The 140,278-nt window shown below is 52.8% G+C and overlaps 3 protein-coding genes and 2 pseudogenes across 5 annotated transcripts; 1 reads left to right on the top strand and 4 right to left on the bottom strand.

The window, feature by feature from the left end:
* The first annotated feature begins 35,721 nt into the window (after positions 1-35,721).
* On the top strand, positions 35,722-45,104 carry ALX3 (ALX homeobox 3). The gene is made up of 4 exons (XM_062193466.1): positions 35,722-35,998; positions 40,732-41,048; positions 43,419-43,547; positions 44,059-45,104. The coding sequence occupies exons 1-4, from the start codon at positions 35,722-35,724 to the stop codon at positions 44,365-44,367; spliced, it is 1,032 nt and encodes a 343-aa protein (XP_062049450.1). The 3' UTR covers positions 44,368-45,104.
* A 4,394-nt stretch (positions 45,105-49,498) lies between these two features.
* On the bottom strand, positions 49,499-68,490 carry STRIP1 (striatin interacting protein 1). Of its 2 annotated transcripts, none has more exons than XM_062191933.1 (21): positions 68,285-68,490; positions 65,740-65,809; positions 64,198-64,272; positions 63,672-63,806; positions 63,450-63,570; positions 62,240-62,308; positions 61,178-61,284; positions 60,942-61,069; positions 59,075-59,257; positions 58,562-58,779; positions 57,030-57,095; positions 56,854-56,917; positions 55,965-56,036; positions 55,485-55,559; positions 55,248-55,345; positions 54,068-54,194; positions 53,757-53,857; positions 53,067-53,133; positions 52,471-52,575; positions 51,713-51,917; positions 49,499-50,431 (listed from the first exon to the last, which is right to left on the bottom strand). In XM_062191933.1, the coding sequence occupies exons 1-21, from the start codon at positions 68,462-68,464 to the stop codon at positions 50,184-50,186; spliced, it is 2,514 nt and encodes an 837-aa protein (XP_062047917.1). In that variant the 5' UTR covers positions 68,465-68,490; the 3' UTR covers positions 49,499-50,183. The 2 variants fall into 2 exon arrangements, with proteins under 2 accessions (XP_062047917.1, XP_062047918.1); XM_062191934.1 differs by lacking the exon at positions 68,285-68,490 and adding an exon at positions 66,943-67,917.
* Positions 68,491-71,763: 3,273 nt separating this feature from the next.
* LOC133760892 (large ribosomal subunit protein eL20-like) lies at positions 71,764-72,347 on the bottom strand (annotated as a pseudogene).
* Positions 72,348-76,171: 3,824 nt separating this feature from the next.
* Positions 76,172-119,556, bottom strand: AHCYL1 (adenosylhomocysteinase like 1). 2 transcript variants are annotated; one of them, XM_062191931.1, is made up of 17 exons: positions 119,393-119,556; positions 91,815-91,926; positions 89,355-89,498; positions 88,252-88,352; positions 87,723-87,825; positions 85,888-85,982; positions 85,207-85,313; positions 84,273-84,389; positions 83,980-84,043; positions 83,209-83,297; positions 82,798-82,868; positions 81,678-81,772; positions 81,499-81,597; positions 80,669-80,737; positions 80,151-80,229; positions 78,666-78,786; positions 76,172-78,153 (listed from the first exon to the last, which is right to left on the bottom strand). In XM_062191931.1, the coding sequence occupies exons 1-17, from the start codon at positions 119,510-119,512 to the stop codon at positions 78,147-78,149; spliced, it is 1,593 nt and encodes a 530-aa protein (XP_062047915.1). In that variant the 5' UTR covers positions 119,513-119,556; the 3' UTR covers positions 76,172-78,146. The 2 variants fall into 2 exon arrangements, with proteins under 2 accessions (XP_062047915.1, XP_062047916.1); XM_062191932.1 differs by lacking the exon at positions 76,172-78,153 and having other exon boundaries at positions 78,662-78,786.
* Positions 119,557-131,646: 12,090 nt separating this feature from the next.
* On the bottom strand, positions 131,647-131,774 carry LOC133761219 (U2 spliceosomal RNA; annotated as a pseudogene).
* Positions 131,775-140,278: the final 8,504 nt, after the last annotated feature.

Here is a 140,278-nt window from a genome sequence, read left to right as displayed (position 1 = left end):
TGATGATGGCAGGGCATCCGGGCGGAGTGAGCTGGGGGTGGATGAGGCTTCTCCCTCGCTATCTGGGAGCCCTCAGTCCCTGGAAGACAGGACCCTGTGCTGGCCAAACCATCAGATGGGACGGGATGGGGGTCATAGGGTCCAGGAACTTCCCAGAGCAGAGTTAATCCAGGAAGGCTGCCTGGAGGGCTAAGGTTTGAGTCGCTGTCTGCAAGTGGCAGAAGGAAGGTGAACTTGGAAGCAGAGGGTCTGTAACCTCTCCTCCAAGCTATGGAGTGTCTGAGGAAGGGGCAGGTACCAGAGTTTGCAGCTTGCAGGGTGATGCCTGTCTCCAGCCCCTCCCCCTCAGGCCCACCTACCCAGCTGGGCAAAGAGCGGCTGGAGAAGCCCTGGGCTTCCAGAAGCATGGAAGAGCTCTAGCCCAGGCCCTGCCGCTCCAGCGCCAGTGACGGCATGCAGGCAGGTGCCCTGGGACAGGGGTTTTGAGGGCCACACCCTCCAAATCAAGCTACTTGGTCTGGACAGGCCCAGCATCCCAGTGGACCACAAAGAGAGCAGCTTCTGAATTCATGGTGTCAGGAGAGGCTCAGGGATGTGGTCATCACCCAACCCCTGCGCCCGTGCCCTGGAGGCCCCCTTGCCCTCCCCGAGAGGGTCGGAGGGGGCACCTTGCTGCATCCTCAAATCACATTTGGAGCTTGAAAAATGTTGTAAGCTTTTCCAGATAATCGTTTGTCCTAAGGATGTAATTGACATGAGAAAATACGGCTGTGTGATGAGAGCATGCAAACCACGAATGGGGGGGGGGGGGCGGGGAATGGGGGGTTTTCTGAGCTGGGGAAAAGGAATGAGCCTGTGAAGAGCCCTGGATAGTAGTGGGCTTGGATCCTTCTGGTAAACAACTCCAAGCACAGTTAGGGTCACCAGGAAGTCTGGCAGGGAAGATGGGTGTGACACAGAGGGTGCCTGGGGACAAGTCTGTGAGCTCCAGGTCCATGAAGCCCCTCGGGGTGTTGCTGAAGGGGCTGGCTGAACATTTGTGCACCCCACAGGGCTTTGACAGAGAACACATGCACGCCGGTGTGGTGGGGACTGGTGGGTCCCCGGGCCCATGCCGGTCTCCCTGAGACCCCAATCAGCCTGTGCAGATCACCAGGGACCCCTGCCCCTCACAGAAGGAGCTCTAGGGGCTGCCCAGGAAAGGAGGCCAGGCTGCTCCCCACAGTGCCTAGCACACAGTGGGTGCTCAGTATACAGATGAGCCCATGCCCTGCCCCTCGCCCGCTGGCTGGCACTGGCCGGCTCAGCAGCTGCCCGTCCCATGGGTCTCGGGGACTGAGGCTGCAGTGCTGAGCTGGAGAGGAGATTCAGGGCAGGGGTCAGGCAGCAGGTCTCAGGACGCCACCTCAGCCCAGCCCCTGCCAGGCCTTGACCCTCCATCACACATCCTTGGCACTGCCCTGCACTGCCATTCCTGGTAAAGTGATACACTGGCTGGGAGCTGCTGTAGCCTGCTGTGACCACTAGATGTCACTGGTGACCTCCTTGGCCAACTCCAGTGCCCATCACCAACCAAGCAGGCCTGGGGACCCAGCACAGAACCCCACCCAGAGGTGAGCCCTTTCCTCCAGCAGGCTGCCCTCCCCTCTTGGGTCACGCTGGGACACGGACATCCATGCCCATCCTGGGCAGGGCACAGTAGGAGCTGCTCCCTCATTTGTAGAATAGGAGGGCTGGACTTGAACTCTGGCTTCTTGTACTAGGGCTCTGGGGAGGCACAAAGGCACAGGCATGATGGCCCAGACAGAGGCTGATGGCCCAGGCTGGCCCTCATATACAGCACCGTGAGGCCTTGGGCACGACATCAGGGGCAGACACTCACTGTGAGGACAGTGACATGGCCGGGACAGGTTGCCACCAAGCAGCGTGTACATTATACAATTTTGTAAATATGAGGCTTAAAGCAGTGGGGACCAGCTGACTTCACAGAAACTTTCTTTCCTGGAGCCCTAATTTCTGAGTTAAACACATCACACCCTAAACATCTGCACTGCACAAGCACGGGAGTCCCCAGGGAGCACCCATGGCTACTGCTCCCTCTCTGACACACTGCTGGCCTGAGCTGGGCTCAGCCAAGTGCTTCCTCCCTGCCCCCTCCAGGCTCCAGTGGGAGCAGCAGAACCCCACCCAGTGCCATGCTGCCCAGAGTGAGTCCCTCCCTTCCTCGGTGCCTGCTCCAGTGGGCCCTGCGGGAGAGGCTGCCCATGGGCCACTACCTCATACGGGGGTGCATGGACCATCATGGCCAAAGGGCATCTCCTTGGCCCATCTGGATTCTATACTGTGTCATTTCAGCTGGCAAAAAAGATCACTGGCTTTAGCCGGTGGCGGTGGTACTGTGACATCCGCTTACACGTACTAAACGTGCTGCCAACCTCCAAGCAGTAACTCATAAACTGTCGAGACTGGGATGCTGCAAGATGTGGCTCAGCAAAGAGGCCAACCAGGAGTACCAGGTATGAGGGGAAGGCTCAGGTTCACCGGGCCCAGGACTGGTTATTCACCTGCGCTTCACGTTTGCATTCCACAACTATCCCTTACACGCTAAATAGGTGTCAAGTGTTTACACTGAACTTTGATCTGTGCCCTGCAAGATTTACCATAAGCAAGGGCTAGGGCTCGGGGTGGAACTGGATTTGGTAGGTGGCATACCAGAGGTGCAGGTGGCACAGAGAGAGAAGCCATTTTCTTCAGTCGTAGGAAAAGGAGCAGGTGTGAGACGCTCTGGGGAGGGACCTGAGACAGAATCTGCCTCTACCTCCACGTCCTTCCGTCCAGGCTAAAGCAATGGAAATCCTTCCTGCAGGCCAGACTAAGAAAGTCCCCCAGGAGGCCGTGGGCAGCACCAGCACCAATTGGGTCAGAGGCCTGGGGAGGGGTCTTTGGAGCCACACAGGAACTGCCTTGGGGCCAGGGATTGGAGGAGACAGCTGATGGGCCCTGGCAGCTGAGGCCACAGCCTGATAGGCTGCACAGAGACTATACAGCAGATGTATCATGTAACAAGATGCATCTTTGCTCCCAAAGGATGCTGGGACTGAAAGGGATGATCATTACTCTGACCAACAGAGCTAATAAATTTGGACTTGACTTGGGCTTAGTTATCCCTAAATAGATCCCTAAATAGTTGGTGGGTAAGATGTAGGGCAGGATAGATTGCTCATCGTTTTATTATTTGATCTCGTACTCTTCTAGCTGGTGACACTAACCACAAGTATCCAGTCATTAGAAGATGCTGGAGTCAAAAGCCAAAGAATGCTGGCTCTGTGGCACAGCAGGTTAAAGCCCCAGCCTGCAGTGCTGGCATTCCATATGGGCGCCGGTTCGAGTCCTGGCTGCTCCACTTCCATTCCAGCTCCCTGGATTGGAAACTGCCTGGGAAACCAGCAGAGGATGACCCAAGTCCTTGGGCCCCTGCACCCACATGAGAGACCCAAAAGAAGCTCCCAGCTCCTGGCTTTGGATTGGCACAACTCTGGCTGTTGTGGCCATTTGGGGAGTGAACCAGAGAATGAAAGACCTCTCTCTCTCTCTCTCTCTCTCTCTCTCTCTCTCTCTCTCTGTAACTCTGTCTTTAAAATAAATAAAATAAATCTTCTGAAAAAAAGCCAAAGGGTAAAAATCTAATTCAACCAACAGCTGATTGGATGTTCCCGGGAGCAGCATGGAAAACCCTGGTCTCATCAGGGCTACCTCGGCCTCCACCGTAGACTATCAGAACTCATCAATGGAATCATTCCTGGCATGGGAGCCCAAGCAACCACTGAAACCCTTGCTGATGGCCCTCCCAGGGGTCAGCACTAGGAGCTTCTGCCCTGCGGTACTTCTCAGCTACACACTGAACTCATCGTGTGCATGAAGCCTATCTCCCAATAAATGCTCCTGGGACTCAGACAAGTCACCCCGTTACTCTAATAGGGACCTGATTACCTGGGAAGAGACAGGACTCCCAATAAGGTGGGGAGCACCGAGCATCTGGGACCCGACTTGAGGGGCTGGCAAGAGTGGCATGTGGGGTCTTCGCACTGAGAGACCTGGAGAAGCCAAGGGAGGTGGATGTCAGCCCAGCTCTCCCTTGGCCTCTCTCAAAAACACTGCCTCCTCTGGCATCCTGAACACCCCATTCATTCCCGCCAGGCAGAACCCAGGTCCTTAGGTGCAGGAGCTGCTGCCTGAAGCTGTCAGCAGCAGCCGCTCACCAGATGCCTGTCTCTGTTGGGGGTTGTGCACCTGCAGCAAAGACCTGGGACCAGGCTTGGCAGGTGTGGTCTTCTCTCCAAGCTGCTTCGGGATCTCTGAGTGGTTAATGCGGGAATCTCCCCAGTGTGCCCACCCAAGCTCCCCCTCAACCTGGTCCCTCCCCCTCCTCCCTGAAAGGGGGTGGGGATGGGGTCTGAGCAGAAAGATTCGAGGAGAAACTCCTGCTGGGAGGCTGAAGATGCTTCTTCGTACAAGTCATTAGCAATAAAGAAAACAAGCCTCATCCAGTGGCACCAAGGCAGATGCTGTTGGCCGGCAGTGGGCTGTGGACAAGGTGACCTCCATACACAGATGACTTGAAAAGCCTACACAGTAAACTCAGGCAGGGATGCCTGGACAGAAAGACCCCTGGCTCACAAGACCCCAGTGGGAAAGCCCACCCGAGATGTCATCACCAGGTTGTGGGGGATGGAGGAGGTGATCTGGTGGTCGTGCTGCAGTCTAGAGAGGGGGCCCCTGGGGTGTAGAGCCCCAGTTTGCTACAAGGGAAAGGAGCTGAAAGAGCCAGGCCTGCTCCCCCATCACGAGGCTGACTGGGGAGGGGCTTCCGTGCCCACGGACCCCCTGGGGAATGCCTTTCAGGGGAGGAGTTGGCCCCAAGCCCAAGGAAGAAAGGCAGGCTGGCCGCGGGGAGCCACGTGTGGGGAGTGGTCCCCGAGGCCCCCGCCAAGTCTCTGGGCCCCAGATGAAGAGCGAATCGCTGGTTCCCCCTGGAGGGGAGTAGTCAGTCACCCTGTAAAAGTTTATTTTTATACATGTCTGATCTATTTCACATCCGCTCTGGTATTTTGACACATATACAGGAAATGTAACTCCCCCATATGGCAGTGTTTGGCCGGCTGGACCTGGGGAAACCCAATAGGGTCACAGAGGAGCAGAGGGGGACCGGAGCAGCGGGAAGAACGCCAGAGGCCCGAGGCCACCCCGGGCACCTGGGGCGGCAGGCTGGGGACAGGGGTCACCGTGAGGTCAACACAGAAATCCTCCGGCCTGGGCATGGAGCCCTAGGGTCCCAGGCCTAGGAGGCTGACTGTGGCTCCAGTGGCTACTCCCCAGGAGGGACGCTGGAGAAGACGGCAGCCAGAGCTGTGGCAAGAGCAGTGAGCAGGTGGACAGACACAGGTCAGTGGGGCCCAAGCGCAGAGGCTGAGGTCTCGGACACTGGCTGGGTCCTGGCCTGCTGGCACGGGAGGCCTATAGCGCAGCTGCCTTGGGGGCACAGGGACAGAGCCCTGGGCAGGGCACTAGCCAGCGGGACCTCCCCGATACCCAACTCCCATGGGCCTCAGTGTCCTCAAGGGAGTTCAAGGGGCTTCCAGGTTCAGGGGGAGAATGCTCAGGAGAAGAGGCTGGCAGACCTGGCTGTCTGGATCCTGCGCTCCAACACGGGGCAGGCACATGGCCAGTGGGGGGGGGGGGGCAGCAAGGGGATGGTGGCTAGGGATGAGGGGTGGGGCTGGGTGCACCCTGCTCTTCCCTCCAGCACTAGGGGCACCCAGCTCACAGTCTGGAAGCAGAACCCAAGGGGCCGTGGACTGATGCTGTGGCAGGCCCTGGGAGTGCCGGCATAGGGCGCTGTGGCACAGCAGGTAGGGGAGGGCCCTTCTCAGCTCCCAGAGAGAACCGTCAACCACCAGGTTCACCATCTAAGAGGGAGATGGGGCCCTAGGACCACGCTGCTCTACTTTTTAGATTTTTTTAAAAATTTGTATATTTATTTGAAAAGCAGAGTTACAGGAAGGGAGAGACAGAAAAGTCTTCCATCTGCTGGTTCACTCCCCAGATGGCTACAACAGCCGGGGCTGGGCCAGGCCAAAGCCAGGAGCTTCATCCAGCTCTGCCACATGGGTGGCAGGGGACCAAAGACTTGGACCCTTCTTCACTGCTTTATAAGCAGGGAGCTGGATCTGAAGTGGAGCAGCTAGGACTCGAACCGGTGTCCATATGGAATGCCAGCATCACAGGCGGGGGCTTAACCCACTATGCCAGCCCCAACTTTTTTAAGTTTGAGTTCACGGACATCAGAGTGTCACAGAGAATCAGGCTGGTGGATGGGCACCGCTCAGAGTCACAGAGCTTGCTACCCATGAGCCCTGGCTGCTGGCAGCAGGCACAGAGGATGGCCTGGCACTGTTCTCCTGAGAAATCCTCCAAATACCCAAGTCCAGCATGCCTGGAACCTGCACGGGCAGCCTGGTCTCGGCCTCCGTCTCAGGGCCTCCTTCTCCCTTCTCCCTGCTGTGGGCGCTGCACTGCTGGCCCGGACTGGGCCTCGGCTTCCCGGGTCATCCACACTCTTCCAAGCGGCTGCTTCAGGATCTCAAAGCCCCAAGGGCACTACAGGCCCTGCTTGGAAAACGCAGTGTGACAGCTAAGAAGCCGCTAAGCCCCGCCCCTCCCCTTGCTCCCCTGGAACCCTGAGTGGCAGGGTGGAGGCTGCACTTGGCTTCCCTCGCCCCACCCCTACCCGCCTCCCTGTAAATCCTGATGACACAACAGGAAGTCCCTTTAACTAGCACATAAAAGTGCTGTGGGCTCTCCAAGGCCCACTCCGGGTTTACAGGGAGCCCAGGGTTTTATGGGCCAGCCCCAGTCCCCCTCCCCTTGACCTGCCGAGCCGTCCTGGTTTCTGCTGTGGCAGAACTGGAGAATGGTCACAGCCCAACCCAGAGACAGCAAGCAGGGCATGGGAGGAGGATGAGAGATTCCCGGAACCCAAGAGGCAGCGAGCGGGCACAGACAGGCTGACTACCATGCACTCTCTGTGGGCCCAGGCAGGCTGCCAGGGCCCCTCTCTGGTTCTTCCATCCCTCCGGTGGGGCACAAAATAAGTCCTCACAAAATTGTGCTCATCAGCCAACCGATGTGCAGCCCCAGTCATTGCAGGGCCCAGGAAACTCCCGTGCAGGGCTGCGGAGGGCTCTGTCCTGAGGGGTATTCAGGCCGTCTGCAGGTGGTCAGACAGGTGAGCTGTTAAAATGCAGGATTGGGACAATGATCTGGAAGATGCTTTACAGCCCTGGAAGACCATACGCCCACAGTCGTGCCAGGAACCTGTAGCCCAGGGGAGCTCCCCCGATCCCGGGCCCCAACCCTCACTGCCAGGAACACAGCTCCAGGTGCAGGGGATGGCTGAGAGGTGCAGCTCCTGCGGACCCCTAGGAAGACCCCAAGGCCCTCAGCAGCTGTCCCCTCTCCTTGGGCTCTGTCTTGCCCTTCTCCTGCCAGCCTCTCCCCTCCTTGGCCCTGAGGGAGCCCTCGCCCTGCCCGCCCCTTGCCCAGTGTGTCTCTCCTGCCCCATCCTCTTGCCTTCTCTCACTCTGCCTGTGGTGCCGGCATTGCATATGGGCCCTGCTTCAAGTTCCTGGCTGCTCCTCTTCCCATCCAGCTCTCTGCTGTGGCCTGGGAAAGCAGTAGAAGATGGCCCAAGCCCTTGGGCCCCTGCACCCGCGTGGGAGACCCAGAAGAAGCTCCTGGCTCCTGGCTTCAGATCAGCTCAGCTCTGGCCATTGTGGCCATTTCGGGCGTGCATCAGCAGGTGGAAAATCTCTGTCTCTGTGTCTATAACTCTGCCTCTAAAATAAATAAATAAAATCTTATAACAAACAAACAAACAAACAAAGACAAAACACTACATGGCTGCTGTATAAGAGACCTAAGACTACCTCTGCCTGCCTTTGGAATAATGATGACAATAAGATTTCCTATAAGTGCAGTATGAGGAGTCTTCAAACAACTCATGGAAAATGCATATTATGAAAACACTATGCCTGGACTTCCAAATTTTTTGCACCAAAATAAGCATATCTTTTAATTCCATTTCTCCAGAAACTTCCATGTGCCCTCACGTGTGGTATAGTGCCAGAATACCAGGAGACTTCCAAAAGCGCATGGAAAATCCACATTCTTCGTCCATTCCATTTGTCCGGGAATCTTTGGAGGCCCCCTTGTAGAGTCCAGTGTTTGTCCGACAGCGGCAGTGTATTGAGGACACGCTTATCCTCACAACAGACTGAAGGAGGTCCAGCTACTGCACCCATTTCACAGATGATGAAACGGAGGTACTTGTCCACAGTCCCTCAACCAGTAAGCGGCAGGACAAGATTCCAACCCAGTTGCCCGGCCTCCAGAGCGAGTGTCCTCCATGGATTTCTCTCCTCCTTACTCTACGGCAGGTGCCGGAGTTCAGGGCAGCGAGAGCCTGCGAGCTGCGCCCACAGCATGTGGCTGGGCCTGTGTGTCCAGAGGAGCTCCAAGGTCAAGTGTCAAGGGGGATGTCACGAGAAGTGGTCAGCAGACACAAAGGATGCTGTCTGTTCCCAGACTGCAGAGAATGAAGGGCTCTGTTGGGAGTCCCCGCCTCCAGCTGGCAGCCCCCCTCTCCCGGAGGGCCTGTCGCCTCCCCTTCTGGGACGGGCCGGGAGAGCGTGTGACCCTGCGGCTCCCCTCACCCATCACCACTGTCCACAAGCACCCCACCTGGGACTGCCCTCCAGGTACCTGCTTCTGACTCCCGCCCTGGCACAGGCAGGAATGTGCTGCTGTCACCCTATCCTCCCTTCCCGACCCTCGTCCAGCACAGAATTGGATTAAGAACACAAATATGAGCTGTGTTTGTTTTAATCAGCTTCAAGACATGGGGGCTTTTAACGGGAAGGAGAACAGGCCGGAGCTGGCCCCAGGGCAGGCGGGCTGGGCGGTGATGCCTTGCCGGGGTCAGGAGCACGCAGAGCAGCGGGTGCATCTGCAGGTCAGATCCCACCGATAAGGCTGAAAGGGAGAGGACCAGGGGCCCAGGCGGAGGGGCGGGGGGGGGGGGGCGGATGGACAGGACAGGAAGCAGGAGGGAAGACACAGGTTTTCTCCAGTCCGAGGGGCCAGGGCTGCCCCCAATCCCCGTCCTGGAGTGAGGCAGGAAGGACCGGCAGGGAGTGATGTTTCCGACGAGGGGATTACTCCGGCCCTTGAGATGCGGGAAGATGGGGAGGAGGGTCAGGGGTGGTCTCCCCACCCCATGGCAGGAGGACCCCTGCCAGGGCTGCCAACTGACTCACACAATGGGCTCCAGCTCCTCGCCTTGCATGCCAGTTCCTGAGGGGACAGGAGCCACCATTAAGTCAAACATGCAGAGCCCAGTGGACTGCGGGAGGTGCCAGAGCCAGGTTGAGGGAGCAAGGCCAAGTCAGGCGAGGGGTTGGGAGGAAATTGACCTCCCTGGGCACGTCTGGGTGGAGGGAGCCCTGGAGGCGGAGTGTGTAGAGGAATGGGCTCCAAAGGGGAAGGCAGGAGCCTGGGCCCCGGCCTCAGTTTGGCCAGCTCGCTGTGTGCAGCCCCTTCCTGGGTCTTGGACTCGTCGTCTGTAAGACGGTGTGAAGGGACAGAAGCCAGGGAGCCTGGGACATTCAGCAGCTTCTTAAAAAGAAGCCGCCGAGGAGAGAATAAAGGGCCCTATTGGTACCTACCCTCCCCTTAGCCCAGTGAGTCAGGGAACCCAGAGAGGTGAGGGACAACACGAGGTCACACAGCAGCAAGAGAAGGTGGCACCGGTGCACAAGGCTCAGGTATCTGTCCAGTGCTTCAATCTGATGCCCTGAGACTCAGCAGCCTCAGGCTAATGCACAGGTCCGAGCATCCACACTGACATGCTGCTGTCAGACAGCTGAGGGTGAAGCTCCTGCCACTGTCCCCAGAACTGTCCAGGGGCCATCGGCAGGCAGCAGGACAAGGGCCTGGCTCTGCTCATGCTCCAACCTGACTCCAAAACTGTGGGCCTCCCTTCCCCAGAGGGAACTGTGGGGTGACGGCTGGGGGTCCTAGACCACGCTCAGGCTCCTGGGCTTGGATCTGGATCCTCCAACTCAGGCCCACAGAAGGGTGCTGGTCCACAAAGATGCTTTTACAGTCTGGGATGCAGGAGGAAAATAAGTAGTGAGCCCTTTATATGGTGACATTTTAGCTGTAAAATTTTAAATACCATCATCCACTTCCTGATTGAAAACACTCGTTTTTGTGCCAGACATGATGAAAATGGGGCTTCTAGCAAGTTTACTCCCTGACAAAATAAAAATTGTCAAACCTATCTCCATCCTTCAATTAACATTTTTTTAATTGGTCCATAAAATCCACAAGTTTGGAAGCCAGCATGTATTTTATTGGAGACATTGTTCCTCAGCCGGGGCACGGACCAGGGTGGAGAGAGCAGGATAAGAGCTGGGGTCTAGAACCACAAAGGGCTGCAGGAATTCGCCTGCTGGAGAATTCGCCTGAGCAAATTACCGCACGTTCCATCTCAGCTCCCTCCTCCACAAAACACAGAGGCAGGCCCTCGAGGTGAAAGAGAGCCACGTCACAGCTCGGTGCCATGGCCACTCTGAGAGTCCAAAGCCCAAGGACCAGGCTGGGCTCAGGTCATGAGCACACAGTTGCATCCCAGCAGAAGACACCTTTGGAAAACAGGCAGGCGATGTTCGCATCTCGCTGGCCCCTGCAACACAAGTTCTAAAGACAACTACAGTAGCAGTAAAAGGTGTGGCTGACCACTGCAGACGGCCAGCCCAGGTGCCAGCCAGGACTCCGACTTGAACAAACAAATGGCCCACTGCCCCGAGTCTCTGGATGCCCCTGCCAGCCCTGCAGGCTGGAGCCAGTCTCGTTTCTCAGAGCCTCCTCCACGCTGAGTCATCTCACTCCTGGGCGGTAAGACGGGCAGTAAGACGGTCCAACCCATCCATGCAGCAAACCGTGACCTCAGCCATGCTCTGTGCCCAGGGCGGGGCTGCACCCATCATCCAAGTCAATGCTGGCCAGGCTCCAACGTAGAATACAGGTGCTCGCAGGTGTTCAGAAGCAATGGGACTACCTTGAGTGGTCTACGTTACACACACCATTGCCTGCACCGCGGGGAGACAGTGCTCCCAAGCTCCCGGCACATCTTACAGGGTGACTGCTCGGTCCCAAAGCCAGTGCTTCTCCAGCACAGCATCTCTTCACCTCTCTGCTGGGTGTGCGGTTTCCAGTAGGATCCCTGCCCCCACTGCACTGCAGGGCCCCTGAGAGCACAGCTCCGGGTGCAGAGGCCACCATCAGATACAAAAAGCAGCAGACCTGCGTGGAGCCAGCCTCACCCTCGGGAGCAGTTCCCGGAAAGCAGCCCTGATAACCTGGAGACCGCAGGGGAGCGAGGACACTGCTCCGTGCCTGGAAGCATTTGGGCCGCCAGAAGATCAGGTCTCTGCACAGAGCTGGGGACGACTACGCCAGCGGCCTCTGTTGGGGGCCTGGGAGGAAGAGGCTTTGGGGAAGGCTGGAGCCAGGTTAGAATGGGGGGGGGGGGCACCATGGCGCAGTAGGTTAATCCTCCGCCTGTGGTACCAGCATCCCATATGGGCGCCAGTTCTAGTTCCGGCTGCTCCTCTTCCAATGCAGCTCTCTGCTGTGGCCTGGGAAAGTAGTAGAAGATGGCCCAAGCCCTTGGGCCCCTGCACCCGCGTGGGAGACCTGGAAGAAGCACCTGGTTCCTGGCTTCGGATCGACACAGCTCCTGCCATTGCAGTCATTGGGGAGTGAACCAGCAGATGGAAGACCTTTCTCTCTCTCCCTCTCACTGTCTGTAACTCTACCTCTCAAATAAATAAATAAATCTTTAAAAGAAAAAAAAAAACACAGGGGTGGGCAGGACTGCACCATTCTGCCCCTGCCCCCAGGGCAGCGACCTCACACCCCTGTGGGGAGGGGTGGGGAGGGGAGGGCCCAGGCACCCTCTCCAGGTGTGGGTGGGCCTTGCCAGCCTCTGTCCAGTCACAGAGCAGGAGAAGGAGGCGCGGGCACAGCAGCCTTTCCAAGTGTGGGAGGGACGGGGAGCCGTGGAGGACAGGCAGGGGCTGTCCCCCTTACCCGCCTCCCCCTGCGCCCCCAGCAGCTTGGCTCTGCACAGTCTCAGCCCCCATTCCCCAGACACCGAGGGACACTGGCAGCTGACACCATGGCATTGGGTTTCCCCTGGGCTGGCACAGGCTCCTGTCACAGGCCTGACAGGAAATTGCTGCTGACACCCCAGGAAGGACTTTTGTGAATGGGGAGCTGGGGACTGGGAAGGCTGAACTTGGGAGCCCTGAGCGGGCACTAGACAGGGATGGGGCAGGCGAGAGATGCGGGCTTGAGAGGATCCCGCCACGCAGCACTGGGCCTGTGCATCTTCACGTGGGCCCTGCCTCTCGTGGGGAGTCTGGGGTGCCCTGGCACTCGCGGCCAGCTTGGCTGCCTGGGGAAAAGATGGCACTGTCCAGGGGTCTCAGGACCTCTCCCCATCCCCATCCCCACGTTGTGCAAATCTGCCTCTGAGTGCCTCCAGGAGCAAAGCCAGGACACCCCACCCTTGCCTGGCCACACAGAGGCTTTAACGTGGGCTGGGGCAGGGTGCGGCTCCCTGGCCTGGCTCCGTCCCACCGCGCCTGGCAGCCTGCTCTGCACCACATCCCTTTTGCTGCCGCATCCCGCTGCCTCTCTTCTCTGCTCTTTTTGTTCAAGTGAAAGCACACCTTGGCTCCCAGGTGCACCCGAGAATTTCAAAGACTTGGGGAGAGACTGGGGAGAGGGCTGGGGTGAGTGGGGAGGGATCCTAAGTCTGGAGCTGAGATTCTCCAGCTGTTCCTTCAAGGTCCCAGTTCTCTATTAGGAAGCGCGTGTGCATGTTGGGATGCTTGTAAATGTACTTGAAAGGCAGAGTTAGAGAGGAAGAGACAGAGACAGAGAGAGATTTTCCATCTGCTGGTTCACTCTCCAAACAGGCGCAATGGCTGGGGCTGGGCCAGCACTAAGCCAGGAGTCTCCCACATGAGTAGCAGGGGCCCAAGCACTTGGGCCATCTTCTGCTGCCTTCCCAGGCCATTAGCAGGAAGCTGAATCAGAAGCTGAGCAGCCAGGATTCGAACCAGTGCTCCGATGTGAGATGCCGGCATTGCAGGCGATGGCTTAACACATTGCACTACAACACCAGCCCCCACTGTGGGCCAGGAGGCTGGCCCAGCCCACTTGCGAAGAAATGCTGTGGATCTCTCTCCCTTCCCAGCCCTCGTTTTCTGAGTATGACATCCTCACAGCTGTGACTCCAGCCCTGCTCCAGGCAGGGGGGAGAGGAAGGCCAGGAGTAGAGGCAGGGGGTGTGGGAAGGGGCCAGAGCCTGCTCACACAAAGCCAGGATGGCAGCCCAGCCTGGTAAAGACCAGGTGGGATTGGGGCTGGCTCTGTGGCGTAGTGGGTAAAGCAGCCGCCTACAGTGCCGGCATCCCATATGGCTGCCAGTTTGAGTCTCAGCTGATTCACTTCTGATCCAGCTCTCTGCTGTGGCCTGGGAGAGCAGCGGAAGATGACCCAGGTTCTTGGGCCCCTGTACCCACGTTGGAGACCCGGAAGAAGCTCCTGGCTCTTGGCTTCGGATTGGCGCAGCTCTGGCCATTGTGGTCAATTGGAGAGTGAACTAGCAGATGAAAGACCTCTCTCTCCCTCTCTCCATCTCTCCCTCTCTCAGCCTCTCCTTCTCTCTATGTGTAACTCTTTCAAACAAACAAACAAACAAACAAACAAACCAGGTGGGGGGCCAGCGCTGTGGCACAGTGGGTTAAAGCCCCAGCCTGCAGTGCCGGCATTCTATACAGGCACTGGTTTGTATCCCGGCTGCTGCTCTTCCGATCCAGCTCTCTGCTATGGCCTGGGAAAGCAGTAGAAGATGGCCTAAGTCCTTGGGCCCCTGCACATGCGAGAGAGACCTGGAAGAACCTCCTGGCTCCTGGCTTTGGATCAGCACAGCTCTGGCCGTTGTGGTGATTTGGGGAGTAAACCAGTGGAATGGAAGACCTCTCTCTCTCTCTGGCTTTATCTCTCTCTGTAACTCTTTCAAATAAATAAAACAATTCTTAAAAAAAAAAAAAAAAAAAAAAGCCCAGGTTGGGACCGAGAAGCGGATGGGGCTAGAGGAGGATGGTGAGCATCTGCACTGGGGGCGGGGGGTTGGGAGTCCAGCCAGGGCCCCCCCGGAAGGCCATGGACAGCTCCTGGCACCTCGGACTTCACCAGGCAGCAAGCAGCTTGCACCCCCTCTCCAAAAGAAGGTCACTCTCCAGTAACTCATGCAGGGCAGGGCTGTATCCCCCACCTGCCAGCAGAGGGCTACAATCCCGTCCCATAAGCCGGACTGATCCCCAACAGCCCAGGAGACCTGCTGAGCCTGCCAGGCCGGTGGGGAGGAGCTGCTTCCCGACATTGGTACTAACAGAACATGAAACCACAGTTCAGGTGCCTTGCCTGTCATCTAATCAAGCAAGGCGTTAGAGAATCAACAAAAGAAAGATATTCTAGCACAGTTTTGGAAAACGAAGATGAAATATAACGCAGTCCTCACTAATGTCAGCAGACAGTGACGGAGGCTCGACCTGGGCTCAGCAGGACTTGCCTTGGGGGGCTGCAGCGAGTGCTAGGTCCAGGCCTGGGAGGTAGCTGAACAGGTGTAGCCCCCATTGAAATGTCTTCAGGGTTTCACTGTGGCACAGTGGGTTAAAGCCCTGGCTTGAAGTGCCCGCATCCCATATGGACGCCGGTTCAAGTCCTGGTTGCTCCACTTCCAATCCAGCTCTCTACTGTGGCCTGGGAGAACAGTAGAAGATGGCCCAGGTCCTTGGGCCCCTATACCCACGTGGGAGACCCAGAAGAAGCTCCTAGCTTCCGATCGGCACAACTCTGGCCATTGCAGCTAATTGGGGAGTGAACCAACAGATGGAAGACCTCTCTCTCTCTCTGCCTCTCCTTCTCTCTCTCTGTAATTTTCAAATAAAAGGAAGGACGGAAGGAAGGAAGGAAGGAAGGAAGGAAGGAAGGAAGGAAGGAAGGAAGGGAAAGAGAGAGAGAGAAAGAAAGAGAGAGAGAGAGAGAGAGAGAGAAAGAAATGCCATCAGCTATGCACTTGGAATCAGCACACCGTGGTTACCTGAGTGAAAAGGTCAACACAGCTGAAAGTCAGATGTTAAGTCCACGGACTCCAGGGTCACACTCCATGGATTCAGATCCAAACTCGACCTCCTTGCAACTGCAAACAAGACACCTAACCTCTCTGTGCCCATTTCCTTGGCTCTATGTGAGGAGTATGACTGTGCTTACCCAGAGTTCTTTGAGGAATCATAAGTTCACACAAGTGGAAACCCACCCAGCTGTGTTTGGCATGTAGTGACTGCTCAGTGAGTTATTAGTCATTATATTCTGCTAAGCCCAGCTGACACTTTCATACCGTTGTACAGATTAAATAACATTAAAGAAATAAAAGGTAAAGTACCTTACAGTATGAATTGCATCATACAAAGGTATTTAAAAAGTTCACAGAAAATGGAATTAAGTTTATTTTGGTGCAAAAAAAAAAAAAATGAAATCCAGAGGTCTGCATTGTAGCATAGTAGGTAAAGCTGCTACCTACTATGCTGGCATCCCATATGGGTGCTGGTTCTAGTCCCAGCTGCTCCATTTCTGATCCAGCTCCCTGCTACCTGGGAAAGCATAGAAGGTGGCCCAGGTGCTTGGGCCCTTGCACCCGCATGGGAAACCGGGAAGGAGCTCCTTGCTCCCAGCCCTAGCTGTTGTGGCCATCTGATGAGTGAACCAGTGGATGGAAAATTTCTCTCTCTCTCTCTCTCCCTTTCTCTGTAACTCTTTAAATAAATAAAATAAATCTTTTAAAAATAAAAATATTTAAATATTAGAAACTGGCTAAACATTTAAAAATTAAAAAACCACCTAGTACAATAAGTATCAAATATTAGACATAAGAAATTCAGAAAACCCAGATGAAGAAAAATCCTGAAAGAAGCCAGAGGAGGGGACAATGGCCCCATCTCCAGAGGACAAGGCTAAGAATGACGTCAGACTTCCCGTCAGACACCGTGCCAGAAAGCTGAGACTGCAGTGGACTATTTCAAGTGCTGAGAGAAAAACCCACCACACTAGAATTCTGCACCCAGTGGAGTCATCCGTCAAAGTGGGGGGGGTGGGGGGCAACTGTGTCGGCAGTGGGTTAAGCTGCCGCTTGGGACACTTGCATCCCACATCAGAGTCCCAGCTACTCTGCTTCCAATCCAGTTTCTTGTTAACACACCTGGGAGGCAGCAGGTGGTGGCGCACATCGTCGGGTCCCTGCCACCCATGTGGGAAACGTGGATGGAGTTCCTGGTTCCTGGTCTCAGCCTGGCCCAGTCCCAGCTGTTTTGAGCATTTGGGGAGTGAAAGAGCAGGTGGGAGATGGATCTCTCTCTCTGTCACTCTCGCTCTCTCTGCTGTTCTGCCTTTAAAATAAAGTGATTTTCTTTTTTTTTAATATTTATTTTATTCATTTGAAAGACAGAGTTACAGAGAAAGGTAGAGACAGAGAGAGAGGTCTTCCATCTGCTGGGTCATTCCCCAGCTGGCCACAATGGCCAGAGCTGCACCGATCCGAAGCCAGGAGCTCCCCTTGGGTCTCCCACGTGGGCGCAGGGACCCAAGGACTTGGGCCATCCTCCACTGCTTTCCCAGGCCATATCAGAGAGCTGGATCGGAAGAGGAGCAGCTGGGACTAGAACCAGCGCCCATATGGGATGCCGGTGCTTCAGGCCAGGACGTTAACCCGCTGCGCCACAGAGCCAGCCTCAGTGCTTTTCTTTTTTAAGTGAAGGAGAAATAAAGTCTTGCTTAAATAGAGGGAAGACAAAGCAGAGTAAGGAGTTGACAGTGATGAGAGAGGAGCTGTCTCAGGTGTAAGTGGTGGCCGATCCGAGGGAAGGAGCCAGTCAGGAGCCATGGCCCTGTCTGATTGCAATGTGCCCTTTATATAGCAGGTGCATCTGGTCACCGAAGCTGTGGCAAATGGGCAGCACCTGCCGGAGTCTCTGCCTAAGAAGAGACAGCAAACCGGAGACTCAAAGCGGCTTACAAGGCAACTCTACCCACAGTTCCATAACTTTGCTACATTTTTGTTTTCTTTCTTTTTATAGCTACTCTGTCAGCATTCTGTTTATGGGGAGACTGTAAAATTTCCATTTAAAAGATATTTGTGTGTATGTGTGCATGAGTGGGTGTGTGTGCCTACAGCGAGTTAAAGAAAAATGTTAATAGTAAGAGTGGCAAATTCTCAGATCATGAAGGTGCTACTCAAGTGATTAAAGTCTGACAAACATGGCTCCCAACAATGCAAAAGCAAAAATGCATGCCTTGGGCCTCCTATTCACAACCACTCAGACCACCCCAAGGTGCAGGGTGGGGAGATCCCCTTCCCATCTCAGCCCTGCAGCCTGCAGGTGCATGGCTTCCACTCTTCAAGACCACTCTTGGTAGTGTCTGTAATGGAACTTCACCAAAGAGGGGACACTCTCAGCTAGTATGATTCTTACCATCTTGGGCCCAACAAAATGTCGCTGCCAATGATATTCCCCCAAACACAGAACACCCATGGAATGTCTTCTGAATCAGCAAAGATTGGAGGGATTTGGAAATCCATCATAATTCTCTGACACTCAGCATTTTCCATGAACTTTTTTGGAGACTCCTCTGATGCATGGATTTCAAAGTTCTTTTTAAATTTTTTAAAGAAGATTTATTTTGGGGGCTGGTGCTGTGGTACAGCAGGTTAAAGCCAAGTCCTGTGGCGCCAGCATCCCATATGGGCAACCGTTCAAGTACTGGCTGCTCCACTTCCCATCCAGCTCCCTTGTGATGGCGCTGGGAAAGCAGTGGAGGTTGGCCCAAGTGCTTGGACCCCTGCACCCACATGGGAGACCCGAAGGAAGCTCCTGGCTCCTTGGTTCAGTCTGGCCCAGCCCTGGTCATTGCAGCCATTTAGGGCGTGAACCAGCAGATGGATGGAAGACCTCTCTCTCTCTCTCCTTCTCTCTCTCTCTCTCTCTCTTTCTCTGTCTCTCCTTTGCTCTCTATGTAGCTCTGCCTTTCAAATAAACAAATCTTTAAAAAAAAAGATTTGTTTTTTATTTATATCGGAAAGGCAGAGTTACAGAGAGAAGAGAGAGAGAGAGAGAGAGAGAGAGATCTTCTGTCTGCCTCTTCACTCCCAAGATGGCCACAACTGCTGGGACTGGGCCAGGCCAAAGCCAGGAGCCCAGAACTTCTTCTGGGTCTCCCACGTGGGTGCAGGGATCCAAGCACTTGGGCCATCTTCCACTGCTTTCCCAGGCACATTAGCAGAGAGCTGGATCGGAAGTGGAGCAGCTGGGTCTGGAACCAGCGCCTATATGGGATGCCGGCGTTGCAGGAGGAGGTTTAAGCTGCTATACCACAGTGCCAGCACCGGATTTCAAACTTTTTTTTTTTTTTGCACCAAAATAAATTTATCATTGAAGTCTATTTTCCATGAACTTCTTGAAGCATCCTAGTACAACTTTAACCCTTCTAATTCACGGGGATCGAAGTTGTAGACTGCAAACCTCTAAGCAGCACACTCCTCAAAAACAAAGAGTAGGTCTCAACACGACATGGGGTCTGGAGAGTGGCTGGCCTAGCCAGACCCTTGGGGTCCCTGAGTCTCCCATGGGCCACACACAGCACTGCCCTCCAGACAGGTGAGCCCCGCAGACCCACGCAGAGAGCAGAGCTTGGAGGAGCAGGGGCCGACGCTGACCAGCTGTGAGTCCTGCGGGTCCCCCCTCCCCGGGACCCCGTAGGCCTCATGCCCCCTCTCTGGAGACCTTTCAGCCCAGTGATGTTATACCAAGGGTAGGAAGTGCGGTTCTGGAATCTCAGCACCTCCAGCTGCAGCCGGGCTGGGCAGGCACAGCTGTCTGGCCCCAGGCATGTCTCTTGTGAAGGAGAAACATCCGGCCAATACCCCCGCCCCCGAATGTCAATCACAATCCCGGGCACGGACAGACAGCTCGGACAGACAGCTCAGCGGGCCAGCCTGGTCAGCCAGCTCTTGTGTTGTGCTCTCAGCCAAGACGGGAACACGCTGGCCTCCCCCAGGGCTGTGGCCCCTGCAGCCCCCTCGGCCCCTACTCTGCTCCCACCTCCAGCCTGGGGCGGGGCGCCTGCAGCCTGGGGATGGCGCTGGGCCCCTGCAGGATGTGACCCAGGATGTGCGGACCTGGGGCTCTGCAGAGATATGCGGGGGTGAAAGGGCAAACCTGTTTCCAGTCTCCTTATCAGGAGCAGCCGAGTGAGAGGGAAGTGGGCGGCCAGGGGGTCAGGCTAGGGGGGGTCAGGGCTGGGGCAGACCTGCGAGGAGACCCTGCTGGGCAGGGCAGAAAGACAAAGGAGGACACGGAGGGCGGGCCAGCGGGAGGAGTCTCAGGGTGGCCAGCCCAGGAGGGCTGCCAGGACACTGGACGTTTAGTCTCCAACCAGGACAGCTTGAAACCCAAAAAGCACCTAGTGAGGGGACTGTCACACCCACCCAGCCCCACGCGATCCGCACTGTGCCAGGCTCACCACAGCACCTTGCTGGATGCGTCTTCCCAACCATCAGTGAAACACCCACTGCGTGCCAGGCCCTGGGGATTCGTTCCACAGCGAAAGACCAGACACAAAGCCCACCATCCTGGAGCTCGTGTGCACCCTCCAAAGCCAGAGAGAAGCCTTCCTCCGCTGCTGCCTGGCCAACCAGCCCACGCTGTGCAGTCCAGTGGGGGGAGGTGTACTTCTGGAAGCCCTCCCCCAAGTAGGGGCTGTGTCTCACCGTTCTACCTCCCATGGTGCCTAACGCCGGAGCTGGACGTGTTGGATACCTGGCTGTCACTGAGGCTAAGGCACTGAAGGCAGACTCCCACCCACACCCCACACCCCACGCCACATGCACACAGGGCAGGCGTCTACTCTCGGCTCGGGGAGGGGATGGGAGGAAAGAAAACAGGGCAGGCCTGAGCGCACAGGGCTGGGGGGTGGGCCGAAGGCAGACAGGAGCTGGGCTGTCACCCCTAGGTGAGGGGTCTTGCCCTCCTGTTCCCATGTCCTGTCCCCTCAGGGGTCCCAGCTGCAGGGAACCCACAGGTCAGTGTGCCCGCAGGTGCCTGGGGACACCCAGGGAAGGCAGCCAAACCGAGGCTCCTTTGGTGCTTGACTTTGCAGCTGGAAGACACAGAAGGCGCCCTTGGCGGCTGGAGCACAGCAGGGAATGCTGGCCTGGGAGTGGGACAGGTGCGGAAGAGGCTGGGGCCCTGGCTACAACTGCAAGGGACTCCTCCGCACTTAAGGAGGGCATGGTGTCACCACGGTTCTGGAAGCTTCCTGCAGTAGGACGGCAAGCCCTCACCTCAGCACACCCCACAACAGGGGTTCAGAATGGGCTCTCAGCACCTTCTGTGGACAAAGCCCAAATCAAGTCAGGCCCTCACAGAGGGGAGCCCCACGTTTCTGTCCTGCCCCCTGGTGGCCACTCATCATATTGCAACTGCTGGTGACTTCTCGAGGAGTGCGAGCTCAGCCCACCCCACCCTGAACCTCTGGGGGGTCTGGTCTTAAGGTATCATTAGGATGGGGCCCCTGTGTGTTCTGCAAACAGCTGGGACCCAGCCACTCCCAAGCAGCTGGAGTGTGGGAGAAAAGAGCAGGATATAGGAAGACCACACCACAGAAATTACAGCCTGGGCTGCAGACAGAAGGGAAAGACAGAGGGAACCCCAGCGTGTTTTTAAGGCTGAAACTCAAGTGTCCAGAATTTGATCATGGCCTCAGTTATACTGTTTGGTTCCTGATGCTCTCTCATGCTTTCATTCAGCTATTTGGCTATTTCTCATGATGCACAAGCGGCCGCAAACAAGTGATTTTCCTTTCTTATTAAGCAGCCGCAAAGCCCCCTTTCTTCCAAAGGCAACTTTACAAGGAACTCCAGGGAACAGAAAGTGGAACTGGGCGTGGGATGCTGGCTGCCTGGCCTCCCCTCGGACCACCCAGCAGCCCCTTGCAGCCTCGGAACACTGTGGAACGTGAACCAGGCCCACAGTGCCCAGGAGAGCAGGGGCCCGTCTCCTCCACTCCTAGCCCCCGCACCCCGCACATGTCCAGTCTGGGGCCCTAATCCACAGATGCTGGGTGAAATGTACTAAATGAGAAAAATTGCTCCAACCACCACCCAGGTCCAATTTGGGAAGGGGGCACTTTAAGTACCCTCCCCCCATCCGCACACTAATGTTCCCCTGATCCTAAGGGTCCTTCAGGGCTCAGAACAAAGGCTCCTTCCTCCATGAAGCTTTCCCAGCTGGCCCCAGCCAACTCATCTCACTGCCTTTGAACGCTGTAGCCTCATTATTCCACCCCTCTCCCGCATTCTTCACACTCACTCAGCCTCCTGCCTAAGTTGCTGGCGTGCCCATCGCCTGTCCCCATGGCGACAATGCTGCTCTCCTTATCTCGGGAGATGTCTGCTTCTCTTGGTGCCTTCCCACCGTGACACTCAAAAAAGGTCTGAGAGAGAAGGCAAGGCCTCCCACCGCTCCCAAGGACACCGTGCCTCCAGGAGGGCCTGTTAGCGTGCGCCAGGAGGGGCACCTGGAACCAATTTGACCTTCCGAGGACATTAGCGTGGAGTGGTTTATTGATTCCGCAAACTGTCACCAAGCCGGCAGCACGGGAGGGGGTCTGGGGTAAGGAAGCTTCGGTGGAGAAGAGGCAGTGAAGGCCCCGTGGTGCCAGCTGCTGCCCAGGATGAGTCCCCGGCCCTGGGGAAGCACTGGAGGCACAGGCGTCCTCAGGAGAGGGACAGCTGGGGAGGGTCTGGTCCCACCGCGCGCCGGGGCGGCCTCCCCGTGTGTGTGTGTGTGTGTGTGTGTTTGTGTGTGTGTGTGTTTCCAGTGCCTGGCGAGCTGGGACTGAGGGGACTGGTTCCCTTCTCCTCCTCCGGAACATCTGGGGCTGCATCAGATGCAGAGATCTGGTAAAGAAAATTGTTATGGAAATATGTAACCGTGAGACATTATCAAAGGCGTCTTTCAAGTCCCCTTTCAGTCCCCATCTGGGCAGAGGGGACTACAAATGAGAAAACCCAGCGGCGCCCACAAGACCATCAAAGTGGCTTGAATCCAGGCCGATCTGCAGGTTCAAGGACGCCTAAGCAGACTCCTGCCCCAGCCCAGAAGACCGCAAACCCACCGTTCAGAAGCCAAGTCGCTGGCATCGTCAGAGCCGGCTCTGCAGCAAACAAGCACAAAGCTTCCCCAGATGCCCCTTGCATGGGGGAAACCTGAGAAGCCAGCCCCTGGGGAGGTGCCTGGCTGCTCCTGCCTGCTCCACCCCAGTCCCAGTGGGGGTTCTGGCTCTTTGTCTCTTCCTCGCTCTGCGTCTTTCCGTGCCTGCCCTGTCTCCTTCCACCTATCTGTCTTCCTCTACTTCCAGCTCACCACATTCCTCTTTCCAGCAACATTCCATCTCCATCTCTCTCCTCTCTCTCTCTCCTCCCCCTCTCTCTGTCTCTCTCCATGTTCTCGCCTTTTTCTCTCTACTGTACTGTTTCCCTCTCCCATTCTTTCGCCAGGCTGCGTGAATTCCCACCCCTTCCGCGTTTTCGGTACTGTTTCCTTTACATTGCATTTTCTCTCTCTCTCAGCAGTAACCCTTTCTCCCTGATCTCTCTTAATTTTTCGGCCCTTTTCCTGCTATGAATTTCCTGGAATGTCAGACTGTGCACACAACAAGAGGGTCCTCTCTGACTGGTTTAATGACCAACGTGGGTCCTCGGTATCTCTCCCAGATGTCCAAACCGCCAAGCAGATCACCAAGGGGCCTTCCTCCCACCGTCCATCACTACGAACTGTCCATCGCCATCATATCACTGTGGCGGGGCAGCCAGCACGCACACTCGCACGCACATGGACATGTGGTTTTACCTAGGAGCAGGGTCTACGCACTTGGAAATTTATGCGCAGAGCAGTGGAATGCCACAGTGCATAAAACTGATCCGTGCCGAGAAGCTCCAGGATTTATAGTTCTTTTTTTATGTGGGGAGAGAGACTCTATCACTGTACTATAATACAGCTCCCTGCGTTTATTCCCGAGATGCGAAGGTTCATCTCCATTCAGATTTCTCCACGCCATAGCCTAGAAGGCTGATTGCAGATTTAGGATTTTCAAAGAGCTCCGGTCGCACGTCTCAAAGGCAACTGAGCGGAGTTCATTCTCTCCTGCAAAAGCCATCGGGGACCTCGCGGTGTCAGGCGAATAATCGTTTCTGAAGGACAAAGAAAAACACGCGCGCGTTTACCGAAGGCCGGACCGGAGAAAAGACGGCGGAAAACGAAAGCACGCACCCGGCCGCGCCGGGGAGGTGCGTGAACCGACGCCGCCGCGCCCCACGCGGTGCGGGTGTGCGCTCGCGCTCACCACTGCGCGTGGCGAGAAGGGGTGCGGGGGAGCTGGCACTCGTGGCGGGTGCGCAGCGGGTCCCGCACGCCGCACTCCCGGACCGCGGGTCTCCTGGGCTGCAGCCTTCGGCTGGGCTCCCTGCAGGCCCCGCCGCGCGACGGTGCCCTGCGGTCAACCCGCCAGACCTCGGCGAGCGAGCAGTCCGCGTGCGCCCGGGTCCCAGGCCTCGGCTCCGGCTGCAGAGAACGCACCGGGCGGCCGTGGGCCCGACTCCTGGCGACGCGGGGAGAAACCAAGTGTCTGTTCCCTTTGATCTGATTTTATAGAGACTGAAAGTTGACATTCAACTTCGAGTGCTTTTTATCTAGTTCAGTCTCCCTCTTAATCTCCTTTGGGGAGAGGACTCGGATGCCAGCGCGGCGAACCAACCCCCACGGGCTGGCGAGGGCGCGCGAGACGGACGCGAGCATGGGGCACCGCGATCGGGTCGCCCGCGGCGCGAGAACGCGGGGCGCCGCGGGCATAGCCACACTCGGCTCCCGCGCGCCGCACGTTCCTCTCTTTCCCCGCCACGCGCCGGGGCTTCTCCGCGCTCAGACAGCGCGGGACGCCAGCGCAACGTGGCGGCGCGACGGCGAAACAGGGCCGGGGAGGCGCAGGGCACCGAGCCGCGGGGGAGCTACCAGCCGCCGCCGCCGCGCCTCCGCCCGCCGCCGCCGCCGCCCGCGCACCCACGCCGGCGCTCAATTACTTTCAGGTGTGGGCCGCGAAATAAACTAAAGCTTCCGGGTCGGGAAGCGATGGGCGGGCGGGGGCAATTCCTCACAGCAGACATCGAATCCAAGCAGAGGGGCTTCCAGAGTCCCCTGCGCCTTGGACGGAGAGCGGGAAGGAGGGGACGCCGCCTGGGGTAACGCTGCCCTCGGGCCGGGTGGGGAGACCCCCGACGGGCTTTCTCTCGGCTTGGGCATATCAGAACCGAATCCGCTATTGCTGGCGGCTCCCCGTTCCTTGCCCACGCTGGGCACCGGCAAGCCCTGGCCGGCCGCCTCCTCGGTGCCTCTCCTTTGTCTCTGGCACCCGCTGCGCAAGCTTTTCCGCATCCGAGATGTCCAAACCCGGTTTTGCAACACTCCGGGGAGACTCCAGCTGTCTCTGGGACTTTGACACGAATTATTTCGCGGCATGTTAGAGATCCCTGACTGGGCAGGCGAGGCGGCAGAGGGTGTCCCACAAACCATCCCGGAGTGGTAGACCCCCTTGGAGGTGAGGTAGCCGGCTTCACAAAGGTGGGGACTCGGGGAAGACTGAGCTCAGGACAAGCTAATCAATTTCCCGGGAGCGCAGGGGCGTGGTTTGCTAGGGTTTGGGGCTGGCGACACGACTCTGTCCCAGCTGGGCTTCCTCCCTTGCTCTCTGCCATCCACCTCCATCCAGGTCTCCAGAGGAGGGTGGGAGTGGGTTTCTCTCTTCCCACCCACACTTAAAATCCTTCCTTAAGGCCAAGCTTACAGTGGAAAAAGCAAACCGGCCCCTCCCTTTGCAAAGAAATATACCCCTCTGCAGAATTTCTGGGCTGATGTGCTATTTAGGCTGACACAAACACGCTGTCATGGTGGTGCTCTTTGAGAAGAGCTACTCACCCAGAATCTCAGAGGGCCCCTCACTCCTCAAGCCCCTGGGGATCTGTGGAGGGGGCCTTCTGCTGGGCTCAGCCAGGGAAAGCCAAGAGGTGACCAGATGGCCGCGATGCAGGGTGCTTCGTTCCCACTGCTTCAGAACAGCCCCCATGTTCCCCACGCGGAGAGCAAATCTGCCCCCCTGAAAGGGCCGCTGTGTTGGGGGAACACTGATGCACTATTGGAAACACGCTGGGCCCTGCGAGAGCGGAAGGAGGGCCAGGTCTTCCCCGGAGGCCTCCAAGGCCAGTGGGAGACACTAATCCTGATGGCCCAGTGGACTGAGGGAGGGACTGTTGACCAAAACATCCACACAGAGCACTGAGCGAGGCTGTGGTGCCCACAGCTGGTAGCCACAGACAGAACATCTGGAGCGATGGGGAAGCCAGTGCCAGCTGGGACACCAGGACCCGTCTGCATGGGCTTGGGACCGCCCAGCAAGGGACCTGGTCGCCTCCAAGTCCACTTCCCAGAGCTGAACTTCACAGCAAATGGTTGCACAATTTGGGCCCTGCTGACCCTACTGATCTAAACAGCTTATTAACAAATGGAAAATGTATAAACACATAATTGCCTCTGCGAAAAAAATTTATTAAATCCTCCCATTTATTTGCAACATAAATAGCTGAGACCATATGGATAAGAGGAAAAGTGGCTCTGTCCTAATTAGCCGTGTGCCCTGGGCAAAAGTCCCCTCTCCAGGCCCCACGCCTTTCTCCCCTGTGAAGATGGCACACCCCATCAAACACGCTCAAACTCTAGCTTTGAAAGCCCTCGTTAGGAAGAAGCTTGGGGGCCCCACCCCATGAGGCTCTGGCTAAGTAGCCCTGGAGCAGGGCTCGATAATTTGCCTTAAGAACAAGTTCCCAGATTGCTGCTGCTGTGGGCCTGAGAAACGTGGGACTAGATGATGTTTGAGTTCCCATCCAGAGCTGACCTTCCGTCCTACCCCGTCCCCCACCCCCACTCGTCTATCCCCCTGAATCCACTTCCTTCCCCCAACCCCAGAGGGTTTGGCACCTTTAATGTTTCCACACCAACCTTGTCTCTTTGTCATCAACACAGAAAACACCCTTTCAGCTGGCCAGCAGGCTGGTCACTCTGTCCGCTGCAGGGTTCCTGTCCTCTCAGCACACATCCTGCAATTTGAGTGACACCCACCCCCCCACCCCCCAACCACGAATCCTCTCACTTTAGCTAATGCTGGTTTTCTGTTGTAGCAAGCAGGGCTGGGCCTGATCCGAGCGAAATCCCGGGCAGGCCTCCTATGTAGACGGCCGCCTTCAGAGGGGCTGGCAACAGCCCAGCGTGCGTCTCTGGACCCCTTGATGTGACCCAGTGCCTGCCAGACACTTGCCCCCACACACGCTCACACATGTGTGCACACACCGGCTCACATGCACACACACATGCTCACACGCACACACCCTTCCCCACACACAGAGCCCCCAGGCAGAACTGGTTTCACTTTGATGTACCTCTCGCCACACATTTGTTTCAGCTCCTCTCCTGGAGCCACGGTCTTATTTATCTTCTTGGCATGGGTTCTTAGGATACTTCCATTCAGGCAGCAGCAAAATCACTCCACTCCACTGTTGTATGAAGTTTATCATGCAGCAAAATATCCGGTCTCTTTGTCCGATGGATCTGGTGTGAATGTGCCTACAGAACTGCCTTTTCCCCAGACATCCCGGGGCCGGGTGTGAGCACAGACGCCCTCCCCTGCGAGTACCCTGCAAGCCCCAGGGCCTGCCTACCTCTTGCTGCAAGGGGCGCCCCACAAAGCAGGGCTTTGAAGCGTTTCCCCCACAAGTCTAGACACAGATACACGGCACCTGCACGTGCGCATGCTACCTTCATGCCCCACCACCGAGCGCCCCCCTCCCACGCAGGCCTGGCTTCCTTTATTCTACACCCCCTCCCTAATTGGCCTGGCCTGGCCTGGCGCCTGTCCCAAAGGCAGGAGCTGCTTCTAAAACCACTGTCATCTCCAGCCCATAGTTTGGGACCTTTGTGGAGAGAGTCAGCTTCCCCGTCTGCAGCAGGGGGGCTCAGGCGTGCTCCACCTCTTTAGAGGGACCAGGTGTTGTGTCATCTACACAGGGAGACCCAAAACAGCCAGAAGCCTGGTCTGCGCTTCCCCTCTCCCCATCCTGCGTCCTGCCTGTTTCCCAGGGAATCTACTAATCCCAGCGGCTGGATGGCACTGATCACAAGGGCCCTGAGGCTGGGAGATCTATGGGGAGCCCTCCTTCCTCTGCCCCTTAAGGAGATCCCCAAATCCAGAGAGCAGCTGGGCTTCTGCAAAGTCGAATGCCATGACTGTGCACGCCAGCCTGAGGGACCCCCTCCTGCGTGGAACTCCACTGTAGGAAATGCCCCTGGAAGACACTTTTCTGTCTCCTGCCCCTGGAAGACACTCTCTGTCTCCAGAGAGCCGGGCTCCCTCCTGCTGGTGCCAGACACAGGGTCTCTGGGGCCCCTTCTCAGGGCTGCTCATTGTCCTTACACCCTGGCCTTGCTTCCCACCTGACAACAAACCCGGTCACTTTCTCCCACTAATACCACTGATCTTTGTCACTTCATGCCTGGATCAATCACGAGGACCTGATGAGTGTATAACCTTCTCCTAGGCCCAATCACTACTGCGGGTAAGTTACATACTCTTGATTCACCTTTGTTTTCCCATCTGTAAAATGGAAGCATGGTACTTCCCTTGTAAAGTTAGACTACAGAAGGTAACGTACTTAAAAGGCCTGTCCCATAGTAGGTGCTCGGCAGATGTTAAGTACCCTATTCACACTGCTAGTCTGCACAGGCTTCCAAAATTGTCTTCCCAAAGCTCAGCTCGAATTCTCTTGCTAAATAACAACAGCAGTAATAATACTAGCACTTCCCAAGCACCCACAATGGGTCCGGCCATGCTCCAAGTGCTTCTCAATGTTCTTCAAGTCCCCATTGCCTGAAAGAAAGCAGGCGCCACACCTGCCTCTCGCTCTTCTTGCCCAGCTCTGCTATTCTGATGGAGGCACCCAGCTCCTTGGGCCCAACATAGCCTGTCCACCTCACCAGCAGTCAGCAACGCCCTCCTCTCCGGCTGCCCACATGCTGGCCGCAGCCCAGAGCCCTCCGAGGATTCTCTGTGTGCAGGGGTGAAGGGGGGTAGAGGCTGATGGCCTCCATCCTGATGGCTGTGTTGCTGGGAGTGCAGGGCTTGGGCAGACACACCCGTGATCACCTGTGGTTTCCGGCGGCACCTGGGAGTACACCAGCGCCTTCCCACAGGTCTGTGCTCCAGCAAGGGCAGCCCACTGCACACGTATCAAACACAATTTGTATTTCTGGGTCATTTCTCAGAGATTCAACTCTTTTCTCCCCAGAAACAGGAAGGCCCCAGCCCAGCTTCTGGACGGATGTGTGTTTTCAGCCCCTTCGCTCTGCCCAGACAGTCTGCCCCACTGGGATCCTGAGACCAAGGCAGCGTGCCACACTGGAGAGGAGACAAGCCAATCTACAAAGCCACCCTCTGTTCCTCATTTAGGAAGAGCATGGCCCTTGGCCAACTTACTTAACTTCTCTGCGTTCTGTATTCTCTCTTGAGTAGAAGAAACGGTAGACTTTCCTGAGAGCATCATATAAAATGTAAAAATGCAGGCTGGCACTGTGGCATAGTAGGCTAAGCCTCTACCTGCTATGCCAGCATCCCATATGGGTGCCAGTTTGAATCCCGGCTGCTCCACTTCTGATCCAGCTCTCTGTTATGGTCTGGGAAAGCAGTGGAAGATGGCCCAAGCACCTAGGCTCCTGCACCTGCTTGGGAGACCCGGAAGAAGCTCCTAACTCCCAGTTTCGGATTGGCACAGCTCTGGCTGTTGTGGCCATCTGGGGGAGTGAACCAGTGATGGAAGACTTCGCTCTTTCCCTCCCTCCCTCTATCTATACCTCTTCCTCTCAAATAAATAAATAAATCTTTTTTTAAAAATGTAAACACACAGACTGTCCAGTTCACGCCTAATTCATGCTGGGCACACAGCATCTCCCTGGGTTCAAGGTCGAAGGCCCAGCATCCCTTTGCTAGGCCGACAGCAGGGCACTCGGGCATTCTAGCATGCTTCTGATGCCTCAGGAATGTGTCTGCTTCCTTCTTCTAACTATGTGAACCACGGGACCCCCTTGCAGCCCAGAGGCCAGCTCTCGGTACTGGGGGAGCCCCTGAGTTGTGAGCTTACTACGACAGCTGAAGACTCAAGGTAGACAGAAAACCTCAGGACAAGAGGTGTGACATCCACTGCCCAGGGGGCTCTGACACTGGCCTGCCCGACACCCCATCTCACCCCAGCAGTGAGCCACCCTAGCACTGAGCACCAGGGACCAGGTACTGTGGGCTTCACCCCAGCAGCTCCTGGCAGTGGTGGAAGACAGGCAGTCTGTGGGAGCCAGCATTCTAAAATGACCCCCAAGGAGGGGCACCCGAATCCGAGTGCACTTGTCTAACCAGTAGAAGGTGGCAGGAGTCAAGGCGAATTTTGAGTTCCAAGGCCAGGGCATAAACAGCATTGCAGCTTCCACCTTGGTCTCCTGGCCCCTCGGCTGTGGGGGAAAGCCTGCCGCGAGGTGGTCAGAACGCTGGATCAGCCACGAGAGGCCACACGGAGAAGAACTTAGGCTTGCTATCAACAGCCAGCACCAACTGCCAAACTCGTGAGCAAGCTACACATGGAAGCAAATCCTCTAGCCACCAGGGAAGCATTCTGAACATTCCAGTGTCTGACCTGGGGTCCCAGGAGACCCCGAGCCGAACCACTCAGCCAAGACGGTCCTGAATCCCTGACCCATAAGAACCGACTGCTATGTCAGGTTTCTGGGTGATGTATTAGGCAACAACTGACCTCAGTTGTGGAACAAACAGGAACATGAACAGCGACTTGGGATTCAATGAGACGGTGTTTGCCTGGCACTCAGGTGAGTGATCTGTGAGTGGTGGTCGTTCCATTATTATTGTCGCCCATCACTGCAGACTCCAGAAGAAACAGGGCGGAGGCCCCTCATCTCTTCTCTCCTGGCTCCTTGCAAAGTCCAGACTGCTCTTCCCCCATGGCACCCACGTCGCTTCCAGCAGGGCAGGGGCAGGCCCTGAGCTGGAGCAGACACCTCTGCGGCCTGGCGAGGAGCTCCTTCCAGGACTTTGGGGTGCACCCTGCACACAGCAGCCAGGGTGTTCAGTGGTGCAGGTTGGCCTTGCCTGTGAAGGGCCCCAAATGGGATCATTACATACTTATTAGCCCTACAAAATAACAGATCTGGAATCTGCACTCTGGAACCAATGGATTTCCTGCTGAAATGAGTTCAAGGGGTGCCCTGGCCAGCACTCCCTGTGAAAGCCAAAACACAGCTACCAAATGCCTCCCAGTCTACCCCAACCGGCCATCGCCATCACGAGGTGCTCCACCCAACCCCACCTCCTGGCTCCCGGCAAGCCTCGAGCCCTTAGCGCTGCTACAGTTTCGTGTTGTCTCCGTGTCAGTCTTGCAGGCATGGGTCTCAGGTGCCCACTTAGAGCAGGGCTCATCTTCCTCCTCATCTCTGACTGGCGGCCCCAGTGCTGAGAGCCCTGCTCGGCACACGCCATTAGCGACACCTCTGGGGCCATCCCTCCTGCTCCCGAGTCTCGATGTTTCTGTGGACGCCCCCGCCCCAACCCAAACTCTCCTTGTTCCCCAGGAAGGAATACTCCACAGATCCAACTTCCTCACACTGGGCTTCCTCCTTCGCAGCCTCGGGCTGGTCTCTGGATCACCCTCTCTCTCTGCCCCAATCCACGGACGGCACCCCCAGTGACCACATTCAGCTTTCCAGATCCACCTCGGGGCATCCATGACAGGTGCTGCCAGCTGTCCCCATGGCCAGGACTAGGGCTCTTCCCACAGCCCCTGCGGCGCCCGGTGCACTGTCAGTGACCATGCCCGTCACTTTGTGTCTCTCCCGCTGGTGTGCAGTAGTGCTGTCTCAGGCTCAATCCGCGCTGTCTAGCACATGGCCAGGACCAGGTAAATGCTCAGCGAATACATGAATGTGCAAACTTCATGAGTAAAAGTGTTAACGTGGCCAAGAGGCCCAAATCAGCCCCCTTCTGTCTCACACCAAGAATGAGTTGACCAAGCTCTTCCACGGAACAAGTCTTCCATGGCACCAGCACTCGCTACAGAACCCACGTACCTCTGCACAGGAGCTGCAAGTCAGCTGGGAGGACACAGCCTCGTTGCACGCAGCTCCGCCTCCCTGTTCCCTTCCTGCCCCCCCCCCCCCAGAGGAGAAGCCGGACAGTGTGGTGCAGGGGAGGATGCAGGCTGGAGAAACACCTGCATACACAGGAGCTCGAGCATCTCAGGAAGACAGCACTGCAGGATCAGTTCTCCCAGTTCTCCAGTGGAGAAACTGAGGCATGGAGAGGTGTGGTGCCTTTCCCAAGGAAACAGAACAAACCATCTGTGGGGGGAACAGCTCCCTAACTTTCAGAAATCTCACCCCGAAGCACAGACGTCAGCCTGAGTTGTCAGAAGCATAGCCAGGGATTCTGGGTATTCACCACACAGAGCGCACCCCCACCCCCTTCTTTCTTTTTCATTTTTTTTTTTAAATATCATGGGTGAGAAGGAAGCACCGGATCTGAAGGTTTATTTACCATCCCTCTGCCTGACCTTCCAGGAAGAATGTCACTAATGAGAAACAATCCACTCGGACTCTCCAACCCGGATTTGTCATTGGGACCAATTTAGGACTCCAGTGTCTAAACAGGACAAGGGTAATACCCACCACCTCCCCTTCAAAGAAGAAGAAGAAAAAAGCAATTCAAGTTTTCCTGTCTGGAAGGAAGTTTTGTGTGTGTCAATCAAATCTCGGAGCCGAGGTTACAGTCACCCCTGCTCCAGCTGCACTGGGGAAGGAGGCAGGCGCCCTCCCTCGGGTGGTGTGGGCTGAGGGTAGGAGCCAGCGAACGGCAAGGCTGTCCTCAGCGCTGCCTTCTCTCTCCTTAAAGAATGAACCTTTCAGGCCGGCCGGCAGCCAAGAACTCTGTCTTTAGGATCAGATCCTGTCCTGCGTCACGTGCAGGGGGCAGTTCTCATCCATGTGGGTGACATACTGCCATCCCAGCCACCGTGCAGGTGGGGACCTCATCTGTCCTGCTCTCCGCTCTGCCCTGGTGCCGGCTGTCACTAGCAGGCCCTCCCAGTACGAGAACGCACCAATCAGCCGGTGTCAGACAGCCCACGAGGATCAGGTCCACTGATCAGCGAGCTTTTCTCAGTAGAGAGAGAGGCTCTGTTCATCAAAAGCCACTCTTGTGACAAGATCTAGAATTCTGCGACGCACACCCTCAGCTCATCTCTCCCTCTCGGGACACCATCCGGGTAACACACGCCATTGTGATTCCACTGGTTGTTACACAGGAGAGGGGACTCACATCGGGCAGCGCTGCTCCTAAAACCTCGCAGGTGTGAGATGCTCTGTTTCACCTGGGCTCAGCTTAGCAGACACCACGCTCTAGCTGCCGTCCCCGCCACCACGGCGGAGCACTGCAAGTCTCAGCTATGCCCCTGCTCCCCAGCACGGCTGGAACACAGCAGCAGCACGGCTCCATCGCAGACTGGCTCTGTCCTCAATCCACTCTGACTTCCACGAGTGCCTTCAAGGAAGAAGGCCCCTCCCCGCCCCACCCCGCCCCCCAGAAGGCAAAAGGACGGTGTGCAGGGAATGATTTTCATCTTCATTCCCTTCACTGAAGGAGGACTGAGAAGGAGCCACGCGGGGCAGGGGACCACAGATCCGAGCATCAGTTCTGGTCCTGCCACAAACCGGCCGCATCCACCCTGAACAAGCAGCTCTGGCTCGCTCGGTACAACGGGGCTGGTAATTGTGCCCACCTCATGGTGTCGTTGTGAGATTCCACACATCAGTGTGTGTCGCATACATGCCACCACGCAGGGCACACGGGGAGTACAGGAGAAGCTGCTGCTTGTGTCTGATACTCCACAGCCTCCCAGCCCTCCTAAGAGCGAGCGCTTTGTCACTCTGAAGTTGCTGTTTCTGTGTTTTCTGTGCACCTGCTTCATCAAACTCGCCGCCCCTCCCCCCCATCGCATGTGGCTGAAGATACTGGTTTCCACAGGGGCTTAGAAGGGGAGCAGGAACGACCCCTTCCCATGTCTTGTCTTGCCCAGTCCTGAAAGAAAACCCTGGCAGGAGGGGCGACTCCCCTTACTCACCCAACTTGCACATCACCTGGGACTGCTGGTGTCTCCATGGCAACGCTGTCTCGGCACAGGAAACGCCCCTGTCCAGTGAGTGCAAGGATGTCCAGAGAAAGTTCTGGGTTCGGGAAGGAGTGGGGTCCCTCGGTCTCTCAGCTCAGTTCCAGCCTTAGGCCCCCTTCTGTCACCGCCTCAGTGACAGAACCCGGAAATCTGGGCCACAGTGTCTGAAGAGCAGCTTCACTCCATCACGTCTTCGGCAGAACACAACTGCTTCTCAAAGCCCCCTGGCCGTGCATGCGTGTGTGTGTGCGTGTGTGCGTGCATGTGTGCGTGTGTGTGTGTGCGATCTTGCTGAGGTTCAGAAAGTTTATCACCCGAGGCAGAAGACGAAGGAATCCGGGCTGCCTTGCTGAAGTTCTTGGTGACATTTGTCCTGCGACTTCTTTGCATCACCCTCTCAAAGCTGACAACTTTGTTGAGCAGCTGTCCTGTCTAGAAAGTCAGCAACATCCAGTTCAACAGGCTACTGAAGACCCCGGGCGAGGGGATCAATACAAGCTGATTGCCCAGAGCTGGGATCCACTGGATCCCAGAGAATGGCTCTCCCTGGGGAGAGCAGAGGGCCAGCTTGATTCAGATCGGAGCCTCCCTCTTGGCTAGGCAAGCAGCCCCAGGTGCTGCCATCTCTCGGCTGCAGGCTGCTGGGGGCCCTCAGGGCCACAATGCCTCCAACGTGGTGCTTAAACCAATAAGGCTTCAGAGCAGTCACGGTATGCTTAATAACGGCTTAATGACTCCTTGTGAGATGCAAGGCTTCTGGTTCCTGTTTGGCCTTGATTTACAGCCCAACTTGGGCTGAGGACAGCCAAGAAACCCCTCTAAGCCTCTAGCGGAAGAGGGAGGTGTTCACACCAGGCCTCTCGGATTCCTTTAAAAATCGAGAATTCCAATGAAATACAAACGACTCGACTCCCCCACCCTTCTTGCTGGTCTCTGGGGGCACGGAAAATAAACATGGTTTCACCCAGACCCAAGGGCTCCTGAACCCAAGGCCAGACAGCAGGTCCTGGGGCCCTGTGCTGTTTCCTCTCAGATCTTGGTTAGGGTGGCCATTGTTGCCCTCTTTTTTAAAAAGAATAATTCTAAGCTTTTGCCCTAAACCTATTGTGCTTTCAGCTGGGAAGACCCAGCTCTTAGGAGAGGCAATCCTACCCTCACTCCCCCACAATGGCGCCTGCAGCAGCACTACCCTGACGCCCTTCCACCTGCACACAGCCTCTCTCCACTGAGACCCCAGGTGCCAGGATCATCTGCCTGCCGCCAGGCTCGGTCACTCCATGCCTGCTGCACGGGGAACACCTGCCCCACAGGGCTGCCTCTGCCGGAGCCTGCACAGCCCTGCCCCTTGCCTTCAGCCTCTCACCTCCAATACACAGAGAGGCCGTGAGAGCTCTGTGAGATGACACTAAGCCACTGGTTCGCCACCCCACTGCTAATTAACGACAGTGCCTCTCTGAACTCCCCAGCCCATTTCCAGCTCAGAGCTGCTTCCACACCAGCAGGCCCAGTGACGGTCTGCTCAGCGTTGAGGGACAAGGTTCTGCGGGGTCAGCGTGCTGTCCAGCTCCCAGCACAGATAGCGAGGTAAAGTCGCAGGCCAAACCCTGCCTGCCCCGGGGCCCTCGTCCCAGGCTGACGTCAGGACAAGAGGCCTGGGTTTGTTGGGGGAGGGGGTCTGCGCCCATGATGCCTCCCCCCTCCAGCAGCAAGAGCCACTGGGCTAGTATCACGACCAAGGAGTGAGCGACTCACCCGCACAGGCAGACAAAAAGGACTCTACCCGGGAGAGGAAATCGCTTTCTCCTCCTCCTTCTCCTCCGCTCGAACCGCCTGGGACCCGCGGGGCGCGGGGCTCGGGGTGAATCGGGGTTCCCGGGCTCCGAGGGGTTAACCCGCGCGGGGCCGCACGTGACGTGAATGGTTCCAGCATTAAGTCAGAGGCGCAGCCCCCCCTGCCCCAGGCCCCCCACCCCCCGCGGCGTGCGCCGCTCCCGGGGGCTCCGCGCCCCCGCGCCCAGGTCCCTCCCCCTTGGCGGGCGCTCGCAGGCCGCGCGGGCAGCCCCGGAGCCCCGGCGGCCTGTGCGCCCCGAACCGGCATGGACCCTGAGCGCTGCGCGCCCTTCGGCGCGGGGCCCGCACCCGGCCCCTATGCGGCCGCGGGGGACGAGCCTTCGGGCCGCCAGGGGAACCCCGCCACTGTGCCTCACCTGCACCCCGCGCCGCCCCACGGCCCGCGGCTGACCCGCTTTCCGGCCTGCGGGCCCCTGGAGCCCTACCTCCCAGAGCCTGCCAAGCCGCCCGCCAAGTACCTGCAGGACCTCGGGCCGGGCCCGGCGCTCAACGGCGGCCACTTCTACGAGGGCCCCGCGGAAGGTAACGCGCGGCGCGGAAGGAGCGCGCTGGCCCTGACCCTCTCTCCTCCTGCCCTAAAGCCGCCCGCCGGGCCTTGCGGCTGCTTTCTCCAACTCGCGTCTTAGCTCAACTTTTTGTCCCTCTTGGCTTTCGCCTCGGCTCCCTCGGAAGCCGGGTCTTCGCTTAGCCCGGAGCCGGCAAAAGCCAGTACGGTGCGGGAGACAGAATCGCCCGTGTCCCCGGCGGCAGGAATGGGAAGCGGGAGGTCGAGGAAGGGCGGAGCGGCGACCACCGGGGGCCAAGAAGCAGAGGCCGTGCTCGGCCCAGAAGCCCCGACCGGCCGGGGGACGCTGCGCCCCGACGCAGGCGGTGAAGCTCAGCTTTTGTGTCTGGCGCCCGCCGGGGGCCCAGAGGCTGGGCCTGGCTCTAGAGCGGCCGAGCGGGGCTCAGCCCTGGGCCGCCTCTGCTACGCGGGCCGGCCCCTGCGGGAAGGGCGCTGGCGGTGCGTACAGCGCTCCGCGGAGTGGCGGGGACCGGTTCCGCGGTCCCGGGGCCGTTTTCCAGGCGCAGTCACTGTGCTCTTATTTCTCAGACTAACCTGGCCTCCCCGTTGTCGCGTACAGTGATGGCCGCCCTGCAGTCTCAGCTTTCCCCCCTCACCGGATCGTCACTGCGGGGCCTACAGGAGCAGTTCCGTGCGGGCCTCACCGGCGGCTGCCTTGGGCTCCTGGGCCAGTGTCCCTGTGTGCCAAGTCCAGCCCGATGGCCTCTCCACCCGCACCTGGTGCGGGGCCCGCCGCTGCACCCGCCGCCGACCTGTCCAAGTGTCAGCGTCGTGCCACCCGCTATGGGCTGCCACATCCCGCAGCCTAGGCCCCAAAGCTGGCTCCTCCGAAATCTCCCAAGCCCGCCGGCGCCTCGCAGGCCTCCGCGGAGTGGTCAGAGCCAGGGCCGTGGCCGGGCAGCTGGTGCTTTGGCCCAGCCGGGGCGGTGGGAATGCGTGGGGGAGGGCGAGGAGGTGTGTGGGGGTCAGCGGAGGAAATGAGCGAGTCCGCGGAGCTTCTTGCCTGTGCCCTTTGAAAGAGGCTCTCCTGATAAAAACCACAGTTGAAACTTAATGAGAAGCAGTTGGCCTGGCTCCTCTGAGCCCGGCCAGACGGCGGCGGCCGCGCAGCCGACCACACCGCTGGGGACAGGTACTGGCCTGGCCCAGCGCGCCGAGCCGCCCGCGGGACCCAGCCAGCCGGGCGCTCAGGCGTCCCGCGCCGCCCGCGCCGACGCCCAACGAACTATAGAGAGTGCTGGGGCCAGATGAGAGGTGTGGGGTGCCAGCAGCCTCTGTCCGACGGCGAAGCGTGCAGTCCGCAACGAAATGCAGAGACAGGAAAGCAGAGTGCGGAAAACAACCAGAAGACGGGGAAAGGAAATTGAAGAAAACCACCGAGGAGAGCGGGGAGAACGAGAGGCGAACGCTAGTCGGCGGTCTGGGCAGGTCGAAAAAGCAAAAGATGAAAAATGAACGAAAAAGAAAAAAAGGCAAGCGAAAAGATCGGACGAAGCGGGTCAGGGGGACGAAGAGGGAGAGAGCGGACAAAACGAAAGAAAGAAAAGGGAGCGTCCCAAAACAGCGGGACGCGACGAACCAGGACCCTTGGGGCGGGGGACCGGCCAAGCAAGGAGCCGCAGCGGGTGCGCGCGGGGCCGGCCGGCCGGAGTCCCGGCGGTGCCCAGAGCGGACCCGGCTCTGTGCGCCGCGGAGCTCCGTCACTGGGGCGGAACTGTCTGCACCCGTGCGGGCTTGGTGGAAAGTGGCGGGCGAAGCGGGGCGCCTGGAGGGGGGAAAACTGCCTTAATTCCTGGCCTTTGAAATAAAGGGCACGGAGCGCTTCCAGTTCGGAGCAGTGAGCGCGCAGCTGCTGGGCCCCGTTTGCGGCGCGATCTGGGCCGAGGCCGGGCCGTTGCGCTCCGGAGAGCCTCTTCCTGCTGGTGCCCCCGCCGCCCGGGGCAGCCCTTGTCGGCCAGCGCCGGGCCTGCGCCCTCACCATGCCAGCCACCCTCGCGACTCTGCCCTGAGAGCCAGAGACAGGCCCGTCGATTTCTTGCCGCTCCGCTGGGCCGCCGATGTGTCCCGAACCTGGTCTCCGGGACCGCAGAACACGGCCTGGAGAGGTGACTCCCTCTGGTATTTTGCCCGCTGTCACGGAAGCCTGAGCCTGAAGACACCCCCGACAGCGAACCTCGACAGCACCTCTCTCGGGGTGCACTGCATTTGTGTTCACCCAGACTTGAAGTCTGGAGCCAGCGCTGCAGGAGTCAAGGCTCAGCCGTCTCTGTCGGGCAGCCTGGCGGCCTGGGAGTGGCTTAGAGGGAAGCCATCGCCCAGCGCCCCGCAAGGTTGCGGCAGCGAGAACAGCCGCTGTGTCCCGGTTGGGCCGTTCTCTGGTACCCCTGGGGCCAGGCACACAGAACTCCTTTGCCGCCTTAAAGGTCCCTATCCTGGCTGTTGACTTGCATGAGGGACAACCAGAGGGCTGCTGTGGTCCTGCGGTTGCCTAGCTCCTGGGCTCCAGCATGAACACCCCCTCCCACCTGCCCGGAGTGTGGGCGGGTGTGGGACTCCAGCACAGAGACCCCAAAGACTTCCAGGGCGCAGGTCCTAGCAGAGCAGCTCACGGGAACACCAAGGGAGCTGCCCTCCCCTGCGGGTATCCCGCGTCTGTGTCTTTTCTCCCCAGCCTTCTGTGCATTCTCCCAGGAGAGAGGGCCCCTGTCCTCCAAAGAGAGGGGAAGCTGCCCTTTGCTGGCATCGCTGGGCAGACTGGGGAGGTTTCAGGGCTGTGGAAGTGAGGAGGGGGTCAGTTCTACAGCCCCTTGGAAGGGCTGTAGACTGGACAGATACAGAGATAGGCAGAGGCCTCTGCCAGGAGAAGCTGCGTTTTCATCCTTGACCCTGGCATCTAGGGGTTCCGAGACAGGAAGGCAAGTCCCAGGGATCCAGATCTCATCACTTCCTCTGGGCAGGTCCTGTTGGGGCAGCTCCCGATGGTCCAGGAGGCAGATAAGCCAGTGCCAGGGTTTTGGGAAGCCCTCTGCAGTGATGTCAACGTGAGACCCCAGCCTTGCCCCCCCCCCCAAGCCTGAGCTGCCTAGAGTCCAGCATGGCCACCCTGTAAACCCAGGACACAAAGATGGGCCATTTGGAGGGCCTGCTCTGTGTGGGGTGTCCCCTCCAGTCTGACCATGTCCAATTATTTGAGTCAATTTCCATGAGTCCTTTTTCCCAAGCTTCTACCAAATGGAATTAGCCCTAGGACCAAAATGTGCTGGCCAAGAATGGAAATTGGGGGCTGGGAAGGTCCCCCTTGCCTCCAGTCCACTTGGGCTGCTGCCGTAGGCTACCGCGCACAGGCTGGGCTGAGCGGGAAGCAAGGTCCTATCTGACTTTCCCAGGGTCTTGGGGACGCACACAAGGAGTTTATTTCACAGTCTGGGTGGTCCTGAGAGGTCCCTGAGCACCTTCCAGCCCAGGGGGACCTTGCCCAACTTGTCCTCTGCAAGTGCCAGCAGGGAACTCATCAGACCTGGACCCCAAGAAGCCCAGCTCCCCTGTCTCATTCCTCTCCACCACCACCCCCCCCCCCCCGCCTGTGGCTGAGATCTTGACACCAAGTCCTCGGGAAGACGCTGCCTCCCGGTGCTAGCTAGCTGGGCCTCCTGGGGGCTGGGTCCCCGCTGGCTTTGGGCCTGGGGCCAGGAAAGGGGGCTGTGTGAGTCAGTTGGGCGTCTCGGTGGCGTCGTCTGCCATCCCGGAGGACTGTTGAGGAGGGACTTCGTGGGGACGCTGCTGGGGGTCCTGGCCCGGGGGAGAGGGCGGGGGTGATCAGGGCGACCTATTTTTCACCATGCCCCGTGGGTCGGTGGTGGCAGGGCTCCGCCGGGCTCCCTCAGTGAGGGCTAGCTGCTGGGAACTGTTTCCATTCTGCAAGGGAGTCCTCCCTGCCTGCCCATCACAGGCAGCGGGGCTGAAGCCAGCATCTCTTGCCTACGGGGGGGGGGGTGACACCGCTCCCCCTGCTGCGCTTCTCTGAGCCTAGCCTGCCTCGCCAGTGCTGGAGCTCAAGTTCTTGCCCAGGCATCACGGCCCTAGGAGGAATGGAGAGAGCGTCTCTGGTCTTCATCTTGCCTTTCCTCTCCCAGAGCCGGGGGCAGGGAGGGAGGGGTGTGGACGCTGGCCTGAGACAGAGTTCAGAGAATGAGGCACAGCCAGACCAGCCAAAGGCTGTCCGAGCATCCCCATCTGCTGCCTGCCTGGTCCCGGGTGCAAGGGCGTGGGAGCCGCAGTCCACAGTCAGGAGCAAGGGAGCCCTTGCTGGCAGGGCGGGGAATACCAACCACCCCCTCCTCACCCCTACAGCGAACCCCCACCTCCCTTTTCTTGGCACTGCCAGAGTGGCGGTCCCTGTTGTGGCGCCAATCCTGGCACCTCCATGCCCCATGGGATGCACCACCACAGAGCGCTTCCCCGAAATGAACCCCGCTCTGGCCCCAGCAGATCCTCCCCAACCACACGGAGCACACGGTTCCCCAGGGCCCCCTCCCCCGCTGGAGGCTCAGCAGTCAGCCTCCCAATGCCAGGCTCCCAGGGAGGAAGGAGGCGGGGACTGAGGCGCCAGGGCCCTTCCCCTCCCTCCAGTCCACCCACAAAAGCGCCGGGTTCGGTTTCCATCCCTCCTTTTCTGTGTTTTCCATTGCAGCCGAGGAGAAGGCCTCCCAAGCCGCCAGCTTCCCCCCGCTGCCCTTGGACTGCCCGGGGGGCCCTGGAGACGCGCCCTCACACTTGCAGGGCTCCCCGGACCCCTGCCTGGCCAGCCTGCGCGTCCCGCTTTCCCCAGGACTCCCTGACTCCATGGAGTTGGCCAAGAACAAGAGTAAGAAGCGCCGGAACCGCACCACCTTCAGCACCTTCCAGCTGGAGGAGCTGGAGAAAGTCTTCCAGAAAACCCACTACCCGGACGTGTATGCCCGCGAGCAGCTGGCTCTGCGCACGGACCTGACCGAGGCCCGGGTGCAGGTGAGGGCCTGTGGACCAGGTCGTGGGAGGACTGGGGGGGAGGTGGGCCCGCGCACAGCTGCCGCTCCCCAGCGCCTGCCCCTCCCCTGCCCCTCCTGGGCTCGGCCCAGTAGAGCCTGCACACGGGTGTGGGGGTCTGAGACCCGCGTGCACGTGCTAACTCTGCCACTTCGCAGCGGGCTGGGTGACTCGAGGCCAACCTGGGAACAGGCACGAGAGCACGAGCACCTTAGGGAGAAGAATCTTGAGGACCCTAGGGGTGGCAGCACTGGGGAAGCAGACACAGGCTGAGCGCGTATCAGGGTGCCCTGAGGTCAGGCGTGGGACCGTCTCTGTTGGGGGATCTCAGAGCCAGAGACCCTCAAAGTTCCTGGGAACCAGCGACCTGCCTGGGAGTACTGACTGGGGACCCTTCCCCGTCCACTGAAGGCTTCTTGGACAGCACTAGGCCAGCTTCACATAGAGGGCAGCCCAGCCTTTGGGGATGGGTGGGTGGGTGGGCGGAAAGCGGGGGAGGGGGAAGGAGGTATGTGTTCCAGCGTTCTTGGACGTGACAGGGAGCGTGAACATGGCAGGCAGGGAGGGGAGAGATGGGGCAGGAGGTTGAGTGGTTGTGGCCTTGCTCGGAGCATGAGGGACGGGACTGGGTTTGGGACTCTAGGGAAAGGTGAGGAGGTGTCTCAGGCAGGGGAGTCCGCCTGTCCCACCTCGGAGGAGACTGAGGAGGGGCAGACTTGTCACGCCCGGTGTGTGGGGGGGCCCTTGCAGAAGTGCTGGGCGATATGGGGTACGTCATTGGCCCGTAGAGGCCAGCTGACGTCTAGTAGAGAATGCCACACGGCTGCAGCCAGCAGAACCCCAGGGACGTGCGCTGTTTCCCCCTCTCTGCTGGGGCCTCCTGCTTCCCTGCTCTTCCCAGGAGGCCCCTAAATCAGACTTCCAGGACAGGCCCCTAAGGGTCCCCTGCACTGAACACAACCAATTTCCACAGGCCCCAGGGGCGCAGAGCACGGAGGGTCCAAGAGACTGTCCCCTGCCGCGCCCCCAGCTCTGAGGAAGGGAGCGGGGGTAGCCGTGAGGTTCCCCCACCTCATCCAGAAGTTCCCCCCACAGCTGTTTCCTCTGACGGGAGCATGACACCCACCAGAGCATGCTGAGGGCAGGTGCAGAGCCCAGGAGGGAATAGGTGGGGCCGGGGCACAGGTTCCTTGGCCCCAGGCTCTTTCCTCTGCCTGCTGCAGAGGACAGAGAACCGAAATACAGACGGGCAGGCAGGTGGGGTGGCCTCTCCCTGACCCTGTTCAGGCTTGCTGCGGGGGTCTCTTGCTCCCTGGGGGCAGGGGGGGCCAGGGTGTGCACAGCTTGGTGACCCTCAACTCCCACCCGCAGGGACAGGAATGCCCATGGGGAGGGGGAGTGTCGAGCCAGGATGGGTGGGCTACTTACACGCGAGCATCCATGCACACACTTGTGCACACCCACACAGCTGCTTCTGTCGTGGCACCCAGCTAGATCCCTGGAGAGCAGGGGTTGTTTGGTTTGTTTTTGATACTGTCGGTCTGACACATAATTGTTTATGATAGAAATACATAATGTAACCACGCACACACATAGCTACAGCAGGCAGAGGGCACATCCCAGATAACACATTCATCACAGGCACCAAGAGCTCACAGAGCCACAGAAAAGCTTCCACAATGTGGTGACTGCAAGTTCCGCCCAGGGGGTTGGGGTGTCCAGGGGTGCTGGGGGGCCCAGCCTGTGTGTGCGTGTGCGTCCAGGCAGAGGAGACTGGAGCACAGGTGGGAAGGAGCAAGGTCGCAGGGTGTGCTGAAGAGCGCTGGGCTGGCAGCCTTCGAGGACGTCGTGAGGCGGAGCAGCAGGGGCCAGGCCCAAGGAGCTGAGCTCCGGGCTGAGGTCTCCAGGGAGCCACTGAGGGTCTAGGCAGGACCATGACCTAAACACATGTGTCTTTAAGATTCCTCAGATGCTGTGCAGTGGGCAGAGTGGAAAACAGACCCAGGGACTGGGATGCCAGCAGGTGCAGTTACCCAGGATCAGGCCAGAGCTCCAGGGCCCACAGAGCCCCCACCCATAACAGCCTGACCAGGCTGGAGAACTAGGCGGGCCCAGTTGGGGTTCAGTAGTTGGGGAACTAGTTGGGGCCAGTGGGGCCAGTATACCTGCTCTGGGCTTGGGCCTCTCCCTGAGCCAGAGCCTGGTGTGGATTTCTAAGCCCTGCCACTCCCGATCCTCCAGCCTGGAACCAGCTCCCCCACGCACAGGGGGGCCGTGGCCATCCCTTCCCTGTGGGCTCTGCACCTCAGGGCTGCTCTCGCACCCCCTCAACCCTCTCTACTCTCCTCCCAGGTCTGGTTCCAGAACCGCAGAGCCAAGTGGCGGAAGCGTGAGCGATATGGGAAGATCCAGGAAGGGCGGAGCCCCTTCTCAGCCGCCTATGACATCTCAGTGCTGCCCCGGACTGACGGCCACCCCCAGGTGAGAGCCGCCAGGCCAGCCGCCCCACCCCCAGGGAGGGAGGAGGCTCCCAGTGAGAACCTGAGCCCTAGAGAGTGGGTGTTTAGCCTAGCAACGGAGACACCACATCCCACCTTGGAGTGCCTGGGCTCAGTTCCCGGTGCCACTCCTGACCCCAGCTTCCTGTTAACTGCGGACCCTGGCAGGAGGGGGTGGTGATGGCTCAAGTCATTTTGCTCCTGGCACTCCCCCCCTCCCCCACCACCACGTGGGAGACTTGGATTGAGTTCCTGGCTCCTGGGTTCAGCCTGACCCAGCGCTGCTGTTGTGACTATTTGGGGAGGTGAACCAGCAAATAAGAGCATACTCGCTCTCAAACGAATTCATTAAAATTTAAATATATAAATATGCCCTGGCCTGGGGAGAGCTAGAGCAACCTCAGGGCTTGTGTGGCCTTGCGTGAGTCACTCCCATTCTGCAAATCGGGGCTCTTGCCTGCTGGCTCATGGGCCTTTTCCTCCTCTCTTTGCAGCTGCAGAACACCCTGTGGCCCAGTACAGGGTCTGGGAGCCCGGGGGGCCCCTGCCTCGTGTCGCCAGAGGGCATCCCCTCCCCGTGCATGTCCCCATACTCCCACACCCACGGCAACATGGCCGGCTTCATGGGGATGCCAGCCTCCCCTGCTGCGCACCCTGGCATCTACTCCATCCACGGCTTTGCTCCCGCCCTGGGGGCCCACAGCTTCGAGCCCTCCCCAGATGGCGACTGTAAGTCTCCAAGCCTCATCTCGCTCAGGGTGAAGCCCAAGGAACCGCCCAGCCTGCTGAACTGGACCACGTGAGGGGGTCCCATGGACACATGGCAGACTGAGCTGCCCACCTGTTTCCGTCCCTCGCTGCTCCCAGCCCCAGCCCTGCCTGGGCATTGGAGAGGACACATCTCTGCCTTCAGGGGGCCCTCAGCCCCTGGGCAGGAACGTGCTATGAGGTCTTTCCTCTTAGAACAAGGTGGGGATGCCTGGGAGAAAGCGGGCTTTGAGGCAGGTAGGAGCCCTCCTACCAGAACCTAGCCCCCTCACTCGAAGAGGCTCCCCTGATCCCTCAAGACTTTGCCCAAGTCCACCTGTCATCTCTGTAGCTGAAACGGCTTAACTGGCTCCTTGTTCGGGGAGCAGGAGCCAGAGGACTGCTGGCTGAGCTGAAAGGAGCCTGCGTGGCCATCCGGGGTCGGCCTCGCTTCCCCTTCCTACCACCAGGGGGCGTGCACCCAGCATCTGGCGCTCACAAGGACCTGGAAGGCAGACACAGCACCAAGACGCCCTAGCGCCTCCTCCGGCCATCCCTTACTCCTGCCCGGTGCCGGTTTCCTGCAACACTCCAGAATCATCTCCCCCCCCCCCCCAAGGGGGCATGAAGTCCACCAGAAGCCCCCACAATCCTTGGATTCTCTTCCCCGGGATCAGGCCAGAGCCATGCCGTGGAAACTCTGAGGCTGGTCAGGATAAAACAATTCCCCAGACTCTGAGCCGGAGATCCCGACCACCACTTGTGTAAAGATACTTTTGTCCGTGTGTGTATGAGCCGTGCCCCTGAGCATACTAATAAAGGTGGACGTGTCTCATGCCTGGTCACTCTGCAGCCCCCCCCCCCCCGGGGGGGTGGCACGTGGCTGCTTCAAGGTTGGTCTGTGCCCAGGACCAAGACCAGGCGAAGCCCTCCCAAGGGCTCAGCAAGGATCCCAGCCTGCAGCCAAACCCTGGAGGCCAGTGGCTGCCAGGCCTGGCCCTGTCACTTGCCCGGGTCTTTCTGGCTTCAGCTGGTGCGGGGGGCAGGGAGACTAGCCCAGCTATAGGGCCGGGCTCACTTAGCAGGGAAACGTAGGGCTGGGGTGCAAGCTAGGTTTGTGCACCGACGGTGGAAAGGGGATGCCTACTGAGGGCCCTGAGCTATCCACGGGCTGGGACCCCAAGAGTGGAGTGGGGGAGGGCAGCTCCCTTCTCTCAGATACCCCTGGAACACATCTGAGCCGGAGGGCAGAGACAAAAGCCAGAACTCTTTCTTGTGGTTGCAGAAGATCACCCATTCTTTCTTTCACCCCCTCTTTCTGCCTTATCTCTACAGCAGGGGAAAGCAGGCATGGCCCTCCCACTCTCCCTGCAAACACAGCCACATTGCTCAGAATTCGTCCTCGGCCAGCACCAGCCTCCCCCGCCCGCCGCCTCGGCGTACAGGCACGGAGAGGCCGGAGTGCACGCGGACACGGTGGGGCCTGCCATTCCCCAGGAGGGAGCAAGTCCCCAGCAACCGGCCGCTGCAGGCAGCTGTCGGTCCCCAGAGAACCAGCGTCTTCCCTTCCCATGCTTCCCGCCAAGAACTTGGCTGCCGGCAGTCTGCTCCCTCCCTGTCCTGACACTGGGTGCCAAGGCCCAAGGGCAGGCCCTGTGTCCAGTAGGATGGGGCCCAACAGGCAAGGAAGAGTGAGGGAGAGAATGTGGAGGCCGGCGGCCCTCCCACGCCTTCCCATAGCTGTCAGCTAAGGAACGGAGACTCCACCCCACTAGCTAACTGCCGCGCTCAGACCACTGCACAGTCCCGGACCAGGAGCCTGCTCCCCAGGTCAGAGAGCCACAGAGAGGCTAAGGAGAGCAGTGGTCAGACAGAGAGATGCAGGGAGACGAAAGGCTCTCGTGACGTCCGAGCAAAGGGAGCAGGCGAGCAGGAGAGGCCCGGAGTCGGCCGGTGGGGCGGGGAGGGCCCTGCTGGGGGAGGGCAGAGGGAGGCCAGTGACCGGCTACTGGCTCCCATCCAGGGGCATCTGTCCACAGCTCATATTTTTCTGTCCCGTGACAGCTAAATGAAGAGAAAGCTAACTTTACAGCCGCCCGCTTCACACATAATGAATATGAATGGGCATCCCGGAGCCTGCTCTCTGGAATTATCTGCGGGCGGACGGTCCTCCCACTGGCTGGGCCAGCCCGGCCAGCCGGTCCCCAGGCCAGGGTGCAGGCAGCCCTTCCACCTGCTTCCCATTAGCTGTGCTCCCCTCCTCCCCCAAGCCTCTGGGTCTGCAGATACCCCCGGCCCAGCATCACTCCAGAGGTGACCCCAGACCTCAGCCTGGGCCCTGGGGTTCCCGATGGCCAGCCTGGGGCTCAAGTCACTCTTTGTGAGAAAGGAAAGGGGGAGGCAGCCGCGCTTGGAATCGCAGCTTTAAGAGTTGCTGAGCTCACGCTGCCTTGGCTGGGGCCCACCGACGGAAGATTCCAGGGCCCTAGATTTGCTCCGGGCAGGGCACAGGCACCAGGTCAGGGCTGGAGGGCCCTGGCCATGTTTCCCGTGTGTCGGGCAGCGGGCAATGCCTCTCATTAGAGGCATTTGATGTTGCTCCTCCACGTCCCCCAGCCATTTAAACTTCAACCTGAATGACAGCCCCGAAGTGCCCACCCTCTGCACCTGCAGACAGGACCATAGCCTAGCATGGCTGGGAACCGGGTGGACTACAACCACACGATCCAGCAGAGGGCGTCCTACCCTCCCCCCTGCCCCAGCCTCGCCCAGGCTCGCCCAGGCTCAGGCTCCGGGAGCCATTTCCCCAGGAAGGCAAGGAGCAGGAAGCGTGTGCCCTGGAGCTGCTCCTGGTGCCAAAACCCCTCCCTTCCCACTTAGTGACTGCAAGATGCCTGGCTCAGCTCTCCTGCAACAGGAGCACCAACTGGGACCACCTGGACCTGCGACGGGCCCTTCAGGTGTACCTGTGAGAGAAGAGACCATGGTTTCCCGCCCACCTGAACATCCAGGGCAACGTGCAATGGACTCTTTGGATTTTTTTGAATTCCAAGCAGGGACCTGGACACAGGGCTTACAGAGTAGCCGGAGACAAGGCTCTGGTCTTTGATGGCAGGGCGTCTTTTAGGGGACACAGGAATTGATGCAAATTCCTAGAAGTCTGTCCAAGTTGGCAGGGCCATCAGCAACATTAACAATCGCTGCCATTTATCATCATCTCAGCCAGGTACGTGGATCCACTATCCAGGCTTTTCTTCAGCTCTCACAATGGGGCCATTGTGAGATGAGCTGGATTAACTCAAGGTCCCTCAGTGAGGACTGCCAGAGGCTGGACAGCAAGGCAGGGCTGTCCACTCCCACAGGTGCAACCCCCTCGTTTTACAGCCAGAAGTCTGCGGCTGACCGCGTCCAGTGCCACAGAAACCCAATAGCTCTGGCTTCGCAGGTGCACAGCCAGGAAGCCAGCCCCCGGGAGTGAAGCCTCACAGGCAAAGAGGGACAGTTCCAGCACCAGGGTCCTCTGAGACCCAGGACGGCAAGAAACAGGCACAGCCTGGGAAGAACGACACCAGCCAGCTCACTGCCAGGAGACACTCAGGACAAACTAGAGGCTAGGTCAAGGCCAAGCATACAGGCCTAGTCAGGACCAAACCAAGGGACCTTGGCTATGAACCCTCTGTGCCGGGGACCATGCCCAAGCAAGTCCTAAGGTGAACAGACCGACAAATGAGGATACTAGTGCTTGGTGCTGGGGGACAGGGCGGGGAAGCACGTGCACCTGGCCAAGAGAGGCCTGGTTGGAATCCCATCTCCGGCCCTTACAATGTGACCATGGGCAAGTTCTGGGCTAGGGTTTTCTCACCTGCGACATAGGGATGGTGTTGGGACTATAAGGAATAGACATCATACACAAGGTGACCATAGCAGCAGCTGGCACACTCAAGGACCTGGCATCTGCTGACTCCGGTGTAGAAAAGCCTTCGAGAAACACCTGGCATCATTCCTGGGACCTGTCTGGCACCCAGTAAGTGGCAACTTGTGATTCACAAGGGACCCTGGACCTCAGGGTGCTCCATTTGGTGAGCAGCGTTTGATGTCACCTATTGTACAAGGGGTCTTCAGGTGCGCTGGCTACTGCGTGATCCAGATAACATGGACAGTCAGAGATCAGGTGGCATCAAGAGATTTCTGTACAAAGACTCAGCTCCCACTGCCAACCTGCCACGTGCACAGCCAGGACTGGGAGGTGGCCTTGCCCTGCCTGGGCTCACAGATGAAGGCCCCCTCCCCACCCCACCCAGGTCTTCTAGCCCCTGCAGCCTCTGGTACTCTGGTATCTATGTTTCTTTTCTGCAGGCCAGAGGGGAGACAGGGGAAGTCAGACAAGGAGGAGGCCAAAGCCTCAGCCAGGCAGGTTTGGTGACAGAAGCCCCGTGGTGGAACGAGAATGTGAAAGTCCACCTTCCCCAACAGAAATCTCAAGACATACTCCCCATCGGTCCTGGCAAGACACAGCGGACACTCCAGCAGGCCCCTGTGAAGGACCCTGTCCCGTGCGAGTCTCAGTGACTCGCCAGCCCACAGGGGTCCACCACTGCTGCTCCCTGCTGCTCCAGCCACGCCAGCCCAGCAGGGCCTGCCCTGGGGCTCAGCAGGTGCCAGGCCTGTGCAAGCGTGAGGACCCTCAAACAGGGCCTCTCCTTTAGAAGCAAGGTGCTCTGGAGGCTGAAGACCTCGTATAAAGTGCCCACAGGCCGACCAAAGGCCCAGTGGCTCCGAGAAGGGACCTTCCTTCCAGCAGCAACAAAACAGTAACCCCTGGAGAGACAGGGTCTCGGGCCTGGGATCTCAGTGCGAGTGTGGGCTCCAGGAGACCTCAAGCCAACACCTCCCACCAAGGTTTGGCTTGCTTCTCCCTCAGCCGGAGCCGCTTCAGGTGAGGGAGACCTGGGCCTCCTACCGAAACAACCCTACACCCGGTGGTCCTGCTGGGCAGGGAGGGGGCACCAGCAGCTGTCAGAGCCCTGGGAGTGGGCTGGGGCAGACCCAACTGATGTGGGGATAGCACCAAACCCTGCCCGGGCCCCACAGATGGCAGCGGCAGGCCGCCCGGCAGGTGACCCAATGCGGCCGGGGGAGCCACTCTCCAGACCCGGGGATGCTGAGGCCATGCTTCTCCAGTGGGGAGTTTTTGCTTCCTTTTAATGTAAACAGAGTACATAAACACATGAGAAAGCCCACCATGCCACAGGAGACGACACACCGATTTATACATGGATATCTACAGGCCCTTGCCAACCAGGAGGGAAGATGGAAGCCCCTCCTCCTCCCTCAACCCTTGTCCAAAAGCAAAGTGCCGAGGCAGCCACGGGGTCCTCTGCAACTGCTTCCGGGTGAGACTCAGCAGGAGGCTGGAATGCCATCAGAAACCCCCAAACCATAAGCACGATCCGACGTCTGGCTGCGGCTCCTGCCCCGGTCCTAAGCCCTCCTCCTCAGCTGGCACGCCAAGCATCTGCTGTCTCAGGAGGGCTCGGTGTGACCCTTGAAACTCAGATGCAGTGAGTTCCCAGCCCCCAGCTCCGCCCAGCCTTGGGTGTGAAATGAGCTGCAGCCAATCATGTTTAAAAGAGGATGGCAAGGGGAGGGAGGGTAGTGAAGGGAGGGTGTGTTCCACGCAGAGATGCAGCAGGATGCTGGCCATCACTGGGCGAGGCCACCCCAGGTCACCTATAAATAAGCCCAGGGCACCACTGTGAGACAGTGGAGCCGTGCTGCCACCTGGAGGAGGACGGGGGCACTGCAGCCACACGTGAGGACACTCCCCCAGGGAACAGGTCATCAGTTTCTCTCAGTCCCCTGCCCAGCAGCCTCACTGCAGCAGCTCTTCCCAGGAAATGGGCTTGGAGAAGACCTCTCTTTCCAGCCAGAGATCATAGTTCATCTGGAAGTCCTCAGGGAGGTCCACTCGCTGGCCCAGGACACTCTGCAGGCAGTTGTCCACTGGCAGGAAGTCGGGGTTGCTGTGGGCCCGGTCATAGCGCCGGGCGTTGAAGCGTTCGATGTTGGCGCGGAGGGCGCACTCCTCTGCCTGGAAGTCCCAGGGCCGGGCATCGAGATCTGGAGCAGAACAGGAGGCAGGGTTAGAGCCGGGCCAGGTTCCCTGAGCCCAGGCCAGGACCAGGGACTCTGACTGGTGGCGGAGCATGCCACCAAGCTAGCCTCAGGAAGTGTGACAGGAGCCTCACACAGGCAGAGGAAGAGGCACACGCTGCAGGCACCCTGAGGACCCAGCCGGGGAGTGCCAGTGCACGACGCCCTCCGCCAGGGGACGTCCTCCCCGGCTCTCCAGGGTCACAGGCAGCACCCGGAGATGCCCTCGTTTGCTCCTTCTTGCTCAACTCCCCAACAGCTACCCCCTGCCACCTTGGGCCACACAAGCCCCCCGGGCACTGGGTGTGTAGCCAGAGCCAGCCCGGGTGCCACGGCAGGCACACCGCAACAGTGAACGGGACACGTGGAGGCCAGAAGTGGGCTACGGCATGACTAAGGTTCATGCCAGGTACCCCCCGAGTGTGAGGGGGGCCGGGCCGACTCTGGGTAATGAGGTCGGACAGGAAGCTGGGTCGAGTTAGAGAGGAGGCGACGAGGAAGGGTGGGCCTCATCCTCCCTGCTCAAGGCGCTGACCCTGATTCTGGTTCTAAGGGGAAGAGGACGCTAGAGGATTTTACTCCGTGAGCTGCCGCACAGGATCTGCTGGTTGAAAAGATCACCAGGGCATAGCTGGAGGGGAAGAAACTGGAGGCATGGGAGCAGGAGCTGCAAGCCTCCCACAGCCAGAACGGAGGCAGGTGTAGCGGGGTGGAGTCGGGCGACAAGTTCTAGAAAAGCAGTGACTTGGACGGAGGCACCGAGGGAAGACCACAGGCGCCACGCCTGGGCAACGGCTCAGAGTCTGTCCCAGTGCTACGAAGCCGAGGGCAAGGAGTGAAAGGTGTCCCCAGCCCGGGCAGCCCCGGGCGCAGTCTCACCATTGCCCTAAGCCCAGGAAGCCGAGGGCGGGGGGTGAAAGGTGTCCCCCGGCCCAGGCAGCCCCGGGAGTGGCCTCACCGTTGCCATAGGCCTAGTCCTCGCTCCTTGGCAGGAAGCCGAGGGCAGGGGGTGGGGGTGGGTGAAAGGTGTCCCCGGCACGGGCAGCCCCGGGCCACGGCCTCACCATTGCTGTAGGGGGGGGTGAAAGGTGTCCCCCGGCCCAGGCAGCCCTGGGCCACGGCCTCACCATTGCTGTAGGGGGGTGAAAGGTGTCCCCGGCACGGGCAGCCCCGGGCCACAGCCTCACCATTGCTGTAGGGGGGGTGAAAGGTGTCCCCCGGCCCAGGCAGCCCCGGGCGCAGCCTCACCGTTGCCGTAGGCCCAGTCGTCGTTCAGCCGGTGGCGCACCTTCTGGTAGATGGCGGACATGGTCTTCATGTTGCTCTTGCGCCACTGCCGCCCCAGGTACTTGGTCTGCACCTTGAGCAGCTTGAGCACGTAGAGCTGCATCATGGCCTGCTTCACCTTCAGGGCCCGCTTCAGGATGGGCGCCGACTTGAACACCACCAGCATCTGCAGAGGGGCACAGGCGAGGGCCGGCTGAGGACCGAGCCAAGCGCGCCAGCAGCCACCGCGGCCCCGCGGGGGGCCACACCCCCGCCTTCTCCAGACCGAGGGGCTTCCTGGAACAAGAACTTTGAGTGCTGAAACCAGGACCATTCCAGACCACCCAGATGGCGGGGCCTCCTGTTAGGGGTCCCTTTGGAATCTAAAGCAAGATGTGGATTCTTCCGGCAGCAACACTGCTCTGCACACGTGTGGGTAACTCCAGGCGGCTCAGGGACCGCCCCACCCCAGAGGCATCCACAGACCAGGGCCAAGGAAGACACCAGAGCCCTCCCAGGAGCGCGCAGTGTTCCAGCACAGGGCTGAGCCTCTCCAGCTTCTAGTCCAACCCAGCCAGGAAGCGGAACCAGCCCTTCAAGGCCACGGCTGTGGCCACAGCACGGTCAAGTGGAACGGGTCCCACTCTGGGGCTCCCTGCTCCCGGGGAAAAAGGGAAGGTGGGGCCACGGCCCCTTCTTTGAGCTCCGAGTTTCAGGCCTGCTGACTGCGCCCGACTCACCATCGTCCTTGAGTGCTTCCATTTGGTCAGCTTGTTCAAGATGCGCAGCAGATTGATACAAGAGAAGAGGTTCCTCCAGCAAAACTGGTTATTGTCCCCCGCTTCCTGCAGGGCAAACCCAGCACCAGTCACAACCCTCCTAGCTGCAGGGTGCCCAGCAAGCCGCGCGATCTCAACAGCCGCATCACCACGCCTCCACCAGGGCCCCCCGGATCCCAGAGCAGCCTGCGGACACTCCAGGTCAGAAGCTGGCGGGGCCCTGGGCCGGGGCTCCCTAGACTTCTCCAACAGGGAACAGGGACCATGAGAACAGAGGCTATGGCACTAGGAGTCCGGTGTGGGGTGAGGGAGGACACTCTACTGGGTGGGCTCTGGGACCCAAAGACCACGCTCCCTAACTTCTACCCGCAAATCTTCCTGCGAGGCGAGATCCACCTGCTCCCCCACCCCCCGCCCTTCCATGCCCTCACAAAGGTTAAGAAGGCAGCCGTACAAACATGACCCCTCTGTGAAGACACCCATGCCGAGCTGGGGCAGGCTGTCCACCGGCTCACCCTCCTGCCGAGGGGACAGCTGGGAAGGGGCCGGCCACTCACCAGGCTCTCTGCCGTCAGCTCTGGAAGCTCGTGCACCACGCAGTGAGGGTAATCCAGGACAGAAATGCTGCAGAGGGCAGAAGCGGGTACCGCCATGAGCAAAGGCCGGGTCTGTGGGACAGCTGCGGCCGGGCTGCTCCTGGCCGTCCTGCTGCGCTTGTCGGAGAAGCAGGCGCCTGCCTGGTCTGCCCTGCGCCGGTTTCCCCAGCCGCAAGGAGGGGACACAGCTGCTCCGAGAAATCCCATGAGACCCTCTGTGGCCAGGCACCAGCTTATAGTGCCCATGGGGTCGAGATCCTCTGGGAGCATCCCCGTGCCAGGGAGGCTGGAGCTGGGGGAGGAGACTGCTCAAGGCACTGATGAGGTCCGGTCCTTGCAGGCTGCTCACCCTGTGGTGTCGCACGCCGGTGAGCAGCCGCGGGCAAGCACAGCTGGCTTGGGGAGGAGGGGCACCAGAGTGCAGAGGGGCAGTCCTGGGGCCCAGGATGAGGAACCTCCTGCCCCGGCACAGTCACCTGTCGCGAGCCTGTCACGCGGGGCCTCCACAGGCAGGGACCAAGTCTCCTTCATCTTTGTGCCCTGATGTCTGGCGGAATGCCAGCTCAGAGGTGCCGGGAAAGTGGGCGCAGTGGGGGAGAGCAGCTGCGAGCCCTGCAGTCCGGCCCAGCCCACCCCAGCCCCCGCGCCTACCTGTTCTTGGCGGTGATGTAGGACATGATGTTTTGATTGAAGAACTTTAGAATCAAAGGGATGCAGTTGGCAAACACCAGGTGCTGGGCCATGTATTCAAACTACAGCCGACAGAAAAAAAGAAGCATGGCCCTCGGGACTGGGCCCTCTTTCCTCCAGGGATAAAAGGCTTTGGCTGGAGGAGGACATCCTAAAATATTCACATCCTAAAATATTCACACAGAACTCAGCGGGTTCAAAGGCAAGGGCCTGTGCTTGCAGGCTGCCCGAGGCCCCCGCCCTGTGGACAGGAAGGAAGGCCCTGCAGGTACCTGGTAGACGTGGTTCAACTTGAAGTGCTTGAGCAGCAGCAGTAGCACGGCAGAAATGGCCTTGACGATGACCTCTTTGTGGCGGTTCACGTCCACCCCCAGCTTCATGCTCTGCAACACCGTGGTGCTGGAAACCGTGGCCCGGGTGAGCCGCCGGCAGTGTGGCCCCTCCCACCCAGCTCCCAGCAGAGCCTCTCTGGGCAAAGGCTCTGCTACACCCCCAGCCCACAGTGTCGCGGGGATCCCCTGCCCACCTCCATGCGGTCTAGCCCAACACAATGTATTCCTTCCCTCTGACGCCCACAAATACATTCTTAGCCTGTTTCTCTGCTTCTCCTCCCAAAAGGAACTTCAGCTTTTCAAGATCTCCCCTAAGTTTCTGCCATTATTTTAACTTGAGTCCCCCTACCCCAAGTATGCTCCATGGAATACTAGTACATTTCAAAGTTTCAGGTCATGGGAAAAAAGATTTTGAAGTCAGATCAATTTAGCTAGTATCAAGTTACCTAGTTTCTTAACTCAAGACTTCTCACTAGAAATCTTTCTAAGAGAAAACAGTCTTTGCCTCTGGAGCTTTCCCAAGGACCATGACGAGGGCCTGACATCCCAGGACCCTCCCTCGGGTGCCAGCCAATCCCCGCCTCCTCCCTCACCTGGCTACCGCTGCCAGGCTCCAGGGCTGCAGCCAGCCAGGGGCTGGGCTCCAGGCCAGGGGCCGCTGGCAGCAGAGGAGGCCAAGGCCTCGTCCTTCTCAAAGCAGAACACAATCTCACTTTGCACTGGCATGTCGGAGAGATGCGCTCAGGGACCAGGGAGGAAGAAGCCCTCGGGATTTCACGGCCACCCTGAGACACTGGCCAGCGTTCTGCCAGCACCTCACCAGCTCAGGCTCAGCTGTTGCAGGCAAACTGTCCAGAAGCTGGCCCTGCACATGGCTTATGGGGCGGGCTGTGGCACGTGTCTAATGCCCTCCACTCACTCCACAGAGGAGGGTCCATTCCCCCCATCTTAGGGGGTCACCCTGCGGCAGAGTGTACACTAGGATCCACGCCCGGCAGACCAAGCCATGTCCACAGCCAGGGCGACAGCTTGGTCCCTGAGCAGGGACTCCTAACAAAAGGGGACCACTTGCCCTTCCCCACCTCCCCCCGCCCTGCTCGGGTCCCGGAGCAGCACTCACGGCATCTCCTCGGGGAGCACGTCTGCCAGGATGTTGATCGAGTCGGTTTTGGCTTTTGAGGTGGGGGCTGCAGCCAGCAGGATCTTCAGGAGGGCAATCTGGGAAGGCAGACGGCTCAGCGCCCGCACCACAGGCCACCCGAGCGCTGGTCCTCCTGTGGGCTGCACTCGAGGCCAGTCCCGAGGGGAAGGGGATCCTGCTGCAGGCACCCAGAGGGTCCCGAGATGCAGCACTCACCATGTACTGGGGCAGGCTGGGGAGGAGGCCTTGGTAGAGAGTTTCTGCAGGGACCTGTTCGACTTCCTCTTCTCCCTTGAACACAGTGGGTACAAAGACAAAACCCCAGTCCAGACTGCACTCTCCCGGGCCAGCTCCCTCGCTGGCTGGAGAAGAATCTATAGGTGTCAACGCAAAGAACGGAAGACAATGACGGCAACCCCTCTGCCCCTCCCTGAAACGTGCCAGGCGCTCTACTTGGGTAACTCAGTTCCTCCTCACTGCCGCTCTCTGAGGGCACCATGTCACTGTTGCTATTCTCATTTCGTAAGTGAGAACACAAAACAGAGATCCAGTAAGTCGCCCCCCACTAAGCAGTGGAGCTAGGACTCAGGGTCTGTGCTCCCGACCCCTGCCCTGGCTGTGCCACTTAGTCTGGGCCCAGCAGAGGGCCTGGGGACAGCTGGGGACGGCTGTGGGCTGACAACGGCCCCCACTCACCCCTGAGAGAGGAGAACGAAGGTACTCCTCTTCCATCTGCGCCTGGACCTCGGCGATGGACGTGTACTTATGCTGCAGAGAGACGGCAAAGGCGGCGCTGGGAAGACAACCCTCGTGCCCTTACCAAGCCCCCAACATCCTGGCAGAGACCCCCCCCCCCAACATTTTTCCTTCAAACACAGTCTTCTGGGAGAGGCCAAGTCATCACAAAGATCTCTAAACCCCAAACACCCTTCTCAGCAGGCACTCCCTTCCGCTAACAGCCAGGCTAAGAAGCCCACGGCAGAGCAGAAGGCAAACTAAAGGGGGGCCAGGGGCTCTCCGATAGCTTCAGTGATGACAAACGCTACTGAAAGCAAAACCAAGGCGTCCACATTCGAAACCACATCTGGGAACCATGTAAGTAGTTGCACTCCAGGTGCGGCAGGGAAGACACGGGTCCCGGGCAAAGGGCCATGAGCTGCAAACCACTCCAGGTCTCTTGACCTGGACTGGGGAGGAGGGGAGGAGGAACAGCAGTGGCTTAGCCCAATTCTGGATTTCTCCAGAATCCACGTGCTGACAGCCTGTGCTCTCTTCTCCCTCAGCCTCATTCTCCCACGACTCTCTGAGCAGTGACCAGGGCCCGGCCACCCACTCCTCCGTATCCACCGCCCACCAACCTGGACAAGGAACAAGCAGGGCTACGCGCTGGGTCCTCACAACTCCAGCTGCCGGCTGTTAACCTGATCTGTCAGCCCCAACAGAAGCTCAGCTATTCCGCAGTGCACCCTGCCCGCAGCCCAGCCTCTAAGGTGGGTAACAGTCCTCAAGGGCTACTCCCTATGGGTCAGGCGCACTTCACTCATCAGGACCAAACCAGGCCAAAAGCTCACCCACAGCCGCTTACCTGTTTCAGAGTCTTGATGCTTTCGTGGATCGGCCTGGGCAGCCCCACCACTGTGTTCGTGTCACTGGAGAAGAAAGAGGGCCCCGTCTGAGCCTCGGCATCAACGCGCCTGGGCCCCCAAGCGCCCAAGGCACACAGAAGGGCAGTGAGCGTCACAGGACGCAGGTCACACCCACCTGCCCAGGGTGTAGCCTATGAACTTGCTGCGGCTGGACTCGAGGAACATCTCAATGTCCTTCTCTCTGCCAAAGGAAGAGGGCGAGGTTTTTGGTGTCACAGATAAGAGAAACATTGAACATCCAGCAACCGTGAAACCAGAGAAGCCTCCCGCAATTGTTCTTCCTTTTGGTAAAAGGAAAAAAACTAAAATCTTCAGACTATTTTCATGTTTCTTATAATTTTGTTGGATTAATAGTTTGAAAATATATTTTCTGGGGCCAGCGCTGTGGCATAGTGGATAAAGCTGCTGCCTGCAGTGCTGGCATTCTATATGGGCACTGGTTCAAGTCCCAGCTGCTCCACTTGTGAGCCAGCGCTCTGCTATGGCCTGGGAAAGCTGTGGAAATTGGCCCAAGTTCTTGGGCCCCTGCACCCACATGGGAGACCCGGAAGAAGCTCCTGGCTCCTGGCTTTGGACTGGCGCAGCTCTGGCCAATGCGGCCAACTGGGGAGTGAACCAGCAGATGGAAGACCTCTCTCTCTGCCTCTCCTTCTCTCTCTGTGTAACCCTTTCAAATAAATAAATGAATCTTTAAAAAAAAAAGAAAACATGTTTTCTGTGACTGAAGCAACAAGTTTGTCAACAGACTTTCTTAAATATTTAATGTTTTTTAAAAAATGTATTTGTTTATTTGAAAGGTAGAATTACAGAGAGGGAGGGACAGAAGGAGAGATCCTCCATTCACTGGTCTACTACCCAAATGGCCGTGACGGCCAGGGGTGTGCCAGGCCGAAGTCAGGAGCCAGGAACTCCATCCAAGTCTCCCACGTGGGTGGCAGTGCTCAGGCCATCTCCAGCTGCTTTCATAGGTGCATCACCAGGGAGCTGGACTGGAAGTGGAGCATCCCGGACTCAAGCTGGCACCCCTAGGGGAAGCCAGCATCCCAGACAACAGCCCAATCCACTGCACCACAATGCCAACCCTGAGTATTTAATATTTTTTGATAATCAGTGCTACAAGCTCCTGATCTTACACAGGTGTCACGTTTTCTGGTTTTAAACCATCGGCACACCTGCCAGAAGCTTCCGGATGGCCTCTTTTATACTCCCTTCACAGGTACTCAGAGCGGAGGCTCTGCCTGGGCCAGGACAGGGGCTTACCTCCCTCCCCTCATGTGTTCACCTACTTCTCAAGCTGCTGCCCACCACCCAGATTCCAGTTTTCCATCTCTAGGTCCTTCCTAGCCATCCATTTTCCCACAGCTACCCTACCTATCTTAGTTATGATCCCTAGGAAAGTCTTCCTTATCTTTCCACTCTTCCATTAAGAAGGCTGGGTGGGGATGGGTTCACGGTAACACCCTGCTTTGCGTTTCCTAACCCCCTTCACTAATGCGTCAAACCAAGAGCTGACTCAAACTGCTGACTCGGGGCCACACAAGGGCCAGCAAGGCCAGCACAGCTCGGGGACGCACACAAGGGGCCAGATGTGAGGGTGTGCGGGCTCTGGCTTTAGGACCAGGAGCGCTGTGGAGGTCTGACACTCACCTGACCTTGGGGGCCCACGGGAGCCCCTTTGGGCAGGTAAGCCTGTCGGTCTGGGGGTGCTGCAGTGGGGGAGGCATCACCTCATCCCGCTCCAGGGGAAAGGTCTCCCCTTCCAGACTGTTGTCGTCATCATTTTCCTCCTCGTCTTCCCGGGAGTCGTCGGCCTTGTAGGGGTCCCGCTCGTTGAAGGCATCTAGGTTGTCCTGCTTTATCAGAGCCTACAAACAGAGGCAGACTTGACAGGGGCCACCCGCTGAGCCAGCGACAGCAGGTGCAGCTGAGAGGGCAGGAGAATGGAAGGTGTTGGGGAGAGAGCAAGAGCGGTGGAAAGGCTGGAACCAAATGGCGATTTCTCGTCTAACGCCTCAACAGTGCTGCAGCCGAGCGCACCCTGTGCAGGGCCCGGGGCCGCGGTCAGAGTGCCCCTGCTGAGCTGGCATCCTCCACCCGCCCATCGAGGACGCCAGCGGCCCTGCCTCTGTGTGCACCTGCACAGCCCTCTGCTGCCCTCACCTTGTGCTCCCGGCGGCCCCTTTTCTGCTGCTGCTCGATGAGGTCGGAGGCAGACGCCGGCGGCGAGGCGGCCCTCATGTTGCGGATCACCTTGATGCTGTCCTCGGGCAGCGGGGGGAGGCCCAGGAGGGCGCGCTTCTCAGCCTTCATGCTCTGCAGCTCCTCAAAGCCGCCCAGTGTGCACTGCACCAGACAGGGGCGCGCAGCTGGCGTCAGCAGGACCACGGCTGCCCTGGGCACTGCACTAGGCTCAAAAGCACCCAGTGCTCGGCCCTTGGCCTAGAGGTTGGGACGCCACTTGGGACACATCCCTGCCTCACTGCAGTGCCTGGGTTTGAGTCCTAGCTCTGCTCCTAATCCCAGCTCCCTGCTATTGCACACCCTGGGAGGCAGTAGTAGTTGAATTAAGCACTTGGGTCCTTACCACCTATGTGGGAGACTCAGACTGAGTTCCTGGCTCCCAGTTTCTGCCTGGCCCATCCCTGTGGGGAGTGAACCACCAGATGGGCGCTCTCTGTCTGCCTCTCTGGTAAATAAGCCGCCACAACAGCACCACAACCCACACAAGCTCTACACACGGAACCACTGCCAGTCCCGAGGGGATTCAGTGACCCTGGTCAGCAAGAGGGGAGAGAGAGGAGAGTAACGTGCAGGCTCGCGGTACCCCCTCCAGAAACAAAGGGCAGGCTGCGAGGCTCACCCCTCTCGATACTTGTATACGCCAGTCTGTCAGTCATCTGGAAACATGGTGTTGGTTACTCAAATTAAGACACAACTATGGGCCAGTGTTGTGGCACAGTGGGTTACGCCACTGCCTGTAATGCCAGCAGCCCACACACGCACCAGTTCAGGTCCTGGGCGCTCCACTTCTGCACCTGGGAAAGCAGTGGAGGACGGCCCACGTGTTTGGGCCCCTGCACCCATGCAGGAGACCTGATTGGAGTTCCTCACTTTGGCCTGGCCCAGCCACAGCTGCTGGGGCTATCTGGGGAGTGAGGTAGCAACAGGAAGATCTCTCTCTCTCTCTCTCTCTGTCTCTCCCTCTCTCTTTGTAACTCTGCCTTTCAAGTAAATCTTTAAATAATAATAAAAGAAAGCTTCATATCGAAACACCTCCCTAGAAGAGGAGATGCCTCGCATGGCACACATTGGCTGCTGAGTTCCACCCTCTGAGCCATTCGGTTTCGCTCTGCCTTTAGTAAGGCCTCGAGAGGAACCCACAGGACACGTGGCCAAGAGAAACACGGAGATGACTGAGGAGGACCCAATCTTACTGAGCCCTGGCCCCAGTCGGCCTGCTCAGAGGGCAAGGGAGCCGCAGTGACAGCCATAGCCCCAACTCCAGCTCCCCTTTCTCCCTAGGTCGTCCCCCACAGAGGCCTGGCCCAGGTCTGGGACCGACAGTGTGCCAGCCAGCCCACCCCTGGCAGTCAAGCTAGAAACAGGTTCCCTACCGGCCCGAGGGATCTGGAGGCCAGCTCAGGGTTCACTCTCGCTCCCCACATGTGGCATTGACAAAGGGTCCCCAATTACCCCAGCTCTAACTCTGCCTCAAGTCACCTGACAAACTGCAGGTTCAGCAGTGCCTTCCTGCGAGGCGGCCTGGGGGGAGAGGCTGCACTACGACTGAGACAACAGCTTCCAGGGGTCGGGAGCAACAATCTAGCCTGACACAGAGACCAAGTCCTCCTGGGCTGCAGGGGCCCAATGCAGCGACTGCTCTGATGTCTCCTTTTAGACGCTTACACAATCATTTTTAACCACAGAAATTATACATCCACATTCAAGCTTCAAAAGGCTAACAGGAGCAGCCCCCCAGCCCCATCTGGCCCCTTACTGCCTGAGTTCCCTGCAACCCGGTGCTCACCAATACAGTCTTCCAGAGCAGCAAAAGAACTTTCTTCATTGGGAAGTGAGGGGCGTGGCCACTGCAAAATTTGGTCACCATCCCAAACAGCATGATGGCAAATGGCTCATTGTTGTACAGTGGGGAGCCTAGGGGTGACAAAAAGGGATCAGGACGACCGCAGCAGCACCAAACCCTCCTAAAGCTTCCCAGACTCAGCTCCAGGCTGGGCCTGAAGGAGACCCCGAGGGTCCTACCCAGCTCGGCTCTGAAGGTCTGTCGCACAGCCCTCCACTCAGCCTTGTCGCCCTCGCACTCTTGGTGCACGGTCTCCACGATCAGGTACATGATGTTGAGCAGCACCCTGGGGACGAGAGCCAGTTCGTAAAGGAGTAGGCTGGGGGATCTAGGGAGCAGCCCTGGCTTCCTTCATCCCAGCTCACATGAGATAATACAGGGAACACTGAGAACAGAAAGGGGAGAGTTGAGAGGCCCCCGGAGCAAAGGCAGGCTTCGCTCTCCCCTCCCGGTGCTTCCATCACCGTTTCACGCTGTGCTGGCTGGGGGACCAGAGCTTCCTCTGTTCTCTCTCTCCAGTGCCTAACAACGTGCTCACTCAAAGCAGGTGCTTATTCACGGCTGCTCAATGAATGACTATGAACAAGAATGGCCAAAAGCACTGATTGCCGCAGGCTTCCAGGCAAGAGAAAACAAACCCAGAAACGGGAGTGAGCTGTGGGGGTCGACGCAGGACAGTCCCGGGGAGAGCAAGGACAGCGTTTACCGTGACAGGGCGGGAAGTGAGAACAGAACTCTAACTACATCGGGGGGCACCACAAACGCCCCACCCGGACAACCTCCACATTCATGGAGACAGGCTTCAACCCTCAAGGATGGAAACGCAATCTGCTGTCCGGCAGCCACTACCAGTCCCTTGCATCCATGACACATTTCGAAGTTGGCAGGCTTAGTCAGGTAGATGGGGCTCCAGCTGGGCCGGCAGCAAAGTGGGGGGCCAAGGCGCAACACCCTATGCTTCAGCCAACTACAAAACACCCACCAGCAAGTCCTCCGCAGCAGGCCACACCTCTCTGAGGCTCCAGGAAGCGCCTTGACCCTGGCTTCCCTTTGGGAGTCCCAACCCAGAGCCCCACCGAGGTAGGGTCTCAGCAAGGCCCACTGATCAATCACACTGAGCCCATGCGACCTGACACACCTGCAGGTCTGCGTGTGCAGAAGGGACACGTGCTCAACGCGGAAACCAAAGGCACCGCCCACAGCCGGCCCTGCTGGGAGAGCCCAGGCCCGCCCTTGCTCACCTCAGGTCTGTGCTGTCAGCCAGGGAGATGGCGGGCTTCCTCACGGCACTGCTGCACGCGGCGCTGTTGCTGCAAAGGAGACTCCAGCGTCAGCACTTGGCCCAGCCAGGCGGAGTGATGCCCTCAACAAGTGCCACCCAGTGGGGGATCAAATGGCTGTGACATGCGCTAAGGCGGCACAAGAGGCCACGTGGCACAGTGGGTCAGAACTCAGGCCCTGGGGCCGGTGCTGTGTCATAGCAGGTTAAGCCACTGCCTTCAATGCCGGTATCCCATATGGCGCCGGCTCACTTCCGGGCTGCTCCGGTTCTGATCCAGCCCCCTGATAATGCGCAGTGGAAAATGGCCCAGGTGTTCAGGCCCTTCCACCCATGTGGGACACCTGAGGAAGTTTCTGGCTCCTGGCTTTGGCCTGGCCCAGCCCTGGCCATTGCAGCCATTTGGGGTGTGACCTAGTGGATAGATCTTTGTCTCTCCCTCTCTTTCTCTGTAACTTTGCCTTTCAAATAAATAAATGCATCTTGAAACAAACAAACAAACAAACAAACAAAAAGCCCACCAGCTCAGGCCTGGACCAGACTGCAAGATCTGAATCCTGGCTCCAGCACTTACTAGCTATGCGGCCTTGGGCAAGGTACTGAACTGCCCTGTGCCTCAGTTTCCTCTAAGTTGGGAGTGACACAGGACCCAGGACCCATGTCATTAGCATGAATTAGATCCGCAGTCTCCTTCAGCCAATGCCTGGGACACACGGCACTCAGCCAGTGTGCTCAACGCTTATCCCTGACGAGGCTATCCTCAGACGAGCACAGCAGACCTGTCTACCAAACAAGGCGCCGGCGGTGACACGCTCCAGACAAGGCTGAGGCTGAGCCCACCACGTGTCACACTGGGGTCTGGCCTCCTGCTGAGGGCAAAACTGCACAGCAAACAAACTGGAGTCAGCAGGAGCAAAAGAGGGCTCAAATGCAGAGCTTCTTTTGAGGGGCACCAGAGGCCTGGCACGGGCACTGCCTGACTTGAAGGCGCTGGCACTAGGGGGCTGCAGGCATTAGGGTTAGTCCCCAATGGTAGCAGCTTCCTGCTGTGCAACCCCAGAGGTGAGAACAGGGCTGGGGGGAACCCTCAGCCCAAGTGGCCCATTTAACCCGACGGTCCTCCGTCCAGCCCTGCCCTCGCCTCCCTACTCAAGCCCCGCAGAAGTGCTCACTCTATTTCCATGTTCAGAAGCTCCACCAAGGCGTTGAACGTGCCCACCTCCAGCAGCAGAAAGATGTTGTAGCGCATCCAGAACTGCACCTCTGCCTCCGAGCTGCACTCGCCAAAGGTGCCTGCCAACACACGGCAATGTTCGCCAAGCCCACCCCCATGTCTGACTGGGCGACGTCACTGGCAGAGGCGCCAGGGGACCCAGGCGAGGCCCACCCAGTACCTTGGGCAACGTAGAGAATTGCTCGAGCCACCTTGAGTCTCTTCTCCCTGGCAGTGACTTCCAAGCCATCCAGGAGCCTCATGGCATGGGTTCGGTGCTGGTTGGTGTCCAGCTCGGTCCACTTTTTGTCTGTCACTGCAGGGCAAGACACCAGTGACACCTGAGCCTAGAAAAATGCTCACAACGGAAGAGACCTGCTGTTGATCCACAAAATTCAGGACTGCTGTGGGTGCGGAAAGACAAGTGGCTCTGTGGAAGGGGCAAGGTCCGACTGCTGCTCTATGAATCAGAATTTCCTGACCCAAACACTACAATCACACAGATTCTTCCCCAGTGCTCACATTCTGAAAAGCCACCACCAAAGGCCCACAAGGTGACTCTACGTACTGCACCTGGCCTGGAACAACTCGGTTCAACAGGTTTCTCGGGCCATTCCAGGATGACTTAGGTCATCCAAATGACTAAGAGAAACTGGAGCTCTTACAATGCCAGTGATGAGCACCAACAAATCAGGAAACCACCTCACCATGAGTCCTGAAGTCTTCCTCGAAGCATTTTCTGTTCATCAGGAATTCTGGTCCTTCCGTGTAGCTGTAAAGCTCTGTCAAGAACAAAGTCTCGTCACAGCAGCTCCACGCCTGCTTCCACAGCGGGACTCCCAAGTAGCCAGCAAGGTAAGGCGTGTGTTTCCGGGACCAACTCTGCCCCATGCTAATCACTCGGGGTGGGGTGTCTTAGGGCTCTCGGGTACGTAATGCAGAGAACGCTGACTCTCCCTGCAGCTGCAATCCAGGACACCGGAGAAGCATCCATGCAGGCACTGCCATCTGATACGCACTGATCCGGCACGCCAGGCCAGAGGTGAGCGCCACCTTGAAACTGTCTCCCCAGTGCTACCTGCCAACTGACCCGGGAGTACGGAGGCTGGAGAAGCCGCTCACATGGGAGTGGCTGTGGCAATGGCAGATCTGCACACATGCAGGCGTGTTTTCTGGTATCTCCCATGACACACTACTGTACGAGAGGCCACTGCTGGGGGACAGTGTATGGCCAAGGAACATCACTATGCCACCCTGGGACTGGGCCCTAGCCAACTGAGCTGAATACAGAGATGCTTCAGAAAAGTAAAGAACAGGGCTGGCATTGAGGCCTAGCAGGTTAAGCCATTGCCTACAATGCTGGCATCCCACATGAGTGACAGTTTGTGTCTCAGCTGCTCCATTTCTGATCCAGCTCCCTGCTAATGTACCTGGGAGAGCAGCAGAGCATGGCCCAAGTGTTTGGGCCCCTGCACTCACGTGGGAGAACTGGATGCAGTTCCAGGCTCTTGGCTTTGGTCTGGCCTAGCCCTTGCCATTGTGGCTATTTGGGGAGTGAACCAGCAGATTAAAGACCTCTCTTTTTCTGTCTCCCCCTCTCTCTCTGTAATTTTGCCTTTCAAATAAATAAATACATCTTTAAAAAAAAGGAAGTAAGGAAAGGAAAGGAAAGAAGGAAGGAAGGACCCAGTTTCAAGGTACACAAAACTTAAACCAAATAACATACTATTCACATATATGTATATGTGTGTGTGTCTGTGTGTGTGTGTGTGTATCACTGATACAACTAAGGAAAAAATGAATTCCAAAATGATATACATTGTAAATCTCCTTAAAGACCAATATGGAGGCCGGCACCATGGCTCACTAGGCTAATCCTCCCTCCACCTGCAGCGCCAGCACTCTAGGTTTTAGTCCCAGTCAGGGCGCCGGATTCTGTTCTGGTCGCTCCTCTTCCAGGCCAGCTCTATGCTGTGGCCAGGGAGGGCAGTGGAGGATGGCCCAGGTCCTTGGGCCCTGCACCCACATGGGAGACCAGGAGAAGCACCTGGCTCCTGGCTTCGGATCGGCGCAGCACCAGCCATAGTGGCCAGTTGAGGGGTGGACCAATGGAAGGAAGACCTTTCTCTCTGTCTCTCTCTCTCACTGTCTAACTCTGCCTGTCAAAACAAACAAACAAACAAACAAAACAAACAAAAGACCAATATGGAGAAAACTGCCCCCGGATGACACAAAGGGCTGTGCTTTACCCGACAGCTCTGCGGCCCACTTGTCTGTGTCAGCATATTCAAACTCAAGGTCTGGTGACTCGGAGTAGCCCTGTTGACAAAAGGAGACAGCGTTACGCGCGCTTTACAAAGCAGGAAACAGAAATGCATCCAGAGCCACCGCTGTTCCCAGGAAACCACTGCCTCCCCTTGGCTTGCTGTTCGATCACCGTATTTCGTCTCCTGGGCTAGCCCAGCGCTCCTCCCCACCAAGCCGTCTCAGAGCACCTTATCCTGTCCCTCCAGAGCGCCTGTAACTACGCCGCATGCGGTGTTCAGTTTCCAGCTCGCCACGAGACTGCAAGGCCTTGAAAGCAGGCAGGCAGTCCACGTTGACCAGCACAGTCCTCGCCAGGAGCAGTAAACGGACCAGTGCTGTATACTCAGAACCAACACAGAGCTTCCAAGTACATTGTGCCCTGAAGCCACTATTCCACAAAGTGCTGGGATTCCAGAATCTAGGCAGCTAGTGGGCCATCAACCCAGCATTCAAACTGTTAGTCCCCCCCCCCCCCCCCCCGCCCTTGTCTCAAACTGCAGTGAGAACTGACAGAGAAGGCAGCAAACAGATGGGCCCGCCTCCCACACACAGGAGAATGCGACAAAGAGGCTCTTCTCACTGCTGGGCACAGGTGATTACCCAGAACACACCGTCCTGTAGGCCTCGCGATAGCAGAGTGGTGAAGAGAGCGGTTCCCGACCTCAGTCTTAGGTAACATCTAGAACAAGAGCCCTGCCCCTTATTCCGAGACAACACGTGACCGCTCTCCCAAGTCACTGAGCTTCACACTTTTCTTTTTAGAAGATTTACTTTACTTAGTCATTTGAAAGTCAGAGTTACAGAGAGAGAGAGACAGAGACAGAGAATGAGAACTTTCACCCACTGCTTCACTCCCCAAATGACCACAACAGGCAGGGCTGGGCCAGGCGAAAGTCAGGCACTTCATCTGGGTCTCCCACACGGGTGCAGGGGCCCAAACGCCTGGGCCATCTTCCGCTGCTTTCCCAGAATACAGCACAGAGCTGGATCAGAAGTGGAGCAGCTGGGACTTGAACTGGTACCCATATGGGATGTGGGCCTCGCAGGCGATGGCTTAACCCACCACGCCACAGTGCCAGCCCCAGTTTCTTCCTTCTTGGAATGGGGATGAGGAAAGTCTACCCTGCAGGTTTTTAAGAACTGACCAGGATTATGTAGCACGGAGCGGCTCTCGGCAGAGACCAGCCTCCCTGTCTCCCAGGCACAGATCCAGCTCCCAGCTACTGCCTTCCGCCTGACTCAGCCTCTGCACCTTGAGGAGACACCAGCAGACAGTCTCCTGGCTCCCGTGGGTTCAGTCTCGGTGGAAATGAAAGGGTAGTAAGAGAAGTGAAAATGCACCCAACGGTATTCACTTCACTGGTCATGGCTGCTCAGGAAAATGTAAAGTCATTTTCAAAAATAACCCCTCTCAGGATGAAGGTGGGCCCACGCCCCTCACTCTCACAACCTCCCCGAGCTTGAAAAAGTACCGAGTCGTCCTCCTGGATGTCCCACCACCCAAGGGTCCCGCAAACATCGGCTTCCTTTGCTTTTCCAAAGACTTCACTTCCAGTTCCAACTCTGAGCTTGCCAGTGTTTTACACCAGAGGTCTGGGGTTGCAACAAAAGCACAGAAGACGGAGAGGAGCTGATCCTGCACGTCCAAAGCCAGTATCCCGGCTCTGCGGCAGGGAAGAGTGGGGACACTGCGCCTGGACAGCGATGGCTCCCTCTCGCTCATCGGCGGAGTGGCCCGGGGTTGCGTCAGGTGAAGGAGACTGCATAGTAAGAGCTCTGGCACGCGCTGATTACGATGCCCTACAACGCTGCGACGTACGTCTTCATTCATGAATTCTGCGCAGGGAAGCGGTAGGAGCAACGCCTTCGCTCGGGGCGAGGTGAGCAGTCAGCTGCTCCCCAGCCGGCGTCTCTGGAACTCGAGCGAAGCCTGGGTCCCCGGCACCAGTGCGTCTAATCCTTTAACGGCCCCCAGCATCGGGCGCTCTGGGCACACGAAGCACTGCCAACCCATGGCCGGAGCCTGCACCAGAGGCAACGCCCCCTGCTCTCGAAAGCTCCGGCCTCGCTGTACTATGAGTGGTCATTAGCTCCATCCGCCTTCCAGGCGCCTTGGGTCTAAACCCTCGCCAGCCGCCTCCCTGCCCGCCCGCGCCGGCCGGTCGGCGCCCTCCACCCAGAGGATAAGAGGCTGGGGGCGCCCGCTTTGCACCGGCGGCCGCGGCGGGGGCGGCTTGTCCGCGGGAGCCAGCGGGTGGATGCCGGCTCCGGGAGCCTCTCTCGGGCGGCGGTGCCAGCTTCACGCCCCCGGCCCGGGGAACTGCCACACCAGCCTCGCTGCCTGCTCCTTCGGCTGTAAAGTGACAGCTCCCCGGCCCCGCCCCGCCCCGCCGAACCCTCCGGGAAGCCCAGCGCGGCCGCGAGAGCGGGCCCGGGCCCCCAGCCGCTGCCCGCCGGCTCCTAGCCTCGCCCCCCGAAGCTCCTGACCTCCGAGTCTTTGCGCTGGTTGCGGTTGAACTCGCGGGTTTTGCCTCCGGGCAAGAGGCCTCCGCCCGCTCGCGGTGCTCCGGGGGGAGGCTGCGCAGCCGCGGGCGGAGGAGGTGGCGGCGGCTGAGGCTGTTTGTTATTCACAATCAGAGGGCCTGGACCACCGGCTGCCGGCTCCATCTTGGCTGTTCCACACCCCCGGCTCAATTCACGAACAGTCCCCGGGGATGCAAATCTCGCGTGACTTCCCCAGGAAAGCGCTCTGTTCGCCATATTGAGTGTGGCGGCAAGTGCGGGAAGCCATCTTGGCTGCGCGACATCTCGCGATATTTCTCCTGGCTGAAATCTTGGTTTTCTTGGTGTTTTCAGTTTCTGCTCTTTCTTTCCAGTTCTACTCAGATGTCGTTCTGTCTGTGAAGTCTCTCTTATCTCGTTCAGTCTGTTTAGCGGCCCCCCTCTTTCCTCTAAAATCGATTTACACTTACCAGTGTCATAGCAGTGCTCAAAACTTAGGGATACCATAAGGAACAAGATAGATAAGACCTTTTCATGGAGTTTGCACTCATTTGGGGTAGCCATGCACGACTAAATCAGTCACAGTGTGGCACGTGCACTCAATGTCTGCTATGCTTAAGCAGTGAGATAGCACAGAGAACAACTCCCAGTCCATAAATGCTTAGTGGGCCAAACAATGAACAAAAAAGGGTGATATTAGAGAAATAAGGCTGTGGCCAGTTCCACAGCTCACTAGGCTAATCCTCCACCTGCGGCGCCAGCACTCGGGTTCTAGTTCTGGTTGGGGCGCTGGTTCTGTCCTGGTTGCTCCTCTTCCAGTCCAGCTCTCTGCTGTGGCCCAGGAAGGCAGTGGAGGATGGTCCAAGTGCTTGGGCCCTGCACCCGCATGGGAGACCAGAAGGAAGCACCTGGCTCCTGGCTTGAACCAACGGAAGGAAGACCTCTCTCTCTGTCTCTCTCTCTCTCTAATTCTGCCTGTCAAAAAAATAAAAAAATAATTTAAAAAAGGAGAAATAAGGCTGTGAAGTATTCGAGGAAAAGGTATTCATGACACTTGTTAAAGATATCAGGGCAGAATTTATTCAACAGGGCACAAGTATAGGGACCACTGCAACTTTGGCTTGCCTTATGGGAGAAATTGGACCTAACTCTGCCTCCAAAAAGCACAAGTGGGGATCCATGGACCAAAAACTACTAGGAGGAAGCATCAAGAGTAGGGTTTCTGACTAAGCTGACTTGACAGGATTACTGCTGGGGGCAGCCAGAGTAGTGAGACATCAAGAGTGGTCCCACATCAAGGGTGAGTTTTTTGCTAAACTGACTTTGCAGGATTCTTGCTCAAACTGGATTCAACAAGGACAGAGAAGGGATCCCCAGTTCAGGCCTGGTCAGGCAGAAGACTCAGGAGCCTTAACAAAGTTTGATCCAAGGAGAGAAAAACAAAAGTATAAGGGATGAGGTGGCAAGTAGGGGCTGGCTAGTGGGTTAAGCCACGCCTGTGATGCCAGCATCTCATATGGGCACTGGCTCAAGTCCCAGCTGCTCCACTTCCAATCCAGCTCCCTGATAATACACCTGGAAAAGCGGCAGAAGATTCTATGTATGGTTAGGCCCAGTACAAGGGAGACCCAGATGAAGCTACTGGCTTTGGCCTGGCAGAGGCCCTTCAGTTTTGGACATTTGAGGGGTAAACCAGCACATGGAAGATCTTTCTCTCTCTCTCTCTTTCTCTTTGTAACTCTGCCTTTCAAATAAATAAACAAATCTAAAAGAAAAAAAAAGTGGTAGTGGCAGTGTGTGTGACTGTACCAGGTAGATTGCCTAGGTAGGCAGCTGTAAAGATAGCATTTTGGATAAGTTCTCCAAGAAAGGAAAGATCCAGGGAGGGAACATGGGCAGAGGGACCAGCTAAGTGCAGAAGCCCTGAGGTCAGTGTGGCAGGAACTGAGCAGAGGAAGAGCAGGAGTCAATGAGAGCTAGATGATGCAGGGGCCAGGAAAACGCAGAGCCTTGGCACTTAACTTGGATCTTGTTCTAAGTGACACGGAAAACCATCAGTGTGTTAATCAGGTAGATGTCGTGGTCTGATGTTTAAAAGATCAATCTGGCTGCTTTTGGAGAAGGGATTGGTGAGTTGCAAGAGTGGATGAGGGTAGACAAGTCAGGAGATGAGGGAGATGGCCACAAGGGTGCTTGCACCAGGATGGGCATTGGGCTGGTATAATATTTCTATATTGTGTAGGTAGAGGTGGCAGGATTGGCAGATAGGCTGGAATCTTATCAACTGGATAGAGCAATTAAGGCTGAGTCCTAGATTTTTGGCTTGAACAACAAGGGGGATGGCTGTATTACTTTATTAAGAATATTTAAGATGGGGGGCCAGCACCGTGGTACAGCAGGTAAAAGCCCTGGCCTGCAGCGCCAGCATCCCATATGGATGCCGTTTCAAGTCCCGGCTGCTCCACTTCCAATCCAGCTCCCCTGCTTGTGTGCCTGGGAAAGCAACAGAAGATGGCCCAGGTCCTTGGGCCCCTGCACCCATGTGGGAGATCCAGATGAAGCTCCTGGTTCTTGGTTTAGGCCTTGCCCACCCGTGGCCATCTGGGGAGTGAACCAGCAGATGGAAGATTCTCTCTCTCTCTCCTCTCTCTGTAACTCTGTCTTTCAAATAAATAAATGAAAAAAATCTGGGAAAAGGAAAAACATGTTTCGGACATGTCAATTCTGACTTGTAGATTAGACATCTTAGAAGTGATATGTAATAACTTGTTACTGTTACCTGCTGCTGTGTGTGGAATCCTTAAAGACATTTTTAGCCATCTTTGTCTCTCCAGTGCTACATCTTGGCTGCTGTGGTTTGCACCTGTCCCACAAAGTTCATGCAACTTAATCCTCAGTGCATAGTGTTGAGAGGTGGAACCATGGGAAGGTGATTGGGTCAGGAAGCCTCTCCCCTCAAGGATGGATTAATGTTATCACAGGAGTGGCTTTAATTTCACGGGAGTGGGTTTCTGATTAAAGGATGACCTTGCTCTCCTCCCTCTCTTGCATGTGCACACACACACACACATGCTCACATACACGTGTGCACTCTCTTGTCTCTCTGCCTTTGACCATGGGATGATGTAGCAAGAAAGGGGTCATTGACCTTGGGCTTCCCAGTCTCTGTAACTAAAAGGAACAAGTCTCTATTTTTTTTTTTAAGATTTATTTTACTTATTTGAGAGAATTACAGAGAAAGAGAGATTTTCCATCTGCTGGTTCACTCCCCAGATGGCTACAATAGCCTACGAGTGGGTGAGGCCAAAACCAAGAGCCAGGAGCTTCATCTGGGTCTCCCACATGCATGCAGGGGGCCCAAGCACTTGGCCATCTTCTGCTGCTTTCCCAGGCACATTAGCAGGGAGCTGGATCAGAAGTGGAACAACCGGAACTTGAACCTGCACTGGTATAGGATGCTGGCATTGCAGACCGTGGCTTAACCCACTAAGCCACCACACCAGCCCCCAGATGAGCATTTCTGTTGTGTTTTGTTTTGTTTTGCATTCCCAGGCTCAGTTTACTGGGGCAGATGCAGTGGGGCAGAAGGTGCTGGGCCTCTTAGTGGTGAAGCCGGGCTTGTGCTGGTGCTGCAGTGGGAACTTGATATTGGAGTCATGGAACTGCTTGATGGCTGGCTAGCGGCACTTGCTGGCGGCATCTCCTCCACCTTCGTGATCAGGATGCGGTGGACGCCCATGTCACCTTAGCACCGAGTGACGGCCCCTGTGCTGGTCAGGTTGCTGTACTCACCGTACATGTTGTGCATGCTGCTGCGGGCCTCACAGCTCTTCACCCACAGACGGGACTTCTCAAACACCTGCCAGCAGATCTCCCCCGGACCTCTTCTTCTTCGGCTGAGAAGCTAAGTACCAGAGTGGAAGGAACCTGGCCACCACGTGGTTGGGCATGAAGATGCCCATGCGGTAGAGGGGTGGTGTGTGGCACTGGGGGGTGGGCAGGCAGCACCCATCACCTTATATTCTCCTTGTGCGCCCGCAGCCTTCATGGTGCTCTGTCCACTATCGCCGCTATCCACAAAACAACCCCAGGTGAGCTTTTAAATAAGGTGTCACTACATGTCAATGGGTTTTATTCTTTGTCCCTATTTCCTGGCAATCTCCAATGTGAAAGTGTCTTTTCCCTGTATTTTTTTTTTTTTTAAGATTTATTTATTTGAAAGGCAGAGTTACAGAGAGGTAGAGGCGGAGAAAGAGAAGTCTTCTATCTGCTGGTTCACTCCTCAAATGGCCACAACAGCTGGAGCTGGGCCAATCCAAAGCCAGGAGTTGGGGGCTTCTTCTGAGTCTCCCACACAGGTTCAGGGGCCCAAGGACTTGGGCCATCTTCTACTGCTTTCCCAGGCCACATCAGAGAGCTGGATCAGAAGTGGAGCAGCTGGGACTTGAACTGGCGTCCATATGGGATGCCAGAACTGCAAGCAGCTGCTTTACCTGCTATGCCACAGCACCGACCCCCATATTTTTCCTTTTAAAAGTTTTTTTAAAAATTATATATTTCAAAAGGAGAGAGAGAGAGAAAGAGAGAGAATCCCTTCCACTGGTTCACTCCCCAAATGCCTGCAATGGTTCAGAGTGGGCCAGGACTGGGCGGGGAGCCAGGAACACAGCACAGGTCTTCCATTTGGGTAGTGAGAAGTCAATGACTTGAGTCTGCATTAGCAGGAAGCTGGAGTCAGGAGCCAGAGCCAAAGACAGAATCCAGGTACTGCAGTGTGGGGCGTGGGAGTCTTAACCGGCATCTTAATTGCTAGGCTGAACGCCTGCTCCTGACGTGTCTTTTCCTATGCTACTAAGTTGATGGATAGCTGGCAGCTCCTAGGTGGATGCAGCTTGAGAGCTGGTCACAAGAACATCAGGCCGGAGTAGAAGCTCCACCCTCTGGATGCCAGGAGAGGGAAAGGGATCAGAGGCTGAGCTGATCACTAACAGCCAAATGATGGACTCAATTGTGTCCGGGTAGCAAAGCCTCCTGAAAACTCAGAGGGCGGGGTTCACAGGGCTTCTGGACAGCTGAACACTTGGAGACTCCTGCCCTGCCCCATGTGCTTTGCCCTGTGCCTCTTTCCATCCATACCCATCACAAGTCAGCAAACACGTTTCCCTGAGTTCTGTGGGTCCCCAAGGAGGGGACTGGGGGAACCCTCATTTATAACCAGTCGGTCAGAAGCACAGGAAAAAACCTGGGGCTTGCAGTTGTCCTCTGAAGTTGGGGGAGAACACAGTCGTGGGGACTGAGCCTCCAACCTCTGGGAGCTCCAGATAGATGGCTTCAGAGCGGGACTGGACGAGGACAGACAGCTGGGGTCCAAGGCTGCACCCACCGCTTGCTCCTGGTGTCAGGCGCGGGCTGCAAGACTACAGGCACAGAAGCAGTTGAAGTTTGTTTTTTCTACGCAGTCACTTGCTCGCAACCTATCACGACCTGCCTGCCTCTGTGGCCTCATCTCCTGCTCTCCTCCTTCCGTCTCCCTGCCTCCTTTCTATTTCTCTAGCACAGCAAGCTGGCTGCTACCCCAAGACCTTTGTCCTAGCTTTTGTTTTGAAGTGATTGGGCAGGGGAGGCTTGGAAAGTTCTTTACAATGATAGTATCAGTGGCAAATATTTCTATGTGCTTACAGTCAAGCAGGCACCATTCTTTGGGCTTAAATTCATTCAATCATCACAGCAATGCTATGGAAGGGTCCCAATCTCCCATTTGCAGTTGGAGAAACCAAGACCCAGAGAGGCAGGGTATTTGCTCAGATTCACATCGTGTCTTAGACCAGGTCCAGGGAAGCTGGCTCTGGGGCAGTTACCTCCATGGTTGTACTGGTGCTAGGGATTGCACCTGGTAGTGCCACCTGCAAGGAGGGGAGAGAAGCAGGCTTGGGTGAAGGGAGAAGTGTCAGTCAGTCCTAACAGGCTCTGGAGCTGTGACCTTCAGGGTGGTCCCACATTGCAGGCCAGAGCCTGGGCCTTAGACTCCTGTATGATCGGGTTCTTGGACGGCCATCTGTCCCTGGGGAAGGGGTCTGTTTGGGCAGGGTGGCTCCCTTTCCCATGGGTAGTAACCCAGGACGTGGCTGAGCACTCCACGTAGAGGAGTGTGCCAGCCCTGGAGGGGGAAACCCGGCAGTGTGCCAGAACCCAACACCCACCACGCATTAGCTGCTGTTTCTCTAACAACTGAACATTAACACCTAGAGGTTTCAAATGTCGCTTGTCTCACAGGTTCTCAGGGTCAGGAGTCTCTAGGGAGGGCTTCCTTTGTTGCCTCTACTCAAGGTGGTTAAAGGACAAGTTACACTGACACTGTAACTGGGTTCCTGCCCCTCTTGTGTTTCCAGCTCCTGGCTTTGACGTTGACCCACTCACAGCCATTGTGGGCATTTGGAGAGTGAGCTAGCAGATGGCAGCTGTTTCTCGAATAAATAAAATAAAATAAATAAATAAAAGGGGGGGGCTATTGGGATGAAAGTATTGCATTTTGCACGTAAGGCATGACTTTTGGGGATGGGGACAGAATGCTAGGGTTTGAATGTGTCCCCTCAAATTAATCAGCTGAAACTGAAGTCACCAATGTGATAAAGTATTAAGAGGTGGGAGCCTTTGGGGGTGATTCAGGCATAAGGATAGAACCCTCACGAATGGGATGAATTCCCTATACAAAGCTTTGGGGCAGGGGGTAGCACAGGCATTTGGTGCATTGGTTAAGATGCCACTTGGTGTGCCAGCATCTCCTATTGGAGTGCCTGGTTTGAGTCCCAGTATCACTTCTGATTTCAGCTTCTTGTAATGTGCACTCTGGAAGGCTACAGTGATGGCTTGAAAAGTTGGGTTCCTGCTACCTATATGGGAGACCTGGTTTGAGTTTATTGCTCCTGGCTCTGGCCTGGTCCAGTCCCAGCTGTTGTAGGCTTTTTTTTTTTTTTTTTTTTTTTTTAAGATTTATTTTATTTGAAAGGCAGAGAGAGAGAGAGAGAGAGAAAGAGATCTTCTACCTGCTGTTTCCCTCCCTAAATGGCTATAATAGCTGGGGCTGGGTGGGGCCCAGGCCAGGAACTTGGAACTTCACCCAGGTCTCCCATGTGAGAGTGCTTCTCTTCCAGGTGCACTAGCAGGGAGATGGACTAGGAGTGGACAGCTGGGACTCCCATAAGGGATGCCGGCACTGCCGCACTGTGGCATGCGTCAGCCTGTTGTAGGCATTTGGTGAGTGGATGGAAGTGGATGAAAGATCTTTCTCTCTGCCTTTCAAATAAAAAATGAAGGTTAAAAAAAAAAGTTGGAAGGAACTAGCTAGGCCCTTTCCGCCATGTGCAGATGCAGAGGCCATCCCGGAAGCAGTGGCAGGCGGCCTTCTGCAGACAGCAGACCTGCTCACGTCTTCACCTTGTCCTTCCCGGCTGCCAGCACGGTGAGGAATACACCTCAGTTCCTTACACATTTCGCAGGCTTAGGTATTTAGTTATAGCAGCAGGATTGGACTCAGACAAGATACACTGCCACGTCAGAAGGTACAGAGACACCTTCGGAGATGGATACGGGTGTGGCAGGAAGCTGAAGGCAAAAAACACTGGACAAGCTCTTGCAGTGGACTGTGTACGTGAGGATCCCTGAGACTCGAGCAGCAAGTCTCCTTCCTGAAGGAAGCTAAGAGTGAAAGTGCCCAGGCACACAAAGCTGCTTTCTGAGGAGCTGTACCCAGCCTCTACATATGAGGTCCTGAACAAATCGCTACTGAATACTGCTGACCTAGGACTGTCCCACTCTAGAAAACAGACTTTAATGAAGCTTTGCTGTCCAACCAAGAATGACACAAACTATCAATAAGGTCTCATCATTTTAATTGACTTTAATGATTATTGCTCATCTGCAAGGATTAATATTGCATTCATTAAAAATCATTCAATACAAAATGAACTTGTTCCTCCCAGGGTGCTCGCCACACGCTCCCTCTGATGCCATACATTTTCCACAGTGTCCTTTGTGACACGGCTTGACAGAGACGGAGCCCTTACCTATTATTCCTATGGACACAGTAATAGAAATGGGAAGGGGGCAGGCCAGAGGGCAGTGGGCTCTGCGCCCCTCCCTCCAGCAGAGCTGATGCAATGGATACACTGTTGGCCAGGTTACCTCCCCTAATGGGTGTGTATTCTGATTGGCTGCTTCAGTGCCCTAGGAAATAGGGCTTCCACTGTCAGCATCTACAGAGAAGAAAGCATGGTCACACTGGCAAGGAGTGAGAAGGGCCTGGGAGGGGAGAAATGGGAGGGGAAAGGGAAAAATGTTTTGGCAAGATAACTGTCCCCTGCTGGCAAGTGGCAGGCGAAGGCTTTCCTTTTGTATATTCCTGTTTTTAATGTCTGTTTCTCTGATCGGTGGAAAGAGAGAAGTGAAAACTTCTACTATCTAGCACTAACGCATGACCCAACTTTGAAGGATCACAAGCTAGAACACATTGAGGACTTCAAATCCTGGGTTAAAGATATATACTTAAAGCTCACTGGACCATGCAGAAATGCTGGGAAGCGGGCGCATGGCACGGGAACGCGTCTCTGACCTTGGACAGCGCTCTCTGAAGATTCTTCCGGAACATGAGCCAGGACGCACGGAATCCTTTCTCTCCACTTTAAGATTTGACTTGGTTCACCTCTGTGAAGCTCACACCATTGAGCGCCTAGGGCCCTAGGAGAGTTACACAGAGCTAGATCTCTCTCACCTGACCCAGTCTGTCATTCTTCCCTTCAACAGCCACGCCTACCTCCCTTGAAATAGTTTAGGTTACAGAAGCTCAGCAGGCCAGCAATTTGCTCTTAAAAGATAAATCCTAAAGATAAAGCTCAGTGCTTTACACTGAGTAATGGCTCAAGAAGTTTGCCTTCAGCGCAAGCTGTAGGGGGCAGAGCTGAGAGAAGTTGCTGTTATGGCTCCAGTTCACTGGTGCTATAAACCATGGGCTAGGAACAGAGGGACTTCAAGTTTGAGACTAGCATGTCTCTGGACTCACCTCTGTACTCTTGGCTCCAAAGATTCAAAAAAGAAACTGGTAACAACTAACCCCCCAAGTAGTTCCTCAGTGTTAACACTAAGAAGTTTCCTTATTATTTTTAATACAACACAAATAAATGCTAAGGGACAAAAATCCAACTTAACAGAATGTAGTCTAGTTAAGAATTAGCTAAATGAGAGTGAGGCAGGAGTGACGGAATGGCTGCACTCTAAATCCAAGTGGGCCGAGTGGATTCCAACAAGCAACACTCACTAATAGCACATCTCGGAACCAGACAAACCACCTTCACACAGGAAACAAGATTTGGGACTTCTAAGGGAAATTAACATGCACCACCTGCACCTAGCCTACCGACTGGCAGGCAGCATCCCTGCTCCTCTGAGGAAGTGAAAGAGCACTGATTTCAGCAGCTAAGAAACGGGCTCTTTTAAGGCAATTTAGACATTGCAGATTGTTCCACATACAAGGTACCTTAGTATTTCCTGTTAGTAAGGTACCTAATTAAGACGGGAGTCCCCAGAAATGGTAAAGGGAGAACCACCTTTCTGGGATGGGAAAGTAAAAGCTTTCTTAGTGACGAGGGTGAAGAACCTCGAACCTCAGTTTCATCTAAAGAGCCATGAAGCAAGTTCCCGTGTGGTCTGCAGAACTTGGATAATGAGATGAAAACATGAGAATGAAATGATAGGGAAAAAAATCAATAGAGAAGGAAAAAGAGTAAAATAAGAGTCATCTTAAAAAATATTTCTTTCAGAGTTGAATGGGTCACGTGGACAGGTCATTGGTCCGTTAGTATCTGCAAAGAAAGAGATTGGCTGGTTAGCACATGAGACCTCTAACGCGAGAATCAGATACAGAGCACCTTCTCCAGGGTCCCTCCCTGGCCCAGCCGAACCCCCACATTCTCCAGCGCATTGTTCTTCCCAGGTCTTCCATGGGGCTCCCGGCAAGGACATTTTGGGTGTTACTTCCTGTCCCCTGATAATGTTAAGTCAGTGGTTGTCCACTCTGGCTATGGGACAGAATGATCTGGGAGCTTTTACCAAATAATCTTGCCTAGGTCCCATTCCAGACCAAGTGAATTAGAATCTCTGGGGGTGAGCATCACGCTCTAAAACCTCAGCAAACATTTCTTTCCGTCTCCCATGGCTATACACTTTCTCTGCCCGTCTTGTCAACTCGGAGCAGACTCTTCTCTCTTCAAAATCAGGTAGAACAAGCATTTGATCTTCATCGAAGAAAGCTAGCTTAGTCCGCTTGGCTTAATTTTAGGGAACAGGCTTTTTCACTCACTTTCCCCCAAGTTACCTGTAGTAGTTGGGTTTGAATGGCCCGTTTTTGTTGAGTCCCAGATATTTAGCTTGGTCATCTGTCAGCTCTGTCAGGTGGGCATCAAATGATGGCAGGTGCAAGCTGGCAACGTACTCATCTGGGAAGAGCAAAGTGGCGAGAGGCGGACCCCTCGTCAAACACGCCTCTCGGGGTGTAACCTCCCCCCATTTTCATTTGAAGCTTTCTGAGAGAGGATGACTGAGGAGCTGAAAGAACTCACAGCCTGAAGTATTTACTTAGCTTAGCCCTCCAAACCGCACCTCGGGCAGGGCATTTCTCACTAAAATGGGAGGTGCCCTCAGAAAGAAGGCACTTGTACTTGCCTAGCCTCTTCTGGCAAAGATTTGGCCAATGTGTGACCTAGCGCTCCCACCTGCCCCCTTATCTAGATGGAAAGGATAGTCAAATGATGAACCGACGTGAACGCCGGGGAGCTCAGAGGAGCCCTGCGTCACTATGTAGGGGGAGATCCACCGACAGGATCTCAGGGTCAGGGATCTCTAAGGCAACTGGCGCACACCTGTTATTTTCTGAAGGTGGGCTTGCTTGACTTTTAGGAATGTGAATTTTAAATTTTTTTTTTTTTTTTAACAGGCAGAGTGGATAGTGAGAGAGAGAGACAGAGACAAAGGTCTTCCTTTTTGCCGTTGGTTCATCCTCCAATGGCCGCTGCGGCCAGCGCATCTCGCTGATCCGAAGCCAGGAGCCAGGTGCTTCTCCTGGTCTCCCATATGGGTGCAGGGCCCAAGCACTTGGGCCATCCTCCACTGCCTTCCTGGGCCACAGCAGAGAGCTGGCCTGGAAGAGGGGCAACCGGGATAGAATCCGGCGCCCCAACCGGGACTAGAACCCGGTGTGCCGGCGCCGCAAGGCAGAGGATTAGCCTGTTAAGCCACGGCGCCGGCCGGAAAAAAAAAAAAAAAGGAATGTAAATTTTAAAAACCATTCTGAGGTAGGCCGTTGGAGGAAAAGAGGGAGCAATTTTTTTTTCTTTTTTCTTTTTTTTAATTTAAAGGTAAAGGACAGGAGACGATGTATCATACACACGCAACCTGAGCTGTCCCCTGGAAGTGCAGACAGTGGGGTAGGAGGCAGTGTGCCCAACTAACAGAGGATGGACTATGAAACTTACATGTGAAATTTACATCTTTCATTTGGGCCCCAGGCTGCACTTGGTTGCAATGGGAAGTTCACTGAACTTCATGAGGCAACTCAGAGTAAGAACATCCTCTCTGAACCACTGTGCTAGTCCTCCTACATGTTCCCAATGAACGGATTATTCTCTGATCAAGAAACTGAGGCGCATGGAGATTAGGCCTTGTGCTGAGGTCAGACAATCATTAAACACCACAACAGGAATTAGAATTCTGACTCTGAATCCAGTACTTTTTATGATGCTCACGCCACCAAGTCACAGAGTTGTCTGGAGAGCAGTGCAGGTTTGCCCTGGTTTGCACTCACCCATTTTCTTGGGAAGCAAGTACACGTCCTGCTTGTATCGGCCCTCAGGTGCATTATAGAGTTCTATCAGTGCCAGAGCCTATGGTGGGAAAGTGCCAGAAAACACAGACACGCTTCTTAGACAGGGACGTGAATAAATAAAACCAGGCTTACTAGGGCCTTAGGGTAAGTGCTCCAGTGATCTACACAGTGAACTGCACCTACAACTCTTACTACTAAAGCCTAGTTGGTACATATCACAAGAGGATTTGCTGGTGTTTTGCTTAATTCTTGACAAAAGAACAAAATAAACACAACTAAGCTGGAACACTATATCTCCACTAAAACAGCCAACTCAAGCAGACACAAACACTGACTAATGAATGTCGTACATTTGGGAAAGTCTTAGTCTCAACAAAGAGTAACATGAAAAAGGAACAGGCTGATAGAATGTAGCCTGGCACACTCGCCTCCCAACTCTGCCCTCTGTCCAGCCCCATAAATCCCAGTGCAGGGTAAGCAGGTGTCTTACCACATACCTGTGTCGTAGCTGTGATGGACAGAACAAAGGTGGGGACTGTGGAGCAGCTCAAATTGAGCAGACGACCCTGGAAGAGCAAGAGCATGTGCCTGATAAGCCGTTCTCTCTCAGTCTCAGATTCCAACAGCATGTAAGTCAAGCAAGTTAAAGAAAGGACTTTAGAGTCTTTTAGACTCAACTGGAAGAAGAATTATAGTTCCACATCAGGACTCTAGGCTTCAGACTAGTTCCAACAATCCATCAGAGCCTGGGAGCTCAGCCAGATGTGGACAGGAAACAGCATGCATTTCTAAACACTGTGTGTGCGTACACCCATGTGTGTGTGTATTTCAAGATTTTTCATTTACTTATTTGAGAGGCTGAGATATCGAGAGAGAGAGAGCGAGCGAGCGAGCGAGCACATGGCCCCATCTGCTCGTTTACTCCCCAAATGCCTGCAATGGCCAGGGCTGGGCCAGAACAAAGCCCAGAGCCAGGAATTCAATCCGAGTTATCCAGGTGAACGGCAGGGACACAATTACTTGAGCCATCACTTGCTGCATCCTAGGGTCCACATTAGCAGGGAGTTGGGAGTCAGGAGCCAGAGCCAGGCCTCTGAGAAGGGATGAAGGCATTTTAACATCTCAACTGCCAGGGCCAAAGTTCTGGCCCAAAAGTGAATTTCTTTTCAGAGATTCTATTTTGGGGAGCAGCCCATTTGACAAATATACCTCTATCCAAATATAGACTTTCAGGCAACAGGCAGGCCCAGTATTTCTGCCTGTCTCCTCTTCCCACCATAGCTCCAATGCTACTGTGCTACTCTGCAGAGCCCGCCTGTGCGTGTACCTCTGCCAGGAGGACGACGCGTTTGCCATCCGGCCAGATGACATGGTCCACCTGGGAACGCACTCGCTCCCACGTCAGCTCCGGAGTGCGGAGGCTGGTCTGCAAGGAAGAAGGCACAGGTGACCACAGCTGTGAGGGAAGCAGAGGGGAGAGGCCGCCGCCGGGCACGAAGGCCTCACCACGTCGATCTCCGTGTTGGAGTGGCCCATATTGCACACGATGCAGCTGTTTTTCATGCGGTCCAAGTGCTCCCGCGTCACCACATTCTTGTTTCCTAGGAGTAAAGATGGATTGCTGAGCAGAGGCTGGACAACAGAGATCCCGACTGGCTTCAGCCGGAAATGAGAAAAGTTTCTCGGCATTCAAGAAAGCGTATACACTGTGGGAGAAGTGCCTAACGGCTCCTCAGGCTCAAGGAGCTGGTTTCCTTTTTTTTTTTTTTTTTTTTTTGACAGGCAGAGTGGACAGTGAGAGAGAGAGAGAGACAGAGAGAAAGGTCTTCCTTTTCCGTTGGTTCACCCCCCAGTGGTCACTGCGGCCGGCGCGCCGCGCTGATCCAAAGCCAGGAGCCAGGTGCTTCCTCCTGGTCTCCCATGCGGGTGCAGGGCCCAAGGACTTGGGCCATCCTCCACTGCACTCCCGGGCCACAGCAGAGAGCTGGCCTGGAAGAGGAGCAACCGGGACAGAATCCGGTGCCCCGACTGGAGGATTAGCCGGTGCTACAGGCGGAGGATTAGCCTATTGAGCCGAGGTGCCAGCTCAATTTTTTTTTTTAAACTGTTTGAGAGAGAAGGAGGGGAGAGGAGGATGTCGGAGTGGGGGGAGGGGGAGAGACAGAGAGGGAATGACTGTTTTCCCATGTGCTGGTTCATTCCCTAAATGCCTCCAATGGCCAGGGCTGGGTTGGGGCCAGGAGGCAGGAGCTGGGAATTCAACCCAGATCTACCCTGTGGCTATCAGGAAGTCAATTACTTTGCGCACCACCGTCTTCTCCCAGGGTATGAATTAGCAGGAAGCTGGAATAAGGAGCTGAAGCTGCGTATGGAACCCAAGGACTCTGGAATGGGGTGCACAGGCATCTTAAGTGCGAGGTCAAACACTCATTCCAATTACCTGGTTTAACATCAGTCAGGATCAAAAGTCAGCACAGGGAAAAGACCCTACTCATTAGTTTTGAGAGCTCACTCAGGCGAGACATTACACGGAGCACAGGTCTCAACCACGCTCAGTGGAAAGTCAGACCCCTTCCAAGACTTAGTTCCCGGGCGAACACTCTCCCATGTACACCAGCTAACCTACCTGTACAAGTTATTACGACGTCAACTTGCCGGATGACTTCATTTAGCTTTACCACCCTGAACCCATCCATGCTGGAAGAAAAGGAAGGAACACTATGAGCAAAGCAAGGCGGCAGTGGGAAGACGCTGCTCCCAAAACAGACGACAAAAGCGCTTCTGAAGTCAGATGCAGAGCTGCCTCACCAGGAGGACAGGCGGTCAGCAGCGCTGAGCTACACACACTCCCCTCGGGAAGGGAAAAGGCCAAGCGGCTCTAGAAGAGCTCCAGGATTGGAGGGAGAGGGACAGAGCAATCCTAGCCTTCTCCTCCTCTGGGGAGATCTCTGCAGAAAATGATTCATACAATCAATCACAAACCCTTAGAAACAAAATACCTGGAGTAAATCTAATCCTAGGAGCACTCTGTTCTTACCAGGCCTGCAGGGCGCAGATGGGGTCGATTTCTGTGATGTAGACAATCGCTCCAAGGGCCTTGAGAGCAGCACAGCAGCCCTTTCCCACCTGCAGGACAGAGCAAGGACAGGATGTCAGGTCCATTAAGGCACGGGTGTGGGGAGGACAAGCTCTCGGGGGGGACAGGAATTAACCTTCCTGAAACCACCAGTGATCCGGTGGGCACTCGTGGGGCACAGCAGGAAGAGACCCCGGTTATGCTGTGAGCCTCGGGGAGGGAGGTCATTTAGCAGCCACGTGGTTGCAAGGGCTGGGGCTTCGGACAGAAGTGTTTCCATTAGGGAAACAAGATCAAGCAAGAGTGACTGTCACCTCTAATTTCTTATTCCTGAAATGCTCCCTAACTCTCGCTCCAGATGCATTTACTCAACGGCAGCCTAGCAGCTCAGGATTCACGGGTCAACACTGAAGTCACAAAGTCTTCTGCAACCTGGTCTGGAGACACTCGCTTTCCACCACTTCAGATCCCACCCCTTGTCCCACTGCATGGCACCCGGGGTACTCAAGGGCTACCTGTTCACTTGCATTAAGGCTCCTAAGAGGTTATTATAACTGGAGGGGGAAGTGATGCTGTTTCATTCCACGAGACAAACCGATAAATCCCAAAACCTCAACTCATTCCACATGTCTCTATTCCTAAATGTGAATGAAGGATTCCTGGATAAAAGACTCCATCATCCCATATTCCTAAGTCCAACTGAAGACAGAGATGCTGGGGCCCAGCATTTACCTCACCATAGCCACACACCACCACTTGTTTCCCACCAAACATCACATCTGTGGTCCTCTTCAGGCTGTGGAGACAGACAAGGGCTCAGCTCCAACCCAGTCTCTCTGCAGAGAGTTCAGAGTGTGGGATAATGCCCAGTGGGAGCTGGCTGAGCTCAGGACGGAATGGACCTCTTTAGGAGACGTTCAAAGCCCGGGGAAGAGCAGGGGCCCAACTGTAGTGACATGACACCACACTGCAACCCAGCCCCGGCGGACCCCCTTTAACCTGACCGTATATATTTTTCAACCTACCCATCCAGAATGGATTCGCGGCAGCAGTACAAGTTATCAAATTTCTGTTTGGTAACAGAATCATTGACATTCATGGCTGGAACACAGAGCTTCCCAGCTTTGGAGAGCTGATACAGCCTAAAGGGGGAAGAGGCCACAAAAACAAACAGAAAGCAAGTTAGCTGGTGCAACACAGTCCAGGGCAAAACCTACCTACTTCTCTGCAAGTCCCATGCTGCTCTCTCCAGGCTGAGTTAGTGCCCAGGGACAACAGTGAACGTGATTATCTCCTCGTCATCCCTCCTCACTTCTCTCCATTCCCTTCTCCTCCCACCCGTTTTTGGGGAAGGGAAAACAGAACCTTCCCACTGAAGACATTTCTTTCTTTTCCATAAAAGGGATGTTGTTTCCTTAGATCAGCATTTCTCAAGCTTTAAAAAAAATCCATGCCTACTTCTGATAAAGGTCACCAATGATTCTGACATGATTCCCTGTGTGTGTGTGTGTGTGTACAAGCATGTACAATGCACTCCTGAGAACCACTCCTGAAGGTATCTTTTAGGTATTCTGACAAGCCAAGAATATTTTGCCCAGTTTTACTTTTTGTAGTGTGTATGACGTGTAGTTTTACAATAGCATTTTTTCCTATTTCAAATATAAAATGTTAATGTTGAATACAGGTTTCCAAGATACACTCAATCCTCCCCTCCCCCCACAAACACTAGCTGAGAGCCGTTCAGTGGCGTACTCGGCAGAGAAAAACATATGAACTAGAACTCGAAACAAGCTCCTTCTAGGGTCACCTTGACTTTTCAAAAGTAACAACTCCTAAATTTTTGCTAATGAAGAGACTCCCACTTAGTTAGGGCAAGCCTGAGCTGCAGCCCTAAAGCCTAACAGAGACCAGAACTTGCTGAGGCAAGGACACAAGGGCAGCTACTCCAGAATCTGTTACCTGTGAACACCAGTCACGCTCTCTTCCACAATGCCTCGGATCTTCTTAAACACGTTTGGATACTTCTTATAAACCCAGTGGGTTAAGTCTCCCCCATCATCCAGGATCTACAGAACAGCCAGAAGACTTCTATGGGCATTCAGGCTGCTAGAGCTGGGGGGAACGTTGAACCCACTTTCTGCCCTGTCAGAGAGCCCTGTATGTTTTGGAAGAGCACTCCTTAGAGTGCCTCAGAGCAGGCTTAGACAGTGGAAATATAGTCAATTTGTTGGTATAAAATGGTTAAAAAGATTCCTAGGTTTGTTCTAGGCTAGAGTGAAGACTATTGGGCTGATAAAGACTCATTTTTAGTCTAGAATCTTGGAATATGTGGCCCCTTTGAATGCATACGGGAGAGCTGGGGCAGGAGGGAAAGAAACCAGAATCCTACTTGAACAGGTACCACATCACGGCCTTTTACATCGTTCTGCATGTTTGAGCCATGTGTTTGGCTAGTCTTACCCTTCCCCCACCTTTTCATTCACTACTCAGACCCTGAACAGGTATCAAGCTATACACTTTTACAACAGTGTCAGTGCATAAGATCAAATACTCCAAACACATTTAGGGAACCATGCTTTGAGGGGGAAAAAAAGGAAATAAATCTGTTGTCAGGAGTGTAGGAGAGATAGGCATCATTACCATGTTGGCCTGCCACCCATCCATGTTCACACAGCGGTCAATGCACCACCAAAAGTCATCTTCCGACTCGCCCTTCCAAGCAAACACTGCGACTCCTACAGAGACAGGAATCAATCAGATCACTCCTCCCTTGCTGTACGTCCTAACACTAGCCCTTTCTGAGATCCGTGAGAAAGACAAAAGGAACTATCCCAGGAGGGAGAAAACTCAGGAAAAACAAACAAACAAACAAACAAAAAACCCAGAAAACACTCAAAAAGTCTGCACTTTTAGAAATAACTGGTGAAGAAATAAAAGGATTTTTGTTTTTAAGACTCTTTGGGTCAATGCTATTCTTTAACTGTACGCTGAGGAGATAAAATGAAGTGGAAATCAATGCACAGTTGTTCCCTGGAGCATTGTTTATATTAGCAAACATCTTGATGCAACTCAGTGTTCAACATGAGGAAAGTAGCAAAGTCAAGTCAAATGGATCCAGGATGAGTACTGCCAATGATGCTGTCGAGGTTAGTAGTGGCATCAATTACTTTTGAAAACAGTACATTTAGCTTAAAGAGTGTCCAAATTAAGACTTATTTTATTACTGTTTAGATAGAAAAAAAGGGACAAATTTAACAAATATCACCTCCGTGGGTTAGAGGTTTTTTTTGAACTTTCTATATTTTCTGCAATAAATACTTATCAGGAAAGAATAGCAAGAAAAACAAAAGTATTACTTGCTGCCTTTTGAGGATCCCGTCACAACTGGAGGTACTCAAAGAAAACTATTTTGTCTAAACTCATACATTCTCAACGCACCATTAAATACCAAACAATCTAATGAGCCAGCAATAAATACGGCATTTCTCACTAGTGTTCTCTCACAGTGAAAGGAGTTCAGCGGCGCTCATATGTATATGGCTCACAGAGTTTAACATGAGAACCAGGCACTTTCAGGCTAGTGTCATGGCACAGTGAGTAAAGCCACCACCTGTGATGCCGGCATCCCTAGAAGCACTGGTTTGTGTCCTGGCTGCTCCACTTCAGATGCAGCTTCCAGTGGATAATGGCCCAAGCACTTGGGCCGTTGATAACCACTTGGGAGATCTGGAAGAAGCTCCTGGCTAATAGCTTCAGCCTGGCACAGCACTGGAAGTTGTGGCCATATGGGAAGTGAACCAGCAGAGGGAAGATCTCTCTCTCTCTGTCCTCTCTCTCTGTAATTCTAACTTTCAAATAAATAAATAAATCTTTAAAAAGAGAAAAGAAAAAAGAACTGGGCATTTCCTTATGTTATTATATTCTTTTCAAAGATCATTTTTAATGCCTATATAATACCCCATCATGGCTACGACTTTAATTTTATCATCTATTGTTTTCCTGTTCATTTTTATTACCCCTCAATTCTTTTTTTTTTTTTTTTTTTGACAGGCAGAGTGGATAGTGAGAGAGAGAGACAGAGAGAAGGGTCTTCCTTTTTGCCGTTGGTTCACCCTCCAATGGCCGCTGCAGCCGGCGCATTGTGCTGATCCGAAGCCAGGGGCCAGGTGCTTCTCCTGGTCTCCCATGCGGGTGCAGGGCCCAAGCACTTGGGCCATCCTTCACTGCCTTCCTGGGCCATAGCAGAGAGCTGGCCTGGAAGAGGGGCAACTGGGATAGAATCCGGCACCCCAACTGGGACTAGAACCTGGTGTGCCAGTGCCGCAAGGCGGAGGATTAGCCTGTTAAGCCACGGCGCTGGCCTACCCCTCAATTCTATAACCACTGGACACAAATGGCCATGCAACAACAATTTCAATACATAAAGGTTTAGATCATTACTTTAGGGCAAAGTTGGTGAGAAAAGCTGAACTTACCAGCCTCAGCCAGTGCTGCAGCCACTTCATTCTGAGTTGAGTAGATGTTGCAGGCAGACCAGCGGCACTGGGCCCCCAGGGCACACAGCGTCTCGATCAACACCTGTGTGGATGCGCAGGAAGACAGGGTGAGGAAGAGGCAGGCCATGCAGCATTGGGCAGCAAACCCCAGTAAGAAAGCAGTATCCATCAACTCTACAGTGAGAGAGTCACAAAAGGCTCTAACCCCAGCCAGGCGGCACACTGGTATTTAACTCTACCCAAGATACATGTTTCTGGAAGTCTTAATGACTTAACAAAATTTTTATAACCATCCTATTTGTGCCAATCTAGATCTTCCTAAGTCAGGTTTTCTAACAGTTGTTTTACCCACACAAAGTTAGAAAACCCCATTATTGCATAACAGGGCAGTCCCATCTAATAGCGTTTAGAGGCTGGCTAGATGGGAAAGGAAAAGCAAGTCTATAAAACCCATTTGCCGCTTTCTTCCCCTCATTAGCCCAAATGCCATCTCTTCTAACAAACTCACCGCTGTCTGGGCCGTGATGTGTGTACAGCCCACTATTTTAGCACCAGCCAAGGGCTTCTCCCCCTGAGCACGTTTCCTGAGTGAAATCAGAGCAGACATGTCTGTGAAAGAACAGAGGATTTGAGCTAGGTCCGCACTTAGCAGCATCATCGGCTCCTGCCCCGGCAACACCTAGGGCTGCTCTGGATCTGCTGAGATAGGGTGAGATGAGGTGGAAGACTGCTAGGTGTGTTTCCGTGACGACCAGCAGCCTCACCAGCAGTGCCGTGGACAGTTGTCATGCGTCATTTGCAATTTCTCTCTTCCTCTACTGCTTCAGTTTTATATGCAGAGGACTGAACAGAGAATGAAGCAAATTCTCAAACCTGACCAAAACGGAGAGTGAGTCTCATCATTCATTTGGGAGGAGTGGGAAATAGTTGTGGCACTGGCCAATGGACTCTACACATAATCATCAGGCCCGAAAAAAAAACTTTGCCCTCAGTGGAAGCAACGTGGCTTCTGTGTTTCCGTGCTGGTTTACCCTACCCTGGCCATCTGTTTGGTTTCTCTCCTCCTTCTCAGTATAAAACATGCCTTCAAGGGAAAACAATCAGAGTACAGGGATCTCAGGGGAGTGGAGTGGGACAGAGAAACCCAGATCTGAGCACCAGTGACTTCCACTCTGCTCCAGCAGAGGGTGCTCAGGACCAAACAAGACCCTAGGCCACCACATCCTTAGCTTAGCACCCTCCCACACCAGCTGCTGCTTCTGGGAGATCCGGGTCTCTGTGACTGGCAGATGTAGTCAGATCCCCATCAGTGACACCACACAGCAATCCAGGACTTGCTGACTCGGCAGTGTAGATCTCTGAACCTGCTGCCATGGTGGGGAGAAACAAGCTGCTCTGTGTGTAACTACCACGCGCTGAGAGCAGGAGGAAGGGAGAACAAGAATGAGAGCCCAGACTCTAGCTCCATGGAGAGAGCCTTCGTCTCAAAGCCCCGCCTGCTGTCTCCTCCCAGGGTGCTTTCGAGCTGGCATTCCAGCCCTGAGTTGTTTGCAAACCCTGAGGCCCAGCAAGGGGGCCGTTCCTGGGCCGCCACCCACTCCCGCTCTTTACCTTGCTCCGCAATCTCGATCTCTCGGCGTCCGAATTCTGCCTGCTTGATGTTCTTCACACAGAAGTTGCTGCTGCCCTTGGAGTTTGTTTGCTGTTTCTCCCGGGGGGAGACCTCATCATCAGAGCTGTCTGTGTAGGATGCAGCTGGAGCCAGGAAAGAAAGAAGAGGCTAGAAAAACCTCAATGGCCCTAGCTCCCCAGAGTGCAGTCCCCAAGGGAGTGTCCTTTAGCTTCAGCGATCAGCCTTAATTGGAGCTACCTTGGACGTCACTCTCAGTTCTACTCTAGGGACTTTAGAAGGTATGAATGAAGCTGGTGGGTCTTTCGGTGTTGCAGTTCCTTTACTCACCCTAATGCTACTTTGCTGTCACTACCTGTGGCGCCACAGATCCGCCCCTTGTAGTGATCCTAGACAACAGAGGTAACTCGGTCCCAAGCTGGACTGGAACCAGAAATGGCAAAATTGGAAAAACACCACAAGGCAGAAAAAGAATGCTATTTCTACAGATCCCTGGCCTCAAACTTAAGCACCTTTCAGAATCACACGGAAGGTCTGTTAAAACAGACTGCTAGGCCCCACCAAGCTTTCCGCTGAGTCAGCATTTCTAACAAGCTCCCAGGTTCTGCTGGTCAGAGGACCCCATACTGAGAACTGCTAGTAAACGTGAATGCGACTAGACAGTCCTACATCAAGAGTTTACAGCAGGTGTGCACTCACGGAATGTAGAGAAGGGAAGCCACGACACAAAGGCAAGCCGCTCTGGTTCGACTGCCAGCTCTCAGGAAGTGTGTCGAAATGATCAACTTTAAAAAAGCAGCTTCACATGAAAGCTAAAAATACCCTACAGAGAGATCTGCAAGCAGATGAACAACATCTATGCCTCACCTCTTGAATCTCTTTCCTCCCTGGATTGAGTATTTTTGTCACTGCTGTTCCTGCGGTCTCTCCCAGACTCCTGCCCAGCTAACCCAACACGACCACCAAGGCCATCCTGCCTGCCGAGACGGCTGAACCACAGCACTCAGCTGTTTTTAATCGCTCTAACAGGTTTCCATGACACGGCCATCATGATCTTGAAGACTTCCTCGAAGTCTTTTTTACTCCTTCCATCTTTCTCCCTCTTCTAACTGGTTCTTTCAGAAGTAACTTTCCTTCTTTCTTAGCTATAACTAGCCTGTTTACCACTCACACCTCTTTGATCTTTCGCTCCAAGATACCTTATACTTTATGACAATGATATTTGGAGTGGTTTCTTGCACATCAATGCCCACACATTTGTTGATTTTGGAGCTAAGCCTCTCTATCTGTCACTAACGTGCATCTGTGCATCTGGTCTATATCAGGTTATCAGGGGCACAGGTAAGGTATGTGTGTGTGTGTTTTAACATTCTAGATACCTCAAGCTCAGTCCTTAAATCTCTTTGCTGAGGTGAATAGCAATCTGGGACCCTGGGCAAGCCTCTAAATCTGTTAACAATGACCGTCAGTTGGACAATGAGCGGGTTGGACCCCCCTTCATGTTCCCAAAGTTCTGTATCCTCTTCCACATTCATTTTCTAACATGCCCTCTATGGTTGCCAAAGGCACAGCTCAAACCAGATGTAACTTTACTTACAGACAGGCAAGACGGGAGGGGAACTAAAAAGAAGAAGCGGGCTGAGGTCTCATTACTTATGGTGGTTTGTATCTTTCCCACATCACGGATTAACAGAAGGGGATACTTCAACATAACGAGTAACTAAGCAAATAAAAGAAGGCAAAGTACCAGTATTTATTGTTAAAATTCAAGCAATTTTGTGGACAAGAAAGAGAAAGACAGATGGTAGGGTGTACTTTTACCAAGAAATCAAGCTTCCTAGTATACTTCCTTTTCTTCTTCTTATTTTTTTTTAAAGATTTAATTTGAAAGGCAGAGTTACACAGAGACAGGGAAAGGCAGAGAAAGAGAGATCTTCCATTCACTGGTTCACTCCCCTTGACTACATTGACCAGGGCTGGGCCAGGTCGAAGCCAGACGCCAAGAGCTTTATGTGGGTCTCCCACACGGGTGCAGGAGCCCAAGCACTTGGGCCATTGTCCACTGCTTTCCCTGGTACATTAGCAGGGAGCTGGATGGAAAGTAAGTGGAGCAGCCAGGACTCGAATTGGCACCTATATGAGATGCAGACAGCATCTTAACCTGCTGTGCCACAACACTTGCTCCTATACTTCCTTTTCAAGGACGGTTCTGTCAGCCATTCTGAAACGTGGATGGCATACATGTGGGAATGGGAACTGGCCCAGCGTAACCAACTGGGCACTGTTCACAGACTACACACTGAGATAGTCAGGGAAGCTGTCCGAGCACACCAATAGCTTTCAGCACCTGGGCAGTCCTGACATGGGGTGCTTTTAGATTCTGGATAAGAGCAGGGTAGTGAACAGGTAGGAGAGATCGGAGGATGGGAACTCACGCCTACCTGAGCTGTAGCTGTCAGTGGAGGACTGAGAGATGGAGCGAGACAAAGATCTCCGGCCAGTCTTGGTAGGGAATTTGGTGAACTCCTGCATGTCATCAGCAAACTGGATTTGCTACAGGAGAAAGACAAAAAGTTGAAAACATACAACAAGGGGAGTCTATGAAGCACTGTACTTTTAAAGGCCTTACAATATCTTCCCTAAAAGCCAACATTATGCATCACATGACTACTACTAAACCAGCAACTTGCCTACCAAGGATGGGGGGTGGGGGGGGGAGGCAACTCTCTGACTCTTCCCTGTAGACCAACTACTTTCCCATCTCAGTTGTTTCAGCAGGATTTCAGTGGAGAGCGTTGACTTAAGATCAAATTTCTTGGCCGGCACCGTGGCTCAACAGGCTAATCCTCTGCCTTGAGGCACCGGCACACCGGGTTCTAGTCCTGGTCAGGGTGCCGGATTCTGTCCCGGTTGCCCCTCTTCCAGGCCAGCTCTCTGCTGTGGCCCAGGAAGGCAGTGGAGGATGGCCCAAGTGCTTGGGCCCTGCACCCCATGGGAGACCAAGAGAAGCACCTGGCTCCTGCCTTGGGATCAGCGCAGTGCACTGGCCGCGGCGGCCATTGGAGGGTGAACCAACGGCAAAGGAAGACCTTTCTCTCTGTCTCTCTCTCTCTCACTGTCCACTCTGCTTGTCAAAAATAAAAAAAAAAGATCAAATTTCTTTTAGCATTTGTCTAATTTGAAAAATAATTCTTACTTTCCATTAATTTTTTTCTCTAATTTTGATCCATTTACGCTTCTCCTAACTTTACCAAAGACTAGATATAATTTTATGGTAGCTCTGCCCTCCCCCCCAAGAATATTCTCTTGTAGCACAGTATTAGGCTAAAGTTGGCAATGGTCTTGCTTTTTGAAAGGATTATGAAGAGATGTCTAGAAATAGTGATAGGCGTCAGGGTGCCAATACTGAGTCCAACCATATGTCCATACTTCAGACAAACAATTTGGTATCTCCAGAACCTTCTGTACCCAGTAAAAAATTAAAATACCAGAATGTGCTGATGAATAAGAAATTGAAAGACATACATACCATATTCTAGCTAATTAGGCCTTATCTGAGGGAAGGAGAGAAATAATGACATGATAAACTGTACTAAAAAAACTTTCTTAAATGAAATAAACTGAAGATGGCGAGTTGGGGACAGGGCTGAGCTCAGCTGCCCGGCGGACTGCAGGGCAAAATGCAGGCCCTTAATAAAAAATAAAAAAAAAAAAATAAATGAAATAAACCAGAACTAGATAATTGTTGGAAGGATACTTGGAAGTTTGGCTTTAATAAAAAGCAAATAGCTTGCAATTAATATTATTTAAAAATAAATTAACAGGTGTTAAGAAAGTATATGAAAATATTTCCATTACATGTTTTAAATCTTCCTTCTGAATGCCTTTTTAAGTTCTGATAAATACAAAATAAACTTTTAAATAAATTTCACCAAAATGAATAGGATGGTTTGAGAATCTAAACTGAGATTCTCCTCAATATCTGACTAAATCTAAAGGTTGCCATGGAGACTCCATTAAGCCAGGTCTAGCAAATGTCTCAGGAAACATAAACGATTACAGATTAAAATCTCTGCGCAGTGCCAGCAGCACATTCACAGCACTTCCAAGGAAGGAACAGTAAACAACCCTTTCGTTAGCTGCAAATCTCTCCCTCTGTCAGTGTACCCTCCAGATAGGGAACCATCAGCCTACAGTGGAAGAATCAGGCCCAGGCAGCTGAGAACAAACTAAAACCTTGGTCCACAGGTAAGGAAGCAGTAATGAAGAGAACACAGCCTTGCGCTTTCACCTTTCTGTCTGGTATGGTTTACCCCAAGAACCCAGGCAGAGGACAGTCACTGGGTAATAGCCACACTGATACCACCACTGAGCAGCAGGCCTGAGAGGACAAACTTGGGTGTGCTTCTATTAAAAATGCCTCTCGATTCAACATCGGATGGGGCAAGTGTTTTACTTTAGGCAACTCTGTGAATGAAGGAGGGAGCAGAGTCGACAACATGTTTAAGGAAAGGAGATACAAAACCCCGACATCCAGCCCAGGCTCATACACGTAAGAAGGCATTCAATACACACCTGTAGAATATGTGAACCTTTTGAAACCCTTTCTGTAAGACCAGATCAAGCTTCAAAGATAAACAGATAATAAATATACAAGCTAAGCCACACACAGCTACATCAGAACTCGATCAATAAGGATCTTTGTACACCCAAAGCAGCTTTTTAAGTTTGGCGCTGAAACTTTTAATTTTCAGTAGCTTAAACATCAAAAGCGCAACTGTCTTTCAAAAAACCCAAGTCCCTGAAGTGGCCACAGGTCAGGATTTCCCACTGCACACTGGCATGCCTTCTGCAGTCAGCAGAGTGTCTTACTGAAGAGATTCAACCAGGACCAAGGCAATGACTCTCAACACAACCCGCAGCTATTTTGGAGACAGAAGAAACGCACGGGCAGGACACCATCCCTGCCCTTTCACACTGTCCAGAAATGGCCCTTCCTCCACAGGCTTCCCAGCTGCTGGCCTGGGCAGTCTGTTCAGAAACTGCTCTTAGGATTCCCTTCCCTGCTCATCTTTTTCCAGAAGGTTCTGGGCGTGTTCTCTAACACCACTTATGGGAAGTGAAGGGAGGGAACTGCAGTAACATTTACAGGTTTTTAGATAAGAGAGGAGGGCGGAAAGAGAAAGAGAGTGTGCACACATGAGAGAGGCAGGCAACTGTGGCAAGATAGCAATGTGTCTCTCGAGCACCCTAAGAACTGAATTAATTGGCATAACCTCTCCTCGTATTAATAGAGCTCATCAGCAGTCTAAAGCTTAGCAAAATCTTTCCCATCTAAAAATATTAGACTGTGTTACACGGCGCTTACTTATCAGTGCAGCCCCACCTACCATTCCAACTCTCGAACAAACATGGTCCTCATTTTAAGTGGGCAGAGTGTTAACTCAGGCGATGACTTGGATGGGGACAGTCTATTCTTGCCTTCTCTTAGCCCAAGCACATGTTGAAGTGAACCCAGCTCGCCACTGCTGCTGCGGAATACACCTGCTCGCCCACTTTCCTCCGAGCCTGCCTGGTTGTCTTCACAGCTAGCAGCTCTGGTTTTCCTTTGGTGATGTATCTCCAGGAGTGTTGTCTACTTTTATGGCACACATATAGACACTGCTGTCCAAAGCAACTGGGATGTCATGTTTTCTTTCCAATGAAACCAGGTCGCTATAAGAGCCTTCTAACTAGGATAAACCTGGATAGACTCATTGCATTTAAGTCAAGTATGAGAATGTAGGTAAAAGAAAATCAAAAGAAGATTGCAAAGCTGTTCTGTTTTTATTAATTCCTATCATGATTTCTTCGAGTATTTTCACAAATCTAGATTGACAAGGAATACTAGGCTTAAATACATTGTAGAATTGGGAAGAGGGGAGAAGAGATGATAATAAGGTGGTTGAAGTCCAAAAACCATCTCAATGTCAAAAAGTCTTCTATTACAGCACTGTTTTCTGCTTGTGCACTTACCACTCCATAAACAGCCGTTCCCACAACTCAACAAGCACACCAGTGTTCCATGCCTGAACCGAGCACTTCTGAGAAAGGCTAAAGGGCAGACTGACCCATTCTTCAAATAGCACACCCAAATACAGAAGTCCACTTGCTGCGTCTTACAAACCCGGTTACGTATCAGGCCAGTTGAAATGCTATTTTAAAGCACTTCTTCAAACAGCTTAGCAGGTAAGGTGGTTGACTTTTTTCTTTGTGATACTGAGAATGGTAAATAAAAAACTCTACTAAAATACTTTGGGTTGCTGTACATTTTAGTGGAAGTCTGGTGACACAGTGAGCTGAAAGTATTGTTGTATAGAAATTACCAAGAAAAAAGGGATCACAGGCAATCCAAAAAGATCAAAAGCCTCCAGAGGAGAAAAAATTGCTCATTACTGTTTAGTTAAAACTGACACTTCTTTAAACCACTGGAAGTTCACTTCCACAAACACATGGCCTATATACTCCCATGCTTAGCTACACTGCTTCCCAAGTCATATCCAATTTTGTGCTCTAGCTCTTGAACCAGAATTAAAAGTCACCAAGATTCCGTTATGACCCTAAGGCTAAGAGATGATGGTCAGGATAACCCCTACAGTGCATCATATTCTTTTAGTCCTCACATTTGCTAGGTACCACTAAGTACCAAGCACCAGTCTATGAAAGATCTATGTAAGGAAATACAATTCTTAAAAATCTGTACAAACATCTTCACCCACAGTGGAACAACAAGGCTAATGGCTTTACCACAGAATTTCACCATTCCTTTAGGAATATGCCAGATAATGTGGTCTTCACAGTCTTATTTAGATATTATTTAACTTAGGCTTTGAAAAATCAGAGGCTGGGGGCCGGCAGTGTGGCGCAGCAGGTTAACTGCTGCTTGCAAAGCCAGCATCCCGTATCGGAGCTCCAGTTTGAGTCTCAGCTGCTCTGCTTCCCATCTAGCTCCCTGCTAACACACCTGGGAAGGCACTGGAAGATGGCCTGAACAGTTAGGCCTCTGCCACCACGCGGGAGACCCAGACGGAGTTCTTGGCTCCTGGCTTTGATCTGGATCAGCCCTGGCTGTTGCAGTCATTTGGAGAGTGAACCGGTGGGTGGAAGATCTGTCTCTCTCTCTCACTCTGCCTTTCAAATAATTAAATAAATCTTAAAAAAAGAAATCAGAGGTAAGGCTAGACATCTTAATAAACTTGTTATCTCACATGTCTGTCTAATATCTTTTCATTTTCTCAGAAACATTTCCTCCTAAGGGTGAAGAATTAGACTCATAGGTAAACAGCAGTTACTAGGAAAACAAATCATTAAGAAAGCACACCTGAGAAGTGAGAGGATCACTCTTTCTTACTGGTGAGGATTATCTGAATGGAAAGTATTCATCTTCTGGTATGTTATAGATCTTCTGAGGACATTCCTAAATTTACCTATTTATTTGTTATAGCTTGAACCAATTTTTAGTACAGAATATAAATTTCTTCAAAAAAACACATTCCTTCACTTAATCAATGATAAAAAGCCTTATTAAACAGAAACAAAGTCTAAACATAGGGGCCGGCACTGTGGCGCAGTGGGGGTTAAACCCTGGCCTGAAGCGCCAGCATCCCATATGGGCACTGGTTTGAGTCTCGGCTGCTCCACTTCTAATCCAACTCCTTGCTATGGTCTGGGAAAGCAGTAGAAGATGACCCAAGTTCTTGGGCCCCTGCTCCCCCATGGGAAGACCTGGAAGAAGCTCCTGGCTTCGGACCGGCACAACTTTGACCTTGCCGCCAACTGGAGAGTGAACCAGCGGATGGAAGACGTCGCTCTCTCTCTGCCTCTCTTTTCCCTGTGTGTAACTCTGACTTTCAAATAAATAATTTTTTTAAAAAAAAGTGTATGAACATAGAATAAAAAATGCAGTTTTTACTTAAGCAGTTAGATGAATGAGGCTATTTTTAAGTTTCTTCACTGACAACCCCACTGACATTCCTAAATTTATAAATTCTGTTCCACTGTCCTCTCTAGCATACTGCATTTAGAGAGTTTCCTGTTTAGCAATTACGGTTAGGGATCGTGTTTAACCTCGCAGTGAAGATGCCCTCATCCCACATCACAGCACCTGGGTTTGAGTTCCAGTTCTGGCTCCTGATTCCAGCCAGCTTTCTGCTAGTGCAGACCTTGGGAGGCAACAATGACAGCTCAAGTAATTGGGCTCTTGATTCCTGCATGAGGACCCAAACTGCTTGTGTTCCTGGTTCCCAGCTCCGGCCCAGAATCAGCTGTTGTGGGCATCTGGGAAGTGAAGCAGAGGATGGGAGTTCTCTCTCTCTAATCATCTCTCAAATGAAAAGAAAAAAAAATTATTTTTCAAAGATTTATTTATTTGAAAGGCAGAGTTAGAAAGAGAGAGAGACACAGAGAGAGATCTTCCATCTGCTGGTCACTCCCCAAATGGCTGCAATAGCCAGAGCTGGACCAGGCTGAAGTCAGGAGCTTTATCCGTGTCTCTCACTTGGGTGGCTGGGGCCAAGCACTTGTATCATCTTCTGCTCTTTTCTCAGGTGCATTAGCAGGGAGCTGGAACAGCTGGGAAGTGGAACAGCTGGGACTCTGACCGACACCCTTATGGGATGCCAGCATCCCAGGTGGCAGCTTAACCTGCTACGCCACAACGCTGCCTGCCCCCCCCACCCCATTTTTAAAAACAGATATGGTAAGCATATTTCTTAGCTAACACTTAACAAATGGGGAGAAAAGTGATTATCAGAAGCTAGAAATTTTAACAAGGCCAGTTACTAAGCAGTATGTTAGAACACCTTTCAGGTTTCCTACTTCTTTTCTACACTTGATCTTAGCCAAAAGACCGAGAAGCGATCCTGCTTCTTTCACACATATTCTGGCTAATTTATTCTCTCTTTGTATAGATTCCACTCCAGGCCCACTCCTCTTCCACAGGAAAGGAAGAGGATTTGGTAATCAGCCTGAACAGTTGTAACACCTTTTCCTGGTACTTACCAGTGACCAGTCTGAGTCCCATTTTAGATGGATCCAAAGAAAGAGTTATCAACAAACACAAACTCCTCAGTACAAGAAAAACACAAGTCTGAGTATCTTTCACTTCAATCAGGAAAAAGAAGTTTCCTAAAGAAGGGCATTCCCTTCCCAACACGTGGCCCTTGGACACACCCACCAGGAAACAACTTATCTCAAGAGACTCAGTCTCCGGCCACAGAGTCGAAGCCACAGCCACCTTCAGGTCCGCCCTCCGTTCCCTGTGCAGAAACCAGTCTTCTGAGCCTCAGCAGGTCTCAGCTGCTGCTCCCTGCTCAAGTTTCTTAAGTTCTCAGTCTCCCCAGAAAGGGCCTGAGTTTCTGCAGGGGTGGGGGTGAGCGGGCTGACGAATCACAGCACACATCTCCCTCCCCCACTCTACCCTTCTCTGTATCTCAACAGTAACAGGATATAACGCACACAGGAATGCACACGCACACACACTCCTACACTCCAAGGCTGCAGGCAGAAGAAACCTTTCAAAATGGGGCTCAATCGATCTTTGGCAAATGCTAGAGGAAGGGGTAAGGCATGCCCTCTTCCCATGCTAGTGAGCCACTGTACAAAGCAAGAAATAGCTTGAAAATCTTTGCCAGAGAGCAGCTTTACCCTTATCAACTATTTCCCCTCTTTTCATATGAGACAAAATCCTTATCTCCCCAAGTACTCTAGCCAATGCCAGTGATCCAGAGAGGGGCATCGTAATCTCGGGAAAACCATAGTTGACGATGGAATGTAACATGCATCCCCTGTTTCATTGTCTACTTAGCTATCTGCCTGACCAGCTGCCTGTCTGGTCCAGGCTTCCCTCATCCAAATCTTACAACCGGTATTAAATAAAACATGCCAACCAGCTCTCTCGTTCTCCCAACACTGAATTATCATTGAGTCTAAGTTTTGTCTTTGTTGTTTCACACAATTAGTATAAGTGAAGGAATCTTGGTTCCTGGAATGTACTCATTACTTTAGTGCTACTATAAGGTCTTCCCTCACCATTACCACTGTTGTACTTCCCACTTATTTTCCCAACTTTACTATAATAATTTTCAACATGGAAAAATCTAAAAAATTGTATAATGAACACCTGCATGCACTCTACCTAGACTGAATCTTCCACTTTCCATACTAGATATCTTTCATTGTACACACACACAAACACATACTTTCATATGGTTCTGAAAAAGAAAGGCTGCAAACAATGAAAATTCAATTTAAAATTCCTTCAAAATGCTCCTTCTCAATATTCTCCTTCAGAACCTTACCAACACCACCACATTTAAGAACCTCAACAATAATTCTATACTATCAGATATCTAGACTGTTCACACTTTCCCCATCTTCTCAAGAGTATCTTTTATAGCTGTGGATCCAACAGCCTCTCTCATCCTTTCAGCTCAGGATGGAACCAGAGTTCATTAATGCATTTGGTTGTTTTCCTGACTGTTTCTTCCCTGTAAACAGAGGTTTAGTGTAATCAGAAGGAAATAAAAACTCTGGCAAGAACGCTTCAGAGATGACAAGGTCTACTGTACTCTGCATCACACTGAGAGGCACATGTCATCATGTTGTTCCACTGTTAGTGACAGTGGGATCGAATCCTTGGTTAAAGTGAGACCAGCAGGGGATGACATTGTGGTGTATCAGGTAAAGCCGCTGCCTGCGACACTGGCATCCTATATGGGCGTCAGTTCGAGTCCAGGCAGCTCCAATTCTAATCCAGCTTCCTGTTAATGGGCCCAGAGAGTAGCAGAAGATGGCCCAAGTCCTTGGGCTCCTGTACCCACATGGGAGACCTGGATGAAGTTCCTGGCTTCCCCTGGCCCAGCCCTGGCTATTGCTGTTATTTGGGGAGTGAACCAGTGGATGGAAGATTGGTCTCTCCTTCTCTCTGTAACTCTGCCTTTCAAATAAATAAACCTTTAAAAACAAAACAAAAACCACAGTGAGACCAGCAGATTCCTCCTTTAAAAGGCACATTTTGTCTTTTGCAAGTAAAGGTTAATTTGTTAGGTGACAAGTATCATTATGTGAGTACCCTATTCCCTACGGACTTTACCATCTGTGAATAATTGTTGCCTGAACCAATTCTGCCAGGAGAGGGAGGTTATAAAATCTTGTTTTTCTACCATTCCATCCACATTCTTTGAGCTGGAATTCTTTTGTAAACACAAGCTTTTATTCACCCTCTTTCCTTTTAACTTCTCATTCATATTTTTATTTATTCAACATGTCACACTCAATCACACATTAAGCATACCAAATGCTCATATTGTTCCAAGTTTGGCCAGCAGAACCTCCTTCAAGCTGATTTTTCTGTCTTTTTGACATGATTCCATTTAAGTACTTCCTGCCCCCCCCCTTTTTAAAAAAAGATTTATTTATTTGAAAGGCAGAGTTGGAGGGAGAGACACAGAGTGATCTTTCATCCAGTGATTCATTCACTCCCCAAATGGCCACAACAGCCAAGGCTGAGCAAGGTGGAAGTCAAGAGTCTGTTACTCCATCCATGTCTCCCACATGGGTGCAGGGGCCCAAGGACTTAGGCCATCCTCAGCTGCTTTCCCAGATGCATTAGCAGGGAGCTGCATCGGAGGTGGAGCAGCTGGGATGCCTGCACTGGGCCCCAATGCTGGGCCCTTTTTACCAAAAATTATAGCATGTTAATGTTCTTTCTTTCCTCCAGACTTGTATCAGTCATTTCTTAAAGGAGCTTTTCTATCTTCCAGTGGGGAATGGATTTAGAGGTTAATATCCGATTATAAAGTGTGTGCTAACTGCTAGTAGAGGGCTCAGCGTTTTGGGGATCTTTAAGTAAGAGAAAAACATCCTTTTGTTTAACTCAGGAGTTCATATTGACATTTCTATTTTAAATTTAACACGACCTTTTAAAAAACTTAATTTTCTTATTTGAATTTCTTTTCTCAAGTCAAAAATCTTGCTCTCTAATAACACCACTCATTTATTCTATAACACACATAAAACAGCTTCAAAATGAAAAGACTAACAGTACTACTAAGCATAATGTACTGAGTGAAGTGTCAGATTTCATGGAAGTTCTTAGGATTGACTTATAAGGGATGTATATCCAAAGCACTGTTTTCTGGACAGCTACGTAATCAATTAGAAATACTAGGTTAGATTTGATATATGAGGATCATTTGTGCCTATGAGCAATGTTAAGGTTCTCCTTTCTCTTTATTTTTGACATATAAAACATTTACAGGTCTGGGGCTGGTGCCCAGGCATAGTAGGTTAAGCTCCACCTGTGGTGCCAGTGTTCCATATGGGTGCCGGTTTATGACTAGCTGCACCTCTTCCAATCCAGCTCCCTGTCTATGGTCTGGGAAAGCAGTGAAAGATGGCCAAGTGCTTGGGCCCCTGTACCCCTGTGGGAGACCCGGAAGAAGCTCCTAGCTCCTGGCTCCTGGCTTTGGCTGTTGCTGCCATTTGGGGAGTGAACCAGAGGATGGAAGACCTCTCTCTGTCTCTCCCTCTCTCTCTGTAACTGCCTTTCAAATAAATAAAATCTTTAAAAAAAGTATAGGTCTCAAAGTTTAAAGTTATACTGTCTCACTTCTGTTTGTATCCTTGCCACTCTGCTCCCTCTGCCCCATTTTCACTGGTTTCTGGTTTATCCCTTTGTTGCTTTTTTTTTTTTTTAATAGAAAAAGGGAGAAGCAAATACATATTTACATTCTTATTTTTCCTTTAATACTCAAAAGACAGCATGCTAAATTATTCTGCACCTTGTTTTTTTCACCTTGACACCATTTTGTGTTGGTTTATAGAATATAAGAATCATCAATTATTGACTATAGATAGGGACAGACTGAGCCAGGTAACTATGTTCACCTTTGAGGTTTGTAACTAATTATTATTATTTTAAATTTACTTATTTAGGTGAAAGGCAGAGTGACAGAGAGAGATATCTTCCCTCTGCTGGTGTACTCCCCAAATGCTCCCAACAGCTGGGGCTGACCCAGCCTGAAGCCAGGAGCCAGGAATTCCATCCCAGCTATCTTACATGGCTGGCAGGAACCAAGCACACTGGGGTCATCATCTGCTGCTTCCCAGGCACTTTAGCAGGAAGCGGAATGGAAAGCACAGTAGCCAGGACTTGAACCAGGTACTCCAACATGGGATGTGGGTTCCCAAGAGGTGGCTTAACCTGCTGTGCCAGAACGTCCACCCCTCCATTAGCCTTATTTGCTGTACCTTCTAAAGCCAATCTGGATTTTAAATGAAGTTCACAGTTAATTAACTGACAAACTTTATGGCAAGGCAAGGTCCCCTGCACCTGCATGGGAGACCTGAAGGAAGCTCCTGGCTCCTGGCTTCAGATCGGTACAGCTCCGGCCGCTGTAGCCATCTGGAGAATGAATCAGCAGAAGGAAGACCTTTCTCTCTCTCTGTAACTCTACCTCTCAAATAAATAAAATCTTAAAAAAAAAAATTGTCAATTGCTTATAAATAGGCATATCTATATTCTTCTTCAAGTGAACCTCTATGGGAAGAAAATTTAACACCAAAAGCAGGCACTCAATGGCCAGCTCTAGAAAGAGGATGGGTCTCCTGAATTCTGGAAGCAAATGCTATCTGTATGATCGCTTAGCCTATTGAGAAGGAAGGTAAGTGATGTAGAAGAAAAGTTCTTTCTTCTTTGATCTAGAAGTCTGGCTCAAGTGAGGTTGAAAGCCAATTACGCTTTACAAATTCAAACCAAATTCACCTATTTGTGTGAGCGGGTGGATCTCCACTGTAAGTCGGCTTATTATTTGGGAAGGCTAGGCCACACCCAACCACAGGGGAAAGAAAAGGAGAATCCTTGCCAAGCAGCACCTGGGCCGCAGAAGAACCTCAAGCAGCTTCTAGAAAGTGGCAGCTGAGTCTACGAGGGCCAGAGTTCTGAGTCCCAGGCTAACATCCAACAAAGGTTAATGAGACAGAAACCCTATCAGCTTTGTCAATCACCACCCATTAAAGCATGGGTAGAGCGGAGGGAAACACCCTCAAAATTCAACACTAAATAAAATTACTCGGACTCTAAAGACCTAATGTTAAATAGTGACCATGCAGTAAGAGTTACTGTTTCCAAACATCAGTGGGTCACTGAAACCTTTCAGAATCCATTCTGTAGTTAGACTGTACACTTTCAGCCTATAACATAACGTGAAACCCCTCTGAAGATTAGCTATACCTGATCCAGTTTCACAGGTTTTGTTTTTTTTTTTTTTAAACAGAACAGTAAGAGAAAGAAACAGAGAGAAAGGTCTTCCTTCCATTGGTTCACCCCCCAAATGGCCACTACAGCTGGAACTACGCCAATCCGAAGCCAGGAGCCAGATGCCTCCTCCTGGTCTCCCATGAGGGTGCAGGCGCCCAAGCACTTGGGCCATCCTCCAAAAACTGCCCTCCCGGGCCACAGCAGAGAGCTGGACTGGAAGCAGTTCCACAGGTTTTAAAAGCACAGCACAAATAGGCCTCTAGAAGAGGGAAAGACTGAGAGACAAAATACTCAAAGAATCAATCAGTCACATCAAATCATTTTAAAAATAGAACTATTTTTCATTTCAGAGAAGTACTTGCCATTTGCTTAACTTTCTAACTTGAGATGTGTATGTTTGATTTTAGACAATAGTCTCAGTGTAAAATCTTGACCTTAGACCAAGGGTGGGGAACCTTTTTTCTGCCAAGGGCCCTGTGGGTGTTTATAACCTCATTTGTGGGCAATATAACATTATCAACTTACAAATTAGCCTGCTATAGGTTTATTGAATTTTGAGTCCCATTTGAAGTTGCCTCAGCAGGGCTAGACCAAATGATTCCATGGGCCTAATACAGTCCGTGGGTCCGCGGGCCGGAGGCTCTCCACCCATGCCTGAGATGACCGGTAAGAAGTAAGTCAGCTGAAAGAATTGTTGGCTAGGAGATTGCTGGGGCTATTCAAAGAAAGAGGCACCCACTGCTCCTGACTGCCAACAGGACGGCCCCCATCTTGTACCTCCCAGATCAGAATACAGAAGTTTGGGTTTTCCTCACTTATGACTTCCTCCAGAGCCATTTACAAGAAAGCACACGGATAAAGATTTCTTGCTTTACGTTATGCAGAAAACCAAGACAACATTAAATATTGTACAGGAAGTTACTTGGCCAACTTTATCAACAAATAACACCGCTTGAATATCAGTGATATACATATTTTGCAAACATTTTGTTTAACTCTTGACAAACCAAGAACAAGCCTCACTGGTGTGAAAACAACAACAAGGCCGGCGCCGTGGCTTAACAGGCTAATCCTCCGCCTTGCGGTGCCGGCACACCGGGTTCTAGTCCCAGTTGGGGCGCTGGATTCTATCCCAGTTGCCCCTCTTCCAGGCCAGCTCTCTGCTATGGCCCGGGAAGGCAGTGGAGGATGGCCCAAGTCCTTGGGCCCTGTACCCGCAAGGGAGACCAGGAGAAGCACCTGGCTCCTGGCTTCGGATCGGCGTGGTGCGCCGGCCGCGGCGGCCATTGGAGGGTGAACCAACGGCAAAAAGGAAGACATTTCTGTCTCTCTCTCTCTATCCACTCTGCCTGTCAAAAAAAAAGAAAAAGAAAAAAAGAAAGAAAAGAAAACAACAACAAAAAAGAGCATGGGTTGAGGTTTCTTACAGCTGCCTGAAAAAGAAGTCTGAAATTCACACTTCCTAGTACTGTAAATTCCCAGATCCCAAGTGCCTAGATTCCTGTGACCTTCTAGTTTAAGTGATCTGCCTCAAGGCTGCTGGCTTTCAGTTCACAGAGGATCTGTACCTTCAAAAGGTCCTGCAATCCTTTCAGTGCTGCACCTACACTTCACAGATGAGAACACTGAACAGGGCTGGGGGCCTAGTGACTTGCTTAAGGCAATTTGGAAGAGGAGCAGCTGGGACTAGAACTGGCGCCCATATGGGATGCCAGGGCCACAGGCAGAGGATTAACCTACTGCGCCACAGCACCTGGTCCCTGTTCCACTTCTGATCCAGCTCCCTGCCAATGTACCTGGGAATGCAGTGCAGGATGGCCCAAGTGCTTGGGCCCCTGCACCTACATGGGAGACCCAGAAGAAGCTCCTGGCTCCTGGCTCTGGCTTGGCCCAGCCCCTGCCATTGCAGCCATTTGGGGAGTGAACCAGCAGCGGATGGAAGATTCTCTCTCTCTCTCTTTTCTTCTCTCTGTGTAACTCAAATTTCACCAGGTTCCTTTCTCACCTATGGTATGCCACTCAAAAAAGCACCTTCTTCAAGTCACCTCTGTTCTGATGTCTGAAAACTTGAGGAGCTGAATTTTCCAATACAAAAGAATCACATTAAATACAAAGAGCTCCAGCTTAAAAAAAAAAGATAAATTTTGTCACTGATGCTTTTTTTTTGGACAGGCAGAGTGGACACTGAGAGAAAGAGAGAGACAGAGAGAAAGGTCTTCCTTTGCCATTGGTTTACCCTCCAATGGCTGCTGCAGGCAGTGCGCTGCGGCCGGTGCATCGCGCTGATCCGAAGGCAGGAGCCAGGTGCTTCTCCTGGTCTCCCATGTGGGTGCAGGGCCCAAGCACTTGAGCCATCCTCCACTGCACTCCCAGGCCATAGCAGAGAGCTGGCCTGGAAGAGGGGCAACCGGGACAGAATCCGGCGCCCCGACCAGGACTAGAACCTGGTGTGCTGGCGCCGCAAGGCAGAGGATTAACCTGTTGAGCCATGGCGCCGGCCACTGATGCATTTATACCTGACAAAAAATTTCTTCTAAAAAAAAAGCTATTTAATTTTATTGAACCAATCTGGATCCAAGTATATGATCGGTGATTACTACTGTTTAATTAAACTATTCAATTAAATGATCTACTTACATGTGGAATCTGAAAAAGTCAAACTCATAGAAATGGAGTAGAAGCCTGGTTACCAGAATTAAGGGGCAGGAGAGGTGGAGAGGTACTGATACAAGGGTGTAATCTTGTGGTTCTAAGACGGAGAAGTTTTGGAGAGTGAATGTACAGCACACTGACTACCGTTAATAGCATACACTGAATTTGGGACATCTGCTCAGAGTAGACATTAACTGCTCTCACCACATATACAAGGGAAGGTAACTGTGAGGTGATGGATATGTTAATTTGCCTGACTGCTGTAATCATTCTACAATGTATATCTATATCAAAACATTATGTTGGGGCTGGCGATGTGGTATAGTGGGCAAAACCGCTGCCTGCAGTGCTGGCACTCCATATGGACGCCCATTTGAGTCCTGGCTGCTCCACTTCTGATCCAGCTCTCTGCTGTGGCCAGGGAAAGCAGTAGAGTCCTTGGTTCCCTGTACCATGTGGGAGACCTGGAAGAAGCTCCTGGCTCCTGACTTTGGATCGGCACTGCTCTGGCCATTGCGGCCATCTGGGGAGTGAACCAGCAGATGGAAGACCGACCTCTCTCTCTCTCTCTCTCTCTCTCTCTCTCGCCCCCTATCTCTCTGACTCTGCCTCTCTGTAACTCTGCCATTCAAATAAATAAATCTTTAAAAACAAAACCAAATTACATTATACACCTTGAATACATGCAATTTTGTCAATTCTATTTCAATAACACTAAAAGAAGTATACTTAATGAATGTTGAAAATTTTCCATGTATAGTTTTTAAGAACAGGATTTTTCCAAAAACCAAATAGCAGGTTTTAACTACATAGTTTCATAAGCTGAATGTAACTGCAAAACAGATGCACACAGGTCTGGGAAGTGAGGTCTGAACTCCTTCTGGTCATTAAGAAAACTTATTTTTGTCTCCTCTTGGTCATTTTAGAAGACTTCTTTAAAAATAGATAATAAGGGCAGGCATTCGGTCTGGTGGTTAAGACACCTGCATCCTGCATCGAAGAGCCGAGGTTTGACATCGGACACTGGCTCCTGACACCGGCTTCCTGCTCGTGCAGACCCCAGGGGGCAGTGGTGGTAACTCCGACACCCATGTGGGAGACCTGGATTGCACTCGCTCCCAGCTCCAGCGCTGGGCCAGCTTCGCTCTGGCCTGGCTCTGTCCCAGCCATTCTGGCCGCGTCGGGAGTGGACCAGCAGATGGGAGCTCTCTGTATCTCTGCCTCTCAAATAAATTAATTAAAGTGGGGTGTGTGTGTGTGTGTGTGTGTGGAGAAAATGAAAACAATTGGTATGTGATTATATCCCCTTAGATTAGGCAACCCCAGTGTTAACACATCATTGAGCAAACCATGAGATGTTCTTATCAATACATTAATAGGTTTCATGGTAAAATGGCTTTTCTACATGCTGGAGAAGAGTTAGAAACGGAGCCATTGAGAGGCCCTGACTCCTCTCGGGGAGGATGGGGACCTTGTTTTTGATGGGATCTGAATCTGTGTTAGTCCGGCACAGGAGGCCTCAACTGCAGCCTTGCTCAGCAATCTTTCAGTGTGCGTAAAGCAAGCTCCCCTGAGACATCTGGCAGCGACAACAAGAATACCCCTGGTGAAGAGTCCCCCAGGGAGGTCCTGGCCTGTGGTTGTACCAAAGAATCAGATTCCACAAAAGGAAAGACAGGACTCACACAGACTCATGTGCTCATTGTGCTCTCACCTCTCAACGGTCAGGTTTTTCTACCTAATTCTTTCTCCCAAACAAAATTTCATTCGTGTTTCTGCGGTTCATGTTGCACACTGCACAAACCCTGAGGGACCATCTGGTCATTCGTTCAGGTGAAACACCAGCCCTTTCAGGCACACAGACATGTTAACACCTGTATAAATAAAGCAAACCCTTATCTGACCTTGCTTTTTAAAACTCTGGGTCCTACTTGACAGTCCTGTGATACTGAAGACCCCCTCGAGACTATAAAGGAATTTTCTGAGTCTCAGAACGAAGACGCACGCCTGACTACTTGCTCCACAATCTGAGTCAACTGTGTCTTTTTAAAAATCCTCCTTCTCTAGTCTTTACTCTATTTCATCAGGCCCACAATCAACCCCTTCTGAGATTTTCTGTGCTTTCTTTGAATACAGAATTTCACTAAAATGTCCTCTTATGGTCTTATCAATTTTCCTATTACCCTTAGTCCAGGAATTCATAATATAAATTAGTGACTTAGACAAGCACTCATATTCTGACCCGATTTTTAATCCAGCAAATCCAGGAAGCCTAGCCAATCAGAAGTGGTGAGGACAGAGAATCAGGATCGTCCCTAGCATTTCAAATACTGTAAGGCTGAGGAAATGCTGTTGGCTTAGAGGAGGCCTGGCCATTCCTCCTTGTCCTACAGACCTCATCAGGTTTTTTGCACACTGCTGGGGTGGTACACGCAAGGAATGACAACCCACTGTGGCCAGGAAACAATCATCCCTAGCACTCAGTTCAGGGCCTGGCTCGATGAAAACAGCCACATGCTTAATTCTAGGCCAGCACTCTAGGTTCTTGGGCCGGAATCCATGGAAGGATTTCAGGCTGCCTGTCAACTCTCCCTCACCCCTAAATCGTTGTGTGGATGTCTGCCTTTCTGAAACAGCTCCAGTTCTATGGGGTATGAACCTCCCTTCACTGATACATCCTCATTGCCTAGCCAAGGTCTCGGGACACAAACGGAGCTCAATCCCAAGCTGACAGGGCTACATGACTTCAGGCGGTGGCTTACTCTGAACACCTTGGCAAAGAGAAGTAAGGGGAGACTATTTTCTTTTCTTTTCTTTCTTTTTTTTTTTTTTTTGACAGGCAGAGTGGACAGTGAGAGAGAGAGACAGAGAGAAAGGTCTTCCTTTGCCGTTGGTTTACCCCACAACGGCCGCTGCAGGGGGAGACTATTTTCACGACCTCTCACGTGAGGCACAAGATTTTTGTCCACGATCAAAATTATTCAACATAGGTAGTTACCTGTGTTATCACCCCGATATCAGATTTCATAACAGTTTTAGGCAGCATTGCTATTATATAATCTAAAAGAGTGCTTCGAAATCGGAGATCTTTCAAGTTTATCCGGAGAAGCTGTTTCAAGATGCCAGCCCGCCCTCTACCTGTTCCTATTCAGTCTATGCTCAGCCTCCGTGCAGGACTGAGTTAGTAGATCTATGGTACTTAAGTAAACCTCCCTCTGATGGATACCTTCCATTCCTCCCCACTCCATGAGAAGTACTGTTCTAAGACACAACCTAAGCAGAGTCTGAAAAAGCAAACACAGCATACTGAGTTCACCAGGCTCTTGATAAAGTGATTCAAGGAACACAGGGAACAAATGGATTAGATATGCCTTTTTCACAGCTAAAACAAGTGAGTCACAGAAGCTGAGACTCTACCTTTACTATCATTCCATCTGTCATTGTAAACAGCCCGTCAGACAGACCCACGGAGGGTAGGAGACCGTGGCAAGGAGGTTGTCTGAAGAAGACAAAAACTATGTATTTTTACAATGTCTTGATCCAAAATTTATGAAAAACTGGCAAAGTGCTCTCATTCCAAACATGCCCAGCACTCAGCTAATCCCTTCCCTGTGGAGTCAGAAAAGAATGCACAATATTATGAACCCCTACTCCCCAGACAGGAGGGGCTCCTGCTCCTGAATGCAAGGGCCGAAACTAATCTCATCAACTACCTACTCCTAATTACATAAACTAGCAAATAAGGTGCTTCTCCAACAGGTCCTCTCTTTCTAACCTTTATGATCCGGAAACGTCCTTGACCTCACCCCTCCTCCACTAAGAACCGAGCCTTTGCCAACCTCCATTCATTCTCAGTTGGCAAACAAGGACAGAAACCACTCTGAGTGGTTTCCCTCTGAGAAATCCTAGGGAAACAATGCCATAAGGTCAGCCCCTGCGGGCTGCATTTTCCTTGGACTTACAATACAGCTTATTACACCGAGAACACCATGTCCCCAACCCATGTGGTCTCCTTTCTGTTAACAAACCTGAAATAAACAGATTCTACAGCAGCTACAAGTCTGTTACCAAGACCACTGTATTAATCAGTATAATTAACATTCACAATTCATCTAGTCCCCAGCAGGACCAGCCAGCTGAGTTATTCCCAGTAAGAAGTGAACCCTGGGAATCCTCATGTCTTGCTTGCTAAGAAGTCTGGTGCTCAGGAGCTGGGCACTAAAAGCTCATGTACTGAATTAGATGCTGGATACCACCTGGCCACCAAGAAGAGACTGAATTGGTTACCAGAGCAACTAAACACATCTGCCATCTCCACAAAGCACCTATTTAAAGCAGCAAAATTCTAAAGGTCTCCCTTTCCCCTGAATCCTACCTAAGTCAGGTACTTTAAGGAAATAGCACATATAAGATTCAGTGCCAAACAGAGCCGAGCTCCTGGCTAAGACAAGCACTGGCCCCATTCCCAGAAGACTGCAATTCTAGAGAAGGTGTGTTTCCAAGAGCAAGGGTACACAAAGCTTTTGAGCATCAAGGTCAACCTTTGGCTCAGAAGGGGCAGCCAGGGCTGCGGAGTAACAACCAGAAGTTTGCTTAGCACTGCCAGGCAGAACTGCTGTTACTTTTAGGGCTCCAACCTACCCTTCAAAATCACACTGTTCAACACATGACTGACCCCCAAGCCTCAACCCCTTCACTCATGAAATCAAGACCATGTGAGAACCTGAATTTTGGACAGTATCCCTAATGCTAAGGGTTACAACCTCCTTGTTCCCACGGTGAGAAATTCAAGTGACCTTCCCCACTGTCATTGCTGTGTGTTCCCTTGTTCCTGCGCTAAGAATCTGGAGGCTGTGTATTCAGAACAGTCTCCTCCTCTTTCTGGCATTTTCTAAAGGGGTATACTAAGTTGTCGGAAATTTTCAACATTTTCTCATCTGTAGTTCTTAGTACTTCCTGATTTTGAGCCACGTGGGAGGGATCTACATTGCAAAAACAAGCCTGATAGACTGACAGGGAAAGTGAGTCAAAGCTACCATAAGAATCCAACTTACTTTCTCCCAGGGATAATCATCGCACATTACTCGATAAATGAAATTTCTTGGCAGTATTATATGCCAGGAACTACATTCCATGCATATGTGTGAGATGTGGTCCTCACCCTCCACAGGTTCCATCTGGAGAAATCCAATGATGACAATTCAGGTATCATAGCTTGAGAAGCTAGTTCCACAGTGAAATAAAACCAATTTTGAAAGACACAGGGAAGCAAACTGAATTGTTTAGATTTGCTATTAGCTCTAGGACATGGAGGCCCCAATTCCAAACACCACAATGCTATCAGCTCTGGAGCTTCAGGGGTGTCCACACTTCAAATGAAGAGTAATGGTGACAAAACAGTTCAAAAACCCTCGAAGGTGCTGACACGCTGGTTTCAGCATGTTAAGTTCCTGAGCTGAACCCTCAAGGCATTTATAATGAGTCTCGTGGGAAGCTAAGAAGCATCCCAAAGCAAGGGATGACAACAACCAACACCCTCAGCTTTGTTCCAAGCCATAAGAACAAACTGCAGGCTGGAAACTGAATCTCCTAGCAGTTTCTGAACCTTTAAGGAGAGGCTGTGGATGAGTTTCAGGGAGTCCCAGAAGTTCTCCCAAAGTGTATGTATTTTTTTTTTTAAGATTTATTTATTTATTTGAGAGGCACAGAAAGAGAAAGAGAGAGAGAGAGAGAGAGAGAGAGAGAGGTGTCTCCCATCCACCGGTTCACTCCCCAAAAGGCCACAATGCTAGAGCTGGGCCAATCTGAAGCCAGGAGCTTCTTCCCAGTCTCCCACATGAGTGCAGGGGCCCAAGGACCTGGGACATCTACTGCTGCTTTCCCAGGCCAGAGCAGAGAGCTGGATCAGAATTGAAGCAGCCAGGACTCGAACTGGCGTCCACATGGGATGGCCAGCACTGTAGGCGGTGGTTTTACCCACTACACCACAGCATTGGCCCCAGTGTATACATATTTTTGTGCTCCTGAATTTTCCTGAGGGAAGCACCATTATTTTCATAAAATTCTTAAAGGGATCTATGACGCCAAAGATTATGAACCATTGTGCTACAGTCTCTAATCCGGCATTCCCTCCAAAAGGCCAGAAAAGCCTGTTTCAGTCTTCCAGCAAATTTGTCTATTGACTGGCTTCTCTTCTGAAATCAAAGATGGGGGTGTGCATTTAGAAAACACAAGGTGAATGTCTCTGTTCTACACCTCCAAAATAATGCTAACAGTCTTGGAGAGCCCAAATAAATTTTCCTTAAAGCCTTTGAGGGGGAGACAGAGTAGGGCTACCTAGAGGGACAGATCAGAGTCTGCCCTACTAAGTCTTCTGAGAGGTCATTTTAAAATTTTAGGCTCCGAGGACCAGAATGAAAATAGGTCACAGACCAAAACCTTTGACCTTGAGGTCAAACCAGTCCTGGGGAAAAGGGATAAAGTAATTCCCACTATGCCCATGGAAACCTAAGCCCCAAAGGTTCACCTTAACACAGCTAACAAGTATCGGGAGCATGCATTAGACACAGAACTTTGAAAATCCTGTCCATGTTCCAAACACAATGTGAACAGCTTCACGCAGGGGATCTACTTGAATGAAACAAGGTTGCAACTAGCTCTCCCGACCTCAGCCCCTGCACTCATCAACTCATCAGCTGGCTTCCCCCGGGCTGTGGCCCACTGAAGATCAGCAGAGCATCTTCCTTGGCTTCTTGAGCACAAAGGCTTAGTGGGGGTCACTGACGCTATGGGACACTCGCAGGACTGCTCTTTCTGGGCAGTTTTCAGATGTCAGGAACTAAGGCTGCAGCAGGAACCAGGTGAACAGCACGGAAGAGCAAGCAGCTCTAGACCCCTCCTGTTTGGTAAGCCTCATGCCATCATGCAACTGAGTACAGGGTGTCCCTTTCCAAGATGTGAACTGGCTCGGGCTGGCAGGGGAGTACGCGGCAAGCCCATTAGCTCTGCAGGTTAGGCACCCAGGCGTGTGAGCCGAGGCTCTGGAGCTTCCATCCTAAAGCAAGGACATGCTCCGACAGTCCCACACTCCTGCTTCTCTCAAAGTCCTTCTACTCTCTACCCCAGGACTGCAAATACGACTTTTTACCGGTGGCTCATTAAACTTCTTTACTTTATGTCTTGTGAGGGTTGTAAATGATTAAGCCCCACTGTATACTGCTATGCAGTACCAATCATTCTAGCCATTCTGATATTAAGCCACCAGGCTGAATCTTTCAAAAAAACTGAACAGAGACAGAAACAAAAATGAAACCAGTCTGAATCTCAACAAAGGCGTGAGAGCTCCACCCTAATTCTGTAATTGCTGTGGAGCAAAGGCCACACATTTCTGCAGGGGACAATCAGTTACAAATAATTAAGAACAGGCTATTTGGAGCAGGAAGAACTGCCTGGGTTGTGTGTGGGGAGGGAAGGACTGGATTTGAAGGTGGCTATGCGAAATGCTAAAGTCACAGTTGAGAAGAGCCTTTGGAACGTTTTGTATCATTCAAGAATTGTTTTGGGAGGACCCCCACTGCCCCCCACCTCGGCCCAATGCCAAAAAACCTGTTGTAGCTTGAAGAAAAATTCCTGGACTCAGCTTAGCCCAGTATCTGACAGACACCACATTCTAAGACTGTATGATGTGTTAGGGGAGGTTGTGTAGGGGGACAGGTGACGTACCGCACATCTCTGTCTATGCAACCCCTGGTAATAAACAGGTAACTTAGTGTTCAACATGTATGAGCATTACATAAAGGAAAATTAAATCAGGGCAAATTATTTTCCTACCTAAATATTCCAACAGAAACACTTCTGATTTGGCTCTTTAAGAATATCTCAAAATTGGGCTCTCATCTGACCTTTTGTCACATCATCCAGAAAATTATAAATAGGGTGGCCACATAAACCTGGGTCCTTTTAAGAGTGCAAGGAGCCATCACTGGACAGCACCCTGGGATTAGAGCGCAAGCCAGACTGTATCAGCAGACAAGGAGAGATGGTCACTGTAGCCATAAAGGAATAAACACTTTTACTACATGCTAATTCTCAGAGCTAATCTAAGTAGTAGTAATATCTTCATTCCTCACTTTACGGGGACTAAAAAGGAGACTCACAGCCATTAAATAATTTTATCCAAGGTCAATAATTTTATCCAGGATAATAATTTATCCAGGATAAATAATTTTATCCAGCTATTAGATTGTCGACACTGAAAGTGAACTTACCCCCAAAATCAAGTGGTGAACTTAGACTGGGCTACTACTACTGGGTTGTAAGAACAAATGGAGAAGTTAATGAGGTCTTACATAACAGTTAAGCAACAGTGCTATAGAAAGAGAACTACTTGAGAGAGTCAAATGGGAACATGGACACAGAGAAGAGGTAATTCCAATTTTATGCAAATTTTACTAACTGCTTTCCTTACAGAAGGTACTGATAGTGTTGGTAAGAATCAGAAGAAAAACTTGTGGTAAGATCTCGTCTGCAACTCTGGATTCTCAGACGTCAGTGCAAATGTTACCTATAACGGGGATGCTTCTGACTCAACTCAGTAAGATGCTTTCCGAATGATTATTCAGTTCTGAATCAGACTGAATTATGCATTATGAGGGTAGCCCTTCTTTACAAAAATTTAATACTCACATCCCCAAACTTTGAGAAACAGGCATAAATTGTTTTCCTTTACTAATCAGTTCCTCTAAGTAAGAGCCCCCAAAGGGCATTAAAGTGATTGTTTACAGGTCATTCACTACTTGAGGTAGCAGAGGAAATGCCTATGAGGTGTTACAGGCCACTGAAGTGCCCCGTGATTCTATGTGTCACCATATCCTTTATGACAACTTCACAAGAATATTACACGGGATAAGACACACTGGATCCATGTGACATCCTCCTGATGAAACCAAAGGCACACATTTGTAACCTTGCCAGCAAGGGATCTAGATAATCAACAGATTTCTCTGTTACAAGCTCAGCTGTCTAAAGAAACTTGGAACAACATAACTTGGAAATCAATGTGTAACCAGTTCAACCAAAGAAAGATCAATATCTGTAGGGAAATCCAAAACAACAGCATCTTCTTACATCCGTGTCTCCTGTTCCGTGCTAACTACCACAGCGGCCACTCTAAAGAGAATCAAGAGATGCTAATGATGTAGAGAAGAGCCTCTTTTCTCAGTGATTCTTAGAAGCGCCGGTGTCAATTCTCTACGACTGCACCAGGAAGTAGTAGGGAGAAAAGGGGCCTCCTGCATCCCAGCGATCTGGTTACCACCCAGACAGTGCTCAGGCCTGTACTTAGGGTGCTTCCTAAGTCTCAGCTGACTTTCTTTTTTAAAGATTTATTTTATTTATTTGAAATACAGAATTAGAGAGAGAGAGAGGTCTTCCATCCACTAGTTTACTCCCCAAATGACTACAATGGCCAGAGCTGAGCTGATCTGAAGCCAGGAGCCAGGAGCTTCTTCCAGGTCTCCCACGTTGGTGCAGGGGCCCAAGGACTTGGGCCATCTTTTACTGCTTTCCCAGGCCATAGCAGAGAGCTGGATAAGAAGTGGAGCAGCTGGGACTTGAACCAGTGCCCATGTGGGATGCCCGCGTCTCAGGCTGACTCTTGATGAATGACTGCTAGATCTGCATTATACAAATAAAGAATATTTGACACGCTAGAGTAGTTTCTTTTTGTGTTCTCCTTTTCTGTATTTTGCTGGTGGTAAAGGTCTGGGTGCAAATGTCCTAGGCCTCATCTATCAGTCACAGTCCCTGGGAAACGTTCACAAGTTCAGAAAACAATCAGGTTCCCAATGGCCTTGCAGAGGCGGCAGTGGTTCCAGGAACAAGTGGGCGATCTGGGCTGACTCCCTGAATAAGGGACCAACTGGACACAGTGTCAGCGCCTCAAGTCTCAAGGGCAGGTAGAAAGAGGGACAGAGAGCCACTGTCTACAGGGAGCCGGATGACTTCCCCGGTTCGACTGATAAAGGCCAGCATTCAGCAAGGATCTGCTTCAGCTGCGGTACAACATACAGCACCCTCAGAACTGAAGGCCTCCTACTGTCACCACCCGTTTTCTCAGGCACGTCGTCTGAAACCAGCAGTGAGTGCGTGGTGAACAAGCCTTACCGTGGGAATCATACCACAGCTAGTAATATGCGTCCGTGAAAATTTCCTCTCGAACTCTGTATCAGAACAAGTTACCGTCCTGAGCATCTGCCACGTCTGATTTCCAAGGCCTGCCAAGGAGACGGCAACCCTGGGGTTCCCTTGACTGCCCGGCTGCCTGCGGTCATCAACCTCCTCAACTCTAAGCTCTCACGCCTAGTCATAGCTTTTTCCTTCTTTCCACAGTTTTGACTTCCTGCTTGTAGGAACATACTGATAGACATCTAAAAATTATCTTTGCTATCTTCATTCCCAACATGCCCCCATCTCCTCCTGTTTCAGACAAAACTGAGGAAGACAGGCAAATTCATGTAAGGTGGTACCTGTTTAGTTGGCTGTTTATCCCAAATCCTGACTCAAGCTAGCAAAGCTCTCTTACACCCATGGCACTGCAGCAGACCCCAAGGCACACACAAGGAGAAGGTTGCAACTGCAGCCAAAGAAACCAGACATTTACGCTTTTAACTGACGGCTGTTCATTCTAGTCCTTGGCAAACAAAGTTAGTAAAAGCTCACCACCAAAGACTGGATCGGACCGACTGCGGACCGTGAAGGTCACCCTGGAGCAGCCTACTTCCTCTGGCACCAAGAACGGCCTCAACTCCAGAGGGATCTCAGCGCTCAGCAGGATCCAAGGACTTCTTGGTCGAGAGCCAGGCCGGAACCCTCACCGGTGAAAGACTGCAGCACGGGAACCGGCCTGTTTCTCACTGGTTCAGTTTGTGCCTCACGCTTTTCCCACACTTTCACGTTATCAACGCATGGCGGAGGCACAAAGTGACTTCAGTCAGAATGGCCTATTCAGCTGAAGTTCTTGGACTCCCGATGCGACCTTGACTGGTCTTCAACCGAGCCATTAACTAAATAAATGCCTTCCATTAATCACCATAAAGCACTGTCATCTGAAGTGCTGCGCAAATGCTAAACAATACAGCTCAGAAAGAACGAGATAAACAAGGAACACGGGGGGGGGGGGGGGGGGGGGGGCACGTTCATGTTCGCCAGCAAACAGAAACTCGCAACAGGGTCTTCCCCCTCATTCCCAGCAGAGACTGCTTCTGTTAGCTAACGGAATGGGAGACTCTACCATCATTAGCACTTGGCCTGACGTTAAGACACATGAACAATATCCTGGGAAGAAGAGAGGAAGGGGGTATTTATTCCTGATAGGCAGCCACACAGACATCTCAGTTACCAGTTAGCCAGGTGGGCAATAAATATTTGAGTACCTTCTATGTGCTAGGTACAGAGCAAGGCACGACAGACAAAATGGTGAATGGGAATCCCTGACTGCACGGGAGCTTAGGAGCCCAGTGCAGACTTCTGTCTCAGCAACAGTGGCACCTGCAAGAACACAGGCAAATACCTGGCACTCTGAAGCAGCTAGACAAAAGAGGAGGAGCCGGGGCACAGGAAGAGCCCAGGGAACTGAGGTCCCAGGGCCTTCCATCCTGCCTTCCAGGGCTGCAACCGGTTCTTCACAGCACAGAGAAAAATGACAGATGGTCACTGCCCCAACAAAGCAGCCGGTTCAACTGACAGCCCTAAACACGAAGGGTCCTCACACTGACCATCAGGGGCCATGATCTCTCCAAGGCCTTGTGGATAAAAACCTGAATTCTGTGAGAAAACAGAACTGAAGCACACAGCGATGACTTGTCTTTTCTACCTCGCATTTCAAGTCTGTGGCTGCACACTGGTTCCCTTAAGAAAAAACCGAGAGAGCCATCTCTCCCACTTAAGACAGCTTAAGTGGTTCAAGTGCGAGGGGCCCGCCAACTCTAACTGCTCCGTGCAGCTTGTAGAGGCGTGCACTGCGTTAAACACCGCAGGGGCAGGCAGCCTCCAATCACTCTGTCTTCCCTCAAGGAGGAACTACTTCTGCCGGTTCTCTCTGGCTTCAGAAAGGTCACCTCTGGTCTGCTGTTAACTGCGTGCCAGGTATGTGCAAAGTCAAGACGTGGTTGGCAGTAAATGATTAGAAAGCACTTGGGATCCCAATCCTACCCTGCAGAGAGCCAGTTAGCCTAAAGCCTCCAAAGGTTATGGTGTACAAGAGAAGCACAGGGTGTCCTCTGAGCTCAACCCACAGCGCGAAAGACTCAACTCGTTCTGCTTCGGGAAGGGTGGCAGAGAATGAGCAACCGTTCTTTAGCACCCACCCCTCCAACCCACCCAAGCTCTGTCTCCTGGCATGCCTAACTGATGCACACACGCGACTCCAGGAGCAACCTGCATTCGTGCCACCGTCTGCCGTCACCAACCTCCACACGTCAGCGTGCCACGGACGTGCAAGCAACTAAAGACCGCAGGTGCAAATCCCAGTTGCTTGTCAAGCGCACGCCGCCGTCACCTGCATAACGGAGCGAGCTCCACGCACTCTCCTCTTGCGGTTCAGAGACACGCAGCCGTGTGGGACACATCGGTCGCTGCTCCCAAGGATTGCTCGCAGCAGCTCTGCCAGTTCACCCACCCACCCGAGAGAAGGATTTCTGCACATCCTCAACCCCCGGGGCTGGTCTCAGGGATCGGCCAAGTTGGCTGTCCCCCTCCCACTCTCAGCTCCGAGGCCCTTCAGCCAGAAATCGGCCGCCAACTGAAGGCCCGGCTCCGACGGGTTTCCAAAGGGTCCCAGAGGACTAGGGCCGAGGGACAAAGGAAAGCCAGGTCAGGGTTGGTCTTCTCGGCCCGGCACAGGCCCGAGGCGGTTCCCCGACGACCGCCTACGACACCTCTGGGGTCCCCGATCCTCCCCGACCCGACCTCAAGCCCCAACCAGCCGTCCCCCGCCCCGGCTCCTGCTGGCTCGCGCCCCTCCGCAAGGCCGGAGCCCAGACCCGCGCCGCCACCCAGAGCCCCCCGCACCTTCTTGGGCGCCTTGGTGACGGTGGCCATGAACGAGTACTTCTCGGCGTCCTCGATCTCCTTGGCCTGCTTCAGCTCCTCCCCGACCCCGGGCAGCGGCATCGCGTCAGGCATAGACATCCCCCGGCCGGCCAGGCCTGCGGCCGTCCCGCCGCCCCCGCCTCCTGCGCTCACGCCCGCCCGCGCGCGCGGCGCCCTCCGACACGCGCTCGCCCACCCTCCCGCCGGGCCCCGCGCCGAGCCGCGCCGGCTTGTCAGGTGCTGTGGCCGGCGCCTCCCCGGCTCAGCAGCCCGCAAAGCCGCAAGGCGACGGCGGCCCCAGCAGCAGCGGCAGAAGCACCAGCGCGGAGCTCCGACCTGCCCGCGCCGCCACCTCCGCCGCACGCAAACACGCACGCAAAGTAAGGGTAGAGGGCGGTGACGCCACGTCAAGTACTGGCAGCTCCGGGGACGGGGAAGAGGCGGGAAGAAACGTCATTCTTCCTTGACGTCACCACGCTGGGCTGGGCCTCAGAGGACGCCCTCCTTCTTTCCCACTGGTGGCTAGGCGCTCCCAGGGCGAGCCGAACACTTTGCGCCGGCAGGTGGCACCATCAGCCCTGTGAGTAGCGCGCCTTTCCCGCGAGGGTGCCGCGCCGCCGAGGGTCCCCGGGTTGCAGGATTCCGGGCGAGGCCTCAGAGGGGCGTAAGAGCGATGCTTGGGAGCCTAGGATACATCCAAGGCCGGAGACAGCCCGCTGACACAATGCCCCGCCTGCTAGGCTCTTCGGACCCGAAACGCCTTCCCACAGGGTTAGCGTTCGCCTCTTTGACCTCACAGGGGGCAGCCCAGAATCGGAGCGGTCTGGTGTGTCCACACAGCCCTTTGTGACTTCTTTCACCACCCTCTCCTCCTGGGCCCTGCCTGTTTACAAGACCTTCAGTCCGCAGAGCTGCCGCGGAGCAGTCTCTGGGACAGGGCCCATGGGTCAGTTTGGCCAGCAGGAGGTGGAGGGAGGGGCCCCCAGAGGGCATCCAGGACGTTCTGGGGTCGCTCACGCCCTGGCCTGGGCCCTACTGTGTGCAGTCCTCGTGTCGAGGCGAAGGTGCACGTGACGCATGCATGTTTTGCAAGGTTTAGTTCTGCTGGAAAGGCGAATCCTGTCTGTGGGCTATGGTCAGCTGAGGCTGCTTGTCCTTTAAGATGGTAATGACATTGGCTGTGATTCCCGTGTCCTGTGGAAAGTCCAGTGCCCTCCCCCAGGACTTCTGTGAATTGCTGGGGGTGCTTGGGCTCTCATGGTTACCCCTGGCTCCGGTTTTCTGCTGGTTCTAGAAATTTAGCCACTCTTCTGGTCTTGTGACTGCTGCTTTAGCTCCTTCTGTCCATTCAGTCCCTGCTTCCTTCCACCCCCAACCCTAGTCCAAAGCAACCATGAAAATAAGGCTGTGACATGGAGCAGAGCTTTTAATGGAGGTTTGTGGGTCACAGGGGACAGCTTACATCATACAGCAAACAATTTAAAATCCCATGTCTGAAGTGTTCTGAGAAGTTATTCTGACTGTCTTGTACCAGGGGTTTCTTCATGGCCACCTCGCCCTCAAAGCTCCCTGGACCCATGGCCATCAATCCTGCTCCCCCTGCAACTCCCTTCACATCCCCCGCCCTCCAGCCCTCCTTGGTAGACTCTGGGGAGCCAGATTCTCCTTTTTTTTTTTTTTTTTAATATTTATTTATTTATTTTTAAAGTGTTTCACAGAGAAGGAGAGACAGAGAGAGGAAGAGATAGAAAGATCTTTCATCTGCTCGTTCACTCCCTAGATGGTCACAGCAGCCAGGGCTAGGCCCAGCTGATTCTAGGAGCCAGGAGCTTTTTCCAGGTCTCCCATGTGGATGCAGGGGCCCAAACACTTGAGCCATCTTCTGCTTTCCCACACACATTAGCAGAGAGCTGGATTGGAAGGGGAGCAGCTGGGACATGATCTGGCACCTGCTACACCACAGTGCTGCCCCGAGCCAGATTCTTCTCTGCTGTGCTGGGAAGTTCAAGTCTTTCCAGGGCCTTGTCCCTACATTCCTTCCCAAGCCCAGAAACCCAGCAGGTTTTGAACAGGGTCCACTCTTTCAAACCCTAAGCTGTGGTCTAAAGTGACCTTTCCCCTCAGCTGGCTTGGGTATCCAGCTGGGGCTGTGGCAGTCTGGCCGGAGAAGCTGCGTTTCTGTCACCTAGCGTCATGAGGCTGTCAGTGAGAGGAGGCCCAAGGAAGTGCCTGAAGGCTGCTCCTGATACAGATCCTGGTCTTGAGCTGTTAGGGTTCTCTTATCTGCCCGCTATTCTGAACTCTCAGATTTCCCTCTTGGGGCCATTCCTGAAGCAGAAGGGCAAACAGGGTGGAAACCAGATAGCAGATCCAGCCAGCCAGGGCCAGGAAACACACGTGGCCCGCTCAGGGCTCTCTGGCTCTAAGGGCCCCAGTGGCTATCTTCCTTGTGGGTTTGCTTGGCCTCCTCCATCATCAGAGCTGCCTGCTCAGAGACCTGAGGCAGAACCCACTGGGACCAAGGGTAAAAATGCCAAGGCCTTTGAGTAGAAAACACGGCCTGAGATAACTTCTTCTTATTTTTTTTAAAAAGCATAGGTGTGTCTATTTTTGGACTTCTTTTTTTTTTTTTTTTTAAGATTTATTTATTTGAAAGTCAGAGTTACAGAGAGGGAGAAGAGAGACAGAGAGAGATGTCTTCCATCTCCTGATTCATTCCCCAAATGACTGCAACAACCAGGACTGGATCAGGCCGAAGCCAGGGGCAGGAGCTTCTTCTGGTTCTCCCATGTGGGTGCAGGGACCCAAGCATTTGGGTTATCCTCTGTTGGTTTCCCAGGCACATTAGCAGGGAGCTGGATCAGAAGCAGAGCAGGTGGGACTCAAACTGGCACCCATATGGCATGCTGGCATTGCAGACGGCAGCTTAACCTGCTATACCATGGTGCTGGTGGTCCCTCTTTGGACTTTTTAAAAAATGAACTTTAAAAAAAATTTAGATATAAAAAATCACAATATATTAAATGGAAAGTAATAAAAAAGAAAAAATAAAAATGAAATTATTTGAGAGGCGGAGAGAGGGGGAGAGACAGAGACAGAGGCACATATACAGAGAGAGAGAGGGAGCAAGAAGGCTCCCATCTACTGGTTCACTTTCCAAATACCCTCAACAGCCAGGACTGGACCAGGATGAAACTAGGAACTCAACCCAGGCCTTGCACATGGGTGGCAGGAACCCAAATACTTGAGCCATCACCTGCTGCCTCCCAGGGTCTGCATTAGTAGGAAGCTGGAGGTGTTCATCGAACTCAGTTACTTTAATACAGGAAGTACGCATTGTAACCATGGGGCTGGACCTGATTTTTTTTTTTTTTAAGATTTTATTTATTTATTTGAGAGGTAGAACCACAGACAGAGAGAGGGAGAAAGAGCTTCCAGTTGCTGGTTCATTCCCCAGATGGCCACAATGGCTGGAGCTAAGCTGATCTGAAGCCAGGAGCCAGGAGCTTCCTCTGGGTCTCCCACATGTGTGCAGGGGCCCAAGGACTTGGGCCATCTTCCCCTGCTTTCCTAGGCCACAACAGAGAGCTGGATCAAAAGAAGAGCAGCTGGGACATGAACTGTCGCCCATATGGGTTGTGCAGGCTTAACCTACTGTGCCATAGCACCCACCCCTGGACTTGATTTTTAAAACTGCTATTATCAGGGCAGGCATTGTGGCACCAAAGGTTAACCTGTGGACACCCACACCCTATACTGAAGTGCCTGGCTCAATTCCTGGCTACTCTGTACTTTATCCATCTACCTGCTATTGTGCCTGGGATGCAGCAGATGTTGGCCCATATACTTGGGTCCCTGCCACCCATGTGGGAGACTCAGATTGAGTTGCAGGCCCTTGGTTTCCACCTGGCCCAACCCTGGTTGTTGTGGGCATTTGGGGAATGAGCCAGTAGATGAAATATCTCTCTCTCTCTCTCTCTCTTCCTCCCTCCCTCTCCCTCTTCACTCTCCCCTGCTTCCTCTCATTTGTCATTCTGCCTTTCAAATAAATAAAATATAGCTTGAAAAAAGTCCTTAGGGACCGGCACTGTGGCGTAGTAGCTTCAGCCTCTGCCTGTGGCACTAACATCCCATATGGGTGCCTGCTTGAGTCCTGGCTGCTCCACTTCCAATCCAGCTCTCTGCTAATGGCCTGGGAAAGCAATGAAGGTGGCCCGAGTACTTGGGCCCCTGCACCCATATGGGAGACCCAGAAGAAGCTCTTGGCTCCTGGCTTCGGCCTGGCCCATCTCCAGTTGTTGTAGCCATTTGAGGAGTGAACCAGCTGATGGAAGATCTCTCTCTCTCTGTAACTCTGCCTTTCAAATAAATACATAAATCTTAAAGAAAAAAAAAAAAAGAAAAAAAAATTCCTTGAGAAAATGGAGTTAAAAGGTTAAAAGATAATGCATATTTCTATAAGCCTTTTGAAGATCCCTCATATTAATTATGTTATAGTATTTATTTGTTATTTTAATGTTATGGAAAGAAAACCCATGACATTGGCAAAAACGCTCTCTTTTCATCATTCTAAGTTCATGTCTGGCCTTGTGCATTTGCAGAAGCTCATTTTCGCACACCTGTAACAGGAGGTCTGTGTCCTTCTGTGTTCTGCTTTGTTCAAGTTACACTATTTCAAAACCACATGACCACATAGCAGGATCACTTACACAGTGTTGTCTGCCTTGCGCCAGCATTCCTTCCTCCTGAATTCACGGTCTGCTTAACTGCTCTCCTATCATTGGGCACTTGAGTTGTTTCCAAAAGTGCAGCATGCAGAGTTTGGAGTGCTGGTACGGGAACAGCTTTGAAGCAAAATGGCCAAAGTTGGGTCACGGCACCAGGTCCTGCCAGGCAAAGTGGGTGAACACGTAGGCAGTGGCGCCATTTGTCCTGGCTGTGAAAAGGGCTGGGGTAAAACACCCTCTGGCTACAGGGGACCTGGGGCCCTGGGCCTGGGTCTCAGGATGGCTAGCTCCTGGGGAAGCTGAGGGTGTAGTTGAAACTGGGGATCTGGGTGGAATGACACGTGGGCTCAACTCTACTGTACCACTAACTCGGCCCCTGGGGCCCTGGACCGTTCTGGACCTCTGTCTTTCTCGTGCACCACAGGGTGAGTGAGAGCTCTTCATCTGGGGTTTGCAATAACCTAATCCATCCGATAATACATACAAAAGAACTTTGAGTATGTCCCAAATATTGTGCAAGTTATAAGTCACTAAAATGTGAGTCCAGCTAAAAATCTGGAGGGGAAAGGAAGGATTGTTGGGAATTTGCAGTTGTCTTTGCGCTGTGCTTCCCAGAAGGGCAGGAATAAGGGTGGTCATCGCTGGTGGAGAGTGCTGGTCTGCACTGGGTTGTGCTTCCTCGAAGAGGAGAACTGAAACCTCCCCATCCTTTAACCATTGCTGCTTCCTGGGCCTGCCCTGGCCCCGGGGTACCCAGCAACCCTGTGAAACTTCCTCCACTGCTTTTTTTTTTTTTTTTAAACACATTTATTTTATTTATTTCAAAGAGTTACAGAGGGAGAGAGTCTTCCATCCACCGGTTTACTCCCCAAATGGCCGCAATGGCTGGAGCAGCAATCTGAAGCCAGGAGCCAGGAGCTTCTTCCGGATCTCCCAAGTGGATGCAGGGGCCCAAAGACTTGGACCACCTTCCACTGCTTTTCCAGGCACATTAGCAGGGAGATGGATAAGAAGTAGAGCAGTCAGGACTCAAACCGGTGCCCATATGGGATGCTGGTGCTGAAGGCGGAGGCTTTAACCCACTGCTGTGCCACAGTGCCAACCACCTCCACTGCTTTTTTTTTTTAAGATTTTTTTTATTTATTTATTCGAGAGTTAGAGTTACAGTGAGAAGGAGAGACAGAGAGAAAGGTCTTCCATCTGCTGGTTCACTCCCTGAATGGCTGCAATGGCCAGAGCTGGAATGATCCAAATCCAGGAGCCAGGAGCTTCTTCCAGGTCTCCCATGTGGGTACAGGAGCCCAAGCACTTGGGCCATCTTCCACTGCCTTCCCGGGCCATAGCAGAGAGTGGGATTGAAAGAAGAGCAGCCGGGACTAGAACCAGCGCCCATATGGCATGCCGGCGCTGCAGGCGGAGGATTAACCTACTGCACCACAGCACCGGCCCCTTCACTGCTTTTTTAAATAAAGATTTTTATTCTGTTTCTCTGAAAGGCAGAGTGACAGATGGAAAGACACGGAGAGAGAGAGAGAGGTCTTCTATCCTCTGGTTCACTCCCCAAATGGCTGCAATGGCTGGTTCTGGGACAGACTGAAACCAGGAGCTTAGAACTCCATTTGGGTCTCCCACATGGGTGCCAGGGACACAAGCAGTTGGGCCATATTCTGTTGCTCTCCCAGCCACATTAGCAGGAAGTTGGATTAGAAGCGGAGCAGCCAGACCTGGAATGGGCCTGTATGGGATGCCCATGCTGTAGACATGGCTTGACCCCTGGTGCCGCAATGCCAGCCCCACTTCAGTGCTTTTTTCTGGCCAAATCAGAGATCCTGGTGTGTCTCCCACTTAATGCAGCCCATGAAAGTGAAGGCCAAGGAGGCATCCAGTAATTGCAAATGATGTTCAAGGAATGTGCTCAGATGATTCTTTGTGTCATTTTGTGCATTTTCCTTATATGCGTGTGTATGTGTGGTGTGAGGGAAGGTAAGGAGTTTAACAAAGAAGCAGACATTGTGAAACTGGCCTGGGACTTCAGTCTCTGCCTGCTCAGTTATTTTTATTGAGTATCGGTTTTGTGTCAGGAGCTGCGCCAGGTGCCAGGGATCTCACTGGAGAAAAGACAGACCTAGAGTCATTAGCAGAACTTTGTCAGCAGACCTGGGCCTTGGGAAGGCTGCTCCTCCTGACTCCTCCATGCCCTGCTGCCTGGCCCCACCCCAGAGTCCTTCCTCCCCACTCCTGAGATTGTGTCGGGTCCTGGGGTGTGGAGGGGCAGAGCAGCCTGTGTTCAGAATCCAAGGCACCTGCCCACCCTTGCAGCTGCCCTGAGTCTTTTAGAAGCTCTGGGATTCTGTCTCCCTGGAAGACACCCTCTCCCCAGATAGTGGAGAGTGCACGGGGGAGGTGGAGGTGCCAGCTTGCTGGGATCGGTGGCTGCACCACCCCATCTGCCTCTCCAGGCACAGCCCTCCTAGCCCCTCCCTGGCACTCACCCCTGGGACTAGAAGCAGAAAGGGTCCTGGGTTGGCCAGGCTGTACCTTGGTGGTGCTCCTTTAGGATGCCTGCAGAGGGGTGCCCAGGGAATCGCCTGGACTGGGCAGGCACTGGGACTGGATGCAGACAGCCAAGCTGCAATTTCCCCAAGCTCAGCCATCAGGGTTTATCCCTTCTGCCCCAAAGGCCCTGCCCTGAGGCTGATTTGTTGGAGCTGGAGGAGAGAGTGGCGGCTGCTGGTGATGCGGAGGCTGCTGCTGGGTGGGAGCCTTCCTCACCCTCTCTGGTGTGCAGGGCGGGCCCCATTGCATCAGCCTTGGAGCCTCTGCTCCTGGCTTTGCAGCCAGCTGGGCCCCTGGAGGGGGGACTCTCCCTGTTTTTCAACAAACCATTAACCATTTCACCCTCCCAGCCTTTCCCACAGCCAAAGCAGACTCCTAGGGCTGCCCCACGTGCCCCTCTGGGCTGCCCCTCGTAGCCTCCCTCAGCATCGTGCCACCCAGGGGCACCACCGTGGCTGCCTTCTGAGGGTTGAAGACTCCACCATCCCCAACCCAGGCCTGGCTCTTTCCTGGGAAAAGAGTTAACTTCCCTGGCCCCCACCCTCTGCATTTGTCCCATTCTGTAGTGGTGAGGACAGAGCTCACAGCCTCCAGCGTGAGCTCATGCCACTTCCACACTCCAAACTGAGTCCCGATAAAGAGTCAACATAGCGTGCTAGGCCCAGAGCAAGGATGGTGCTCAATCCAGAGAGCTGGAGACTCAGACTGTGGCCATGCCCGAAGCCTCTCCAACTATTTCCTGTAGACGTCTCAGGCTTTGCCCTCTTTACAGGCACCCAGGGAAGAAGAGGGTGCAGAGAGGGCCCTGAGGCTCAAGGGGTTGACGGAAGAGAGTCTCAGGACACAGTGTTTTTCTGCTCTTGCAAGAGCTGAACCAAGAGACACGGGGGTGGCGTGGGGGCAGCCAGGCCATTCCAGTCAGCAAAACCCCAGCCACATTCCTGCTCAGGACTTCTATCTCCCAATCCCAGCATTCTCCCCCCACCCCACCCATTTCTAGGCTTGAAATAGCCTGGAACTCCATCTAAGCCCAGGCCCAGGTCCCAATTTTAGTTCTACAAACATTTGGCTGCACTGTAACTTGTAGAATCCTGAGCTGGGACCCAGGGTGTGTGTGTGTGTGTGTGTGTGTAGTGTTGTTTGCAGAGATGAATGAGGCCTAGCCTCTGCCTGCAGGAAACTTGTAAAATATGCCCAGATGACAAAGGCATACCATGTCTATGGAAGAAGAAAGAGGGCATCCCGTGGAAGGAAGGGGCAGCCTTGTAAAGAAGAGTTGGTTTTAGGGGACCAGTGCTGTGGTGTAGTGGGTGAAACTGCTGCGTGTAGTGCCGGCATTCTGTATGGGTGCTGGTTTGAGTCCCTGTTGCTCCACTTCCGATCCTGCTCTCTGCTATGGCCTGGGAAAGCAGTATTAGATGGCTCAAGTCCTTAGACCCCTGCATGGGAGACCCAGAAGAAGCTCCTGCCTCCTAGCATTGGATTGGCTCAGCTCTGGCCATTTAGGCCTTTTTTTTTTTTTTTTTTTTTTGACAGGCAGAGTGGACAGTGAGAGACAGAGAGAAAGGTCTTCCTTTTTGCCGTTGGTTCACCCTCCAATGGCCACTGCGGCCGGCGCACCATGCTGATCTGAAGGCAGGAGCCAGGTGCTTCTCCTGGTCTCCCATGCGGGTGCAGGGCCCAAGCACTTGGGCCATCCTCCACTGCACTTCCGGGCCATAGCAGAGAGCTTGCCTGAAAGAGGGGCAACTGGGACAGAATCCGGCGCCCCAACCGGGACTAGAACCCGGTGTGCCGGCGCCACTAGGTGGAGGATTAGCCTGTTGAGCCATGGCGCCAGCCCATTTAGGCCATTAGGGAAGTGAACCAACGGATGGAAGACCTCTCTCTCTCTCTCTCTCTCTCTCCCTCTGCCTTTCAAATAAATAAATAAATAAATAAATGTTAAAAAAAAAAAGAAGAGTCGATTTTGTTGACTCTTGGAGAGAGAAAGAATGGGTGTGGGTGTGTGGAATATGTGCTCCCATCTCTGGTTCACAGCAACAATGCAACAACAGGACGGGACTGGACTGAAGCTGGGAGCCAGGAACTCACTCTGGGTCTCTCATGTGGCGGCAGGAACCCGGTCACTTGAGCCACCACTGCTGCCTCCCAGGACCTGCATTAACAGAAAGTTGGAGTCAGGAGCCAGGGCAGGGTGTGCAGTCCGGGCCCTCTGATGTGGGATGCGAACCCTCAACCTGTATCTTAGCGACTGGGATAAATGCCTGCTGCATGGATGAGTAGGATGGCAACAGATGGAAACAAACGATGCTCATTCTCAATGGCGGGAACAGCAAGGGCAAGCATGCAGAGGTATGAGGCTTAGGATATGTTCTGGACCGTGGCCGGCAATCTAGTTTGATTGGAGCATGTGGTAGCAAAGGGGGCTGTTTGCAGTTTCCACAGATGGTTGAGTTTGTGTAGACTTCCTATGGACCAAGGGCTTCTGAGTGGCAAAGATGTGTTGGTCCATGTCTTACAGATCAGCCATTAAATGGAGGCATAGAAAGGTAAAGAAACTTGCTTAGAGCTAAACAGAGCAGCTGTTATAGAGCAAGGTTAAAATCCATGCTCTCTGCCTTTGTCTGTCTTGGCCCAGTGCAGGTCCCTTAATCCATGGGGCTTGATCCATGGAGCTGGCTCAGTGAACAGAGCTTGAGTATCAGCTCCCTTAGGGGACCAAAGAGATGTTTGAAGTGCACAGCCAGGGATCATGGATGAACAGGGAGATTTAGCCACATGAATGTGCCTCGTGGTGTGCATACAAACAAGGAATGAAAGCTTCTGTGACACTTAACGGGAAAGCAATGCTAGCGTTCTTTGTTTTTCCAAATTTATTTGACTCTGGTCCCAAACCCTATCCACAGTTGGTGAAAAGTCTGATAGAACTGTTAGAGCTTCCTCCTTCGGCTCGTTGCATTTTTACCAGAAGTTAAACAAAACAAAAACCCCCAACAAGCAAACAAAGGATTTGATCTTATAAAACGGGGCAGCTGGTCCTGACTCAGAGAGCTCCCATAGTTACTGGGCCTCCCTGGCAGTGGGGACTACTTCTCCAGGAAGCCTGGCGAGCTGCCCACCCGCCGTGGCTTCTCCCACAGCTGGCCACTTAGTGGTCTTCCTTCCCAGTCCTCCCTCCATCCTGGGTTTTGTCATCCCTGTGGGGGTGGGGGTGGGGCAGGGCTCAGCTTCCACCACTGGTGGACACCCATGATCTCTCGCCCTGTCCCCAGCTGCTGGAAGCCCCTGCCCACAGGTAAGGCTTCCTCAACTCGCCAGGGAGAAATCACCACCCCCCCAACCTTTTTGACCTCCCCGACACCAAGCCTTGGCAACCCTCTTGGGAGGATGTGGGGAAAATACTTCACATTCTTTTCTGTAGAGCCCACAGCCAGGAAAACCAGATATGGCTGATTTCTCAATCAGGTTGTTTTGCCTCATTAAACGTGCAATTGCCATGGTGTGCGTTCAATAGTAGAAGGTGACTGAAACTTGGTGCAAGTCACACAAGGCAGTAGAGTAGAATATTTCACGGTGTGGAGTGAAAATATTGCTTGCTGGAAAAAAGCAGTGTTCAAAGAAGCATCACAGGGTCCAGCGCCATGGCTCACTTGGTTAATCTTCCACCTGCGGTGCCAGCATCCCATATGGGTGCCAGTTCTAGTCCCGGTTGCTCCTCTTCCTGTCCAGCTCTCTGCTGTGGCCCGGGAAGGCAGTGGAGGATGGCCCAAGTGCTTGGGCCCCTGCACCCTGGAGGGAGACCAGGAGGAAGCACCTGGCTCCTGGCTTCGGATCGGCGCAGCTCCAGCTGTTGCAGCCAATTGGGGGGGTGAACCAACGGAAGGAAGACCTTTCTCTCTGTCTCTTTCTCTCACTAACTCTATCTGTCAAACTAAAAAAAAAAAAAAAAAAAAAAAAAAAAAAAAAAAAGAAGCAGAAGCATCGCAGTGTGGCCTGGGCTTTTGGTAAACATGAAATTATATATTTACATCAAGAAAAGCAGAAATCAAAGGTAAATATCAAAATGCTTATTCCTTCTGTGCGATGAGATTATAGGTCTATTTTTAAAAAGATTTTATTTATTTGGTTGAGAGATAGAGTTACAGACAGTGAGAAGGAAACACAAAAAGGTCTTCCCTCCACTGGTTCACTCCCCAGATGGCCGCAACGGCTGGAAGTAGGCTGATTCAAAGCCAAGAGCCAGGAGCTTCTGTCTCCCACACAGATGCAGGGACCCAAAGACTTGGGCCATCTTCTGCTGCTTTCCCAGGCCAGAGCAGAGAGCTGAATTGGAAGAGGAGCAGCCAGGACTCGAACCAGTGCCCATATGGGATGCCGGCACCACAGGCAGAGGATTAACCTACTGCGCCATGGCACTGGTCCCGAGATTATTTATAGGTCTTTTTAAAAATTTCAATGAATGTTTATTACTTTTTTGGTGAGTAATTTGAAGAAAACTAATTTTACATAATTTTTTAAACTGTAAAAATATATACTTATTTTAAAAAATTGAAACAGATGTATGTGCAATAAAAGTGAAAACCCTCAATTTCCCTACTTACTCTCTCATTTACTCTGTGCTTAGAATCAGGACCCTCACCTCCACATCATATTTTCATATGTAGATTTTAAACTGATAAGAACAAATACTGGCCAGCGCTGCGACTCACTAGGCTAATCCTCTGCCTGCGGTGCGGCACACTGGGTTCTAGTCCCAGTCGGGGCGCCGGATTCTGTCCCAGTTGCTCCTCTTCCAGTCCAGCTCTCTGCTGTGGCCTGAGAGGGCAGTGGAGGATGGCCCAAGTGCTTGGGCCCCGCACCCACATGGAAGACCAGGAGAAGCACCTGGCTCTTGGCTTCGGATCAGCGCAGTGCGCCCGCCACAGCGTGCTGGCCACAGTGGCCATTGGAGGGTGAACCAATGGAAAAAGGAAGACCTTTCTCTCTTTCTCTCTCACTATCCACTCTGCCTGTCAAAAAAAAAAAAAAAAGAGCAAATACTACACTTGATCTTAGCCAAAAGGCTGAGACGCGATCATACATAGATTTTTTTAAAAAAAAAATTTATTTTATTTATTTGAAAGAGTTACAGAGAGAGGTAGAGACAGAGAGAGGTCTTCCATCTGCTGGTTCACTCCCCAGATGGCTACAACAGCCCAGGGGTGGGCAAGGCCGAAACCAAGAACCAGGAGCTTCATCTGGATCTCCCACATGGGTGCAGGGGCCCAAGCACTTGAACCATCTTCTACTGCTTTCCCAGGCCATAGCAGAGAGCTGGACTGGAAGAGGAACAGCTGGGACTAGAACTGGCGCCCATATGGGATGTTGGCGCTTCAGGCTAGGGCTTTAATCTGCTGTGCCACAGCACCAGCCCCCATACATAGATTTTAAAAACTGAACATATAGGGGCTGGACCATGGCATAGTAAGCTAAGCATCTGCCTGTGGCATCAGCATCCATATGGGCACCAGTTCTTGTTCCGGCTGCTCCTCTTCCAATCCAGCTCCCTGCTTATGACCTAGGAAAGCACTAGAAGATGGCCCAGGTCCTTGGGCCTCTGCACCCATGTGGGAGACCCAGAGAAAGCTCCTGGCTCTTGGCTTCGGATCAGCTCAGCTCTGGCCGTTGTGGCCATTTGGGGAGTGAACCTCTGGATGGAAGACCTCTCTCTCTCTCTCTCTCTCTTGCTCTACCTCTATCTGTAACTCTGTCTTTTAAGTGAATGAAATAAATCTTTACCAAAAAATTGCTATATATGAGTTTTAACTATTTTAATATGTTTGTTTATTATTTATTTCCTATTCTTTTTTTTTATAGAGATCATTCCACATTAGGACTGTATCCATTTAATACATAGGAAAAAGTAAAGCTTGTATTTTGGAAAATTTAACAAGACAAATGAAGGGTCTGGTGCTGTAGTGTGGCATGTAAAGTTGCAGCCTCCAGTGCTGGCATCCATATGAGCGCGGGTTCAAGTCCTGGCTGCTCCTCTTCCAGTCCAGCTCTCTGCTATGGACTGGGAAAACAGTAGAAGATGGCCCAAGTCCTTGGACCCCTGCACCCACGTGGGAAACCTGGTAGAAGCTCCTGGCTCCTGGCTTCAGAGCAGTGCAGCTTGGGCCATTGTAACCAACTGGGGAGTGAACCAACGGATGGAAGACCTTTCTCTCTCTCTCTGCCTCTCCTTCTCTCTCTGTGTAACTCTGCCTTTCAAATAAATAAATAAATCTTTAAAAAAAAAGACAAATGAAAAATTAGCTTCTCATCTGTTCCTGCCACCACCTGGAAAGGGGCTGCCTGGTAGAAATTTCTTCCCCAGCTTCACCAACCCCAGCTGATGACTGTGGGCCCCAGATGTGCAGAGTGCTCAACCCAATGCCATGCTAGCCTGAAGGCCTAGGGCCACCTGAATTGTTAGTTACTTTATGGAGGAAAAGGAAACACACAGTAGGAGCTCCTTGGAAGTCTGCACAGTTGTGAAGTGCACAGAGGTCTGGGTTGACCCCAGTGGTAAAATATTATCTCATTTTGGGTGTGGCTGCAAAGCAGGAGAAAAAAATGAGTTGGAGGTGCAGCCTTAGGAAAATGTAAACATTTGTTACATAAATCACTGCAAATGTGTCAGCAGGGAAGACCAGTTTCTACAACTGGCAATAAGACACCGAGATTACAAAAGTCAGTTATCACTGAAAATAACATGACTACCATCTGTATTTTGGATTTAGGAGCAAAACATAAACAAAGTTATAACCAGTTCACAGACCGGCAAATGCTTACAGCCAGAATCCAGGAAAGTGTCTTTTAGGGGTTGTTTGCAGAATCCTTGTCATTTTTTTTTTTTAATTTTTTTTTCTTTTATTTATTTGAAAGAGTTACAGAGAGATAGAGACAGAGAGAAAGATCTTCCATCCACTGGCTCACTCCCCAGATGACCACAACGGCTGGAGCTGTGCCAATCCAAAGCCAGGAGCCAGGAGCTTCTTCCGGGTTTCCCACATGGGTGCAGGGGCCCAAGGACCTGGGCCATCTTCTACTGCTTTCCCAGGCTATAGCAGAGAGCTGGACTGGAAGAGAAGCAGCCAGGACTTGAACTGGCGCCCATATGGGATGATGACGCTTCAGGCCAGGGCTTTAATCCACTGTGCCACAGCGCCGGCCCCTGTCATTTCTGAAGTTTCATCTTTTCTAAAATAAAGAATTGGTTCGTTAATAGTATCATTATACTAAAACAAACAAACAAAAAAAACTTGCAAGGAAAGAAAAATGTAGACTGATATCTCTGAGGAAGATAGACACAAAAATCCTCAATAGAGCATCAGGAAATCCAATCCATCAATTATCTAAAAAAGACACATCTTGCCCAAGTGGGGTTTACCCAAGGGAACGTAAGATGTTCAATTAAAACCAATCAATGTGATTCCCATATTAGCCATTTAAAGAAGAAAGCCACATGAACATAGAAATTGATGCATGAAAAGCATTTGGCAAAATCTGATACCCATTTGTGCTTTCTTTTTTTAAAAAAGATTTTTATTTATTTATTTTTTACTTATGAAAGTGTTATAGCAAGAGAGGGAGAGACAGAAAGAGAGAGATAAGAGAGCTTCCATTTGCTGGTTCACTCCTCAAATGGCCATACTGACCAGGACTGGGCTAAGGACTCCTAAGCAAGCAGCTTCATTTGGGTCTCCCACATGGCTGTGGGAGCCACCCTCCACTGCTTTCCCAGGCACAGTAGCAGGGAGCTGCATCAGAAGTGGAGTCACTGGGACTTGAACTGGCGCCCGTATGGGATACCAGCACTGCAGACAGCAGCTTAACCTGCTGTGCCACAGCTCTGGCCCCTCTTTTTTTTTTTAATATTTTATTTATTTATTTGAGAGGTAGAGTTACAGACAGTGAGAGGGAGAGACAGAGAGAAATGTCTTCCTTCAATTGGTTCACTCCCCAAATGACCACAATGGCCGGAGCTGCGCCGATCCGAAGCCAGGAGCCAGGACCTTTTTCTGGGACTCCCACGTGGGTGCAGGGGCCCAAGGACTTGGGCCATCTTCTACTGCTTTCCCAGGCCATAGCAGAGAGCTAGATTGGAAGAGGAGCAGCCAGGACTAGAACCGGCACCCACATGGGATGCTGGCGCCACAGGCAGAGGATTAACCTACTGTACCACGGTGCCAGCCCCTGGCCCTCTTTAAAAAAAAAAAAAGGCATACATATTGGAAAGGAAGAAATAAAACTATCCCTATTCACAGGTGACATGATTGTCTGTAGAAAAACTCAAATAATTCTCTCTCTCTCTCTCTCTCTCTCTCTCTTTTACACACACCCACACATTTGAAACTGGTAAATGAGTTTATCAAGGTTGCAGGATGTAAGGTCAACACATAAAATCAATCATATTTTCATATATTAGCAGTAAAAATTGGAAACCAAAATTTAAAAAACCAATAACATTTATAAAAGTTAAAATGAAATATTTGGATATAAATCTCCTAAAAATATGTCTAGGGTCTACATTTTTTTTTTTTAGATTTTTATTATTTATTTATTTGACAGGTAGAATTACAGACAGTGAAATACAGAAACAGAGAGAAAGATCTTCCATCCACTGGCTCACTCCCCAGATGACCGCAACGGCTGGAGCTGTGCCAATCCAAAGCCAGGAGCAAGGTGCTTCTTCCCAGTCTCCCATGCGGGTGCAGGGGCCCAAGCAGTTGGGCCATCCTCCACTGCTTTCCCAGGCCACAGCAGAGAGCTGGACTGGAAGAGGAACAGCTGGGACTAGAACCGGCGCCCATATGGGATGTCAGCACCACAGGTGGAGGATTAGCCTAGTGCGCCTCGGTGCTGGCCCCTCATTCTTTCTTTATTTTTTTAAGTTTATTTACTTATTTGAAAGAGTTACAGAGAGAGAAAGAAAGAGAGAGAGAGAGAGGTCCTCCATCCAATGGTTCACTCCCCAGTTGGCCTTAATGGCCAGAGCTGCGCTGATCTGAAGCTAGGAGCCAGGAGCTTCCTCCGGGTCTCCCATGTGGATGCAGGGGCCCAAGGACCTGGGCCATCTTCCACCACTTTAGGGTCTATATTCCTAACACTACAAAACATCAGTGAAAGAAGCCAAAGAAGACCTAAATAAATGGAAAATTACACCATGGCCCGGGGAAAAGAAACTGTAATATAGATTAGATTCTCTTCAAACTGATAAATAAATGTAACTCAATTCCACTTAAAACCCTCCCAGAATTTTAGTAGACATAGACAAGCTGATTCTAAGTTTATGCAAAAATGCAAAGGAAGTAGAAAAGCTAAAACAATTTTGAAAAAGAGTAAAGTTAGGTGAATGGCATTGCCTGATTTTAAGACTTACTAGGCCGGCGCCGTGGCTCAACAGGCTAATCCTCCGCCTTGTGGCACTGGCACACCAGGTTCTAGTCCCGGTTGGGGCACCGGATTCTATCCTGGTTGCCCTTCTTCCAGGCCAGCTCTCTGCTATTGCCCGGGAGTGCAGTGGAGGATGGCCCAAGTCTTTAGGCCCTGTACTCGCATGGGAGACCAGGAGAAGCACCTGGCTCCTGGCTTCAGATCAGCACGATGTGCCGGCCGCAGCGGCCATTGGAGGGTGAACCAACGGCAAAAAGGAAGACCTTTCTCTCTGTCTCTCTCTCTCACTATCCACTCTGCCTGTTTAAAAAAAAAAAAAAAAGACTTACTACAAAGTCTTTGTGAACACAACTGTGTGGTCCTGGCAGCAGGAGACACACATAGATCCATGCATCAAAATAGACAGTCTAGAGATAGACACACAAATACAACCAACTGATGTTTCGCATAGGTGCAAAGGCAATGCACTGGAGAAAGGATCATCTTGTTGGAACAATTAGGCATCCAGTGCAGAAAAACAAACCTCAACCTAAGCCTCACACCACATACAAAAGTAACTCAGAATGGATCATGAATTAAATATAAAGCTGCAAAACTTTTAGAAGAAACCATATGCAAATATCTTACTGACCTGGAATTAGGCAAAGAGTTTTAAGCCATGATAAGGAAAGCATAATCCAGAAAAGAAAAATATATGTTGGAATTCATCGAAGTCAAATACTGCTATAGACAGACAATTAAGAGGAATGAGAAACTTATAGACTGGGAGAAAATGTTTGTAAATAATATATCCAACAAAAGACTTGAGAATATATAAAGAATTCTCAAAACTTGACAATAAGGAAACAAGCAACCCAATATAAAATGAATAGAAGACTTTGTACTAAAGAGGGTATACAAGCAAACAAGGCTATTCAACATTAGCCATTAGGAATATGCAAATTAAAACCTCAAGGAGATATGATGGCATACATGTTAGAGTGGCTAAAATAAAAACACTGACAATGCTAAGTGCTAATGAGGATGCTGCCATACTGTAATGCTCATATTGCTGGTGGGAATGCAAAACGGTACAACCACTCTGGAAAAGTTTGATGATTCCTCCCTCCTTCCCCCCCTCCCCCTCCCCCTTCTCCCTGTCTGCCTCCCTCCCTCCCTCCCTTCCTTCCTTCCTTCCTTCCAGACTTTTTTTATTGGAGCCAGCTCTGTGGCATATTAGGCTAAGCCTCCGCCTGTGGCACTGGCATCCCATATGGTCACTGGTTCATGTCCCAGCTGTTCCTCTTATCCAGGTCTCTGCTATGGCCCAACAAAGCAGTGGCAGATGGCCCAAGTACTTGGGCTCCTGTACTCACGTGGGAAATCCAGAAGAAACTCCTGGCTCCTGGCTTCAGATCAGCCCAGCTCTGGCTATTGGGGCCATCTGGGGAGTGAACCAGCAGATGGAAGACCTCTCTCTCTTCCTCTCTCTCTCTGCCTCTCTGTAACTTTTAAGAATCTTTTAAGATTTATTTCATTTATCTGAGAGGCAGAGTTACAGACAGAGAGAGGCAGAAACAGAAAGAAATTTTCCATTCGCTGGTTCACCCCCAAAATGGCCACAATGTCTAGGCCAGGCCAAAGCCAGGAACCAGGAGCTTCATCCAGGTTACCACATGGGTGCAGGGGCCCAAGCACTTGGGACATCTTCCACTGCTTTCCCAGGCGCATAAGCAGGGGGCTAGATAGGAAGTGGACCATCTGGGACTGGAACTAGCACCCATATAGGATGCTGGCTTTGGAGGCGTCAGCTTTACCTGCTATGCCACAACACTGGCCCCTGTCATATGATAATTTAATGTCTCATTTTAAAAGAAACCATCTCTAACTCTGCCTTTCAAAAAATTATCATATAACCCAGAAGTTGTACTTGAAGATAATTACCTTAGATAAATGAAAATTTATTTCACACAGAAATCTACAAGAATATTTGTAGAAGCTCCATTCACAATTATCAGACATTAGAACCACCCACATGTTTTTCATCAAATCGATAGATAAACAGTGGTTCATACAAAGAATGATGAAGGAACTGTTGATATGGAAAACAACTTTGAGGAATCTTAAATGCAGTAGGCAGAGTGAAAAAGAAGCAAGTCTTAAAAAGTTATGTGCTATATGGTTCCATTCACATGACTCTCCAGAGAGAGAGTAGATCAGTGATTGGCAGCAGTTAGAGGTAGGCAGAAGGCAGCCAGCAAGAGGGAGATTTAGGGCTGATGGAACTGTTCTACTTCCAGATTACAATGGTGGTCACACAACTCTATACAAGTGTTACAGCCTATAGATTGGCACACACACTTGTCAATTTAACTTCATGTTAAAGTTTTAGAGCAATTTTAGGTTTACAAAAAAATTGAACAGAAGGTACAGAAATCTCTCATATGCTGTCTGTTCCCACACTTAAACAGCCTCCTCCACTGGGAACATTCTTCCAATCGATGAACCTACACTAACACGTCATTATCATCCAAAGTTCATAGTTTACATTAGAGATCACCTTTATTTTTTTTTTAAAGGAATATTTATGTATTTATTTGAAAGAGCAACACAGGGAGAGAGAGAGAGACAGACAGACAGGCAGGCAGGTAGACACAGAGAGAGACAGAGATTGTCCATCTGCTGACTTACTTCCCAAATGGCTAAAGCATGGTAACAGAAACTCCATCCTGGTCCCCCACATGGGTGAATGGGACCCAAGTACGTGGGTAGTCTTCCACTGCCTTCTCTGGCATATTAGCAGGAAATTGGGTTGGAAGTGGAGTATTAGGGACTGGGGTTGATAGAGGTAGTTTAACCCACTGCACCACAAACATTGGCTCAAAGTTTCACGCTTTATATTATACATTCTGTGGGTTTTCACAAGCTTAGAGTGACACAAATCCACTAAATGTCATGCAGAATAGTTTCATTGCCCTGAAAATCCTCTGAACTTTACCAATGCATCACTCCCACACCTATAACCCCAGGCAAAGGTCGATCCTTTTACTATTTCCATAGTTTTGCCTTTTCCAGAATGTCCTCTAATGGGATTATATAGCAGGTAGCTTTTCCACATTGGCTTCTGTCACTTAGTAACATGTATTTAAGTTTCCTTCATATCTTTTCATCAGCTCATAGTTCATTTTTGTTTTTAGTGCTGAGTGATAATCCATCGTCTAGATGTACCACCATTTACCCATTCATGTACTAAACAGCATCCTGGTTGTCCTCAGATTTTGGCAACTAGGAATAAAACTTGCAAAAACACCCATCTGCAGGTTTTGTGGGATGCAAGTTTTCAAGTCCTTTGGGTAAACACCAAGGAGTGCAATTGCTGGATCATATGGTGTAAGAATACGTTTAGTTTTGTTAAAAAAAACAAAAAAAAACAAAAAAAACCAACAACCTGCCAAGCTAACTTCCAAGGTATCTGCACCGTTTTGCCTTTCCACCAGCAATGAGTGAGAATTCCTGCTGTGTGCATCCTCTTCAGCCCCCGCCCTTGTCTGCTTTCTGGATTCGGCCCATTCTAATAGGCGTCCAGCAGCATCTCACGTTCCCTGATGCCGTGTAATGTTGAGCGTATTTCATATGCCTGCTTAGCATTTGTGTATCTTCTTTGGTGAGGCAAAGATACAGATGTTTTGCCTATTTATTTTTCAAATTATGTTGCTTACCAATTGTTCAATTTTAAAAATTCTTTGAGTATTTTAAACAACAGTCCTCTATCAGATAGAGGACTTTTAAATTAAGTTGTGTTGTTTTATTTTATTTTTGATTGTACACATCTGTGGGGTAAAATGTGATGTTTCAATGCATGTATACATTTCATCATGATTAAATTAGAGTAATTAACACATCCATCGCCTCAAACATTAATCAGTTCTGTGTGGTGAAAACATTAATATTGTTCTGTTCTGACTCTATTGAAATACACATCATTGGGTTTTTTTTTTTTTTTTAAGATTTTTTTTTTCCTTTTCCTTTGGTTCACCCCCCAAATAGCTGCTATGGCTGGCACGCTGCAGCCGGCGCGCCATGCCGATCCGAAGCCAGGAGCCAGGTGCTTCCTCCTCCTGGTCTCCCATGTAGGTACAGGGGCCCAAGCACTTGGGCCATCCTCCACTGCCTTCCCGGG

This window comes from Lepus europaeus, chromosome 5, assembly GCF_033115175.1.
Source record: "Lepus europaeus isolate LE1 chromosome 5, mLepTim1.pri, whole genome shotgun sequence".
Lineage (NCBI taxonomy): Eukaryota > Metazoa > Chordata > Mammalia > Lagomorpha > Leporidae > Lepus > Lepus europaeus.
Note: the sequence above shows the minus strand (reverse complement) of the source record. Positions and strands in the feature narration are given on the sequence as shown.

Coding starts and splice junctions, on each gene's coding strand:
- ALX3 (XM_062193466.1), top strand. CDS start 35,722: ATGGACCCTGAGCGCTGCGCGCCCTTCGGCGCGGGGCCCGCACCCGGC. Junction 41,049..43,418: donor TGACCGAGGCCCGGGTGCAG/GTGAGGGCCTGT, acceptor CTCTCCTCCCAG/GTCTGGTTCCAGAACCGCAG. Junction 43,548..44,058: donor GGACTGACGGCCACCCCCAG/GTGAGAGCCGCC, acceptor CTCTCTTTGCAG/CTGCAGAACACCCTGTGGCC.
- STRIP1 (XM_062191933.1), bottom strand. CDS start 68,464: ATGGAGCCGGCAGCCGGTGGTCCAGGCCCTCTGATTGTGAATAACAAA. Junction 61,070..61,177: donor GACCTTCAGAGCCGAGCTGG/GTAGGACCCTCG, acceptor TGTCACCCCTAG/GCTCCCCACTGTACAACAAT. Junction 57,096..58,561: donor CCGTGGGCCCCCAAGGTCAG/GTGAGTGTCAGA, acceptor TTCCTTTGGCAG/AGAGAAGGACATTGAGATGT.
- AHCYL1 (XM_062191931.1), bottom strand. CDS start 119,512: ATGTCTATGCCTGACGCGATGCCGCTGCCCGGGGTCGGGGAGGAGCTG. Junction 88,353..89,354: donor GATCGAGATTGCGGAGCAAG/GTAAAGAGCGGG, acceptor GTTCTTTCACAG/ACATGTCTGCTCTGATTTCA. Junction 83,298..83,979: donor TGGTGTGTGGCTATGGTGAG/GTAAATGCTGGG, acceptor TCTGTCCTGCAG/GTGGGAAAGGGCTGCTGTGC.